Source organism: Atractosteus spatula, chromosome 15, assembly GCF_055471065.1.
Source record: "Atractosteus spatula isolate fAtrSpa1 chromosome 15, fAtrSpa1.hap1, whole genome shotgun sequence".
In the NCBI taxonomy this organism is placed as follows: domain Eukaryota; kingdom Metazoa; phylum Chordata; class Actinopteri; order Semionotiformes; family Lepisosteidae; genus Atractosteus; species Atractosteus spatula.
Genome location: NC_142720.1, coordinates 22,803,923 through 22,946,188, shown reverse-complemented (window position 1 = coordinate 22,946,188; position 142,266 = coordinate 22,803,923). Strand labels below are relative to the sequence as shown.

Genomic DNA, 142,266 nt, shown 5'->3' with positions numbered 1-142,266 from the left:
GGCAGTGAACTACGGACATACTTCTGCAAGACTTTCTAATTAGAAAAATGAGATTCTGAAACACAGATTATTTTAGTTCTACTATTAAACATAGATGTATCTTTTGTAGGAACAATATACATGGTTCACAGTGCTGTTTCACCACCAGACTGTTGGGAGGGTTTAAATATTGCAAATTTGTGTTTCATGATCACCAGGTCCTCACTTAATGGTGAGCTGGTGATTTTCAGTTACAGCTCTCCATTGCTTCACAGGGACTGTGCTACAGCATTTTAAGAATTTTAAATACAAATAGACTGAAACCCAGCACAAAATGTAAAAAATAACTGAAAAACAGAAACGTGCTTGATTGAAAACTGACCCAGTGTGATGTAATCAACTTTCACTGTGCTAATTTTAGGTAACAGTGGAAATGGAACCTTGTTAGCGATAGAAATTGATGTATGGTTCACAGCACATGAAATGAGGATCTAAATTGTTTCAAGACAAATGAAACCACACTTGTTCTCTGTACAGCAGCAAAGGGCTGATTTTAATTAACATTACCAGGGAATTGTAGAGCCTGGATCCATGCACAAGACACCCAATTTCTTTTGATTTTTTTGTTATTTCAGTAGTTCAGCCAAATCCTAATTGAGACAAAGTAGAGGTGCTTTATTGGCTTAACTTGCCTGGCTGAGGCAATAGCACCTGGATCATAGGGATGAGACTGTCAGCACCTCCCCCACTTTTTCCACAAGAAGAGATACTGTATAATAACAATAACAATACTACTACTAATAATAAGAATAATAAACTTTATTTTATATAGTGCCTTTAAAGGTGGCTTCTCAAAGCGCTTTACAGAATGACAACAACAATAAATAAAAAGAATACACAAGATAAAAAACAATTACAATACACAGAGGAGACCATGGATGGTGGTACTAAGAAAAGTAGAAGCAGAGGGGTAAAGAATAGAACCAGTTAGGTAAAGGCTCTTCTAAAGAAGAAGGTTTTGAATCTGGATTTGAAGGAGTTTAGAGAAGGTGACTCTGATATCTGGTATGTTGGGAATTTGTTGTGTGGGTGATGTTGGGGTGAAGAGAGAGACGTGAAAAGAAAACTCATGAGTGGGCTAGTGCACTGGAATAGTGCACTAGCCATATAAACTGGAATAGTGATACCTAGCCATATAAAGTCGGCCAGGATGAGGTTTGACTTCCTTCTGGACTTTCATTTGAAACACCTGAGCACAGCAGATTCCGACAGGATAGCAGCTTTGTCTGGTCTGCATTCCCCAGGAGGCTTTGGGGAAATCAGCGGCTGCTCTCAGTCACATGACCAGCTGCTGGAAGACAATTGGTCAAGTAACCGTTTAAAAACCAGGAACCTGAGCCAGATTCTCTGTGTGCGCCATTTTTCCAGGAGGGGAAGACTGAACAAGCTTTTGGAACACTGTAACTGTGAACAAAGGAACTGTGGGTTTTTTAGATTTCTGGTGGTTTTGCTTTAAAGAGTCTGGAGCGTCTTTGTGAAAGAAGAGATTGAAATACTGTTAGTTGTTTGTTGTGAAGTAAGCACCATCCCTGATAGGAAGTTGAAGAAGTCAGTCAGGGCTAAAAAAGGAGCTAGACATTTGACTATATTATCCAGTTGTATCCCTATCTTTATGAGCATTTGGTCTTTAATGAGACACTTTAATGAGAGCTTCCTGCGATTGTGCTTCCTTCCAGTGTTGAGGACCACTGACGCAGTGTTGTCTAGAAGGCATCTTAGAGAACTTTTCAAATGTTTCACATTGAAATTGTCACGATTGTAGTCCCTCCCCCTTAAGGTCGCTCTGACTCTTCCTTGTTTTGCCTCATTCCCTGCACCTGTTCCTTATTCCAGCCCCTTTTCAGTTCCCCCTTAAAAGCCAGAGGTTGACACTAATCAGGGCTCTGCACTGGTTTCCGCATCATGCGAGCCCGGGTCCTGGATGCATCTGGCTCCGTTATGTTTTTAACTTTTTATTCCTGTTCTTGTTCCCGTTCCCGTTTTTGATCGCCTGGCCATGGACTCATGCCTGTTTTTGGATATCTCTTTGGACTCGTCCCTGGATTCGTTTGCCTCGCTACACCTTCCCCGACCACCAGCGCTCCTTGGACACGCCCCCCCGTTTTTTCCCGTATCCTGCATTACTTTTTCCTAGTGTTTCCTCACTCTACCCCGGATTGTGTCAAAATCATTCATTAAAAAAAATTTTGGGGAGGGAAAGTAGACAGGATAAAGGGTTTGTAAATTTTAATGCTGTTGTAATGGGTTTTTTAGAATGATTATTTGCATCCTGTGAAAACAACAAAATACATTTTCCCATCTCTGGCAGGTTTTGACTGATTGAAAGTCAAGTTATGAATGCTGGCCTGGCATAAGGATAAAATAGATCAGAAGAAAGCCTTTCATGTAATTATGCTGCTGGTCATGATAGTGATGAAATTGCAATGCAGACTATGAGATGTTCAGCATAATCAGAACTGCAGATGAGAGGAGGACTGCAGCCTCATTCCACAGCGTCCTGTATAACTAACCTTCACCCCATGACATAATATTGTAGATTTTGTAAATCAATAATTAAAAATTAATAATTTGAAATAGGATTGAAGGAATTGATTGTGTTCTGAGAGACCTCTACGATGGGCAGGCCCGTCCTCATGGTGCTGCACTAAAATGAAGCTTGAGTCAATGGCAGGGGGAGGTGCTTCGAGGCGAGAGGGTGCTCTTGCACAGGAGATCCTATTCATTACTTATTAGAATTTTTTATATTTTTTGGAGATGGCTGAAAATCGTTGCACGAGCCATGTTTACGTACTGTATTACAAAGAAGTAAAAAACAGGATAAACAGGCAAGCAATTACTCTGCCAGTGTAACAGTTAGACAGGCGGTCATCTGTGGAGTCCTATAATTCAGAACTTCGACCACATGGTTTTGTTTGAACCTCTCAGGGGAGCGTACCTCCCCTGAGCTGGAGGGGTAGCCCCTAAAGGCCTTTTGTGAAAACAATCCCTTTATCTCCTGAGGAAAATTACAAGTCAAGATGTTTGGCTTTCAATGCTTGTGTCATTAATGTTGCGAAAGAGCTTAAGTTGTTTACAATCCTGTCGGTTTAGCTGTCCTCACATTTATTAAAGGAGCTTTATTAAAGCTGGCCTGCATGAAGTGACACAAATGTACATTTTTTGTTTCTGAAAAATGTGAAAAAAAAAGCTTTTCACGGGTCTTTTTCCAGTAAGGCTAAAAGATTGGTAGCATTACTTTCTCACCACATATCCCTTTTATGGTAAAAATAAAAAAGTGTTTGAATGCATTCATTCTCAAGCAATACAAGGAACACATATATACATACATACTGTAAATTATGAAGTCAGGGAACCTTACCAGGGAGTTCATTGCACTTCAATTTGTGGCTTTATTTTTGCTGCATCCAGACCCTCCAGTGAAGATCTCCTTAATTTGACATCATACGTGTTGGAGATCAGCAGACATTAAAACAAGTCAGCATTTGCAACTGAAACTCCGTGTCAGGATTTAATTTCTAAGCTTGTCTTGTGCATCTGCCTGTGTTGATAGAACTCAATGATGGATGTGTTCTGGAGGTCACGTTCACTTAGCCTGTCATCAGTTTTTGATGTACAGTTTTCTATGAACACCAACACACTGGAGCAAAGCCTACAGTAGCTTTCTGGATGAAGGCCCCACATCCGGGTTTCTCCCAAGAGTGTACACCGCTCTTTAGGCAAAAGCAAGTCAAAGCTCTTCACGCACAGGAAGGGACCCGTTGGGTACAACCCTGAGGTGTAGCAGCTGAGTGGCATGAGGCAGGCAGTGTGTGCCAACAGCTCCCTAAGAGTGTCAGGGCTCTGTACGTGTCTGTTGCAGATAAGGCAAACATTCCCTCAATTAAACTAATATATGTCCATAACCACAGGCAATAAAGTCTGCTCTGTTGGAAAATGTTAGATATTCACCCATACGCTCGCCTTTTCACTTGATACACATGTTATTTGCAATAACTTGTTGCTCTAACATATCCATCTATTATTTAGAATTCATCTCCTTATATAATCTCACATACTGAGCTTTCAAACTCCTGTATGGAGTTAATTGTTGGAAGCTCATATACTGTATGATACTGTAGTGATCTCCTGCCCTTCCACGCTGGCAGCTCCTCTCCCCCTCAGCACCCTGTATAAGGGGGGCTTCCTTCCCCTTCAGACTGCACGGCAAGCTACGGGTGGCTGTGTGCCCCCTTTCTCTCACTCCGCACACTCCTGGGACTGAAAGGGCAATAAACCCCCGCCTTGTGAAGCTGCAGGCCTGTCTCTGGCCCAGCGCTGAACTGGGTTTGGGGCCAGATCGCCACCATACTGTCTATGAGTTGGAAATAGACCTCATTTCTCATCATCATTGTGCTGTCAAGTGCAATTAATAGAAACATTACTTCATTCTTAAACCCCCCAAAAAAATTCTAGCAGTGTCATAAAAATATCTGAAAAGAAGCAAAGCAACAAAAAAAAATTCATTTTGTTGAATTGCAAATTATTTTTTAATGAATTTTTTTAGTTAAAACTTGATTTCTCAAACTGAATGTTTGATGTGGGGGGGGGGGGGGGGGGAGAAGTTAAACATCTTGCTGCAGCTTTTTTTTCCTGAGTTATTTTAAAAACTGAGGGGTCTTCACAGCTGTATTTCTGCTTAAACTTCACTAATTGGTTAATAAGGGAGTACAAAACTTTGCAGTGCACTGTATTTTAGGAACATCTGATTCATGCTGACTAATTTCATACAAAGGTAAGATTTTAACCAGAAGACTTTCTGGAAATATCACAGAATCAGAAAGAATATCACAGAATCATAAAATGTCTATAACTGATTACAAACTAGTATGCTTTTTTAAAATGAGTTTCTCTCATCTGTCCTTTTGTTTTGGCAGGAAAAGATCTAAGATCTGCCCAATCCATTATTGGTTGAGGTACATTTCTTTTTCATGGGTGAAATGATGGATGAGTATGTCAAATATAACCAGACTAATCACCGCTTTTAGACTTAGACAATTTCTGAAAATCACAAGAGGCAGACAAAAAGGCAGTGAAAGTGACAAGAAAATTCAATGGAGATGGAAAATTGTTTAGCTGTAAGTCTGGTGTTTCGGGACAAGCAATGTCAAGCATTTTGTTAGCATTAGGACTAACACTGAATAAAACATTGATTGTAATGAAAGAAGGGGAAAGCTGAGAAGTACACAAATAAAATGAATCGGATGAAATCTGTTTTTTTTAAGATGTGCAATTTGTTATAAGTGCTTAATGGGTACTTGAATTGGTCTCTGCATAAATGACCTCAGTATCCTCAAAGGATAGGTGTGGGAGAAATTTGTACTGCTTCTGTTCCTTTCCTTATATGAGGAAGATAGGACATTAAAGTTTTAAATAGTGCTGAGAATATTTAAACACATTTAACTCAGACTGAGAGAATCCCTATGGTCCGGTTTTCGAATGCTGTCTGCACTCAGTGCCGCTGCCTGGCTCTAGCTCTTTTTCATGTGCTAAAAGTTTAAAGACCTGCCAGTCTTGAATTGCTGCATTGCTTGAAAGTGAAGAAGAAAATTGCCAAATTTTGAAAAAAAACAATAGTGGCGTAAAGTACAGATATGGATTTTCTTCCCCCCCAGAACCGCATTATTTGGGAACACAATACAGTTAAAAATGGAGCACTGCATACCTCATTGCTAAAGAACTGAGCAAAATAAGGGCTGATAAAAAAGTGATAAGGAAAAAGGTTACACAGCTGTGTGCAATGTAACTTTTCTTGGTAATGAATAGAGCACAAACTATTCTTCTACGGTGACTCTACAACCTACAGTTATGGTGAATGAGCAATACAAGATGTAATAGTCTCTTTTGTGCCTTAGAAAATTAAGAGATAAGATGGTAGTGCTGTTGAGAAAATTAAGTTGTGCATTAGGTCTACTAAAGTATACAAATAAAATTTAGACATTAATGTTACGGTAGAAGCTCAGCTAAATGCAGGGAGATTTTTATAGATCATGTACAGTACCTGACTGACCCAGCCAAGCTAAATTTTCAAACGCAAGCTGAGGCTGAACATTAAGACTTGTCAATGAAAACATATGATTCCTCAGTCTCAAAACATAAGGATATTCTAATTAAGCAATTAATATACAGGCATGAGGCATGAAAAACAAGAGATGATTTTGCTCTGAAGCAGAAAGTTTAAAATCATTTTATTAATGTTTTTTTTTTTTTGCTGTTTGACTTGTAACATCAGATTGTAAAATCTGTCAAAAATTACAAAGCAAAACTGCCAGAGAGTGAAGACTGATACTTGAAATGTGTGGAAAGATGGACTGCAGTGATAGAAGTCAACAAAAGAGTTTAATTGTGGCCTTCAGAGATTTCCTGTCTGGTTGATATTTGACTGTCTCTGCCTTAACAACAAAAATAATATGTGCAGGTCACTGCATGCAGTTTAAAGTTTAACACCAATTTTACTTGCAGTGTTTCTCCCAGTTATGAGTGCAAAAGTTACATTAACACAGTTCACATAAATGTAGCCAATATAAACAATGAATTACTCTTAAGTATAAAATAGCATGATGCAGAAAAATATTAAAAGTACGAATACAGGATGTGTACAGATAATGTGCAAAATAATTGTATATTTTGCGTCATTTGGGTTGAGCTGTGACAGAAAAGGGAGTGTGGTGATCACGCTGTGCAAAATGTTTGTTTTTTTTTTCAGATCAATAAAATTAAGACATTGCAAAAAGAAACATTTATCTCCAAGTTATAACAGTTAAATGTCACTGTCCAACATTACTTGTACTTGCAAACACATCAAATAAATTGCTTATCTGTGCAGGTCCGTTTACATCATTTCTTTCATGGTATATTTCCGTAAGCTACAGAAACAACAAAAAAGTCTTCAAAAGGTTTCTTCAAGGTCAATGTTTATTTACCATTTCATTCAAAATAACGTGTGGCATGGAGGGCAAGTAACTGTCAGGTGATCACACAGCCAGATATGCGCAAACAGCGGAGATAATTGTTTTTCTGTTATTTCTTCCACAATGCAGAAGGTAATGATAGTCTGTTTTCCTGATGGATCTATTCCATTTCAAACACCCAAATAATACAGAAAAGATAAGAAATAAAGTGCTTCTGCTAACCCAATGACGACTATTCTCTCATTAGTTCAAGTAGGGAGCTGGATCAGCATGTGTAGGCTGCAAAGCATGAAGTAAAGGTTTATTCCATGCTGAAAAGAGAAGAAAAGAAACAATGTTTCGACCCGAAGAAGGCTCCACAGCCTAGATAGGCTCCAGCTCCCCCACAGCCCTGAACTGGAAGAAGCCGTAAGGAAATGGATGGAGTCATGAATATCCTGTAGGGAGGTGTACACTGGTGTATTTCAATCGAATCTGCTGCTGTCAGGGCAAGGCTACAGGGCACTCAGTTTCCTCCATTCATCACAAGCACTCCACATTCTACACACATCGTTTTCATTTTGGTTTGTAAAGATGGGATATTCATCTGATACCATGCTAGAAGTATCTCAATGGGATGAATACACACAAGACTAGAATGAAAACACTTTAAGATCACTCACGTCTTTCATTTTCAGGCTCTTTTGCATTCTTATCAAAATAATAGCCGATGCCCTGAGAGAGACAAAGGACAAAAGAAAATGACTGTCAAGAACAGAAGTGTACATTTAGAGTGTAAATGAAATAAACCAAAGGATTTGCATTAAACAGGTTAGCGCTTTGCTCTTGGAAGCCACAAATAACATTTGCATTCGAATTTAAAGATAAAGTTAAACTCTCAAAGATACATTATATACTGTATACAGTATTTGAATGATAGAGTCCTACACTGCACAAGATGTTAATTAATTCCCTCAAAGACTTTTTTACCTTGAAAGCATTATAATGTGATCCATTTATATTTAATCCAAACTCACTTAATCTGTTATTGTCCAAAGAAACACATGTCTTTGAAACATTTTGGTCTTTGGGATTAATGTTTTAAAAGATGATGAAAACAAATCGGCATCTAATTGTTAGAAAACTGTCAGAAAAGGTGTATTGAGCAAAACAAAACCCTGAGATATCCTTTGATATTGGCCAATCCCTAGTGAAGTTACCTTTCTGTTCGTTAAACCGTTAAGGAGACGTTTCACCCCAGCTGTTCTAAGTTATAATCATCCCCAACAGCGTGTCCCAGAGCTGTATACTGTATGTAGTCTGTCAAACACAGACCTCCTTATACAGTACCTCATGCATCCCTCCTCCTCCCCAGGGCTTACTGTTAGCACTTAGAATACAGCACAAAGGTATTCACATCACCTGGTATGTTATTTTATCGTCTATAAGAATGACAGGTACACATTCTGGTCTTAAAACGTACCTGACCCACGACTCCAGCCACAGCTAGTGGACAACAGTTGGAAACACCTGGGTGTAAGAGGGACACTTAGTAAATTGAGGGCATAGGCCTCCACGCAGGTGTGGCTCATTCGTTAGTTTAGCCAATAAGCGTTATGTCGCAGCAGGCTGAAGGCGACAGCCTCTGGTCACCGCCAGGCTGGAATCCATATGCAGGAGCTTGGTCATCTCTGGAGGCTGGCGGAGATTGTCCAGGGGACAGAGATGGCCAAGGACTTCCGGAGATGGAAAGAGGAATGGTGGATGTGAGAGGATGGAGAGTGCCGTCGGAAGGGAGGATGTGGACAGGGAAGCTGTGCTGCTGTGAGGGCGCTTGACTGAAGGGTAGGCGCCACTGGTTCTCAGGTTCAGGACTGATTAGGACATCTTCAGGATTCAGACAGACAGACTATCCCAAAGACATGGGTCAGTACTGCGATAGCACTGCTGTGTGCCGGAGAGTCGCTCAAAGACAGAGCACTGTCCCAGTGCCACGACCGGGTATAGATAATGGGAAATGATGAGGCATTGGAGAGGTGCTGAGATAACTGTTCTGATTGCCTCGGGTAGAGAATCATGGGAATGTGCTTAGTCTCTGAGGGGACAGAGGCCTGGGAGCTCAGGCTCACCCGGGCATGACAATCAGATCCCAACATGCTTAGGGTCAGGTATGAAAATGCTGGTTCCTATTACACGTTATGTCATTCCTGTGTGCAATAATCCCAGAACAAATTCATTTTCTCCTTTACTAAGCTGTTGTTACTGTAGAATTAAAACCTGCAGCCTCTTGTTTATTCCAACATCACCCTTGCTTACATTTCTCATTTCATACAGTGCTAAATATAGTGCTAAAAGATTTCCAACAGGTAATATACAGTATATCACAGACTTTTGTGACATCATGCATAAACAGGAATAGCCTTTAGCATTAAGAAAATGGGGAAGAAGTACTCTGAAGTGTGCCTGTACATAAAAAGTGCAAAGGCAATAAGATTGTAAACCTTTAATCCTGACTTAATTCTAAAGAAATTGTCTCTGATGAAAGATTCGCCACCAATGATTTGTGAAAGCTGCAGATAAATGAGTTACTACTGAAATGAAATGAATGAGCTATGTTGTGAGCAGGCAAGAAAATGATTTCAGCTTTGAGGGAGGGGCTGTTATCTCTGCAGAACTCTGAGAATGGGTTTTCTGATAGAAATAGTGCAGTGCAATGCCTTCAACACGCCGCTACTGTTGTATCTTCAGCATAATCTGTTCACAAGTTCAAAGAAATATCTGCCTTATCGTTGAAACCAGTAGCAAGTGATTTTGTAGGTTCAGAGACACACTTGGTAGACTCCCTCGGTATACCAGACTTAAGGACATTGATTTATTACTCAAAACCTACAAACCTCTGAAATACTTTCATTAGAAAAGTAGAGGTTCTCATATATATATATATTTGCACTTACAACATAATCTAATTCTTCAAAACTGGTATTTCACACTGTGCTTATTTTATCGACACGTGTTTCCTTTCATCCTCAGGAGTTAAAATGACTTTACATCTCTCCACAATCTCAGTTTTTCCTTTTATTACATTTCACCTGGGTTCTGGTTGTTTTTAGTTAACCCGTTGTGGAGTAACTACTGTACTATTTTAGTTTGACAAAGGCTTTCACAGTCCTGCCGCTGTATAGGTTACCCCAGACGTTGTTCTCTGGCAACAGACGGCAACAGCTCTGCAAAGGTCTTCCCATGTGACAGAGCACTTCACATCCTACAAAATACGAACCGAATGACAGAAAAAAGTAGAAGAAAACATTTGCAATTAAAATAATGGCTTTTAAACATCCCCATGCACAGGAGCAAGTTATGCATGCATGGAGCGTCTGCTCTATTTCTTATGTCAGTTTACGTTTCTTTAAAAAAACCAAGCATCAGTACTAGTAAGTACATGTCTTTCCAGGTTTTTGATGTACCTAAGAAAATGCCTGAACTGGGAGATGCAGCGCAGTATTTGTATATATTTGTATATCGGAGTTGTGGAACAGGGAATGGCACACAAGATGATAAAAAGTATAGTTTCAACACAGGACTTAAGTGCTGTTGAAAAAGCTCATGAGGTTGTGTAGTGCTCTTGGTCGAGTTATGAGTCATGAATCCACCAAGGCCTCTTGCAGAAAGCTACGAGGCCAAATTTTAGTTTGCCATTGAGTTGTGTGAAAGAAACTGTTTTTGAGGTAAACATTGAAATACAAATGTTTGCCAATCTTCAATGTCAAAATTTAGCATTTTTAGATTTAGTTTTAAAGGTAATAAAAAACTACTGAAAGTAAAGAACAAATGAAAGTAATTATTGAATTAAATGATTTGATCTGGTTTGAATAATTATGTTATTTTCTGACATGCTGAAGAAACTTGTAAACAAATTTTGTTTTGTACATAATTTAACTGTAATTTACCGTTATCATGTTACTCTAATTGTCAGTTTTATCTGCACTGAAAGATCAGGGGGGAAAAAATGTCTAAAGGAGTTGATAATCATACGTGAATGGACTAAATACAGTGTCTTGCAAGAGAACCCAGACTCTTCCTGCAGAGTGCTATTTTGTGATATTACAAAATGATACATAAACATTTTTGTAAGCTTAATATTTTATAACCTGAATGCTCAAACTAAAGACTTACTGAAAGGTAAAATACGATATAATAAATGTCAACGACGAATAAAGTGAAATATGTTGAAAGCATAAATATCAGACATATAAACTCAATATTTGTTGGACACACCTTTGATGGAAATTACAGCAGGAAGACCAACTTTACACACCAGCTTGCAGCAATTATTCCTTCTTTCCACAGATTCTCAACAGGAGTTAGGACAGAACATAGACTGCATCTTTCAAGAGCGTCCATACGTTTTCTTACTGCTTCATCCAATTCAGGGTCTCGGCAAGCAACAGACTAAAGGCGGGGTACACCCTGGACGGGATGCCAGTCCACACGCACAGACACACACTCACACCTGGAAGCCAATTGACCTACCAGTTTGTCTTTGGACTGTGGGAGGAAACCAGAGCACCCTGCAAAACCCATGCAAACACCTGGGGAATAAACACTGGTGGGGGTGAAGGGGATCCCCATTACCTGTAAAGCGCTTTGAGCGGAGTGTCCAGAAAAGAGCTATATAAGTGTAAGCAATTATTATTATTATTACTTCTAAGTTTCATATGGATTGAACTGTAACTCTTTATTAATCACTATTGGCTTCACTGTACACTGTAGTATTCTATAAACATATAACCATAACCAGTATTCCTCTTTCCTTAGCTGTTCAGTTGGAGGGACAGCCAGATCTAGACAGTGTTTGGGTGCATCCTACTTCTTCACCACCTTCATCATGCTCAGAGACATATTAAGGGTCTTTGGAATGCGTTATATCCTTCTTCTGATCTGTGCCTTTCTGCATCTTTATCCCTGAGTTGTCGTCTATGTGGCTGATACTTTGCTCTGAAATTAACCACCTGACTGAGAGACCACGCAAAGACGCCAAAAAGGTATATTGATTCTGAAATCGTGTGAACTACCACCATTGTGCGCAGAGGCCACTCTGCTAACTGTGTGGCTCATTAAAGTAACTTTACAACTACTGTAAATTAATTTAGTTTTACCATAACAAAGGCTATTTAATACTTATACCATCATGATTTATGCATTTTCTATAAATTATGTACTGTATTTACTTATTGTTGTTTTTTTCTTTGAATGTGTATAGTATATTGTGTACAGTACATAACAAATATTAATTGATACTTCAAAGTGTCATGACTGCAAGCTTTAAAGCAAAAAATGTGAAAACTGTGTAAGGGTCTAAATTCTTTTGCAGGGAACTGTAAATGTTTTTGTCATAATTGGTAAAGAATGAGGTATAATTCACTTTTATCTCATTCACACTTAGGATGTCAGAAGATGGAGAAAGAGTGCCAAAATGATATTGGATTCCTGCATCTAATGTCATCCTCCAGAAATGAGTGTAATTACTGCCTGTCTGGAGGGAACAGAAACTTTCATCTGTCACAGTTCAATTTCTCAGGCTGATGGACATAGTGCATGGCTTTGTTCTTCTTATCAGAACAAATATCTGATTATGTTCTTACCTGGTACAGCTTTTCAAGTTTTTTTTAAGTGAAATCATTTTCATGGTTTAGAGTTTCCTCCAGTAACCTTCCTGTAATGACAATCATCCAAGTTCTGAAAATCAGAAGAAGTGATCAAACATGTTAAATCTTCACTATAGTTTTCCCATTCAGGAGATACGGTGTAGCAGGATAGCATAATAGTTTGTATATAGAATAGTATACTATAAATAATATATCATACTATAATGGTACAATTAGAGTTGTTTTTCAATCTGATTGGAATAATTACAAATTGCATGCAGGTGATATTTTAATGCATTCTAAGATCTTGATATTCTGTACATATTAAATTTAAAAATAAGTTTCAAATTCGTAATTTATTTACAAAAATAAAATTCAGTTGGATTCAGTTTCAATTTAATGGTGATGCTTTTTGTCCCGTAGTTCTGTTCTAGACAAGTTCAGAAGATAGCTCAGGATTCACAGGATTGTCAAAGGGAGAACTGTAAAGATATGCAGAATCAGCTCAAGAGGAGACAAGCATCACTGATGAAGGGCAAATTGTTGTCACCATGGGATTCAGCCGTCGGTGTTATTGGACACTTCCAGTCACATGAAGTGACAGATATTTAAGGTGGGTTATCTTTTGTTGTGCTTTTTGATTGAATATATCCATAACTATTTTCTTTAATGGAGTTTTTCCCTTGTTCATCCAGTAAGCTAAATGTTCTTACAGTACGTCTTTGTAATGAGCCCTATTGCTAGGACATTTCAATACAATTTGAATAAAAGAGGATTAAGTCATCACCACTTGGAAAATCAGCCTTTCATAATATGTTCCTGGAGGAATAATAAAAGAACCAATCATACAGAAATTTCTACTTTTCTACTCTTTGTCACTTCATTTAGCTATTCAGTTGCAAAATATATGTGAATGGCATTAAATACCTTCAGCATTACCTGAGGAAATTGCAATATTATCAACACAAATATCTGATGCATGCATTTTCTTTTTCATAAAATAGTATTACTCTATTTGATCAAAAAAGAAATGAAGTTCCAGTGACTGGACTAGTTGTTCCCGTGTCTTCAAAACACAGACACATTGACAGCCATTCTGTTGGACATTTTTAAACAGTTTCATGCAAACATGAACAAGAAAAGCAAATCTTGTGCAACAGTGGATTTCAAACAAATGCTCAAAATGAATACATTTCTAAACATAACACTTCCACTTTATAAAAAAAACATATTGCTACAAATGCATATTGTCAGAACATTACATTCCTAATGAAGTTATGAAAGGGCACTGCATGTGTTTCTGATGAGCTCAAGGATTTACAGTACTTCTACAATGCTAGTAAAAAAATGGTTCAGTGCATTAACAGAATTTAGCTTTAACTTTCACCTCATCCATCACAAGTGATCAGTTTGATTTTTCACACGCTATTTGGTTATTTAATGTGTAGTGACACTTTCGACACCGGCTGCTGTTCTGCGGGGTGAACTATCACTGGCATGGCATCCGCCCTCTGTTCCGCCCACCTGTCACTTAGTATTGGTTGCCATGGACAATGGCTGACAGGAGACCTGTATAAACTGGAGGCAATGACCAACCCACCTGTCCTGGTGATTCTGGGATATTAAAAGGCTGCTCAGACCCAGCTCTGGTTTCTGTTGTAGTGTTTGTACTCAAAACAGCTGTTCTTGTGTCTCTTGTCCTTTGCTTGTTTTGTTTTTCTGACCTTTCTTTGTTCATGTCAATGTTTCTTGGATCTCCCTTGCACCTGCTATTGGTGACAGCTTTTTTTCTCCGCTTAGACCCTGGCCTTTGTGCTCCGCTACAGTGTCTCCATGGTAATGACCCTCACTAGTTTTGGGTAACCCCCCTGGGCTTTGCTTGCCTGCAGCGTGATCTGTTTCCCCAGCCTGCTACAGCAGCACGCTCTCTGTGCACCTTCTGTTGGTTACTAGTCTGATGTGCTGATCCTCTCTGCTCCTGCTCCTACTGTATGAAGCCAGCTAGGATGAGACTGACAAAGGAGTCCTCACTCTAACCAGTATATCTACAGTATGAAAGGTACTTCATGGCTGAGTGGTAATTCTCTTTCAGCTGTGGGAAAACCACACTGTACAGTGGAACTGTTGGTGTGGGGCTCTCAGTCAGGTTTTACACTGGCTATTCAAGACTTACCAAAACTCATGGTTCCAATGGATCTCTAGTACATTTGGAACTTTTCGTCAGTGATATGACCACGTTTATGATCAATTATAAGCAAATGCTTTAGAAATAACACTTTTCAGGTACTCTTCTGCACATTTTGGTCCTGCTCAAAGCTTAGCATATACAGTACTAATTCAACTCTCAGACACTTTCTCTACTGATCTAATCAGCTGTCTTTGGACCCTCTCCTTGCACTACTGGGTGATGAGTCTCTAATGTTGGCAAGGATAAAGTTAGATTTATCAAGATAACAGTTATGGCTGCTATTATAAATGTATTGCCTTGGCTTGGAAAAGCAGTGTTCCACCAGGTGTTACCATGTGTGGCTCTAAGAGACTTATATACAGTACGCATGCCCTTCTGCAATACAAGATAAGCAATATGCAGAACGGCATATGAAAACACAGCAACAGAGACCAGGCAAAGACAAAAAAAAATAACAAATATTTTAAAAATCACAGGAAGAAAATGATTTGCTCTCTTTTCCAGCGCCTCAAAATGTCACCACATTAAGCCTAAAATATCACTAAAGTATTTCAGAATTTCCCTAAGACTGGTTCAGTTACACCTGCACAGTGTCTCAGCACCAGTTCCCCTAGATGTTAACAGAGGATAGTAGAAATGGGACAGTTCAGTCAAAGCCAGATTACATTGGTCTACATTTTAACAACAGCATGGCTTACAGAGAGCATTTTAATTACACCAAATGTTTATTTCCTTAACATGTGGTAGTTAAAAATATACTAGATAAATAGGAAGAGAAAATACATTATTACACTCCACTGTACTAAACCAAAGAGATCAGAAATTCTAAAAGAAACCATTATGTTCTTTTACTGTCCAAGATACTAATGTAGGTATATACAGTACAATTTTTTAATCAGCTGCTGTACAGTACGTCCCTGATTTTGTGATTAAAACTGTAAAACTGCTTGAAAAACTGAAAGTCTTTGAAAGCTTAATCTTGTTATTAATTGGATGAGGTGGCAGGTGGTAGAGGGTCTATCGGAAAATCAGGTAACCAAGAAATGCATATACTGTAAGCCTCAAAACACTTGTATTCTCTCACAATTGAGCTGCAGTAGCTCCAACATGTTATTAAAACTTTTGTGCTTCCAGGTAGTTTAGTAATCACTTCAAATAAAGCTTAGGGGGGGTGAAAGCCAGTTTAACTACCTCTACAACAGCTGCAGTAAAAAAAAACAAAGGTTTTTCATATTCCTGCAATGAACCCCAAACCCAGAGCCCCAGCGCTGCGAGACAACACCGCTAACCACTGTGCCACCATTCGTTTTTAACACGTATTGTTTAATTCAATGGCTTCTTACACCGCTGTTAACTATTGTCATATAACTATAAACAGCACCACAGTTTCTACTCCCTTCCAGCAGTTTGGCTTTGAGTTCCACCCCCCTGCTCTCCGGGGCTCTTCCCCCCTGGAGTCCGGAGGAGAAACAGTCCAGAGTCAAAAACAGGAGAAAAACTTCTGGTGAGCTCTGGGCCACAGTCGCTCGCCCCATCTTGTTCCATCATATGCCAATGCTTTGATTATAAAACAGTTTTATTTTTCATTTACCAGGGGATAGTTCCTTCTGAGTGGAATCATTCAAACCTGAATGTAAGCCTGTCATTTGTGACAATTTATTTACCAAGATTTAATGGCCTTTGCTCAGTCCAAGTGTGCATTTTAATAGTGGGCAATTTACCTGGAAGAACGCTGATTTTTTGCCTCTTTCCAATGCGGCTGCGTCATCAGTCAACGCTGTTCCCACGCGGAAGCTGCTCTCGAGCAGAAGGTGATTACTGCAGACTTTGATGAGAATAAGAGGTAGCAGGTAATCGTACATGAAACCTCTAGCCTAACTTACATTTCAGACGTAATTCTCATAAGAATGGGTTTACATACAGGACAGGAGTGCAAATTCTTTAGCATCTTTAAATGTTGCATATCATTTTACTGTCTTTTTTAATTTTGTTATTTTCTATTTTTGTTATTAATTAATGTTAATTAATGAAAAAAATGCATGACAACAGGTTGTGTGTGTTCTGGAAGAGAGTAGAAAGTTCAGTGAGTCGAAGACAAAAAGCACAAGCAGTTTAACAGCCTTATACAGTATATCATTTGTACCTTCATCAGACTCTGATGTTCTGTGATCTTTTCCAAAGTTCAAATAAATATATAGTTAATGTAATTCCCATACTGTTTTTTAATGACATAGCAGTCAGTATACATGAGAAAAACATTTGCTTTAAGTAGTTTAATGCCTTGCTGTAACTAACCCCCAGAGCCAACTTCCTCCTGGAATTTTCTCTCCTTAAACATCTCTGCAGCAGAACATAGCAGAAGCCTGGTTCAGGTCTTACATTGAAGCTAGCCCCCCTTGGCTTCATATTTCTTTTATCTCTCACTGTGTCCACTCACCAGACATAAATATACAGAAAAAAAACAGCAGGGACATTATTTTGCTGTCTTCAAATATAATTTTTTTTCAAAGGAACAAGTAATAGGTTTATTCCATGCTGAAAAAAAAAGAAGAAAGAGAACACAACGTTTCGGCCGTGGAGCCTTCTTCAGGTGAGGTCATATTTTTTCAAGTTTTGGGTCTGCCCTATTGCTGAGAATGCTTGTAGGCCTTGTTCTAGGTGTCTATTAGCTTGTATAGAAAAATTGGGACACATTGGTCAATTTGAAAAAAATCTACATATTTGTTTTTGTGAAGACTGCGCCTGGAATAAAATTTCTCACATTGCCAGAAAATTTGTAAAAATTAATGAAAGTCAATAAAAATATGTAAAAGCTATTGCAATTGCTACAAAGAGCCTTCAGGCACTGCTAAAGAGACTTTTTCTGCTGTTAGGCATTGAAAAAAAACTCTAGAGTGGCCTTCAGGTATGAAGAAATGACCACTGATAAGAATCTGATTGATTAACAACTGCTGTGTCAATAATTGACAGCTGGATTACAGCTAGAACACAGCCAGAGGCTCCCAGAGGAAGTCCCACCCCCTAAGGGCTCTGAATGGTTGAAAATATAATGACTGACAGCTTTTTCGAGGCGGTCGGTTTTAAAATTTAATTCTAATAAATCTCGGTTTCCTCCAGGTCTGGAGATGAGTGGGCGTTTTGAGGATATATTTCTGGTTTTACGGATGCCCCCGAACAAGGTAAAAACATGGCATATATTTTTTTTTGCTGGTTTTTGCTTTTGCGGTCATGTTTTGCTGGGTTATTGATTACTTATCGATGCACTTTAGAAGTTTGCTGAAGTGCGTCATCAGATAAAAAAGTGTTATTGTGATCGATTGCCTCGGTGTATTTCGGTTCTGAAAACGGTTTTGTGAAGCTCCGGTTGTCTGTTTTCGATTGCTACAAGGTTTTCTGTGAAGGTCTTTGGGTTTTGTTGGTGAAATACTAGGAAATGTGATGCTTGTCTTAAGTAAATATTGACTTAGTGCATCAAACGCTCGGTCCCTCGGAAGGTTCCGGGGGACAGCCGCTGCGAAGAGTTTCTTTAAAGCTATGGAAACTGGAACCATTTTCTTTCTAAAATGATTATTGAAAAAAGTACAGTATTACTTAATGCATTATTCTTTGACCGTAAATATCTTTCATGTAACATTTCAGCTGATATGCCCTTAAGGTCAAGTTCTCTGTGAACACAAAAGTAGGGTAATACTGGAACTACTTGGTACATTTCGAAAGTCTTCAAAACATCCATCAAAGGGTAGGGAATGTGTAACGGTGTGTCACTCCAATTGCAAGTTTCAAATTATGTTCAAACGCTCTTTGTGTTTGCATGATCCTGACTGCAAAAGCCTTTTTTCAGCTCACGTATGTCTCCTGAAAACTTCTTGCATGTTATTCTATGCTGAGTTTCTAATGTCGAATCTCTCACAGGACAATGCACAGTGCTGTATTTCACACCCATTTGACGACAAGGGTTTTTACTCCTTACTGGAGAGCACACACACCACTACAGCAGTGTACCCCGTCACGCATGTATTTGTCTCAGAGTGCATATAATAAAACATCATTCCTAAAGCAATTTGCCAATTAGGAAGCCTGCATGTTTTAGACTTGCACAATTTAATCATTTTATTTTCGTTAACCACCCTTATTGTGCATCTAACAAGTCAAAATACTGCATTTCGAAATGATCTTTTCTGTCTGTCTGATTGTCTAAATATCAATATTTAACTTATTCCAAGCTATTATATTTGTAGTACCTTCATCTAATTAGCGTGAAGAAATGAATATATTGCAAAAACAACTGTTTCTAGTCTTAATATAGCAACTTAGTTTTAAACAGTTCTTTAAGAAAATACTTTACTACTGCTCCTGGAAACATGCTGTTCTGTAAGAAAGCTGTCATGCTGTCCAGACATCATGACATGCTCTAGATAAAATTGTACCTGAGGAAAAAGCCAATTGTTTGTATAATGAATGCCACAGTATACACGATGAATAGTCCAGACATTCAGCTCCCTCAGGGCGCAAGCTGAGCCCTGGGGTTTAGACAGGACTTCTTCAGCTCCAGGTAAAGTCATTAACTGGCTTCCCTGAAGTGGCCTTGCACCGCGGTGGTTAGGAAAACTCATGTGTGCCTGTGTTTCTTTGGTTTGCTCCACATCAACATAGGAGCTGTGGCATCAGCGTGAAGCGTGTGGCTCCTGCAGAGCTTACTCTCCGGTGAGGCACTGTGGAGTTTCGTGTACCTCACAGACAGGCATGTTAGAGGAACACCTGCTCGGGCTTCATGCTGCTCACTGGATGCAGTGACAAGCTAAACCCATTAACAGCCAAAAAAATCCAAATTGGCTTTGTATAAAAATTTTAAATCCCTAGTCATATTTTATATTTTCTTGTTTGTTTGTTTGTTTGTTTGTTTTTTGTAATGTCAGTGCCAAGCATTCATGTTCTTCAGATTTCTAACTGCAGAAGGATGATAGCAAGAGTTGATCCTCAGCCAGTTGGGTCATGATGGGTCCTTTTTGACTGTCACTGGGGATGAGACCGCATGATCACGCTTCCTGATCAGCACAATATATCTTAAGAGAGTCAATAAACACACCTCACTACAAGCACGCCTAAGCCAGAGAAATACAGTATAACACGGTCGCCTGGCACATTTCAAAAGCCTATAAAATGTCCATCAAAAGTAAAGAATGTGTAGCAGACGCATTTCAAAAGTTACATAACAGGTTGGTTATAGGGGATTAAGTAAATTCTTATCAGGTTTATTGGATTTTCTTGCACTCAGCTCAGTCAGGCTGCTTCACAGGGATACTTTGATAAGCAAGCTACTGTAAACATTATTAAATGCAATTAGTAAATACTTTCATTAACATTGTATGTGCAGCCAAACCTGGGATCACAAAATGATATCAAATCCACAATCACTTGTAAATACACATTGCATTACTATTGTTGATGCTGTAAATGTAATAATGATATTTATCTGTTAATACAGACAGCTTTGCCCAGGCTAATTTACAATGGTTTACAGATGGAAGATAGAATGGTTGTTATGAATGTGTGTTGTATAAATTTCAGGGATCCTTGGAGAGTGAGTATGAGGTTTTACAGCAGGTGCAAAATATATATTTTTGCAGATATCTCCTACACAAGTAATACTCAACACTGCTTCCACCCCACTGAATGACTGTCAGTCTCCAGGGATTATCCTGTACTGTCTGAAGATGGAATGAAAGTTTTAATTCCTTTTACTTCTGCCTGTATGTGCCAAACAGCCTTTTCTATTCTGTTTTATAGCATTATACATTATAGAATAAGAATGGCATTTTTTTTACCACTTTTCTGTTACATGTACTGAAATATCCAGTATTATTTCAACATGGTTATATACAGTATATGTCTAAATTGAATATAGTCAAATGCCATCAACCTACCCATCCATTATCTGAGCACTTTATACCATACCGTGTAGCAGGGAGCCAGAGCCTATCCCAGCAAGCAACGGGCACAAGGCAGGATACACCCTGGATGGGACAGTAGTCCATCAGAGGGCATGTACACAATTGATAAATCAATGATATATCAGAAGCTATTGTTAATGTTACATTTGAATTTGGAGTTAAGTGGGATAATGACATAAGGTAGGTTATCCCTTTGTATCAATGCAGCCAGAACCAGACACGCTGTAGTAACCTGCAGTTCCTTTAGCAAGTCACCTGTAATGGCTACATGGACATGCAATGAAAACTGTATTTGGCATACCGCACTTCTTGGACATAATGTATTGCATACACACTGGACACATAGCAGCTATATTTCTGAGTTTTGTCTAAGTTTATTTTATTCAATTTCTATTGGACCATTATCTATTATTATGTAACCTTATTTTGTCATTTTAATTTTGTGATCATTTCATTGCCAGGAACTCCTGCTGCACGCTCTATTGTTGTGCATTCGATAAATAAACTTTGATTTGATTTGTATAGTGGTACAAATCTCATATTAAGTCCCATGACGTCACCTCTAACCTGCTGAAATGACATAAAAAGACATACCCTGGAAGCTCCTTGACTTGGGGGAGTGCACTAGAACCCATTTCTACTACCCAGGAAACTACTGCACCCGTGTGAAAATCTCTCTGGTGAGAGCAGGAGTCTGTCAATCTGAGGATCCTCAAGCTCAAACATTGCATTAGAGGCTGCAATTTCAGCTCTCGTAAACAAGGTTATTTAATTTTTTTTAAGGTCAATGAAGTGTTTCTTCCAATCTTATTATATACCCTTGTGTTAATTAAACCAGCTCTTTCTCCAGGAGTAAATGAATGCCTGGAACATAATAATTACCTCTGATTTCCTTTTAACATCCCACACAAACATGTCAGATAGACACAGAGACGGTAATCGTTAATACCTTTTCAGAAATACAATAATAGCCTAGTACAAATGTCATAATCGATGCAAAATAATTTAACACTGACATTATTATTATTTCAAAATCCCCCTGTGGTAACTAAAATTTATAAGCATTAACAACATCTTTTACAGATTTTTTTTAACTTTCAGAATATATTAAACAGAAAATAAATTCTGATAATTTATCATACTGTCTGCATGAAGAAATTGAAGAGACTTGCAAAACACTTCTATCCTTCTCAAAACCCTCTTCCATGTCAGTGCTGCCCCTATTGTGTTTATGATGTTTAATTTTACTACTTGCATGAAATGCTTAAAACTCTACCTATTTCTGGGTGTTATTGTTAAAACACAGCTACCTCACTTATGAGTATTTTGTATGCTACCTGCAAACAAGACATGTTTGCCGACTGCTCTAGAATGTAGAATCCCATAAAAAAGTCAGGAAGTCTGCTATTTGTCGATTGACCTAATCCAGTAAGGACATAGTGTATATTAGCAAGATTTTTTACAGCTTTCAATGTGAAATCAATAGGTGGAACTTCATCAAAGGCTTTCTGGGAAATGAAACATTCTGTATTGCAGCCTTTGTCTATTCTTTGCTCTAATATCTCGTTCAAAGAAATCTAGTCGTTGTGTAAAGCAGGACCAATTTGTGATTGATCTTTGAAACCACATCGCCCATTTCTTTCTAGGGTATGACTGACCAAGATTTGGCATGAATTTGCCAGTTTCGTACTTCTCCGTAGCATCTCCTCTTTCATAGCATTCCCTTTTTGGTTATTAGTTTTCTAATGATTGCCCCATCTGTCTGACCCCACTGTGATTTTAAATCATGCCTCCTTTTTTTTTCCATAGTCAGCTTGCCTGTATTTATATACCTTCCTGAACCTACCCGTAAGGATCTGTAAAATACTTCAAAGCATTATCCCATCACCGGCACAATTCTCGAGTAGTTCTCCCCCCTTTGCTCCCTTTACCTTGTCCTGATTGTTAGAGAAAACTAGATCAGTACTAGCATTGCCTCTAGTGAGTGTTTTGACAACCTGAGGAAAAACTCATGTCTATTTTTGCATATTGGAATATTCAAATCTATGTTAGGGCAGTTAAAATCTCCCAGTGAAACTGCCTTAGACACTAAGAATGTACAGTACCATACTAAACTGCTGTTATTGAAACATCCAAGAAAATGACATTGAAAATGTCGGTGTTTTAAAGCCTTAAAGCCTGCCCTGCGATGGGCTGGTGTCCCATTCAGCGTGTACCCTGCCTTGTGCCCGCTGCTTGCTGGGATAGGCTCCGGCTCCCTCGTGACCCTGAATCAAAAGAACCGGTTAGAAAATGGATGGATGAATTCTTAAAGCTACCAATCAAATACATACTTTACAGAAGTGCAAAACTTCCACCCAAGACATCTTTTAACTTCGGCCAGCGAGTTACTGTATTTGTTCTAAGAGTAATTTAGTGCATGCTATACTATTAAAACCCTAGTTTATAAATGGAGGAAGGATTATATTACTGTTACTAACAGCTGTACATTTTATAGTAGATGAAAACATATAAATATCACTTATTTATTGTAATTATAGTAGTTTTTTAAATACATGATTACAGAATAATGAATAAAAGGGGTTAAATCTTATGGAATATAGAAATATATTGCATTTCTTGTAATTTTTTACAATTAAGGTGTGTTTACTTAGGCTGGTCAACAGCATTGTAGCATTTAAGGATTTTTTCCCTATATATCACTCCTCAACTGCTGCACAAAACTGCCACACAGACATTAATATTTCCATTATATTATAATAGCATTATACAAACAAAATATTTAAACAAGGAAGGGGGAGTTATATAATGAATATGTTGTTTTGGATCAATTTGTATTAGAAAAAAAGATGTGCACATTTCTGTAGCTGAAAACAAAACGCATATACATATAAAATTAGAAATTTAAAATTGTATGAAACTGCATATAATGGGAAACTATAAAAATGCTGTTCCAAAATAATTTAACTAAATAATTTAGTATAAAACAATAATATAACAATAATATTGTTTCAACAAAACAATATAATATAGTTTCCTTAATTATTATTAAAGAGACCTTTTGGCATTCATAAAGGTAATCCCAAACTGGTGTAAAAATATTCTTCCTGTCAGATTTCTTTTTTAAGCGTAGACTGTTTGATTAACATCATAAGCTTTTACAGGACTTCATGCATCACATAATACCTAACAGATTAACACTGAGGATATGATGTGGGAGGAAGTACTATTCTTTTACAATTTATTAAATTAAATATCTCATCATTCATAACCATATTCCAAGGATGGCGAGCTGTAAAAAGCTTTATGGTAAAATAAAATACAACGGACATCGCTATGATTTGACAATGAGGATATTACAGTTGGTGTGACTGTTAAGTGAACCCTAAGTCACCGTTTCCAGCTCGACTGCTCAGGTTCAGAACTGCCTCTGGTGCAGTCTCCAGAGCTGTGTCCTTCATGATCTTCCCTCGCGTTTAAATGTGGGTCTCTCTAACTTCCGTCGAGTCAATGGAGCTGGAGACGGTCCCTGTTGACCCCGCTGGCCCTGAAGGGGGTTTCTGTGTTTTATGCTCTTTCTTTCCTGCGGTGTGGAGGAGTTCCTGGGTGTTGGGCACCTGCACGTTTTGCTGGAACTTCTCCTTGGTGAGCTTTTGGTTCCCAGGGCTTTTGTTGCTGTCTGTTCTTCCAGCTCCAAGCAATGTGTGAATAAGCTTTGAAATGAAAATAGAAGATGCCTTGTTATTGAGATTATATAGTCATTGACCAAAATATTGGGAACACCTAATTCCAGCAATCGCTGCTTGAACAGAACCTGGCCGTATTCTGCTGGGTCATGGCATCCTGTATTTGTTGCTCAATCCCAGCACATGGTCTACCAGTTCCTCCGGTTTTCAGTAGGACTGAGGTCTGGAAACTGCTCTTGCTGGGGAGAGTGACCGAAATCTGTGTCGTGCTCCTCTGGCCAATCATGCACTGCCTGACAACTTGAATATGGATTTGTCCTGAGATTCCTAATACTTCAGCCAGTGATGTAGATCAAAATGTGTGAATTACAGCAAAATGAATATTTAAAATTGATATCAGTGATGTGCACACTCAATATAGCTCAGTTAATAGGAATATATGAAAATACTTCCCATCTAATTAAATTTGTGGCACACTGGCTTGGTGTACATCAGACCATAGGTCAGCAAGCTGACACCTGTGTCTTTGGAGGAGCACACTTTGTCATGAACCCTTGGCAGTGAATTATTCATGGGAAGTGAGAAAATGAAAATATGATATATTACTGTAGGGGTATTGGGGTTTGGGGCTGATAATTGTAAAGGGAACATTTTGAGCATCTGTCTGCTTACACACTGCCCGTGTCCCTAAATTATTAATGGATCCCTAAACCACTGGTTCCCAGCCTTGGTCATGAAAGGAACAATTTGACTGATAGTTTTCATTTCAGCTAATTTCTAAATCCCTCGTGTTTAATTGCTTTGCTTGCTTGTACGGAGTTTTGTTTAACTTGTTTCAAGGTTACTCCATCCATCAGTTTTCTAATTGCTTTATCTAATACAAGGTCACAGGGGAGCTGGGGCCCATTTCTGCAAGCAACAAGTGCAAAGTAGGATACACCCTGGATGGGATGCCAATTCATCACAGGGCAGACTTACACTAGAAGCCCATTCAGTTAACCTACCAGTATGTCTTAAGACTATGGGAAACCGGGGAACCCGAAGAAACCCACAGGGAGAACTTACAAACTCCTCACAGATGGCACCCCAGGAACTGAACACAGGGCCCCAGTGCTACAAGGCAGCATTCCTAACCACTGTGCCTCTGTGCATGGCTCCCAACACATTCAGCACATGCAGCTGTACATCCCCTCTCTTCTGCTTCCTTCCTGTTGTTCCTGACTGCACAACTGTTAATAATTGATCAAGTACTGGTGAACAGACACAGGTGGGAATGACACTGTATCAGACACACAGAGGTCACATTGGTTACATTTCGGGCTGCACAGCTGAATGAGGGTAGTTGTGAAGCTCAAAAGTTGATGCAGGGTTGAAACCAACTGCAACCATTTCAGCTTTTGACAAATACGACAAAATAAAAAAACTAGAAATAGATATCAAATCAGCTGGTATTAAAAACTTTTTTTTTAATTTAGCCTTTGCTGGAGTTTCAGCACTATGATTTACTACATTTTCAAGAAGAATATTCTGTTTCTGAAGGTAAGTTTTTGTTGTTCATGTCCCTTTTTCTAAAGGTTCATGTGGGCAACAGAGAAGGGGCCTACTGGTTCGTGCTCCCTGACATTGGCAGGATGAGCAGGACGTGAGATGGATTGAAATCTGGGAGTCAGTAAGGGCAGCAGGTAAGATAATGTGTTCAGGCCATGATGGACAGCAGTGCCTGAAGACATTATATTAGCCCCTTCATTTGTGTCACATTCAGAACACAGTAGCTTTATTGTTCAAGAGCCCTTAAAACTAAGTCAGTCAGTTAGTTAACAATAATAGCTTCAAGTCTTTTAAAAGGGTAGTAAGATGCATGAGGGAAAACAAACTAGCTCTGTATAATTAAATATCAATTTTGTATATAATTCCATTTTTCTTATTTTTATTTTTAAAGACAAATAATAGAAACATTTTAAAAAGGGAAAGATTTTTATTTAGCTTTCAGTTATAACATCATACATTATTGATTGGTCATAAATCATTCTACTTGAGTGATTTTTTTGTGAGTTATTTTTTAATTAAAAGGAAGAAAGACAGAACTTGCAAACATCACAAGCTCCATGTATCTAAGGGAGAAATTTCAAAAAGATTTGTTCATTACCTCTTTAGAGCTGAGTGCTTCATTTTCATGGATAGTCACGATTGGGTGCTGGGGCTTCACAGGCAGGTCGCGAAGTGGAACAGCAAAAATAAAAACTAAAATGGTGAGACTGAAAACAATCTTCTACTACTATATCCTGAATATTGAGTACAAACTGTAGGTACAATTTAAGACCAAATGAAGCCCAGAATGGTTTCAAGGTCTAGTAGAGAAAACTGTGAATCAAGCACTAAGTTCTTGAATTAACAAATTGTTATTGTCAATTTAACAATATCTCGGTTATTTAAGTTAACATAAAGGGTGGGTGAACATTCCATAATTAAAACAGTCAGGATAATTCCACCGCTAAGAGTGGATTGCTTTTGAAGAAAGCTTTTTGGACACAGCTTCTTAAAAATATTTCCTCTGTATTGTATAATCAGGGTTGAGCTAATTGATATTACAGTTACAATATTATTACACATTATCAGTAATATAAGAGAGAGTGATATGTAGTATATTTAAGTGAAGCATGATACAATCTCTTGGGTATCAGACTAAAGCAGAGCAAATACATAGTACACGCACTACATAATAGCTTCAAAACTGCAGCAGTACTCTACCCATTTATCACGGCAAAACTTATATTTCTGCTTTATTTGGAGAACATTTGAGAACAATGGCAAAAACCTTAAATGAAATAATTAGTATCTTCTTAAGCAAATTAGTATTGAAGCCCAACATTTTGATTAAATCATGTAATTAAATATGGATGTTTAGTATTTTTTTATACAGAAGCATGTAATATTTCAAATCTCTTTGCTACCAAACTAAAATTTAAATTAGGTTTTACAAGTTCATATCTTTAGGTCTCAGTTGGAAACTTACAACATTATTTTAAAAACAGCACATTTAATTGGTGTAGTGACTATGACTCTGAATCTGAACCAGTCTGAACTGCTGTAGTAGCTAACCCATCATATACACCAATTAAACCTAACTGACCCAATGTCAAGTGGGAAGAATCAGTACTGTACTTGGAGCTCTTGGAAGTTCAGAAACAGCCTCGTCAGGCAGCTGTCAGAGTGAACAGAAAGGGAGTGACATGTTCCTTAACTCTAACTCTGCCGATATGTGGTTTGGAAAACAGAAGAGAAGTTCTGATTCACTACTCTTTGTTTGATTTTTAAAATATACTAAAAATCTTACAATTGCAAATATCTTAAAATATGTATTTAAAATTGTACATTTGGAGAAGAAAAACTGTTTTTACCAAATAAGATGGTTTTGATCACATAAGCGTCACATTTGCCTCTTCTCCAATTTTCCCCTGAAACATTTTCCTGCATTGTTGCTGTTTGGTTAACATGTAGCTCATTATTGGTGTCATCATTCATGGTTTCTGAGACATTTCTTCATTAATGTCCAATTAGTGCCCGTATTTTCCATTCATCCATCGAATAAATAGCCCTAATATACAGTAAATTGAAAATTACAGCAGATACAGAATACATGGTCCCATGAGTCAACCCCTCTTAGGAAAGAAAATAGTCAGTCTTTGAACGTACTTGCAGCTTTAGTTACATTTTTTTAAAATGTACATAATGTCTCAAGAGAAAGTTTTATTGCGTACGATGCTGATATACCTCCAGACATGGGAATATGGTCATATCAACATTTAACAGGTCTGAATATACTGTAGTGAGAGACACACTCAGGAGATACATTTCTCCTGAGGTGTTTTTTTTACCTAGAGCATCATACAGTTACTTTGTTTAGTAAATACATCTTAGTTGGGGTGAAAAGAAATCAGGCTTATAATTTACTGACTTTAAGTCACATTGATCAAAAGTTTCAAAAGCGTGATCATAACTTCTCAAGGTAAACTGTACATGAGCAGCCATTATGAAGTGTTGTAGTAGCTAATACATTATGTACACAAATCAAATCAAGTTTACTTGACTCCTTGTCATTGACGTCTCCAGTCTACACATCCATAAAGCTACAAGGCCACTTTTTGTATTCCAAAGGTAGTACAAACTACACAGGGCCAAAGATTCAGTAGAATATTAACATGTGATCAAACATTTCTGTATAAAGAAGGAAAAACATTGAGGAAGAAGGGAACAGCAGAATGTTTAACAGTTATACTAAGATTGCGATGGAGATAACATCATTAAAAGTACAATCACTGAAGCTACATGTTATGGACTTGCAGTATCATTCAGTTCAAGGAATCTAAGTTCTACCAGTGTACTTAAAGCTATTCTACTCCAAATGTGTAGAGAAAAAAATGTGTTTCTAAAGGTCACAGAACTCAATTTTTTCAGTGACACCGTTACATGTACTGTATGTACTGGTATTTCTTCTGGGTGACCTCACAAACCTGTGCTGAAGCTCTAAACATTCTGCTGCAGCTTACATATGCATTTTATTGTACTACTACTTTTCAGATATTACAAAACAATACTTAACAGTAAATACGTAAGACCCACCATAAAAAATATTCCTGTCATTTCCAGAACTTCAAAATCTAGGATACCCACACTCAGGACACCACATTGAACTACTAATCCTTCACCCTCACTCCTGAATTTAAAATAAACAGCACAGATTCTTGATAGGCGACACAGTGGCACAGTGATCAGCATGGCTGCCTTACAGCGTTGGAGAGTTGCAGCCAGCAGCCATATCACCCTGCAGCTCACCGCTGGCAGCCCACTGGAGCTCAGCAGGTGTGAGCCTGGCCAGTACCTGGATGGGAGACCTCCTGGGAAAAACTAAAGCTGCTGCTGGAAGAGGTGTTAGTGGGGCCAGTAGGGGGCGCTCACCCTGCAGTCTGTGTGGGTCCTAATGCCGCAGTATAGTGATGGGGACACTATACTGTAAAAAAAGTATAAAACTCTCTGTGGTCATTAAAAATCCCAGGGCGTTTCTCGAAAAGAGTAGGGGTGTAACCCCAGCGTCCAGGCCAAATTTCCCATTGGCCTCCTAATAATCCCCATCTCTGAACTGGCTTCATCACTCTGCTCTCCTCCCCACTGATAGCTGATGTGTGGTGAGCGTTCTGGTGCACTATGGCTGTTGTTGCATCATCAAGGTGGGGCTGCACATTGGTGGTGGTGGAGGAGGGGATCCCCATTACCTGTAAAGCGCTTTGAGTGGAGTGTTCAGAAAAGCGCTATATAGGTCTAAGCAATTATTATTATTATTATTATTCAGCTCTAGACCTGGGGGGCTATCTGTGTGGAGTTTATATGTTCTACTCATGTTTGGGCGGGTTTCCTCTAGGTGCTCCAGTTTCCTCTCACAGTCCAAAAATGTAATGGTAGGTTAATTGACTTCTGGGAAAACTGGCCCTGGTGTGAGTATGTATGTGACTGGGTTTCTGGCCGTCTGCCCTATGATGGACTGGTGTCACTTCCAGGGTGTATCCTGCCTTAAGCCTGTTAGTTGTTGGGATAGGCTCCAGCTCTCCTGCGACTCTGAATTGGCAAAAGCAGTTAGAAAATGGAAAGTTGAATGGATTCTAAATATTCAATGCAGCATCAACACACTTACTAAGCATTAGTTAAAAAGAGCTCTAAAATTCTCCTTAATTAATCAAAAGAGAACTGAAAATGTCATGAAATTAATTACTCTTCAATTAATAGTATATGAAAGCGAAATAGCTTAGGGGAAAAGTAAATCACAGTCATTCGGCATGTTTTGTTTAACCCACAGGGGATCTCACTTGGCAAAGATGTCTGACAGCCTTTTAACTTTGACGATAAACATCTTTTAAAAGTTGGTTTGAGTCTACATTGCCCTGCAAAATACCGTAATGATCACCATTTAGAAATGCTTGAAATAATTCCTGCTGTTTAATGCAGGTGAGCATTGCACTGTGATGAAGCCAGAAACTTGGGGGCTCTCAGGAAGGTTAAGGCTATAAACTCTGACAGTGCCTCCCCGGCTCCACACTCAGTGTGAATTACAACATAAAGAACTCCGGTAGCAAGCAGCACTTAGATTGATGAGCGCAAGAGAGGCTGAGAGGCGAGTTCCCTTGTATAGACCTTTTTGGGGACAATAGCCAAAGACTGGTATGAGAAATATCTTCTGGCAGGAGCCACAACTCGGAGAAACAATGGCGGTCTTAATCATAAAGCATAGTGCCTAGTTAAAAATAAGAATAGGCTAGAAATAAGAGAATCTCATGAAGATTATTTTGGCAGATGGTAGCATGAATGAAAGAAGCCAGGGTATCAGGTTCCAGAACATGACTATGAAACCTCTTCTGTACACGTACTGTACAAACTCTGTGCAAAGAAGAGCCTCCCATTCTCTGTTTTAAATACACTTACATGTTGTTTGCACTTGGGCCCCCTGGTTGGACTGTCATGCTGCAGCGAGATGACCGGCCGGAGCCCAGGTGCAGGACTCGGGGGCTGTCCAGGTGTTTCTGGGGAGACTTGGTAGACGTGTGGCTGCGAGTGATGGGAGAGAGGAAGCAGGCCGGCTGAATGCTCTGGTAGTTCTAATGTCGGAGCACTAATCAGGGGAGAAAGCTGCCTTAAATAACCAAGCCTAATGAGCTGATTGAGAACTAGATTGGAAGGCAGCCGGTTAATACACAGGCATCCTGACCTGACCCATTCACGTGGGGTCAGGGGAAGGCTGAGAACTTGTGCGAATGTTTGAGATGCCTCAGGCAGTGGTAGGATGCGAGTCGGTCTCAGCCCAGGCGCAAAGCGTATTCCCAAGACGTCCACAGGGCTGATTCCCTCAGCGACTTGAGGGATTTTGAATACTTGGATCAGGTCCCCTCAAAGTCGGTTCTTTCAGTCTGTCAGAATATGACATTGCTTTAAGACCGGGAATATATCTGCATGCTCTTCTACAGAGTGATTCCAAAGTAGCAATATCCTTTATATACCACAGTGACCGAAACTGACAATACTTTAAATCGGGTCTTATTAGTGCATCTTTTTTGATTGCCTTTTATTCTACTTTTGCACGTTTTATAGAAGATGATGTGTCAAAATAAACACAAATTGTAAGTCTTTCACAGGTCTCTTCAGACACTGGGCTTTGTAATGGCAGTGGTCATGGAAGTAAAGACTGACCATCTCGCAGTGTCTTTTTATTAACAGGATTTAATGGCACAGTAGCTGAAATGCCAAGACGGAAAGCAATACTGTCAGTATGCCAGTTTTTTTTTATTTGCATACTGTGAATGTGAATCATAAAAAAATCAAGATAATAAAAGGCTTTTACAACCATAGAAAATACAGCAACAGGCCTTACGTGTTTTTTCAACAGGAAAAGCTCAATGTTGATTAATTCCATTTTTACCGGATTGATGTATCAGTGTCTAACATGATCATTTTATTATTCCATTCTGTGTATGCATGTACACAGTATACTGTCATGGCAAGCAAAGCATTACTATGAAATCCACCCCTGCTTTTTCTAACCACTTCTTCCAAGTCAGGGTCATGGAGGAGCCAGAGCCTGTCCCAGCAAGCAGTGGCGGCGAAGTGGGACACACCCTGGACAGGACGTCAGTCCACTGCAGGGCAGACAGAGACTAACACACACACTCGCACCAGGGCCAATTTTCCCAGAAGCCAGTTAACTTCCCAGCATGTCTTTGGACTGTGGGAGGAAATCCACACAAACAGGTGGTGAACACGCACACCAGATTCAGAACATTAAAGAATTACTTTCAGAGGAATTGAGTAACCACAGTACCAAAAGACTTAGCTAAATACCAGCACAAGTGTGATTCTTATCTCAAGACATCTCATTGAGAAATTTTGTTAGCTGTAACACACCCATACCCAGACTGGACGACATACAGTATAATTGCTATGTAAATGACTTGCTTGTTGGCAATTTTTCCATGTGTGTAGAAGTTAGGACCTGACTTGTCATCAGTAGACGGGGAAAAAAGGTCTTGTGTTTAGTTGCAAATTCAGATTTTAAAAAAAAGATTTAAAAAGTGGGTCAGTGGTGTGGATATTAAATGAGCAAAACCTTTTATACAAAATGGTTCAAAACCATTACCAATAGCCAATGGACTTATTACTACCAATTCTACAAAGGATGTATTAGAGTATAAATGTACTTTACATACACTCAGTATGTTTGTTTCAGTAATGGGCTACATCACAAAACTGCAAGGTCTCCAGAACCTGACAGCATCTAACACAACTGTTGCATTATGGTTAAATATTGATCTATCAAACACACAACCAGCATTAATGAAATGTTAATTGAATGAATGATAATAGCGATGGCAATACTGATTCTGTCTGAAGGAAAGCCAATCAGTGTGATTCTAAGTGGCTCCAGCTGTTCACCAAGCCAGATGATTTTACTTAACTGAAGGTGACGGCTTGTGCCCAAATCAAGGGCCATTGTATTTTGTTACCCTAAACCTTGTAACTGGTCCATGCTTTTTTGATAATATTGCTAAAACAATTATTAAAAACATCTCTGATGAGAAGAGAAACATTCTGCAGTCTGTTAAAGTCAGATCATGTAGAAAAGGGTGTTCATTAAAATTCTTACAACTTCTTATGGATGAATCAGAAGAGAAATATTCTCTTTCAAGCTGCTTCTAACATACGATGAAACAATGATTACTGCAATGTGCCATAAGGACATGAACTTCACATTTTTCACCCCGATGGTGCTTTTTATGCACAAGATAAAGACATCACCATGGTTTAGCTGTTCTAATTAGACCGTCTAATTTTATTAATTAACCCCTGATGTAATTATTTTCCACAAAGAAGCATCTTTACACCATCTTTCACAGATCTTAAGCTGGGCAGTTTGCCCAGCCCCAGAGTCTCTGTGTCTCCCTGGTCCTTGACTGAGCACACAATTCTATGCATTTTTGTTTTCTATTATGCTAGAGAAAAAAACATTTTCTTAGAAGTGAACACTCAAAAGGGTGACATGGTGGAACATTTTCAAATCTGATGACTGGAAGGCTTCAGAAACACACGGCAGGATTGCTCTGTTGAAGCCCCAGCTAGGGTTAGGGTTAGTATTCCCACACTACTTAGACATATTTTACGCTCAGTGCTGGGTTTTTGGTCCTGAGGGAACTTAAGGTCGAGTGCTGATTTGCTCCTGTTTGCAACTTTTGGCTGCCTACATGTATGTTGTACTGTACTTGGAAAATGGACGTATGGATATAAAACTGCTACGAAAATTGCAGCTTTGTAGATTTGCTTTTACACTCGTGTTTGCACAGTTCTAGCATTTTCTTTCCAGACACATGGTTCAGTCCCAAACCCAAAGCTTTTTAAGAAAAGCCTGGATGAAATTTTAGTTTCACTTAGCTACTAAACCACCAAATGTGAAGGATGGTTTCCTATTATTTGCATTTGTATGGTAAACAGTTCTAAAATACACTCTAAATAGACTCAATAATTTGTGTTGGGAAATGTACAGCAATAAAAGAAATACTGTGACCAATGTGATAAAGGAAATTCAGGCTTACATGTGAAACATCCCTTTTGTGAAAGGGAATGCATTACTTTAAGCTTATTTACAGTCATATTTTTGGTCTGATTTTTTTTGTTAAGATTTACTAACTTTCTTGTGAATGTTTTATATATGTACTATAAATAATTTAGTGCTCAGGAGAGTAATATACACCTACAAATCTGATGACGAAACTCAAAGCAAACAAAAACTCAAGATACGGCACCTTCAAAAAGTCCCCATCCCTTTTTTCCCCACTTATGAATCTCGCAGCCTGGGATTTTATTTTCTTAAGAATTGTTTTTAGGAATATTTAAATTATTTTGGTTTGACATGGGACTCAATATGTTGTGGGTTGTCAGTGCCCAAAATTCCTACTTCAGCCTATTTCAAGTTCTGAGTCTGCGGCAATGCAATGTGAAAAACGTGTTGGAGGCTGAATACTTTTTGAAAGCACTGTATGAGGTTTTTGTTTGATGTTTTGATACGTTGCATCTAGACGGGTCCATGGCCCAGCTGCACTAGCCTCCATCACTATGCTGGTAACTTGGGACACTGCTTTTGATAAAGCAGCTTAGATGATGTGATCTTTCATCTTCCTTGTCTCCCCTTCTTTTATTTGTCTTTCTCTTTTTTTTTACTAAAACACTGTAATGTACTTTGTGTATACCTAGAGGAAATGTATGTTTTGTTCTTCAGTTGTTTGTTTTCTCCCCCTTGGGGTTTGGATTTCAATAAATAAGAATCAAAGAACTGCTCAAAAAATAAGATTGAGGAGGTTTCAGAGACATCTAACATTACAATCTAAATCAAACTGTATTTTTAAAAATAAATTATGGGATCTTCAGACTGTGTGTGTACACTCTGATGTCCTGTCTGATGTTTCAACCCACTTATCAGGAATAAGTAGCTTTCTGGTACTGGATGTATGGAATAAGTGAAAAGCTAAAGTTTACAATCCCATAACTGTAAGATCTTGAATTTAAAAGCTACTTGTGCAAAAGCTTTAGCACTTTTCTTAGAATGTTACAGGGCAGAGCATGTTTTTTTTTGTCCCCTCAACTGTAAATCACAACACTAGGAAGTTATACATCTTTTATTAATTGGAGGTCTGCAGCAGGTTAATATTAAAAATCAATAGTGTGCATCACAACTCAGAATGACAGAAATGCAGTTATTTTGTTTTCCCCTTTAGGATATTCTCACATTGTCTAGTACTTACAATGTCATGTCATTTTTTAATTTATTTTTCGTGTGTTTTAGGTTTTAGCATGCCAGCACACTGCGGGATGATTGAAGGAGGCATATAACACTAATCTTTGGATTCTGTCATCATTTCCCTGTGTCACTTTAGTTAGAAATGACAATTTAACGACAGCTAAGACAGAGTATATTGCAGAACACCTGTGTGTGAAGGTGAATGGGATTTTGAAAGGTGTCAAAGCATGTTTCTCCATTTAATGAACTCTGAATATATACTGAAACTTAACTGTGAGAAATTCACAGGAGTGTTATCTGGAAAATTTTTATTGTAGTATTTGCACTTGTTTCATTAAACATACTGCACATGACAAAGGTAAATCATGCTAATTAAGATTTACCTATCAACAGGGTTGATAACTAGGGCTTCAACAGTGATGGTCACAAGCTAGTAGCGTGTGTGGCCAACAAAGAAACAATGCAAGCTGAACACATGCTGTATACTAGTTTGCAAACGCTGTCCTATGGGATTAGGTCCCATTCCTCTTGTGTAGCCTGGATAAACTGTGCTTGGCTACTGGTCTCTGAGCCCTAGGTGCCACCCATTATGCCAGCTTATCTCACGAATGTTCAGTGAGGCTCTAAAGAATATGGCATCCAAGGCATAATTGCCACATTCTCCTTTAGCACAATTTACATCATTATGTACAGTAAGCACCATGAAGAGGAGCCCTGACCTGTTAAAAGCTGTTACAATGCATCAGCATGAGCCCAGAGGAAGGGCAGCGAGTGAGTTCACAGGATTTGGTCAGTGTAGTGTGTTAATGCACACTGCCATCAATCCCTACTAGGAGAGTTCTTTAGCAAATATACACTCCTGCCCAGTCTTTCACACTTGGACTTTTCCCAACAATCGTTGTGAGGTGTCATGTCTCATAGTCTCCCAGATTGTGGGAGTTTTACTGACTATGTTTGCCCAGGTTAGAAATTACCGCATGTGAACACCCCATAGAGTGACTGACTGACTGCACAAGCTGATGGCTCAAAGGCATTGTTCTCTTGATAAGCATCAGGTTTGACAGTTAACAGGTTATATCACCTCATCACCTGTTAGGGGTGGGGCAAAAAAATCTATTCTTATATGCATTGTGATTCTCTCTTGTACGATTCTGCATCAAAGCACAAAACTCCACAATCAATCTTTTATTTTTTTAATATGCACAGTACTAAACATTTCAGGTAAAAGCAGTACAACGTAAAGTAAAGGACAAATAGAGCAAATAATACTGGTTTCGTTTTTTGGGCTTAAGAGGAAACTAATTGCGTGGTGAAACGTAAAGGTGTATACAGTAGGTTAACAAGTGCACCATGCTTACATTTGAACTAAACTAAGCTACCCGGTTTGTGAAGATGGACAAACTCCGGCCTGCACTCCCTGCTTGTAAAGCCACTGTATGGGCACCTTTTGGATTTTATGAAGTAAAAGGTAAAAATGAACTGGATAAGAGCCAGGCAGTGTGTGTTCAAGCTGTGTCATACCAAGATAAAATATTTCGGGAATACAACGAACATGCGAAATCATATTTCACGTTTCCAGCCGGAGTCGGAGGAAAAACAGCCTGTTCTGCTGAACAGAGAACCCTCGGGCAAGTGTCAAAGAGAGCGAAGTGAATCGCCAGGTCTAGAGCAAGTTTTAGCGCAAAAGATGTGCGCCCCTCCCCTGTATTTGAAAGCCCAGGCTTTCGCTTAATGTTATAAACACTGGATCCGAGGTACAACATACCGTGTCGGCGTTTAGTGAAACGGCAATACCAATGCTCTACAGCGACGCCAAAACTCAAGTTTTGGAGCCACTGAAGAAACCCAATAGGGTGGCAATTACCTGTGATGCCCGGATCTCCATTGCGACAGAATCCTATATCACTATTACTGCGCACTACATCACTGGTGAATGGCAGCTCGTGTCTCGCGTGCTCCACACGGTGTCACACAGTAAGAAAAACAAATCGAGATGCATCAAGAATCGATTTACGATTGGGAATAATTTGGGAAAGCCTGAATCGAATAGAATCGTGAGGTGCTTAGAGATTTCCACCCCTATTACCCATTTCCAACTGATTCTTTCACTATTGATGTCATTAAGAGTTTGGAGAATTGGGTTACACTACAAAGTCACCTGAGTGTATGACAGTTGTGAATGATCAAAATAATTTCTTTTTCAATACTATGTACTTAAGTACTAAAACGAAAAGGATGAAAAAGGAAAACTGAATGACCTCCTTTTATATGTAGCCTTTGTGTGTTCTTGTGTCATTATTTATTGCAGTGAGAGGCAGTATTAGATAGGAGGGCACAGTATGCAGATAGGATACACTGTACAGTTAGAATTGTCATATTAAAGTCAAGGGGTGTGAAGTAAAACAATGTACTAGCAAGACTTTGTTTTGAAAATTCAGGTGTGGACACCACATTACAACGAGATATTACGCAGCTCAGAGAAGCGGCCTGTTTACTGGGCTTAAAAAAATTGCACTATACTGACAAGGTTAAATAACTGAACTTTTCTTCCCTTTACCAGAGGACAATAAGAAGAGACTTGACTGAAGTATTCGAAATCCTGAAAATCCACATTAATAGAGTCAGCCCAGTAGACAACTAGAATGCAGAGCAAAACAAATCAGAGGACACTAATGAAAACTTCAGGGAAGTTTATTTAAATTCAGATCAGGAGGCATTTTAGCACACAATGGGCTAGCTATTAGCAACCAAACCTGCTACTGTATGTGGGCCTAATGTCAGCATCTCATTTTTAACCTATTTACTATTATGTCCTTACAATGGGGCACACGCCAAAACTGGTTTGAAGACTATGTGGAAAAGTGATGTGTATCACCGCCCTATTATTGATTATACCTGTACAAATTAACCCAGTTTTACAGTACAGTAGCACTCATTATCCTATATATTGAAACACTTTGTACAGTATGTTATTGTAAAAGAAAATTTGTTTTTCGAAATAAAAGTGATAGGTGTGACTTATGCGATGACATGAGTGAAAGAAATACTGCTTTAAAGCTGTAGGAATAAGCCACCATTCACCAGTATGCTGGTGTTCACTCCAGGCTTACATCACACATTAAAACAAGACTGATCTTTTTTTCATGAACAAAATCTGCTCACTCAGACTGTCTAGCATAAACTTGTCTAAACTACAGACAAGGGCAAAACATGGTTCTAATTAAAAATTGATTGTGGACCATTTATTTCACTCATTGTCAGATGGTGATTCTTTATGAAGTACATTCTCTGATTGCACCCAATGCTCTCTGTCCATATGCAGATGCACTCTACTTCATCAGAGCTTGGCAGTTACCTTAGACCAGAGAGCAGATTTCCCAGTGAGGCATTTTCAGGTGTTCAAAGGGTATAATTCTAGCAGCTGGCAATAGGAGACTGTATTCTGATTGGAAAAATCTGTGTTGAAAACAAACAGCGCAGCAGCCCTAAAAGAAATTAAATTCAGTTTTCCATCAGCAACAGAGCAGACAGGAAGAGCAGCAGATGTAATCAGAAAGTCTGTGTTGATACTATGAGAGGCACAATACTGTGGGTGACTGGAGCAAGAAGCCCATAGGATTGTGCTCATGTCTGGAGGTAATTCACAGCAGCCTCCCAGCAAAAGGTAAAAGTATCTAAGCTAATGGGATTCGTGAGGAGTTCAGGCTTTGTATTTGAACAAAATCACAGCGTTTCATTGCAGGCAGTGAAGCAGAGATTCTTAATTTACAGGACTGCACTGGTGCCTTAACTGCACCTGAAACTGTTAAAGAACTCAGATAAGCAACTGGTCATATGAAAACAGTACTGCTCTACTTGAATAAATTAGTTATTACCCTTAAAAGGCATATACAGTAATTAATTCATCATATAATACTTGTTTTTTCACACAAATTTAGTCTTTTACAAAAGTGCCACAGTTTTAATAAGCTACTGAACATCACAAGATTAAAACCATGATTACATTTCACCTAGAAATATTTAAATAGTGGTATTTTTTTCTGACATTTGTTACAGTATGACATATTTAAAAGGATGAAACAAATTCTAATGAGAATAAAAATTTTAAAGCAAACAATAACAGTATGTTTTTGTTGAACACTACTACATGTATTCAAATTCAGATTTAGTCTTTCACAAAAGTGCCACAGTTAGTGTGCATTGGTGGTTCTCAGTTCTGGTCCAGAGAGACCCTGTGTCTGCTGGTTTTTGCTCCAAATGGGCCTTTGATCCCTGGTGCTAGCTGTTGCCTGGAACTAATCTGCTTGCTGGTTTAGATTTCTTTCTGTGTTCAGTCTTTGGTTTCAGAAATACCCTATTGAAAGTAAATAAACTCAAACAACTTCATCACACAGAATGATGTGCAGTACCTCTTCAACTTGTTAATTACCAGTTTGCTCCCTTATTTCTGGCTAAACGATTTTGTAAAGATGATGAATTTGTGATGAACAGATCCCAGGTGGAAGTGTACCTCACTCACGTAGTGAGTCATTGTTTTTTCTACTGGCTAGATTCCCTTTATGATGGCTAGATTTCAGGCCAGCACACCTGAAGGAGGGCAGTTCTGAAATCCACTAATTAGTTCAGCTTTGATACCAAAAATAAATTAATTACATTAAATATTAAAAGAGAAAAAATAAAATTTTAAAATAGTCCTTAAAATATTAGAAATCTGAATCAGCTTGCCTGTGTCTAAGGCAGATTACAGTGGGGCTCCCCAGGACCAGGTGTAAGAACCACTGCTGAGCACAATGTGTTGGACTGTTTCCACTGCTAACATAACAAATCTGTTTGAGAGACTTTGCAAATGTGGAGCCCCTACATGACTTCTGACATGACAATGCAGGTATCCCTGCATAGTCCAAGGTCAGCACTCAGCCGAACAACATATACTGTATATGAGTATAATATGGAGTTGGTAAATGAAATAAATTACACAGCTGTGGACCACTACATACATGAAAGCCTGAGAGAGCTGGAGTTCTCGGTGCTGCTTACACTGCCCTCTGCTGGCCCATGTGCTGTGTACTGCACAGTCTAATCCTGCTCTTGGCTTTTTTTCTTCCTAACATTTCAGACCAAAGATACAAGCTTTCCAAGGGTTATACATTGACCACTGACCACACGTGTGCATGCCTCACTATATAAACACACACAAATACGCACAGAGAGAGACCAGAGAAACATCTCCAGAACCCAGAACAGTTGCCCCTGTCATTCAAGGACTGTCAGATCTACTCAGACACACAACTAATGTTGAAATAGCAACAAGCACTCACATGAGTGCAGGGTCTTCATTTCATTAGGATGAGTCAGCAACCCAGAGGGTGTCCTCAGTTTCCCACTGCATGCCTAAATCCCTAAAACTGTGGGAGGACATATTTGAATATTTATATGGATCTACAGTATGTACTGTATGCAGATTTGTACATCCACGTTGTATATCACGGTACAAAGATATGAGTCAAAAAGGATGACACACCATCTTCCCCCAAATGTAGAATCCGCAATTAATCGCTATTTTACTGTTTAGCAATTTTCCATAGAATCTTTTTCTTTGTTACCAGAAGAAAAAGTTCATGGCTACTTTGTGAAAAACAACTTATAAACAAGATTTTTCTGTTGGCATTTCTAAAAGCAAATGCAGAATTTAACTGGCCAGAGAGATGGAAAATAATATCAGGAAATTAGTTACAACGAAAAGGAGGCTGATATTCCAGTCATACGTTCTCTGATTGCTTTCTTATCTGCCTGCTCTCAAGGCTGATGAGCGCACAAACATTTAGTTAATTAAATATTTCCTGAAAAATATAAAGGTTTATTTTACACAGGGAAGAAATAATAAGCAACTGCACAAGGAGGTATTGTGATTAAAATGTTCTAAAACTCTCACCTTTAAAATATTTCAAGGATGAGCCAGGAAAATATATGCAGTATAAATTTGTATGCTGAATGTAAGTGACCTTTCTTGAATATTTCCTTCTGCTTTTCTCTTAAATGCCTGGTCATCAATAAAGCTTGTATACAAATTTTAGTTTTTGAAACCTTTTTTTGGCCAGAAAACCAGTTCTTTCTTGAGCAATTGTAGCATTGAGGATAAAATTGGAACCAATATAACGAAACAACAGAAACAAAAGATTTCTTAGATATAAATAAAAGGTTTAAATATTCACTGGTGCACTATGAATTCACTGGACACAAAGAAGATATAGATATGGCTACATATCTATACATTCAGCCCTTATCAGAAGGCCACTACCTTGGGTTGGGTATTTGTGGCAACCCAGATCCTGTCCTGACAGCACGGCCAGGCATTAGATGGGACTCCAGTCTGGACAAGACACCATGCTTTCGCAGGGCACACCCACAGGGACAGCGTTAAGACTCTAATTATCCTCGCCAGCGTGTTTCTGGCAGGAGGAGGGACCTGGAGGAAACCCACACGGGACTTGGTGAGAACATGCTAACAGCATCCTGAATCAAAACTGGAATTTAGGAGCTGAAATACAGAAGTACTGCCTGTATACTGTACATTATCATCTTTTAGTCAATCACATGGGAATCTCACTTAGTAGAGCACTTCCCTTAGCAATGTGAAGGCATAAGGTTTAATAACTACAAGCTCACCTTGACCGCAAAGAGAGCTGTGGCCAATTGCCTCTTTGAAGAGACCCTCCTTCTATAAATGGATTCAATTAGGATCAGGGTGACAATGAATAAAGGCAAATAGGCAGCTCTCACATAGCTTCATTTGGCAAAAGCCCCCTTCCCCACTGCCCTAGACAATACCTTTTAGTCTAGTTTCATCAAACACAACTGTGGAAAAACTGACAATTTTCAGCAAAGACTTAGGTTTGAAATTTAGTGTTTCTGTGGCTGCAGAATTTACTCAATTGTGTTTTACATGGTTTTTTTTACAAAAAAATTGTATTATTAAGGTCTAACTGACAATGCTGTGGTAGGTTTCATTTCCTGGAGATAAACCAGAAGAAACAAAGCATATTCGCAGGCAGAGAAAGAGGAGTGTGCTCACCTTGTTGCGGGAGATTAGTGTGGAGGTTAGGCAGAATGGGGGTGGACAAGTGAGTGTATGGTCCAGGAATCAGACACCTGATGTGAGAGAAAGGCAGAGGGGCTGACAGAGACAGCCCCCCAGGGAGCAGGCCAGCCTGGCACAGGTGGTGATGGAAGGCAGGGTGAGAGACAATGGAAGCTAAGAATGAAGGTGGCAGAGACAGGTGCTGTTAGTAGAAAAGGGAGGAAAGCTAAGTGATTCAGAACTCTGCTGCTGTTAAAACGCTACCATGCAAAGGCTGAGAGTGACGGACACATTTAGTTTTTTTTTTCCTGTGGTTACAGATAAATAGTTGTAAATACTTAACATGGAAAGAGCTTAAACCAACAACTATAACTGTCAGAATTTGTTTTTAAGTCAGCTGTTAAGCAGTTTATATTCAGTTATACTTAGTCACAATTTTAAACACCTATTGAAAAGAAACAGCATTCTCTGAAGTGAACACTGTACAGTACCGATTTTTCCATTCACTTTTAATGTACAGTCTAAATGAAAGTCCACAATGTACAATGGGCTCAAATTCTGATGTTTATTCCACTTGAAATAAAGATACCCCATAGCACAATACATCCACATGTCAAAAGATGCTGATAAAGTTTTATCCTGATGTGCAGTGCTCACCTGGCCGAATTGACAGTCCTGGACTGGTGTTCATTGTCCATGAACAAAAGACTAGGGTGGCTGGATGTGGGGTGAAATGTTTCAGAGCAGATACTTGATGAGTGTTATGCCTTGGGATTATCCTAGGCACGGTGACACCGGATTTTTCTAGGGGCACAGGCTTTATTCTGACCCAGCATCACATCACTGACACCCGGACAGACATTAGAGTCATCACTGAACATGGCAGTGATCCGAAAAGCACCGAGCTGCATGACATCTGTCTGCAGCCTCTGTTGTGAAGATAATGTTTCACCACTGAAAAGGGTAAGGAATTGCTTTTCGTCAGCTTACTGGTATACGAGTTGTAAACTACACAAGTCCACAAGTTTGGTTGGTCTAGTCAACAGGCACGGCTGTTCTTGGCATTTTCAGGTCAGTTTTAAACTTTTACAGCCCGTGTGCTGGCAGCAGACCTGTCAGTGAGGAATCTCCCAGAATTAAACAGTACATTCGGGTGTTCCCTTTCAACATCCCCCTTGTGAACTGCCCTATTATTTTGCTCAAATTACATCAGCACTATAGGGAGGAACATGGCAATAGTTTTAAATTCATAAGACTACCTTGGAATTTCCTTCTCAGTTGTATGAAAGCAGAGTCTGACACATTTGTATTTTTTCCGATCAGTGTAGATTTATATTCTAAGACAACAGCTACTAATAACTTCTGACCAGTGAAGCACTGACGAGCACCACCTAGACTGCAGCAGATGGTTCGAATATTGGCAAGTGTAAAAGCATGGAAACAGAATTCATATACTGTAGTTCAAATATTACAAATGATCTCAATTGTATTTTAGGTCTCAGTCATATCTTATTTTAAAATTGCTATATTTTTATCTGCTTTAACTAGAGTAAGTTTATTTATCTTTAATGTAAACCATAAACAAGGCTTTTACTATATAAATTCATCCATATGTCAAAAGAGAGATATTACAAAACGTTTGAGGCATAATACCAGGTGGAAATTGACTCTTTTTCCAGAGACGAGTGATAAATAAAAAGCTAAGATGACAACTATGGATTTCAAACTTCTTTTATAAGCGTAATTGTTTGGAATTGAAATGGTTGGTGGGGAGAAAATAGCTCTTATGGTGTTATTTTGCAGCTGTGATTTTTGATGGGCTATTTCATCTAGCAAACTGCTATTTGATCACAGCAGAAGTTAAAACTATACCTCTGACTGAAAACCTCACTATGGCTACCAAATTACTGAATAAGTAAACAAGCCCTGAAACCAGAGCACATACTGTACTTCAACAGACAGATACAAGCAGCTTTGGGTTTGCCACATTTTGCCAGCAGGGGGCATCAGATATTTTTTTGCTGCAGAAGAAGTGCACAAGCCACAGGAACTGTGGGAGACACTCTTCTGGACTCAAACGGACACACTTGGCAGCAGTCACCATTACTTTCTAAGGAGAAACAGTCGGAGGTGAAGTTACATAATCCATCCCGTCTGTAAATCCTGCTAATGCATCCATCAAAGCCTCCTGTGTGTGAATACTTAATTCTCAAACTGTTCAAGGGTTACAAGAAGGGAATTGTATGAGGTAGATAGTTGCATATTGTCTTCATTGGCACTGCGCACTCTATACTTACAAACTTATACAGTTTTTTAATTCATTATGAGGAGCATCAAAGCTTTTCTCAACAGATTTGAAGAGCGAAGATCATGCTTTTGTGCGATGCTCACCTTTTGAAGCTCTAGATCAGTCATCTCCTCTAGATACTGCCTGAAGGGGTTTGGATGGTATTCCTCCTCCTCTTCAAGTACTTTTGGAATAACGGGCACAGGACGTATCACACCAGGCTTGGTCTGCAGACATTACCGAAATAACGGTCATGATAACAGTCACACAAGTTCACAAGCAGTGAACTAAACACATCTATAAGAACAAAATGCCCTTTTCACATATTGTTGTGCCCAAATGATTCTAATATAAATGCATTTTAAATTATACTGAACAAACTAGCACAAAGGGGTTAAACTGTGGATTATCAAAGATTACGCTTTAAATGTTTCATCGTAATAAAACTCTAAAGTTTAGAATCATTCAGGATGTCAGTAAAGCCAGAGGCTGTGGCACTTCACGTTTTCAATTAATATTTACACTGAGGGAACAATATCCGTTTAATTACCAGAAAATAAATTAAACAGATATTTTGTTTAGTTTTTTTGTCTATATGTCTACCTTTTGGTGTTATAATAATGATTATGATGAAGATCAAAATGAACTCTGAAGATGTGTTTACGAAGTGGCGACGAAATGACACAACCAGTAAAGGTGACTAGTTACGAGTGTAGCTTAAACCCCGCAGTCCAGAACATCAGGCTTTAGGTTTAGCTGGCTGAGTGTGAGCAGCATCACCTCGCCAGGAGTAATAGCACACTGAGTATTAATACACAGTGTCCTGTGCGTGCTCACACAGTGGAAATGGCTTTGTCCTCGGTGTATATTCTGGAGAGGAGCTTACAAGGCTTCAGGTCTTCCTCCTCCCAAACCAGCACCAAAGTCGCAGCAGTGAGATGAGATAATTGGAAACGCGCGTTTTGCTTGTTAAATTATTTTTGCATCCTTTCCTCTTGGAGATGATTTATTTCAAATACTTTCAGAGGCTTTTTGCTTGTTAATCACGTTTTTGCTCTGAAGCTGGGTTAAACAAAAAGAATCGTTTAAATACCCACCAGTTGTTTTGGAGCAGAAGCCGGTGGTAACAGATGGGACATTGCCTGTGAGAATAATAATATTAAACAATTCACTGGCATTAACCATCTCCCAAATTTGTGCACTTGCATGTCTCAAGTTTATCTCCTGGCCTTCCTTTAGGCCTTTTAATTAAGTCTGTACCCAATTTAATAACATTAAATGAGACATACTGTGTTTTAATGTGTTTTATATGCATCCTTAAATTTTGTCTCAGTACAAAAGTAGATACTTAACAGTACCGCTTGCACTGAAAAGAGTTTTAATTGCATTGTCACTGTCATTGTAATTACATGGTCCACCGTCTGTTGCTGAGCTAATGAAGCCAGATACATTGCACAGGTCGGTGAGGTAAAGCGAATTGTTCTTGAACTGCTTGTATGGCAGGACAGGGAAAGTGGAGAATGAAAAAGCACTGCATTCAAATACAGGAAACAGCTTCTGAATTATCCACAGCAAAAATGAAGAACGCACAGCTTAAGACTACACTTCTCTATAAGACTCCTGCAGAATACAATATACTGACGTTCTTCATTTTTTCCATGGGATTTTCACTTATCATATATTCATGCTAGTGTCTGAAAACGCAGTTTCTACCCCAATTCTAACCTAAAGATGCAAGTCCTCATATATAAACTGCTGTGTAGTTTAGTAGTAATGTCCTACTAAAGGTAGTTTTCATGCCCACCTTGTCTCCTGGTATTCTCATTTTGTGTTAGCTGTTTGATGGATCTCTGTTTTCACCACAATGCATGTCATAGAGTCATTCCACACTGTGGTAAAACACTACCTTCCTCACTCATTTGCGCAGAGTTTTCACTAACAATATATTTTTATTGAATTGTGCACTAATCTTTTTTCAAATGGCAGTCTGTTTTTCCTCTCTGTCTTACTCTCCATATCTCTCATTTACAACCCAAATTAAATTCACTGTCTTTTATCATCTGTTCATCTCCCTGCCCTCCCTTCTACACAGAATGCCAGGCAGAGACCGACAGTATGAAATCACTGCTGGGGAGCTGGGTGCTCATGTTTTCTAAAAAGTTTACTTAAACGCTTCTGATTTCAACAAAGGAGCTACACTGCATGGCCGAATGATGAGAGGCCCCTACTCAATACCATTCCTGGCACACGCCTCACGTGGATATGGAGGGATCAGGACTATTTTTGATTCCATCCACCAATGGCTGAACTGCAGCTTATCTGTTTTTCCAACCGTGTTAAAGCAACATTCGCTTGCTCCTTTACTGCAGTAGCCTCTCCACCCCCACACTCCACTATTGGCTGATGTTTTCTGTTTTAACCCTTGTACAGTAATGTGTAGCTGAGAGCCAGTGCTCATTGCATTTGCTCTACAATCTCAGCTGTTGATTCCCGTTACCTGGCCCTCTACAATCACAACCCTTCCTAGTTACTCAGATCATTAGTCCCATCTTGAAGCATTACTCCCACTGAAACTGCTGTTTCCCATATATAACCATGCCAAAGAGCAACCGAAACAGTTATGCGACATATCTTTTTTGCATTACGTACAGATAAGGTTAAGAGAAACTATTCCCTTTGATGGGAATAACGTTTCCTAATATTTTAGTCACGCACTGAAATTTGTTAGATCAGTGAGCATGTCTCTAAAATTCATCTACAGTTTCAAGTTTTATATAACATTTATGAAACTTTCTTACCATACTGCACTTATGCCTGTGTGCTCAACTGACACACATTTTCAATCTGATGACACCATGCAGTATATTTCACCTGTGCACACGACAGGAAGCCAGCCTGCACTTACACACAGTACCCGGAAGAGTTAACACTTACATATTTTGTCTCTCGCCCTGCAGACCTTGGCAGTGTTGTAAATTGCTATGGAGAATTTACAATAAAACAGTAAAAAAAAACAGTTGTGCAGCAACATGAAACGTTTAAACTTTATATATGAAGATAATATAGAGGTTGAAACCATGTGAAGCTGTAACTTTTACAGATTTAGGATCACATCCTTATTTTGCCCATGCAGAGAAATGAACAGAAGAAAAATAAAACAGAAATAGAGTGAAAAATAAAGTATGACTATCGATGCCACAATGAATTTCATTTTGGCATTATTAACTTCGGAGTGAAAAATTTGGGCAACACAATTCAGGCTCAGTGTATTAAAACTAAATAAGCCAGGTTTCTTTCAAGCAAAAGTTTTCAATAAACCTTTTTTCATTAAACATAAAAAATTACTGAAATCTACTCTTCACAGCTGAACAATATAAGGACAGTAACAGGTCTCTGATCTCATAGGCTTTCAATTGCCCATTAAATCAGAGCTTTCACCTCCTTTAAAAAACAAATTACAGAGCAAAGATAACATAAAGGATTCTGTCTCTGTAAAATGTACAATCTCCATACCATCACACAACAGGCTTTATAGAAGCAGCCCAGCTTTGTGTTTTGAACACAGTGTTCAAAAACAGGACTAATGTGAAAGAATTGTGCAAATGACAAGACAAAAAGCATGACAGCAGTGGTAAATACCTGCATTTCAGGTGAAAACTGTCTGTTCAGACAATATTAATTTTTAATTAGCTATAAATCAGAATAATTTGCAGATGGCCACTAAATACATTTTTACAATTATCAAGCAGAATTTCAGATGCAGGATGAAAAGCACTTTTTTAGGTTTCTATCAGTCTCAAACAGCTATGGTTCCCCAGACACCCAGCTAATTATAAATGGTCTCTTAATTAAATATATATATATATATCACTATAATACTCTATAGTACAAATATGTAGTAATACAAATCCTATGTGCTCATAAAGTCAATAGCTACGTCTTTCTATTATTTTCTGCAGTTAAAGAAAGTATGTCTGGAGCTCAGCAATACAATTTTCTATACTGTATACGTTTGTCCAATTATTACCTATCCATCTGGTACTACTACAAATAGTAGGACTGTGGATGAACTGATTAGATAGCTATTATATTATATTTATATAAGTAATATTTACAAAAATGTGCTCGATGCGAGTGCCTAAAAATATATTTTTTTGGAGAGGGGGTGACTAATAAATCAAAACAGTGTTCCCTGAAAGCGACCTCCTAAGTATCGATGTGGATTTGCTCAGTAAACTAAAAGCACAGCAAGACGAGACACTGATTAGACTGAGGATTGGGTGCCATACCTTCGGTGAATCAATATCCAACAGCTTCTGTAAGGAGGATGGAGCAGAAAGTGTTCGACGCTACAAAATGAGTTGTCATTAAGGATCAACAAACAGCAGGATCATTTGAGTGTGTATAAAAGTAGTGGTGACTGCGCTCTCGTTACCATAGGCATGGGCTCTTCTAAGGCTTGATCGATGGCAGCATACAGCTCCTCAGACTCCTGTCGGAGCTGTGCCGGAGAGCACATCTGTGAGAAGAATCATCATTAGAACAGTTATCCAGACTGCTGAAGTTATTTTCTATAACACTGATTGAATTTAGCAAACTCAAAGACACAAGCATCAGCTGTAATACCGCAATAATTCAGCCCGACTTCAAATGCGTTTGCTCAAACAGGTGGACTATGAGTGCACTGGGCAAAGCTAGTAATGATCGATTAAGAGTCAAGACGTTAGAGCAATCAGTAGTTTTGCAATGATTCTTATAAATGACTTATACATTTCTGTTACATGTTTTAAAGCACTTAGAATTCCTCCCCAATCCCCCAGCAAGGCAAATCTCCTGTCTGTTAAAACAGGCCCTGGTTTGTCACCCATCTGAAGGGTGCCTAATAAAAGAATAATTCAATAATGGGAAGAAATTCAGAATGTTTCTCTTAAATATTTTGGTAGGAATTATATATTGCATAATACCTCTATGTGGGTCTCTGTCCTAAGTTCATCTCCAGTGTTATCTGGAACCACCTCTAGTTTTTCTACTCTGTCATCTATCGCCTGTGATAAAAAAGAAAATGGTTACCAGGGATTAAGAACTCAAGAAACTGCCATCCAGGACAGCACACCAAGTGATCCATCTTATAAGTGCTTAATGAACGTTTGCAGCACCGCACTGGTACCAAATTATACCAGATTCCTGAGCCTCTGTGTCATGTCCCAGATAGGCCCAATTACTTGGGGGGCAGGTCTGGGATTTCATAGTATTTGCATTAAACCTTTAATTTTAACATTGATGTCTTGTTTCTTGGTCTTAAAGATTTTTTGACATAACCTCTGAGCTGCTAACCTGCTCACTGATCAAAAGCGAAGTACAGAATGTGTTTCTTTCTTACAAATTACTCAACCAGGGGAACATCTCCAGTTAGGATGATAGATTCAACCAACTTTTTTGTGTTCTTAAAACTGTTGTAATATTTAAAGCATCTGAAACTCAAAATCTCAAAGTTCAAAGTGTTCTCAAAAGTGTTCAAATAGAAGACTGATTTTGTGTCTGCAAAAGATGGAGTCATTTAGGTACCTTTTCAGTCAAGTACATGAGTCTCAGAATGGGATATCATTAGTACTGTACATTAAGAACTTTCTGTATGCCTCACCAGTACTGATTTAATTCCAGTTGAGTAATATGCATCTGAGTCATGGCCAATTCTATAACACCTGGCTACACTGGAGCTGCTGTTCATTAATAATGATGCACCGTAAGTACTGAGCAAGGGAGCTCTTACCCTGCTGGGGAAGCACTGACCTGCTGCTCCAGGAGAAGGGTATTGGTGGGAATGGCTGCAAGGGCTTTGTAGCTTGACTTGATCTTGTATTGCTACAGAGGAACGAAGGTTTGAGGAGAAATAAATAGCCTGTCAGCAGACTTCAGTACTTTCTCCTGTTGCGACATGAATTGAACCTGATTAAGCATAAAGCACATTTTTAAACACACATTATTCAATGCTTTTGGAGAATCTCTGATTTGTAGCTGTACTGTTCTGAACAAAAAGTGAAAGCTGAGAGTAATTCTGCAGGCACTTAAGCATCCTGACACAGGCAAATCTAAAATGACATACATATTCATTACAGCGATACCCAAGAACAAACACAGCAAACAGAACTGCAATTTATAATTGTTGAAAGAAAATAAAACACGCAATATTAGTTGAAGAACATTTTCAAATTGTAGCAAAATCATGTAATTGATCATGGATACAAGAAAAAAACTGTATATTATGTAAGATGACAGACACTGTATGGAGATGAAGGATTGGTTTTGAATTGTTTCTAATTTTCTAAATTAAAAAGAGGCATGCATGGGGCAAGCCATCAAACCATGCGCCAATGTGCACAGTACCTTTCTATTCCTAACCTCACTTTCAGTGGACGAGGGTGAGAGATCTGACCTCCCACACCCTGGGGATGGAGAGGGAGTGGCGGACGAGGAGAGAGGAGGTGATGGGACAGACTGGCCAAAACTGTCACTGCATGATGCTGGGGAGGCTGTGAGAACTGGGCAGTTTGGACTAGTGGAGGCTGGTCTAGGTGAGGGGGATTGAGAAGAAAAGGGAGGAGAAACAGAGCGTGGTCTAGGTGATGAAGGAAGCTTGCAAACGAGGTCACTGGGACTGAACCTCTCTCCAGCTGAGACTGTTCTAATGCCGTTGTGCAGAGGAGCTGGTGAGTAAGCTTGGGGGCACTCGGGAGCAGGAGAAATGGTGACTCTTGGTGCCTGGAAGGGTACATGGTGCCTCTCCGAGAAGCAAGTGAGGGGGCGAAGTGTAGGAGAGGCAGTGCTTTGTCTAGTCAAGGATGAGCAGAGCACCCTGGAGTCAGGAGCTGGGGAGAATCCCCTCGTAGTGTCAGTCTGGTTCAAGGGCTTTTGAAATCCAGGGGTGGCTGGTCTGAGTGGAGGAGCTGGGGAGGGACATGAACCACTGTGCTCTGGGGGGCAAGGAGAGAGACCCTCTCGGCGAAGGTGAATAGAGGGCTGACAGTCACACGCTCTGCGTGAAGGATTCAGCAAAGTGTCAGGAAGAGAGAAAGGTATGACCTCTGCGGGGCTGGGGGGAGGAGGGGGTGTCAGGCACTTCCGGGACACTGACGCCGGTCTGCGAGTGCGTGGAGGAGATCTCGGGGGAGGGTTGTCTACAACACTCGGGGACTGCGGCCTCGAAACCTCAAAGGAGACCGACGTCAGACTTGAGGTGGCAGAGCTGGGATTCAGCGATGACAGGCTAGCTGGGCTGTGTATCCAGGAAGGCGAGAATGGCCTTTGCACTGATATATGTGGAAGATGGCCTTTCCTGAGTATAGCAGTAAGGAGTGAAAGCTGTGTTGGTGGTGTCTTGTGCTTTGACCTCACTAGTGTGGCACTTGGTGACATCTGGCAGGAGGAGGAGGAGGGAGTGAGGCTCTCGTGGCTTGGAGACAAGCAGTGAGGGGGTGTCTGTAGCAGACTAGGCCCCGACACTAAAGAGTGACGCTTAATTTGCATTATCTTTGGGGAGAAGACTCCAGATTTTATGGAAGAACAGGGAGAAACAGTGCGGCTGAGAGAGGCTTGCGATCCCTCGGAAGAAAACAAATGTAAGGCCGACCAACTTTTTATTCTGTCAGAGTCCTCAGACAGAAGTGATTCTTTAGAGGAAGGTGAGGTAACCAGCCTCGGAGTTAACAGAGAACTCGTTACGTCGTCTGAAACCGGGGGGATTATTTCACTTTCACCACCACGTCTGTCAGAAGAGAAACTTGGGAGGACTCTGGCGGTGAGAGAAATAGGATCTCCCAGCTGGAGCACTGACTGAGGCTCATGATTAAGTGAATCTGTGGGAGTGGGCTGAGCTCTGGGAATCAATCTGACTGAGTGATGTGATTCTTTCTTTTTATGAGCAGTGACTGGAAGAGTAGGAAGCAGGGCTTGGGTCGTGTGATCAGCAGATTTCAACTGAGAAGAGAAGAAACAGGGGGAAAAGATCAAATCCTTTCAGTGCCAATGAATGAAAACAAAATCCAAGTTACTGTTTTTCTTTATTTCACTGCAAGGTATCTTAAACCAACACCATATAATGCATAAAAATGATGTATTCTTATTGTGACAACAGTTAAAAAAAGAAACCAAAGTTCTTGTGGCAAAACTATTCTTGAAGGTACTGGTCTCCACATAACATATTTCCAAAACTTACATGTGAGGAAGGAACACGTTTTACTGGAACACGTGAAAATCCTTAAAAAAAAAAATTTTCACCCAAAAAAACAACTGGTGATCAAGTTTGTTTTACTCCTCAAAAAATAAACTACAAAACAATGAGGATATCAAAGGAAGGAAATTAGTAAGACGTTGGCTTACAGTGAAAAATAAAGCTGGTTGTCACATTTAGAAAAAATACATTATTCACCTTAATCATGATCAGTAAAATAATTTCTCTCTCTTGAAAAGGACAAACTTTAGTTTTTATGCTGAAATTTTCATCTGAAAATTCCCAGCTGCTTTTTACAAGTGTTATCTCAATTAGCAAAAGCAAAAATAGCATTTGAAAAAGCACAATGATGTAAGAATACTATTCAAGTGCTGTTAAATCTTTAAATACTTTTGGCATAGACTCTATTATGTTATCATTCTCAGCTATGGAACAATAATGAGAGCTTGTCCAATGTGTGAGGAGGTGTTTGCACAAAGCTGTCCTCACCTGAGTTTGTGGCCCTGGTTTTGTTGAGTCATCACCTTGAATCACATTTAAGTAATGAGGTTCAGTATTATCCCCTCCTTCGTCTTCATCTGAATGGCCAATGTACACAACCTCTGCCTTGAAAACTCCATCTTCTAACATGGTCTCCTCAGTCGCCTTTTCTTTGTATACTCCTAAATACTGACGTGAGCAGAAAGGTAAATTCAGTTTATTATCTACAGTAAACGCTCATACAGTATTGTGTATTATGTTAGCCAATTAAGTAACTGAAGGATTGTAAATATGACCTGTGTATTAACACACTGTCACAAACTAAAAAAAAAAAATCAAGTCATATTATGCTCCTTTAGCTTCAAGAGTCACAATCTACCATTACTGGGGCTGTTTGTGTGCTACAATAGGAGATTGGATATAGAGTAGGTACAGGACACAGAGAAACTTTAATAGACCTTTAAGGTATACAGCTTTTTTATAAATGTTTAATCTTAAATGTTTTACAAATGAGTATTATAATTATTTTTTTTCTGTCCTTTATCAAGGCAAAGGGGAATACATGTTCACTGTAAAATGTTTCACTTAATGGCTCAGATGTTAAAATGATACCTAATCTTTAATTACAGTATTACACTTGAATAGCTAAAATTTTCACCCTTAATATATTCTTAAAATAATTCGGCATTCACAATATGCTCTTTTTCCACACGAATATTATGGCACTAAATTGGGTAAATTTAAAAGAGCAAAAGTAATTATGAATATAAAGGAGTGCACAGTGAAATTTGCCCATTTTCCAATTTTAATCTACTCCCAACATCGGAATAAATTCAGGAGTGTTGCTCCTTAAATTTTCCAGAGATTACAATAAGCAATCACTCTGCACGAACTGATAAAACTGCAATTATTATAAAAAACCAGGCCATGCGGCAGCAATCTTAATCTTTTCCGGGTGCATTTAAAGACGTTTCTGAACATATTTTAAAAACCTTTTCAAAAGCACTGTGATTGTGAGCCAACATATTTACATACCAATAACATACTGCAAAACGTCAAATTTTAACGTATTCTTTCTTTTTTCCCTTACATTTCATAACAGCAGAGGTGTACTAGAGAGTACACATTTATAAAATAATGTATTTCTTCTGTTGAAGAATGAAATGAAACATATTGTAAAAAAACTAATATACTATATTTTTTGCCTTAGGGCAACAATATTCTGAAGGTAATACTGTATATTTTCTTTATTCATCTAGTAACTAGAAAATTTTGACTAATGTGTATTTTTAAAAAATCTTGAATTGCCTGTTAGAAAGTAAATTAAAAAAAGTAATTAAAGAATAGTAATTCAAGTATGAAAAACGAGCTTTATTATATCTTGTTTTTGGAAAGTGAAATATTAAGAACTGCAGATGAGTTTTTCCATGCTAACACGAGTTTCTCTGTTGTGTTTGGGAAAAATACCTCGTTTTTACGCTGGGGTTATACAGTAATTCTTTTTGTTTACCATTATTCATTTTCAAGATAATTTATTCAACATTCGTGGATATTCTCAGATTTCGCTGACAATGAGTTCATTCACAGGCCTGTTCTGTATTTGTGTACTGATGTTGGCGATGCTCATACCTCGGGTGACTGCTCGTGTCTTCCTCTCTGCGCAACCCGAGTTTTAAGCGGCAGTTTCTTAACAGCTGGAACAAATGTAAAACAAAGTACCTTGGCCGGTGGTACTTCTGTCGGCACCTGTATTTGGTAAGAGAAACGCAGTTTTGATTATTGAGGTTCATGGGTTCAACACCAATTTGCCCAGCAGGGCGTGGCAGGCGAGGTTGTTAAAGGTTTCGAGAATGCTGACCACTACTACGAGTTTTTGCAAACACAGGACGCTAAGGAGGAGGATACAGTATTTTATCCCTGTTTGTCTCCCATTAATTATTTTCTTATTTCCCACACATCTCTAATCACACAGCAAATACAAATACTACAGATTTAGTGGGTCACATATCAAGTAAGATCATCATTTAAACTTTGTACAGATTAACATCTCCTGTTTTGACTGGACATTGTACGAAAGAATGTTAACATCACAAGTAAAAAAAAATAACCTTAAAAGGAAATGGAAACTAAGACAATTCATGTACACAACAAACATGTTGGGAGAAAAAAAACAAATATCATAAGAACAATATAAAAATAATTATTATTATAGTTACTGAAATTCTACTAATTATAATAATGTTAAGACAGATCTTAAAGATTAATATGGGCTCAACATTTTTAGTAACAGGTTTTTCATTTTTCAAAGTAATTTTTTATTACTCTGCCCCATTTGGTCAGCTTTGGTGGAATTCATTATGTGGTGTTAACAGATTATTTCATCTGGTATTGGCATTTAGAAAAACGTGGGCAGAATCTGTAGAGTAAATATACTGTAAACTGCTGTTAATTTCTGAAAGTCTCGAAACGAAATTTACCTTCAGGGTGCTACCAGAATTCAGCCTACAAGTGCAGAACGCTGTCCCTGAACTCCAGTCGAGTGCTGCAGTTCTGCAAATTGCTTTGAGGTTCTTAAGCCCTGAATGGAATGTGTCAGAACAGACACTCTATTCACGTTCTGTGAACATGTAGGAGGCCAGAACATTTCCATCCCTGTTTGCATTTAATGGACTGACAAAAAAACTATTGTTAGGAGACAAACCTGCTGATGCATCGAATCAAACATACAGTATCTTCCAGAGAACTGCTGTAAGTCAGTTTCAGAATAGAATTTAATTTTTCTTTGAATAGAATTTAATTGTTTTATGGGGGGGTTTTAATTTTAAAAAATGCATAATTTCCAAAGCGTTTGAAAGACTGGTTTATATAGCACTCATGTTAAATGGTGCCAGACTCTACATGCTGTCTCATGCTAATAGCAGAAGACACTGCTGTTGGGTCCTTGAGCTTGGTTGTGCACTTTACTTTGAGTGATTTAATTTCACACTGGTGAAAGAAATGGTGCTTACCAGCATTACTGGGGCAAACAAGCTACTGTCCCAGCCAGGGTGAAGCTTGTGCACTCATTTGCTCAACTATAGAAAAGGGGATGAGCTTTAGCCCTGTGAACTTGAGAAATAATTCTTAATTGAATAGTTAGGTTAGATCCCCTTTTCAGGCTATAAAGGCCCATGGGGAATGGGGGGCAAGGGCCACCATTTTTCTTAACCATCCGACACTGGAGGTGGAGATGATTGGGTCAGCAGCACGCTCCGGCTGGCCTGTTACCCCCAGAAGGATTAACCCCCGGTACTCACTGGGAAAGCAGGCCGAGTGGACCTGGGAGCTGTCTGAAAGGAATTAGAGCAAGCTACATCGGCTGACCCTACCTGGGACTGAACCCGGGACCTTCCTGTCAGGAGCCAGACGCCCTTGCTGTCTGAGCTTCCATGGCTCCTTAATGGAACAGTGCACCACTAATTTAATTTCCAACACTTTCTCAAAGACAAACGTTTTGCAGCACTGTAGCTCGCAGTCTGAGTAGTAAAGTTTTTTTTTAGTAGTAGTTGTTTTTTCTGAATACTTCCCTGTAATCAACGTCTTCATTATTGTCTGTCTGACACAAGGCTTTCAGTTGCTCTAATGCTTAGTGATTACAACATATTCAGAACCTCTAGGATGTGTGTGCTTTGTTTTATGTGCTGTAATAAGTAAAGTAATCCATAAAAATATTAAGGTTAGTGATGCCTTCTTTGTGACACATGATGTGAAATTAAAGCAGATAAAACATGTCTAAAAACACTATATTTCATTTAAGAACATAACTCTCTGCAGTATTAAATGCAGTGTTTTTTTTGTATTCCTGATTATCCATTACAAAAATCTGTTCTTTGTGCAAAAGCACATCTTAATGACTCTTCTAAATGGTCTTTTCATGATAAATTATTAATTAGGCAATTTATGTTGAACTACTTGACGCTTAGCCTTCATTGCAAATGTAGCATTTGTATTAATCATGACAAGTGCAGAATATGAAGCGGAATGAAGGACTTAAATATTAAATGGGGAAATCTGTGCTGGTAAATATCTTTAATAAACTTCTGTTTACCTCTGTTTTCCCGTGTGTACATCCACACCCAGTATCTTTCTGTAGCTACAGTAACGTGCAAAGCAGAGGAACAACAAACAGTTGGAAGGAGTTAAAGGTTACGGAAGGCATTTCCTATCTTCCAGTAAGTACTGCTTGCTTTGGATGTTTAATTGCTCTAAATATCAGCAGGGTCATGCCTTCCCTGTAGATCACATTTCCAAAAGGGGCTCAGGATAGAATCCTATCCTCTCAGCAAACAGAGCAGTGAGCCCCTGGCACTTCATTATATCTAATATCCACAGTGCGTGTGAACCCCGTTTGTTAACCTCAGTGAGAGATGAAAAGCACAGACTGTACTGACATTTAGTGTTCCCCATGTATACGTCATGCTGTTCTGCTTTTGCAATATTAATAAGAACAATTCCTTCCATTTTGTAGAGCACTTTTCATCTCGGTGAAGCACAAAGCGTACATGTTCTTGTAGGAGGAGACCCAATTCATCCGCCCTTAGAGTGCAGCTCCCACCTGGGCAGCATCCGGCAGTCATAACGTACCATTACTCAGCAGGTGGTGAAGTGAAAAAATAATCAAATGAGATAAGGGTTCTTTAGGTAGATTACATTTTGTGCAAACCCAGATTGGAATTTAGGACAATGGAGCTAACACACCTACTCATTTGAAATTCCTGGTGATCTTTAGTGACCAAGTAGTCAGGACTTCAGTTTGACATGTCAGCCAAAGGATGGCACTTTGGTTGGGAAATTCTTATCTAGAATGAAGACTTGTCAGTCACCTCTCGTCAATCAGCAACACTACAGCAGACAGTTTCTTTTGTCTGCAGGTCTCCCGTCCCACCACCAGCCCGCCTCGCTGAGCTTCTCAGACATGATGAGAACAAGCTACAAGCTGGTAAACTCTCTGCTCTACATGTTCCGCTGGGTGGTGATTTTTTTCTTTCTAATCCTGTTTCCTTGGTTGCCGTTTATTAAAAAACACTCCGATTCTGTCATGTTGTTTTTGTTGTATTTGGACACTTGCTGTACAGAAGCTCATCTGTCTTGTTATCCTTCTTTGAAACTCTGAGACGATATTAACTAGAGAAACTGTTAGGTTTGATATTTACAAGGAAAATCATTTTCATGTGATTCATTAAGAAATAAGCAGTTTTAAAAATGTGTGGCTACGTATGCAGTCACACAACTGCATATGTGCTACGTTTTCAAGTGTAAGTAGCAGGTGTTTCTTATTGTTTTAAACACTGACTCACTTTTGCATTTCATAGGAGAATTGAGCCTTGTTTGTGATGTTGATCTTCATTTGGACTTATACACAAATGTTCTTGCTCTTTCATCTTTTAGAAAATAGATTCAGTTTTGAAAGGTTTTGTTTTCCAGTAGCAGTAGCTGTCAGGCACTACATTTACCTTCCTATATCCCCTTATCATGTCATGTTTCAGGCATTCGGTGCAGAATGAACCGATTGTGAATTTAGAAATACATCGTTTTTATGTTCATTGTACATTCATCATGATAATGTTTTGTTTAATTTGTACTCTTCTATAGAATAAAAAAAAAGTTTTGTACAAAAAATAGGCCAAGAAGACATTTTTCCAGGGCTGTGGAAGATTTGATTTAAACTGAGGCGTACCTCATTGCTGAAAATCTGAAAAACAAAGGACCATTACAGAGGCTGAATACTGTCCAAATGTGACTATACAGTAGTTAGATAATGTGAGTATTATTACTGAAATAACTGACTAATACCTAAAAGGAAATTTGTAATGAATACTTAAGCGAAATCATTCCTTCACTGATGCTGGTAGTGGTTCTCCTACTGTTTATTCTTGCTATCCACAGGAACCAACACTCAGCTCCTCAGTTAAATCACTAGACTCCACAGCTCAATGTTTTTAGGCATTGCTGTCTCCAGTCCTCATCCTCTTAAGAGAATAAACATTTAAGTTTCTGCAAATGTTTATCTCAAGTAAACCACATATAAAAATAAAGCTTCTAAAGAGAGTGTCAATAACTAAAATAAAGAACTACATTTAGTTTAAGTGAACTTCTGAGTCACTTGAGCATCTATAAACCATACACTCATTAACCTCGGGCAACTGCTGAAGTTAACTGTCCAGATGTTATCTTCTGTGAATGTTAGCAAAGAGACAAATTCAAACGTATGAAGTGGCACTTGATTTTTCTGGGATCAAATTATTTAAGCTCATTCGACTGCACGCTGACAGTATCGACACTGCATAATCAGTATTATCAAAATTTGCTCCAAAGTTAAATTCAGATTACCAACGAAAACAGTAGGTTAAGGTTTGAGGTTTCTCACTTCACGTTTCCTCTTATTGCTGTTCAGATACCCTTTCCATCCACCAGATGGAAATATGCATGACAGATCATTTTAAAGGGGTTGCAAAACATTTGGTTGGTATCAACATTCAAGCCAGAAAGCTTTCTTTCCCATTATAGCAAAAAGCCACAGAGGACAAGAGACCCCGACAGCAGGGAGCAGGTGATGGACAGCAGGTGCCCAGAGGAAATTAGAGGAGGTGCACAAGAATATCATGCTAAATAGAAAATTAAAAAAACTAGTCTACATGCTTGACATTAATGAGAATTATTAAAACAACCAACCTTGTATTTTATGTAACTACTGGAGCTAGATAATTATATTTCAAGAATGAGTAAAGAGTTTTATCTTACAGCAGGATTGTGCCTGCAAGGTGAGACCCAAATGATGTACACACCTCTACATTACCATTTTAGGGAAGATTATTTTGGTAAATCATACAGATATTGCACCAAGTGTGATTTAATAAATTAGACCAAGTACATATTCCTTCTCCTGTGCCCTCACTTGTACCCTACCTTTGCAGTATAAAAAAAAAATTTAATTCAGTTACGTTTACTTATACTAATATTATCTTTTGCTTATTAAAGGTTGACAGTCCTAATAAATCCATAACTATAAAAACATATAAATCATTCTATAAACATATTTCAATACCACATTGTTCAAAAGAACACAGGTAAGAGAAGTCAAGTAATTTCAAACACATTTGTTCATTTGCTACTTAAAAATAGAAGATCCATCTTTAATTCGGGTTACATTATAAATCGGTTGCTATTTCTTCAAATTTTCCAGAAAAAATTCAGCAGTTATGAATGCGGAATTTGATAAAGGCACCAGAAACCTCTTTGAACTGTCAAGGTCACAGAATCTTTAAGCCTGTAGAGCTACAACAACTGAGGCCCTGGTGCCCCAACAGCAGCAGCTGTACGGTCGTGTTCTCACAACTTTGAAAAAAACAATTTAATTCTGTTAGCTGTTCTCTCACCGTGTGGCCACTCTTCTCTGTGCTGTGAAAGAAAACTGCTTGCTTTTCCCTCTCCATCGTCCCTGAAGCAATAACAGTTCCACTCTGTTTATCCCACTACATGTTGGAATGCACTGCAGTTTTCACCTTCTTGGACTGAAGTCTATCATACTGCCCCAGTGATAACTTCAGAGTGGTGCAGGTTTCCATTTATAGATATACAAAAGCCACAAATAGCTTTCAGACTGCTGCCAGCTTGCAGCAGGCTGATAACAATAATTATTGCACTATCATCAGCTTCTGACACTTTGACAAAAGATATATGAATAATAAGCCTCTAATATGTGTGATGTTTGCTGATATTTTTCTGAGCTTGAATGTAAGGTTGAGCTGCGTCGTCAGAATTGTGCAAGATAAAAGGACCAGCCACTGAAGAGCTGCAGTGTTGCTAACATTTTGATGACTCAATTTAAGGGTCTCAACTCCATTAAATCCACAATGACATGATTGAATAGTGACATGCTCCTAATTTAAAAGTAGGGCCCTCCTCTCAGTTTGATATTACTAAAGCCATAAAGCACATTGACACCTGCTATTAATATCACAGTGATGTTTTCCTGGTAACCACTTACAGTATTTAGTGTTTGATTTACATCTTTAGCAAGTAATATCTAAATTATTCACAGGCCCATTGAGAGATTATCACTTCAATTTAAAACCAGTTTTTTGCTTTTATTGCAAAATGATGCCTTTTTTTTTGCAAACGTTCATACTGTATGTACATTGTTACAGATAGATATATACTGTATATAGTGAATATTATCCTGATTCCTTTATTAAAACAAATAGGAAAATTAAATCTAGTTCCCTCTGAATATGAATATATGAAGTTTGGTTAGCAGGCCAAGGAAAAGGTTATTTAGGCCTTTAGGCCAAACAAAATAATAAAATTGTATTGTTGACCTACTTTGACTTCTGAGATTTATGGAAGAAAAATTAGCAAAATTCCATTGACAGAAGAACAGTTTTAGACATATACAGCACACACTTTACAAACTTATTCTAGATTTTTTACTATAGTTTATAGATATACTGTGCATACTGTATATTTGCAAAGGAACAAGTAATAGGTTTATTCCATGCTGAAAAGAGAAGAAAGAAAACAACGTTTCGGCCGTGGAGCCTTCTCCACACCTGACTGCTTCGGGATTTCAGTGTCCCTAAGGCAGCCCGTAAATAAATGCTATAGTTCAATTCTATGATCATCAATAAAAATAGTAAGTAAATGTTCCCTTTTTCAGCGAAGTTCAAAATAATGAACCATAAATGTTTTGGACTATGCTCAGCAGCCTATTTACCTTCTGGGACTCGTGCATACAGGCTGAAAGCAGAGCTGAGCAGGGGATGTCTAATCCCAGAAAGAGTCACATTCCGGTTTCCCACTGCAGCTGCTGCTGCCCGTCTCCGCTCGGCCTCGGCTGCCCAAGGGTATGACGGGCAGCTCTGAGGCTGTAGTGCTGGCACGACTGTCATTCCTGACAGCGAGAGTCTCTGAAACACTGCTCTCGCCTTTTCCCTCTGTCAACGTCCCTCGTGCCCAATTAGACACCCAGTGTCCAGAGAAACCAGCCAGGAAATGTGGAGAAACACACAAATGCTCAAGACTCAAACCTTGAACTTCTTATAAGCACATCCTAGTGTGTAACACTTTTATTTTTTGATAGCACTTTTTTGTGCATATGAAATATTATTAAAAAACTGAAGTATCTACAGTACTCAAGTGTCCTTATGCTTAAATCCTGAATAAGTTTCATGTCTCATTCTTTAACAATTGGGTTTGTGGGGTAGAATCACCTAATCATATTAATATATTCATACAATAATTCAAAGCAATTCGCGATTGCTATGAGACCTATGATTCTGACAGGCATCTGTAATGGAATAATTTATCCAATGATGACCAGGGAATGAGGGAGTCAATAAATTAACATTATGAGCCTTACCACAACACCCTTCATTATACAGAACCTATGCTGCCACTCTGTGATTGTAACATTACATTGCAACAGCAAAAATACACCACAGGCTCCCTAGAACATTTACCACAGATACGTCTTGAGAAGACATGTATTCAGAGCAAAAACTGAGGGCAACAAACTTTTTGTGCAAACAAATACCTGGCTAATCACAATCATTTCAGTAATTAAATTACAGTAATATAATGTGGAAAAGATGTGGAGAAGCATATGTGAACCATGAGGATTAAAGATCCAAACAATACAAAGCACTATGTATTGTAGGTATTTTCTTATTTCAAATTGTCAATTGTTTTTGGCATTCAAACCCGCTTTCGAATAGCCAGTTGTGTATCCATGTGGTTTTTCCATTTCAATTCACAGCTTCAAATCCTTTGACCACACACAGCTCAGAACAAGGGAGTGTAGGCAGACGTCTCCAACACACTCACTTTAGAGACATTCATCTTTTCACATGTTGCATCACAGCCCAGGCTTGAACCCATGACCACAGAGCTCAACCTACATCTGGGCAAGCATTTTAACTGCTTGAGCCACTTGGAAGGGCTTAAGGAAAGATCCAGAGTAAATAATAGTGCTTTTCCTTGACTGTATATTCCTAGGTTTAGTTTTATTGCTCCAGTGTATAGTTGCTATTGTTGTATAGTGTTGACTATACAGTAGTTGGAAGAAGGGTGTAAAACGTTAAGCCTTGCTTTGCACCTGTATGCCTGAGTAGACATGGGACATTTGTCTTCCCCTTAAAGGGGATGTCTGGCTGTATATGGATGGGTGAATCCAGCCAAGTGTGGTGGCGTTCCAGTGAAAGAAATGGGCAGTTTGTGTAGATAATTAAGAGAAACGGTCTTGAGTGGGAGTTTATCTGTTCTGGCTCTTCTGGTGAATTTCTGAACACTGAAGAGTTGACCCACAACAGATGAAGAGGAACTGAGAAGACGTGGCTAACAAATCCGTGAGATGACCTGGTTTATGGGCCTGAGCACGCTTCTCCACAAGAGTGGTACGTCAGAGAAGCCTGGAGGGGCCCTACACACCAAAGGCAGAACCCCTTCATGTGCACTTCTCAGTGTGGATATCTTAATTTACATACTGGGAAGAAAAATAGTGCAGCAGTTGCTCAACATCTAAAACTTCATTTGAATTTTAACCACAAAAGATTAGGACAAAAGGCTGATGTTCCTGGTCAGTTGTGGGACTTTGGGATTTAGAGTGAGTGTTTTCTCCTTCCTCCTGATTGCTTTTTCATGCCTTCTGTTTTAAGTCAATTCTGACCATTTTTCACTCAGGCACCGAAATGCCACACACATAAATAATTGCAGTCTATTTTCCATTTGTCTGAAGCACCTTCCTTGCAAGGTCAGCCCAAGAAGAGAATTAAAATTTGTCTTGAAGTTTTTGGGGAAAAGTCTCACACAGCCAAGGCACTGCTGAATGCTCACGTGTAGCAGAAAGAAGCTGCTTTTAAGTTCTCCCTGCCTACATGAGTGAGTGAGGTGATGGCTGAGCTGGTGGAACCAGAAAACCACTCAACAAGCCAAACTTTCATTTGTTCTATAGCTTTTGAATATAACAGACCCAAATAAGGTGAAGTATTGTTTATCTACTTGAAAATGTTATTAATTTCAAAATGCAGAAACTAAGTTAAATTCTTAAGAAAATGTTTCAGAAATATATTTACATGTTATGTCACAAAATTCAAACTCCAATACAGCCACTCATTGCAACTGCATTCTGGCATAGTCTTTTCTCATAGTCCTTCATACAGTATGTGCAAGAACATCCCCAGTTCTAGTAATTCTAGTTTTCTGTTAATGTTATAAGAAAAAAATATTTTGCTTTTTGCACTTTGCTAGTGGCTCAGCCATATGTTCTACAATACACAGTGGTGTCAATAGTGACCACCTGCAAATACTGCAGGAAGATTGTTGGAAAAAAAACACTCATTCTTTCAAGACATGAGTTATTTAATGAGCAATATAAGCATGATAGTTGGATTAACAACTTTTTTTACCAAGTACAATAGTACAAAGAACAGTAAGGCTTGGATCATTGCATATCTGAAAATAAAAAAATTATTTTATACAAAAAATGTTTTTGTGTATATTTATATACTTACATATGAAGTTTTATTCATTATTCAATATGGGCTACATCATCTTCTACTTTTTTTAAAGAGAATTAAATCAGTGCAAAGAAATACTCATTTCAATTTTTAAGCAACGTAAGATCTTAGGCCAGATTTCTCGACAATTATTCAAACAGACACAGAAAACTGGATGCATAATCTCTTACAAATAAATTACAAACATTTTTCAAATCTCTCTGCACATAATGCTATTCATGTTACTTGCTGCTGTCGCAGAATAGTATTTTCTCCACAGTTCGTGGTGGACGACACGTACCTCTTTTTAAATTCTTTTGATGGTAGTCTCTGAAACATCCACCTGAAAAATTCTGTTAAAACTTATTTAAAGGGTGCTAGTGTGAACATTTTTAAAGTTACCTTAAATTGTACAAACTACAAATAAAGCAGCTTTTTCTTTATAACATTCAGATTCGGTCTAGGTAGGCAATTTCCATATCCATGCCATAGCTGCTTATTAAGCTGAAGCTTATCCCAGTTTCCATGGTGCTGGGCAGACAAAAGAGCACGTGACTCTCCTGCCTGGACAACACACCGGTCCACAGCCGCAGGGGGTACACCCAGCGGGTCTCCTCCATTTCTACAGCTGGGTGAACTGGAGCAACTGGGGTACAGCACCTCACGCCAGATGACAGCAGCATCCGCAGCGGTGACTTGAACCCACAACCTATCAGTCGTGGGGCTACCCAGTACGCTACCCCACTCCCCAGCTCAGTGTAAAAGAGAGGAAAATTAAAAAGAAGCACTTATTAGAGACGCTGCGTGTGCACACAGTATCTTGCTCTGTGTGCCTCTAGGGAAGGTAAAACACACTAGTAGAGCAGCCTGAAGACGTCTGATTGTCTGTGCTGTCTAATTCATCAGGTTCTTCTTCCATGGGGTCTTGTGTTAACTGTTCAACATCTTCATCCGAGGTAGAAGGATGGGTGAGGATAATGCGAGGTATCTTGGGAATGACAGTTAAGGGAGGTGGATGGGGAGAGAAATTGAAAAAAAAACATTAAAGACGGTGTACAGTGTGTCCGTCCTCCAGCAGTGTCAAGTGCAGACAAGAGAACTGTATTTGCTCAGGAGATGAAATATAGAAATAAAACTGACAGGGATGGATGATAACAGGCTTCTGTGGAATCAGAGGAAAATAAATAAGGGCTGTAGCAGATTGCACGTGGAGAAAGAATACTGAACCCAGAAATGTTTTTGGCTTTAGAAGAATGAATAACATTATCTGATCTCTGTCTGCAGTTATAAAAAGCACAGTGCCAAAAATAACAAAATGCCTTTCACTATTCCGTAGATGATTGATTAAAATGTTAATAAATGCTGCTTTTGCATAGAAGTTCACCTGAGCACAAAATAGGATAGCTTATAGTGGCCTGTCTGAATTCCTTGTACAGTAGTTACCCTTTATAGCAGTGACACAAAGAGCTGCTTGAAAGTACTTGAGCCCTTCATCTTTCATATGTCTTAGACAAATTATCTTAAAAAACCTTTTATCTGACCTCTAATATTTACTGAAGATAACCCAAATAATGGACACACAATGAAAATATATATTGCTTCATAATTCATTAAAAAAACATTTATTTAACAGAAACTCAATGATCCCTGTGTGCAAATGTAAGTTCAGTAAGCAGTGGCACATCCTTTAGCAGCTCTGACAGCAACCAAACATGTCCTATAGTTACTAATCAGTCGCTCGCATCTCCTCTGAGGAATTTTTGTCCTTTCTTCTTTACAAAACTCCTTCAGAATTGTTGGCTGTCTTGCATGAACAGCTTCAGGTCTTTCCACAACATTTCTATTGGGATGAGATCTGGACTTCGATTGGGTCATTCCAAAACATGAAATTTCATCCTTTTAATCCACTTTAGTAGTTTTGCTGGAATGTTTCGGGTCACTGTCATACTGGAGGACACATTTTCAGGCTCAGCGTCAACTCACAGACAGAGGGCCCAACATTCTCCTCCAGAATATCGTGGTGTGACTCTGACTTCATTCACTCCCTGAATGATGGCGAGTCGTCCAGGTCCGTGGCCAGAAAAGTTGCCCCAAGCCATGACCCTCCCACCAGCAAGCCTAGTTTAGTGGTATAGCAGGTTCACTTTTAGACATATCTGTCCAGAGAACACTCTTCCAGACTTTTGCAAACTTCAGCGGATTGTATTTTGAGAGCAAGGGTCTTGAGAGGAGGCCTCCCTCCCACGGATGCCTTCAGCTTGTGCCGTGCTGTTCAGGTGTGACCATGGACATCAGCTGCAGCAGGAGGGGACTCATGATCCCGGAACGTGGTTCTGGGGTTCTTCCGGACATCCTAAAGGAGTTTTCTTATTGCTCTGTGGGATCATTTTGATAGACATCTACATCTACTGTAGGTAAAGTCACCAAGGTCCTAAATATTCTCCGTTGGTTTCTTTGCAGTAGACTGATTCCAAACTGCTTCGCTTTGGTTTTATAATCTCTCCAGACTGCTGAGCACTTTCCTCTAAACAATACATAGAATTTGTGGATATAAACCCTTTTTCTTTTAGAAAATTAAGTGTTAGTTTTGATAGACAAGGATTTCATAGTATAAATGTGAAGAACTACAGGAGGGGTCACTAACTTTCAAGGGGCACTACACTTTCTCATACACTTTCTGTGAATGAGAATGTGTAAAAAACACACTGGTGTGTGTGTCTCTTCAGGGGCATGAAGTGAGTGCAGATCCGTCTTAGAAAATTAAATTACTTTAAAACGTGTGCTTTGTAACAGGTACAGTAAGTTTAATTTTCAAGAAACAAGTCCTCAAATCCCAAACTACCGTGAATTGTGAGTCCAAACTATTCCCTTTTGAAATTAACTTTCTCTTACAAGGCTTTAAAAGAAAATCACACACCTTACATAGATACTATATGTATATTCTCCTGACAGGGCAGGATTCATAATTAGTAAAATATAAAGACTGAAAAACACAAAAAGAAACATAGAAAGATATATAATGTATAATGTCCATATAATGGACATGCTGTTTTAAATGTTTTTATTACAATAATCCTGTTCAATTGCAGGTTTAAGGTCTGATTTCTTAAACATGCAATTCATATAATCTCGACTATTTTCAGTTTACTTACTGTCATGGTATTCTGTACCGTTGGGATCACATTATTTTTGAAGGCTGCTTCCGTGTCACTTGCAATTCTGCTCTGGTCCTCCTCAGACTCAGAGAGACCCTGGAATGCACAACAGCACATTAATATTGTACATTTGACAGGAAAGAACTCACCAGGCTGATGAAACATTCGCCAGGCACAGAGCCTGTGTCTCCGCCTTGTGGTCAGGACACGCATTGCTTTTTAAGTCCACGTGACTGCTGAAATGCAAGGTAGTTAGAAAGTGAACACGACAAGGTGGTCAATATCAGTGTGGTCAATTAACTAGTCTGTGACTCTCCTGATTATAACAGTGACGCCCGTGCCTAGAGCTGACGATCCAGACTGCTGCAGGTTTTCTAGTTCCGTTAACAGTTAACTATAACACATGCAATCAAGGAATTAGTTCAGTTGGGAAATCAGTAGCACGAATGAAATTAAAACCAAACATATTTCTGGCTCTTCGGAACCATTTGAACGGGATTCTTTCACAAAACATCTGTACTGTGCAGTGATTTCCCCCTTCTAAGTTTCTGATTTATTTTAGTTTTCTGCTTTTTTTCTCCCAGGTCAGTAAATTGAGGTTTGAATCACTGCAATAAAGACAGACACTGTATTAAAGATGAATCAAAGACATTTGTGCAATCAGGTCATTTTCCTTAATCTCATATACAGGTGTGTTTTAGAGTTGTTGAAATCACTATATAAAATAACATTTAAAGTTTCTAATAATAATAAATGTGGCAGGGTGGCACAATGATTGGCATTGCTGTACTGGGGCCCTGGGTTCAGTTCCAGACTGGACTGTTGTCTGTGTGGAGTTGCTACCCCAAATCTAACCCATTCAGAACAATAATCCAAATGTTGTATAGATTTTACTGGCATTTCCTGCGATCAAGTTATTATAATACCGTGAAACAGTTGGCCTTTCAAATTTCAAATTTCATTCATCTGTATCCATCTGCATGAATCACTGCTGAAAGCGCCGCACCTATCTGGGAGACCAGCACATTCGAGGGGCAGCCGTGTCTGTGTGCTTCGGCTGCAGGGGAAGTACAGTACAGGTTCATCCCATGCTGAACAACAGAAGAGAGAAACAAAGCTTGCAGCTCTACAGAATGGAATTAACCTGTGCTTGTTCCCTCTTACCTGGGAGAATATCAGCCTAACACCTTGTTTGTCAAATAACCAAAGTGTGAAACAACACAAACATTAACAAGCTCTGTATTGAAAACAGGAGGCCTTTCGAGCAGCAATGCGGTATATACTGACCATGCCATTCCCATTGCAGACAGGAGTCTCCTTCATGTCGGGCAGGCTGTGCTCTAAGCCCAGCTCCCTCCTCTGTGGAGAGCGCTGCTCACTGCACTTTCTGCCTTTGATGCTTTCTGTCTCCCGCACACTGGTGCTGTCTGAGCTGTGTGCTCTCTCTCGCAGCACAGTCATCTTGATGCAATTCCCAGCATTCCTCAGGGTGCTCACAGCTTCATGGTGGGAGACAGTCTGCATATTCACGCCGTTCACCTGCACAGCACAAAAAAGCCATTTACTCCCGTAGTTCCTCTCCACTTCAGGTAGGGGTAGGTCGGAGATCAGGTCAAGGGCGGTGGTTCTTGTTATCCTTACTGTTATGGGGGAGGCTGGGTGTTTGGCTTGAGCTAGGGTCAGGATTGAGTTTACCCACTAGAATATACCTCCCTTTGCTATTCCAGCATCACACTGGAGAATGATGTCTTCTCTTTGTGGCCCCATTGTCACATGTGAATGTTATCTGTGTATTAAATATGGAGACTTTAAGTGCAGTAGCCACTCCTACATTGTGTCCGTGAAAGGATTTTTGTTTAAAAGAAAGAGACTGATAAAAGACAGAAAATTGAAACCCCATCCTATAAAAGAGGAGAACTTGAAAAGTGTGCACTTTTCCATAAACATGCTGATTTTTCCAGATTTATTGTTTTATAGTTCTCTTAACTGCTGAACAGACTCCTGCTAGAATGCTATCACAGAGCAAACTGCACTTTGCATTTTTCTAAATTTTAAATTTGGTTCTGATTTATACTGCCCCTTAGTGCTCCAGTGTAGACCTGCAACCTGGAGGTGTTGAAAAGAAGACCAGATCATAAGACAAACCTCAAGAAATTGTCTTAATATTGTACAACAATACACAGGCAGCAAAAAATCAAGATTTAAAATGGGAAGCCAGGAAGCAAAACTTGAACTTCAAAGAAATGTCCTGACATGGAAACTTCAAAGAAAATCACCTGTCTAAACAATACGAAATCAAATGCAAACATTTTTTTAAAAGAAAATCTATAGTAACACAATTAATCACTGTGAATCCCATCTGGAACACGAGCTAAAGTCCTAAGTTCCTTTAAATCATTCTTGGATAATAACCCCAGCAAAGAAATTGCTGTTTAATGGGTTATACCCCAGTTTAAGGGGCTACAGACTCAAAGCACTGGATCCTGACACCCTGAGTCCTGGCGTCAGTGTGGGTTAGAGATCTTCCTCCCTGTACCTCCAGCAGTCGGTCTCCTACACAGACTCCAGCCCTTTCTGCTGGGCCTCCCTTTGAAACTCTGGAAATGAAGATCCCCTGGGAAAGAAAAGGGAAAAGAAGACAGATTTCTGTCTGCACACTTGATATAAAGTCCGGTGGAATAAATAACACCGGTCCTAGACATTTAAATTCCTATTCAAACGCAGTACAAGTTTGGGTTCAGCTCTGTTTATCCCAATGACTGTAAGACACGTGAGTGTACTTCTGCACCCAAATCACTGGATGTAAGAAACAAGGCTGATATACCAGAGCCACCAGATAATATGAATATATCTGTAACCCTTACCTATGGGGCTGTACACTGAAAAATCCCTAAATAAAAAGCACTAATTAGATGGCATTTAAAATATTACTTACGGATATGAAGTGGATGAGTACAGCGGGTGGTGCTCTTTCCTTTATACCAGAATTTACAAACCAAAGCTCCAGTAGGATGACTGGTTAAATGCGCTGTAAGATTTCCTTTGCATGAGATGTCAAACTAAGGTCCTCACTACAAGATCAACTTGACAGTTGCCAAATGAGTAGGTGTGTTAACCCCATTGTCCTGGCTAAATGCTGCTCTTGGACTTAACCTAAAGATCCCCTTGTAATTCATTTCCCAAAGCAGCTCACTTCACCACCTGCTCTGTGTAGTGTGGCTGCTGGGGCAGAGTAGCTGCTCTACATCGTTGATGGTGGATGGATTTGGGATGAAAAGTGCTATATAAATGGAATTAATTATTTTCTCCACCTATATTATTATTATCATCATCTATTCTCTAACCCCTTCTTCTAATTCAGTGTTGTGTGGAGCCAGAGTCTATCCCAGCAGTATGGTGGAACGGGACACCAGTCCCTCGCAGGGCACACACACACACCAAAGCCATTGTTCCAGAAGTTCATGAACCTACAGGACCAGTATGTAGCTCAGTACTACAGGGAGAACCCAGGGGGACCATACAAACTCCACACAGAGCTAAACCCAGGGCCCCAGGGCCCCAGGTCGTTTGCACTTTTTGCTGCAACTCTTCACAAATCCAGTCTTCCCCATGTTTAATAGAATCGTGTTCTCTGGTCAGTATGCACGCGATATCACACTTACCTCATCGTTTTCTTTATAAGGCGCCGATCCCTTTCCTCCTGCAATGCTAATGCCAAGACTTCCATTCTGACTGCACACTTTAATCTGCAGCTAGGACAAGGCAGTGACAACCATAATCATGAGTAAATGGCAAGTTAATTTTATATTGGATTTCACTTTAGTCTTATATATTCTGCAAAGCATTTTAGCTCTCCATGTGTACTAGAGTACATTCATTTTAACACCAAGATTTTATCTCTGAATGCCTGTAAGCAAATATCGAAGTCAAATGTCAATTTTAAAGAGCTGGATTTGAACCTTATCTTACCTTTAGCGGCACTGTAGACCTCGGCTTGTCTGCAGGGCCTCTCTCTGGAAATCCCCCTTGGCCATTCTTTTCTGCAGCTGCACTGCATGCTGGGACAGGGGAGGGTAATCTGCGATTGCCGAGGCCCCCGGGAAAGGCTCTGAGTTTCGGAATTCTTCGGTTTTCCCGGTGATCTCCTTTGTGGTGCCTGTGCCTCTTCGGCCCATATTCCGGATCCGAAAAACTCACAGAGAAATTGGCAGCTGCTTCCTACGGTGGGAGTCAGCGTGTGTGGGGAGGCAGGAGGGAGTGGAAAAAAGAGCAGCGTGAATTTATTTTCAAGATTAATCCTTTCAAATCCTCAATTGTCAGGACATATCAGTAAAGAGGATTTGCTGTTGTAGATGAAATATTTTTTTAATTAACATTAATAATAATGTATTATTTTCCCTAGGGACTATATTTCTTTAGAAGTAATGGTCTTGTTTTCCATTGATCTCCAGATAGTGACAGCATGGTTCTAAGGCACTGAAAGCCTTTAATGATTCTTACAGAACAAACAAGAGACTGGATGTGGATATAATATTCACTGAAAAGAAATCTCTACAAAAGCACGCAGATCTTAAGAGAAAAGGTTGCATCAGAAAAATCTTTAAATGACAAGTTGGCTTCACTGTTCACTACCATGACAGTCTGTCACCCATTAAAAAAGAGGTACTTGCATTTCTTTTAAGCTTTCCATTTAATCTTTTTCATAGCTACCATTTTTATTCAAAACTAACTTCAGTGTTGTTCTCAGTGTTTCATTGTTTGGGCACAGTGGTAAAATCATCAGAATTTCATGTGTTGTTCCAATAGTCAAAGTGATCAGTTCTGCTGTGGGAAGATATTTTTGTTGACTTTATTTGCTGCAACCCTTCCTGTCCATTAAGGCGATGACAGTAATCATATCTGCAGACTCGCGGACGCAGCCTACACAGTCTAAACCCAAGCGATGAGCATGACCTGCCTTACTTCTTCAGTCTGATTTTCAATTTCCTCCGCCTCCTGCTCAGGACTGGAGCAGTAGCCTCTGGCCCTGTCACTGACAGGGAAGAGTCTGAGAGAATGGCCTCCGTATAAACGCTCTTTTCCAGAAAGAGAAGCCCAGCGGATTCCTGACATGTTCCAGCTATGACTGCTGCAGTTGGACGAGACCTTAGAAATGGTGTTTTTACACCCCTGTAGGTACAAAATACAAGGTGTTGCTGAAGTTTTATGTTTCGACACTGGACGTAACAGTCCTTACACAGTTTAATATTTTATGCAACTATAAATATATTTACAGAAACTAAAACAAGAGGGATTGCACAAAATGACGTATGATGATGGAATATGATGTCAAGGAGTTTCCCTTTAGATCAGATGTCCCCTTCTTCATACAGGCCACCCTACCATCATCATCAACTGTGTGTGGAACTACATCAGGCTCATAGTCAAACATCTGTGGAATGGGGACATAATTAGAATTAATTAATTATAATTTCATTTTCCTGGTCTTTTGTTAAACTATAGATCACATTATTTAAGCTAACAAAACTATAGTTAGATAAAATAGTTTGAAAATGCAAAGTGCAATATCCCAGTTGTATTGTCTTTTTACAAGAAGAGTTTCTGAATGTGGCAGCAGAATAATTTAGCATGGTGCAGTTAATATGCAGGGAGGTGCACTTTGCGCAAAGCCGCCTGTCACTTACAAAGAATACCATGGAAACCATGGTCAAGCTACATAAAGTGTCCTTTGTCACTCTCCAAACAATGTTTCCAAATATAAACCAATCACCAAATCACAGCAACCTTTTTAAAAGAGGCACAGCTGTTTTTAAAAACACTTCAGATTATTTGCATTCTATTTTGTGATCAAATGGGACAACAAATTTGAAATGAAATGTTTCTTTCCTTCTGATTCCAACAACATCCACAGGCACTATTTTGGTCCAGTCTGGTGTTTGTTACAGGACATATGATTAAGCATAAATACAGTTTTAATATTTATTTTCAGTCCTAGTTTATTACATTTGGTGTTTATATGTATTAGAATTCTTCATAACGTGATTTACTGTATTATGCTGTTGTTGAAACTTTTTGCAATATCTTTGTATTTGTTATATTATATGATTGTTTTTATTGTTCAGAGAGCAAGTAATTTTGGATAAAAATGACAGATACATAAATAACAGAATCAGTGATGTTAAAGACAGCGCCCTGTCCAGAGCGTGCCCTGCCTTGCACCTGTTGCTTGCTGGGCTAGGCTCCGGCGTCCTCAGGACCCTGCATTGGTTAGAAAATGGATGCATGGGTGGATTATTTTAATTTAATAAATTGTGATTGTTACACTTTCAAAGATGAAAGGAAGAAAAGTCTGAATGTAAACACTTGTACAACCACAGAAGAATCACCAGCGATGACAGTTGACTATACAGGCATTTGCTTCTTGCACATCAGGTGAGAGAATATGCTGAGCAGTATACTTCTGCTAAAGAATTACTTCATACACACTCATCTAGGTTAGTTATCGACTTTTAATAGCAAGTACAAATATGAAGCACGTAATCATCATCAATATTTCAGAAAAGCTGATATGAAGAATAAAAATGTCATCCTGCTTTCCTTAAAAAACTTTTTTGCAATACATCTTTGCATTCTTTAAGACAATGAACACTTGAACAGTTCAAAGACTATTTTGTGTAAAAAATATAAATGTCTCCATTAAAAAATTCAATGAAGAAGGCCTGGAAATTTCTAAGTGTAAATAAAAGTTTAAGGGATTTGTTCATTTTTTCTATGAACGTATATTTATTTCAAACATTTTAAAACAAATGAAAGCATTTAGGTACAAATACAAGATACTATTTCACAAAAAAGGCCTGGAGAACAACATAAGTGTGAATGTATAATAGCCACTAATACAGCAGCATAAACATCAATACTGAAACAACTAGCAAAACTGAGCTAATTATACAGTAGGATAAATTTGTATGGACACAGTATTTGTGACACAGGCCATGAGAGAAAAAGATCGATTGGTCAGGTAACATTTTTCAGTCACCTCATTATATACTGTTCTAATTCTTCACAATCATTAGCCAACATCTTCCAAAGAAAACGTCCCAAAGGCGCTCTTGAAATAGAGATTTAAGAGGAAAATGAAGTATAGCATTTCACATTGAGGGCAGACAGAATTAGAGAGAGGATATGCTTAAGCTTATGTGGCTGGCTAGCATGCTGAACGTTCTGAATTTTCCACTGGTTTTAGATTAGGGTTTGTATCATATTTAGGTCACACGATGCAAAGTCAGTTGTCCACTTATCCAGAAAAATGCACACCACAGAACCAAGCCACAAGGCAGCATAAGGAATCCCAGATTTGGGGCTCTTTTTGAAAGATCTTTAAAGTTGAAGCTCTATAAGGACTGAAAGTACTGCAGTCTGCTCTGAAGTCATTCTTTAAACATAAATATCACTCAGAAATACAGCTAATAACATTGTGTACTACAAAGAGACAATGGATTCTGACACCCTATTCACACTGTAAATGGAGTATGGCCCAATTAACAGTGTTGTATAACTGAGCAGCAAAACAGGCAGTTTAATCGAGGCACTGACTCATTATCTTAAATATGCCAGTTAATCAGAAGGAGTTAGCAAATTCGTTGACTGATTTCATATCATACCTATGAGTTCAGAATAATGAAAATGCAATAAAACTATAAGGAGGCTTTCAGCTTTAACCTTAAAAGTTATTATGCTTCTTGAGTCACTAATCCAGGAATTTACCACTCTCCATAACAGTGCCATTACTGTATGTCCCTTATAAATGTGTTCAGTTTTGCAAAACTTGTAAAGTGTCCATTAACAACGAGGGACTGATAGCAGTTTTTTTTTACAAAAAAACAGAATACAAAAAACAAACCTTTGAGACCCAGAGATCAGAATGCTTTGACTTTTCTTCTTCAGGACAGGACACACAAGGAGATACACTCTCAAGAGTTTTTGTCACAGTGGTTTCAATACACATGTTCATATATAACACACATATTCTTGCAGCGAAAGGTGAGCATGAGCTCAGCCTGCAAAGGGAGACAGAGATGAGGAGTGATGAAGTACATGCAGGACGCTGGAGGAACAAGGCAGTGACATCAGAAAAGGAGCAAGTGGAGCACAGAAAAAACCCTGGTGCTGAGCGGACCATAGAGGAAACCACAGCCATGGTTCTTTAGTAAAATATTTGATCTAAGGAAGTGCTTGTGTAATAGGTCTCTGTGTAAGAAGCGTCTGTCACAGCGATGTCACTTCCTGGGACTCTCAATAGTGATTAAACTCAGCTCCCCGTTTCACAAGAGAGGTTGTTAAACAGGGGGGGTTAATCCTGGGCTGGTTGGGTTGAACCTGAAACAGGAGTTTGAATCTGGTGGGGGGGGGCGGGCACAGCAGATGATTAAATTAACTGTTTTTTCGAAACACCACCCACACACACACGCTGTGCTGACTAACGTGTTCCTGCCTGTGCACCACACTCCAGTGGAAGACCAAGTGAAAGTGTTGAAAGAAGAATGCATTATGGCTTTGGTAGATTAAAAACAGGCAATATCATCCATCGCATTGTGATGCAAAAAAAAGGAGAAAGCTCTGAGAATAAAAGAACTAGGATGGATTTAGTTGAGTGTGTAGTCTGAAAACCTTCAGGGACAGTGGACACAGGCCAAAGCCTTCCTTGAATTTTTTAAATCAGAGGATAAATTTGACTTCTAGTTCTTAAGAGATTATTATACATTAATGTGGAAAAATATATATTGCCTGGAAGATCTGTAAGTGAGACCCACAGACTTCACACCACAATGGATAGTAATATGACTTTTTCACAGCATATCTGTGATTACTGCCCATCCACACTACTCTGGCTAGAAACACATATGCCATCTGAAAACAAGAAGAAAAAGAATTACAAAAGCCAACTAGTGGATTCTTAAGGAATAATGAATAGAGATGTTTGGTTTTCAATTGCTTTTATTGTATCAGTGGTTAAAGTTCATAAAAATCTGCAGGCACAATGTCTGCGCCTATCTGAGATTGTAGAGTTTTGTGCAGTTTTAAATCATTTTACAAATAATCAACATTGAACCAATTTCTCCTTAGATTACAATTAAAAACAAAGTGAAAGAAACTTTTTTTAAAATGTAGTGTACCATATAAACAATATCTCATTAAATGACTTAATTGTCACTGACATCACAGAAGTGCAGGTATTTGTTCTCAGACAGCTGCATTTTTAAAAGTCACTAGTTTACAACTTGAATTATTCCAGTTAAATATTTCCTGGTAGGCGGTTTTACAATATGAATATATTTAAAAATGCAGATGTCTGTCTTCAGGCAATACAAAGCCAAGCAGCGATATGCTGTAGACCATACTATGCAGTTCAATATAAGGTAGAGAAGGAAATGTTTCTTAAAAAAAAGACACGTACCAAGTTCCAAGATAAAATCTTAAAAATCCAGGATTAAGAAACTTGCTATACAAAATTTTAAAAATTTACACCATCTGAGCTGCCAAAAGTGTATAAAAGTATAATTTTCCACATAAAACTATACAATAATCCTTTATCAGTAGGTCCAAAAATACCAGGGCATAATTTATCCCAAAAAACATAAGAAGAAATATTCACCCTGTTTAAAAACAGCAAAAAAATATATATTTACATATATATTTTTACAGCTATGATACTCTAAACTTACAGCAGTGCATCTATCCATCTGTTGTCCTTTCTTTTAAAAAAGCACTGTTTAAAACTAGATCACATGTGCAGGAACTGGTCATAAGGCAGGCACGGTGCCCCAGCTAGCAGCGCCAGATACCACTGCAGATTAGGAGATGAAGTCAGGTACTGGAGAAGGAGGGTGGGCACATCCAAGAAGGAGGTGAGAACAGTCAAGGGAGACACAGGAGGTGAATGTTTCTGAGGTAAAGTCTTACACGGAAGTGGTCACTCTGTCAATAGCATTATTGACCTCGTTTTTGTTGGAGTCCAGTCCTTTGGCCGCGTTCATGTCGTTCCGCAGGTTCTCCGCTGCCTTCTTCATCGTCTTCAGCTCTCCTGGGTGAGGAGTGGCGCGGCGCAGCAACGTTCCCTGCAAACAAACAACCGGAGTCTCACCTTCGACCGGAAGCAAGCACGACCTCCCGCGTCCAGGCCCCTCGGACAGGGGCTCATGGACGAATCGCAACTGACAGGAGAGAACTCAACATTTTCCTTCAGCACGTCAACTGTGCTCAGCAGCTGGACTTGGACATGACCAAACCCTCAGCTAATGTTTTAGCTATCTAAAGGGGACCAACACTTTTGGTCTGTGCGATGTAAAAGTAGGCATTACACTTCATTAACAACAGCAAGGTTCCAAATAGTGAGTATATCAAAATTCCACACACACTATTAAATACGTAGTATCATGTGCAATCTCCAGCACGCTCCCAAATTGTCAGTAGTAGTCAGTGATGCTCAGCACTACAATCTCTGTACTGAATAAGGAGAAGGAGGACCTAATTTTGCATTCCTCTGAAAGACACACCTGTCAGAGTTATTCACTATTCAACATGCTGTAAGCTCCATGATGCCTTACAGGAGACCAAGCACAATTACAGGGACAGCGCATCTCTCACTGGCAACATTACAAGGTTGCCGATGTCTCAGGAGTCACTGCTGTATGATGGGCCAATGAGTCGAGCTTGTCGAACCCAGTCAGGACCATCTGAGACACAGGAAGCCAACCTGCGCTCCAGCCCAGCTACTAGGGAGCTATCTAAACCTGGAGGTCATACCAGCCTTAAAGACAGAATACTTGAATCTCCTGTTCACGTGACTGGGCCTCAAAGCTCTTCCACACACACCTTCTCGTCATCCTCGTCATCCTTCTCCTCCTCCAGGAAGCGGATGGCGCTGATCCTGTTCGCCGGCGGCCCGTTCCACGCCTCGTCCGACACATCGGTCACCAGGCTCTCCAGCGCTCCGCAGCGCGCCAGGTTATCTGAGATGTAAAAAAAGCCCGAATGACATCGTGCAGGTATTACGGCTGTACACTTCGCTCTGGAGGAAACGCAGAAAACTCCCCGAGAGCCTAGCCCACTATGGACATGACAGAAGTAATTAAGACATGACCGGAGTGAAGGACTTCCAGGTGCTGGCAAAAATGCTTTTGTTATTCCTTGGTCCCCTAGAATAAACAATCTGGCCTAGTGGTAAAAAAAGCTAGATGATTTGAAACTGCCCTGTGTCACATCAAGACAAGATGCTTCAACCCCCATCTGCAATGAAACTGGACAGACAGTACTTTATTCCAGAAAACTGCAAGGCAACCATCAAAAGATAGGTCTGATGTCAGCTTTTTTAATTTCAGAATTTCAACTCAAGTGAATAAGAACAAACAGAAAAAAATAAAGGAAAAAATACAAAAGATATACATAAAAGTACAAACTGTAACCGATATGCGTGTAGACATTTTGCCAGGCTGATGTTGATCACCTCTCCCTCACAGCAAGCCAGTGATGGCGGACAGCCAGATAATGCTAATCCTCTTTACTTTCTCAATCTGCTGTGCGGCCACAATATCAATGGCTGAGCCACAGAAAAACTCCAGGTGACCCTGCTGAGCAGAGTCGCTACAGGCGCCCTCCAATACGCTCTCAAATGTCAGAGCTGGTGACATCTGAATTAAAAGTACAATCTGTCCGGTGCCCTGTTGATCAATCAGGCCACAGACCCAAAGACAGGAAAGGCAATTAGGATACTAAGGAACCAAGTGATTACAGAAACCCTGTTGGATTGTTTACCAGGTTCAGTAATCAAAGAACATTACATACACAGGTACATTTATTTCCATTCAAATGTTTAATTTTCTAAGTGAGCTTTTCTTATATTTATAGAGGGTTTGAAATTCCAGACATGTACTGAGTAAACCAGAGAGTGATTTAAAGAGATGAGTAAACCTCTCATCACTTCTCTGATGTACTGTAGTGCAACTTTTGTGATACAACACCAAGTGATTAGTAACTTCACAGCACTACTGTTCAGACCTGCCTCACAATGTTAATAATTGTCCACACCTACAGACTGGCACAGGTCTAAAAAGTTCTCATTTCGAGAAAATGGTGTGCAAAAAAGGAGAAAACCATGGTGATATGCTGAACTATGCCAATGCACTTCCTCATTTAATTTCTCTCCATCAGCTTTGAGAGATCTATTAATACAAAGCTTTTACTACAGCAGGCAGGCAGTACAGCACAATGTCAGCAAAGACAAAAAGAACTAAGAATGACGCACAATAGTACCTTCTACAAGAAAAATAAATGGGTTTAAATGACCAAACTAGAATTAGTCTGACTAATCTGCATCGACAAAGACAGCAGAGAGCAGGAGGTTTTTTTTTTTACACAAAGGGTTGTGGGAGTGTAAAATAAGACTGTTTCAAGAAATAGCCGGATGAGATTCTCGGATCGTGAGACAGATGGGCCCAATGGCCTCCTATCGTTTGCAAGTGTTCTTCTGTACTTGAAAACAAATACATTTTATCTGAAGTGCATAAGAGACTGAAGGGCCCTAGCCGTCAGACCTCTGCAGCCAGAACACTAATGCTTAATACATTATCCTGGAAAATTACTGCACTGCTTTCCTGGCTGAAGTACTGACTAAGCTTTTGCTGACATGAAATTCTCAGACAGATGGGAGTACTTTGTTTCTGAAAATGGGCTTCCTCTACAGATGGCTGCAAATCTTCTCATTTTCCAACGGTGTTTCTAAACAGGGTGACCACTGTTTAAAAGAACGCAATTTTTAATTAAACTAAAATGTTGAACGAACAGCACTTCAGATTTTATTGCTGAAGTAATCAGTCATAAGAAAAATAAGTTTCACCTTCATATATGCTCTCATCCAATCAGTAGTGTTGTGAGAACGCAGGGAACAATAAAAAGAGAACTGTGCATCACCCACTTCTGTGTATATTATGTACCTCTATTACTGCATTTCAAACATTTCTTTCACCTATAGAAGTGACGGACTTAAGGCTGTAACACTTCCCTCATTATCAGGCATCCAACAAGCTAATGGCCAGAGAACACTGAAAGCACTCTATGCATCAGAAGAGGATGAACTTAACCAAGCAGAAGACACTGACTGCTATGATCAATTGCACTCATTTATTATCAGGACTCCGCTAGTCCTGATGAGGGCTGCTACACCCCAGAACATATCCTGGAAAAATACGGGGATAGGCAGTACCACACCCTCCAGGGTATATGCAAGGGCAAACGTACACAAGGACAGTTTAAGAGACCTCAAGTAACTGGGCCAGCGGGTCTTTGGAAAGTTGGAGGAAATCTGAGCCCTCCACTGATGTCACTATGAAACCGGGGAAGAACATGCTAACTCCACACAAGAGCTGCGAGAAAGCTGTGCAATCACCCTTCCCTCCCAACTACTTTCCAAAGCCTGAGAAGTGAAAGCTCTTTAGCTTCTTTTTCACACTCGTATAACAACTTTGCTTGGCATTAGTCACTAGTATGATATATTGAAGAATGAACTAAAATGTTGCTCCTTCTTCCCATGTCCTCTTGGCCATGTTTCTCCCATACAGCTCCTCTGCTTCAAGCTCCCATTAGGACCTCTGCCTCTGCATACGCCAGTTCGAGACTGTCTTTGCGAATGGCTGTCCCTGCCACTCTCGCCCTCCTATGTCCAGTTCTTAGAGAGATCTACAACTCTTCTACCTTGAAAGTTTGTCTTCAACACCACAGTGCTCGACATAACAGCCCCTTACCGGAAGCCACTGGGAGTTGAGAGATCCCTGACTGACTACTACCCACCCCAGCCTCGGCAGTCACACATGGCAGAGCGCCACCTCTTGGGGATCCCAGGCACAGCAAGTCACAGTCAGCTCGTGACACGATCAGCCTCAATCAGGCTTGGCTTCTTTCACACTTCCACTATGAATTTTTAAGATGTGACTGCGATTTTTTTTAGCACCTGTGGGTTTCCAACCCTGGTCCTGGAGAGGCCAGATCAAGAATGGACAATCTTAATCATCAAATTGTAATTTAACTGTTTGATTCAAAACACCATTAGCCAGATTAAGTATTCAAAGGTAATCTGGAACAAAAAAATGTGAAACCCCTTACACCCTCAGGGGGCAGAGTTCACAGATCTTAAAAAATAACCCGCTAAATTGATCTGTAAATTACCTGAATTACTACATGGGAATCCTTCAGAACTAGGAATCTTCTGCAGTTACCCAGGTGTACCTTATTATCTACCATATTTAGTGTTTTAGTAGGTTTAGATGCTCCTAGCTCCAAGTATTGCACTGTGTAACTTATAGTGACCTGCAAAATTCTACATATTGTTATTCTTTTGTGCAACAGGCTGTGGATAATGTGGTGAGCTAAAGAAATCAAAGAGAAGGACAGTTTACATTCAGTCCAGAGCCTCTGGGCAGCAGCACTCATGGGGCCACAGTACCTTGGCTCTCCTGTTCCGAAGGCTGCTGAGGAAGGAGAACGCAGGTCAGCACCTTCTCCCGCGACTCCGGATCCACATCCGTCTGGAAGGTCAGCAGTGGCTGGGACTGGTTCTCCGACAGCCAGAGGGCCTTGAGCTTCAGAGTGGTCAGTGACATTGGCAGACAGACCAATCTGGAACGTGAACAGGAAGCAGCAGTTTTAGGGCTCATACCCACTAGAGGAACACCAACCCTCCTCCTGCCAGCCCACCAGCCTTAATAATAACAAAGTGAAAGAGCCTTTGAGAGGCTTGCAAAAATACTGCTTCTTTACTTTAGTCTTTTGCTTCCTGATCTTTCATGTTTTTTTTGCCAGTGTTTTTAATTTTTTTTTTTAATAGTTTCCTCACTTCCTGTTCAACTCAGTCTGCACTATGCACTCTCCACCTACTCCAAACAGCTTTCCCTTAGTGTCCAGAATCATTTTGCCTAGGACAAATGACAAAAACCCATCCCAATTGCCACAAATACACAACTTTATTCACGCATGTCAGGGAGTAGTACCTACCTGTTGCCAGACACATCAAAGACGTGTAATTCTGTGGCCTGGGAAATCTCGGAAGGAATCCGTGTTAACCTGTTTTCTCGTACACAGAGGACATTAAGGCTACAACAGCCTCCAATCTGAATGCAAACATCGAGGAGGAGGAAAAAGGAAAAGTTAAAATGCTGGAATAAATGAACACACTAATGTCTATTCATCAGGATGCATGCCAGATCTATCCAGAGTTGTGAAAGAAAGCCCCATTGTGGAGACAACACTTCAGCTAAAAGGGGATTTGCATCAGTTTGATAATCTTGTATCACCAGAGTGGCTTCCACACTGACTGCTAAATGTCGATGACAGTGGAATGAGTGCAGACAGAGCTAATCAACATGCCATTTTATGACATTTTCAGATGAGCAGAGGTCTTGACGTGAAAAAATAACAGAAAGGCTAAATCATGTGGATGGAGTGAGAAAATGTCCTTGCTGAATTCCATCTCTTGGCCAAAGCAGCCATCAATTCCATCCTGTAATGGTCAGTTTGGTGTCAGATCAATAACTCAATCCGAGGACCAGACAAAACGTGTCTAAAATCAGAACAAATTAAGCCCTGGTTAAACTGGAGACCCAATGGCGTTGCTAATGTGCAGACAGTAATCTGCTCATCAGACAGCATGGAGATCTGCTCAGGCTTGTATCAGTGGGTGAAGCCTTATCAAGTTAAAAAGATACAGATAAGCTTATGTAATTGTGGCAATTACATAGAAATGGCTGAAGTCACATGGTGGGGAAAACCCTAAAATGCAGCTAGGAAAAAACAGACAGGGTCATACATCTCTAATGCAGTCTGCTCCGAGAAGGACTATGATCTGCACTGAAAATTGTGATCAAATATGAACAAGCACTGCAAAAAACACTGTACAGAATTTCCCTAAGCAGACTTGATTTTTTTTTCTCCAAGAGCAAAATCATTCATTTTGGAATCTTCCATTATATCCTTCTCCTGTTGAACGCCTACAACTTACTGTACCAGGCTCAGTTTATTACAAATGGAAGCATTCCATTCATTCAAACTAATATGCCTTTTCTATTATTTTATTAGGACTATTGATTTTGAATAATTAATTTAAAAACATTTAAAAAATTAAATCAAATGGCAGAATACAAGAAACCCAAATAGATTCTGAGACTCAAAAAAGACCAAATGGAAAAAGGATGGATTTCACTAGATCAGTTACTATGCACTAATAAATTCTGTATTACAATCAATACATTATTTATTAATAGCTTACCTGTCTTAAATTACCAAATATTTTCCAAAATGTATGGAAATAATTCACAATTAAAGTGAATTAATTCAACAAAGTTTATTTCACTCTTGACGGGGGACAGTTCCTTCTGGTAAATTTTAGTCAACACAAGTAAGACAAAATCAAGATGTTTCTACTTTTTAACTTAGCCTTGATAGTAGAATTGCATAAAAGCGGCCAAAGTATTACACTAAAAGGAAATGCAGAACGTTTAGGAAAAGGAATTTAGATCTACATAAGAGCTTGGGTGAATTTTCAGTAAATGTTGTCTGGGACGCTGCAGGTGTATTTAGATTCTGTCCTTCACCTTGTCGACACACCTCGCACTACAGTACCAGCCAACAGGTGTGATTCCAGGCAGAAAGGAAGACAAAGAGAATGTCAAACCACACTGACGGGCCGGCTGTGAGCATGTGAAGTCCCGGTCTGGGCGAACAGCCCATGACATCCTCACAGCCTCACAGTGTAAAGTCATGCTACAAGCACACACAGACAACACACGAACTGAAGTGCAACGGATATTTAAAATGCAATAAAGCAAAAGATGACAGAAAGTCATTCAGAATCAATGTGCTTATGGACTATGGTTATTTGGAATGACAGCAGGGCATGATTCCACTGAATAGTTCCTTTCAGCACATGAAACCGGATTTGCCAGTGAGCAGCTGAGCAGATTAAGCTTGCAAGTCCCATTAAAACCAGAAAGATAACAGATCCGGTAAACAAACCCGCATGCAAATAATGGCAACGGGAAGGCAAACAAAACATTTGAACTTACTCACAAGGCTACAAGATTCAATATGTTCCAAGCAGCAAATGTTCAAAAGCAAAAGAAGAAGTAATCATGGCTTCTTGTTTACTTTAAAATTATTGTACACTGCTTTCAAGCTAAGGTATGGGGCAGAGAATTTTGTAACACGCTTTTACACAAAGCGCCTTCTGAACACGTTCAGTCCATGCTGTAGTCAAAAGCACAAGTCATACAACTGGTCAGCACAGTCTTTTACAGGAGCTAGCGAGACAAACGAACGGACAGGGAAGACCTGAAAATTGTACCTCAAGAACTTCTGCCAGAAACTTAGATAATGCTGAATAAGGTTAAGCTAAATGAAAAACATAATAAGGTATCCTTTTGGCACTGATGGGAGTTATGCTAACCAGTGCAAAGTCGTCATTTGACCAAGCATGCATTCTCCAGGAGGTTATAATGCAAGACCATTCACACCGGTGCAGGGCAGGTTGAAATGAGGTTAAGATCAAAGATGTGGGTTTGTGCACATAGTGAATGGTTGGTCAGTATCACTCAGGTCCAGAAAACCAACCGCAGCAGCCTTCCTATCAGGACAGTTAATGCAGCTCGGGTATTTTTGCCTATGTTGCTTTTGCATAATGCTCATAGGAAGAATGTCCCTGAGCAGTCCTTGTTAAAACACATGCATTTCGTTTTCCTGGGCAGGATTTACACTCCCCAGGCAGAGCTCAAGCCTCCTGCCCGAGGTAAGCAAGCGGTGCGGGTAAGCCAGCTGCGCTCAGGCTGTCCGAACCTCGGGGCGCAGGGAGCCGCGGCAGGGCCTGGAGGGACCTCCACGAGGACGGCGGGAACCCGGTCCGTTCACCTCGCGGTCGTCTCCCTGGACTACCGTGCGGCAGTGAAAGCCAAAGCTTAATCCCCACCATGAAAGCAGCGTGCGGATCGCTAACAGACCCCCCCACCTACTGAGAAAAACATGGGTCCGGAGTTCTGGTGGACAAACCTGTTACCCCCCAGCAGTAAGAACTCCAAGCACAGCTCCTGAGGGCTGCTGGCTCTACCAGTGTTACTCCCATCAACTTCCACCTACTCACACTCTCAATTGAGCTAAAATGCACTGTGCACTTAGGGGAGTCCAATCCTGGTCTGCAGATTTTCTAAGTCTCTTCAAAAGGGAAGGAAACTGAGTCAAAAAGTGTGCCGATTTAGGTCATTCAGAGCTGGCCTGGAAAGAAACCCTAACTGTATATTCAGCTCCTGACCCAGAAGCTGGTCAAAAGAAAAGATAATAGATTGCAGCCATTATTGAACCCCCCCCCCCTTTGCCCTGTTATACTTGCAGTATGCTATAACATATACACTATAATACATATTAACCTATATACATATATACGTATATAGCTTATATATGTTTGTTATAGAATGAAACAATTTGACAGATATGCATCTCATGCGATGCGTTTGCTCCCTGAGCAGAAAAACAACCCTGATTTCTTACTTGCCTCTCATCAATAGCAGAAAAAACTTCAAAGCAGTACACGAGCACGTGACACCCTGGGCACCAGCTGAGCCCACGCTGAGGGGCTGGCAGCAAGCTAATGCCCAGGTTCTCTCTAGGCACATCTGGAACATGTGGGTGACTTCAATCTCACAACACTGGGGCACTAAAGGTCATTTAGCCGCACAGAGCTGGACAGTCTGCTTTTAAAGTATTTTTTAAACCTGTGGTTTGAGGCTTCCCTTCAACCCGGCCTCCTAACAAAACACACTCCTTCCAAGACTTCAAAACCAGGCTGAATGGGAAGAGGCTGTGTTCCTCCCAGCACAATTCACCTTCCAGTAACTCACAAAGCAATTGTTATAATATAACGCAGACATGTCTAAATAAGGACATGGCAACAAATCGCCAAGCACCGCATGATAATTCATGCGCAGCAGAGCTCCATGTTTTTAAGATGCTGACTTGAATTGTACCACCCTTAAGTCCATTAATTTTCTCATTACTTTCTGAATGACAGCAAGCTTCCTTCTGAATGTACTGCACCCACCCACTCTCTCTCCCCACGACTGCTATTTCCTAATAACGTTTAATCTACAAAAGCATGTTCATACAAACTGCTCTGGGCCCATCTACTATGTCAAAACAGCTGGTTTTCCAAATATATTACTGCTTTGAGAATGAACCAGTAGGAACAGGTTTTGAAAGATATAATTAAGTGGAAAATGAAATTCTGTGCTCTGAATATGACTGGAAAACAATTCATGCAGGAATCCAGTGTGGACCAGCTCAGCCAATCAGCCACCTGTTCGTTACTTCAATAATAATAGTGTCACCAGCCAAAATGTTTCATGCTGAATTGTCAATATTCAGTATATAAAACAGCTTGAAGTATTTCTACAGGGGAGACAAAACAGAAAATATTTTTACATACCTCTTTTGGTAAAGCAATTAGCCTATTCCTGTCACAATTGAAATTGGACAGTTTCTTAAGTTTTCCAATACTTCTTGGTAAATTCTGCAGAAAAAAAACAAAAATACCATTTGTCAGTGTTAAATCCCTTCTCCTCCTCAGCAACAACAAAAGCTCAATGCAGCTATATTACCAACGGTCAGAGATATGCATCACAAACAGAATGCAAGCTGCTTGCTTACCACCAGCTGGTTTTCTGTAAGCACCAGTTCTGTAAGATTCTCACACTCGCCAATACTGTCCGGCAACTGCACCAGTCTGTTCTGGTCCACCTTGAGGATTGAAAGCTGCTTCAGTTTGCCTGCAGGATAAAAGGGATCAACATTAATGAGCAAACTTAAGTGCAGCTTATTTTTACAATGACTGAACCTTGTTAGGGTACACCCCATACTATGAGCCAAAAGTGTTAACAGTCAATTCTTAGTTGGTTTCCCCTCGTGGTTGATGGGAATGATCTTCTATGAAGCCAAAGGTTTAGCAAATCCTTTAGGGAATCAGGGCAATGCAGCAATATGCTCTCTGGCAGAGGGAGCAGCTTTGTCTCAGAAGGATCTGGTCATGGACAATCCGCTCATGCTGAGCTCTTCGATGCTCCATTTTTAAGAACGAAAGTCAAATAACTAAACAGCAATGATTAATATTTTGAGAGCTCGTTTAATCTTACCAGTTACATTCCTAATAGCGCTGCTTCACATGCGTCTCACGGATTCAAAGCTAACTTCAGCTCAGAAACCGCCAGGGCGCAAGCATGTTACAGCAATGGAGAAATAAAAACTACAGGGACCTCCTCCACTTCACCACCCGCGCCGGTCCCGGGCCAGCCCGAAACGGGCACCCGCGCCGGTCCCGGGCCAGCCCGAAACGGGCACCCGCGCCGGTCCCGGGCCAGCCCGAAACGGGCACCCGCGCCGGTCCCGAGCCAGCCCGAAACGGGCACCCGCGCCGGTCCCGGGCCAGCCCGAAACGGGCACCCGCGCCGGTCCCGGGCCAGCCCGAAACGGGCACCCGCGCCGGTCCCGGGCCAGCCCGAAACGGGCACCCGCGCCGGTCCCGGGCCAGCCCGAAACGGGCACCCGCGCCGGTCCCGAGCCAGCCCGAAACGGGCACCCGCGCCGGTCCAAAGGGGGACACGTACCTATGCCGTCCGGCAAGACGTCTATGAGGTTCTGGGAAACCAGGAGATCGGTCAGGGAGGAGAGCCCCCCGATCTCCTCGGGCAGCCGCTCCAGTTTATTCTCCGACACATCCAGGCACAGCAGGCTCTTCATGCTCCCAATCTCCTGGGTGATGAATTAAACAGCAGGTGCACGTTCAGACTTGCAGTGGAAATATTTCCTGCCTTGAGCCAAGTTAAAAATCGTTCAACTCCTCAGCACCTTAACACCACTGAATCAAAACATTTGGGGACAAAAAGGAACTCTGTTTCACCGGTATGGATTAATAATAATATTCAATTTAACATTAATATTAATACGAATGGATTAATAGTGGATTATTCTAAAAGGCACAGAACAATACCTATATATATATAACTTGAGGATAGCACTGAATGTTTCAGTGGTCAGAATTGAGCTTAATTCACATACAGTAGGCAAAGGCAGAGTTAATTTAGTGCTCTCATGGGGAGTACATTTTATGCATTTTAGCACAACAGAGAGGCTTAAAGTGCGATATTATTTTTCACAGTTGTGTCTTTCAGGTGGCTGGGGGATTGGGACAAAATCAGACCAACTGGGCTTTAAGCCCTCCCAGAGCATTTCAATTTTCAAAAGAAGGCAACACAAAGTATATCTGTCATGGGTATTAGTTTCTGGCACAACAAGAAACTGAACATACATGTTCATGAACGAAAAGAGAAAATCTGGTCTGGTAACTTCTGGGAATTTCCTCTCATTATCAGCTTTACAAGAAAAGGTCCCTAGAGCTAAGTCATAAAAACTACCCTGCAGTCCCGTGTAACTGGCAAAGAAAACATGGTTTACATCCAAATGCAAGAGTCTCATTCAATATTTTCAAGATTATCATGTCCTTCCACCCATCTTCTAATCCAATACAGGACCACAGGGGAGGCAGAGCCTATCCTGGCAAGCAACAGGCACAAGGGGGCGCCAGTCCAGGGCAGGGCACAAGCCAACACACCAGGGCCCGTTTTCCCAGAAGCCAGTTAACCTCCCAGTAGGTCCAGAGTTGAGCCCAGGGCTCCAGCACTGCGCCATCGTGCCGCCCTCTTCCTACCCGTGTATGCATTAACTTTTTTTTTCAAAAATAGCTTACCGCTGGTAATTCTGATAACTGGTTTCCATCTAGCCAGAGGTCCTTCAGACTGAGAAGGCAGCCAATCGTTTCTGGCTAAAGAGAACAGAAAAAAACAGAAATTCCTTCATTGCAAATTTTTGGGTTTTTGTGACAGGAAGCGTTTGCCAGAAGGATGATTTGTCCTTGAACACACAAAAGACAGATCATCGCAAAATACCTAACAAGGAGACGCAAATAACAGCATATCAAAGAGCAAAAACAACAGATACATTGTTGATCTCAATGAAATGCTTTAAAAGTTGCTCATTATAGTTGTATTTTTAAGCATTCCCTCAAAATGTTGGCTATTCTTACATGCATCCATTGAGCTACGGAATAACCTATGAAGGACTGTTTTTTAAAAAATCCCTCGGGAAAGGTAAAGTACAACACGCTTTGTCCCGAGACTGAAAAGTGGTCGCTTGTTCTTAGAAAGACTTCTTGGGTGTTTCCTTTTAGGCCGGCGGGCGTGTGTGATTGTAAATGGAGTCACCTAAGAGTCTCCGACGGCAGAACCTCAGCATCTGGGTAATCATGACCTGCACCTGTCATTCACAATGCTTTGCTTTCATGCACAAGTAGTATCTACGTTTAGAGAGTTCCTTTGTGCATGCAAACTTCATTTTGCAGATACTGAGACCATAGTAACATGATGACTGATGTTACCGTCCAACAGACAAACCAGCACTTCAGTGCTGAAAAAATGCTCGGTAGTATCTAGAGAGTTCAATCTGCAAATACAGCAGCACTGCGTTTCACATTCACAGGTCATGTTTTCTTCAGGGTTTGCCTTTCTTCTCACAGATAACTTTCACACTGTGTGATTTTACAGGGGTGTGCGTAAACAGAGGAGCTCACTAGAGGAAACATCGAGCACTGACAAAATTAAACCGGCAAGGAGGCTCTCAAAGCTCAACGAACTGCACGAGCTCGAGCAGCTTGATGTACTCTTGCACTCGTAACATTTTAATTTCTGTTTTTAAGTCAGAAATATTCATAAACCACTTTTTCTCCAGGAACCAGTGGTAACTGCATATCAATGGTTAGCACTTTTGAACTTTTAATTCTCATTGTGACGTCATCTATCATAAATTTCTCCATTCTCTTCACGTAAGTACTTTTTTAAAACTGTGAGCTGGCATGGCACTTAACTTACCAAACTGTAAAGTTCATTGTTTCCTAGATCAAGTTCTTCTAGTCTATGTAGTTGGGATAATGACCTGAAAAACAAAAGAAGTTGTAATAAACACACTGCTCACGCCTATAAATATTAAAGTACACAGAAGGTATATGTATACTCATATTTCCAGTTCTCTAACTGTACCTTATAAAAGTACCTTATTATTATAAACATGCCTTTAACATCCAGTTCTTAAAGGTTGCTTTGTGAAGTCGTTTTTCCAGAATCGGTCCTCACAAATACAGTAACACCTATATACACACCACTGCATAATGACTACAATTACTCAGTAATACCACCACACATTTATACAAGACTGATTTTCACAAGTATGACGAGTTTAACGTTACACACTATACTGAATGGTCACACACATCAGGCGCTTCTGGATTTTAAGTATTGCATCACTTTTCTCATGTAAGATTTCATGGCACTGCCACTGCTAGTTGTGTGGACTGTATCGGAAAATGATTTAGAATAAGCTATAACCAGGTAACCATTATTGATTAGAATTACCTGTCCCTCACATAAAGTGCTATGAGGTTGAAAAAGATTTCTTTCTTTTCCTACTCACTCTGGTAAGTATGTCAACAGATTCTCTCTCAATTCCAGTGATACCAGGTTACAAAGGCTGAAAAAAAATCACAGAAAAAAAAAACATTTTTGTCCATTTCAACAAATTCAAAGTTCTTTCCTTGAAGATCAGCATAATAAGTCACAGAATAAATAAAGCCCTCTAATAGAGTCCAAATATAAACCTTTGGCTTTTTAAATTGCTTTGTAATGGCAATCATGCCATTTTTGTGATAGCCTGGTTTGGAAACTCAGCCGTTCAGGAAACAGCTGGGCAGGGTGGTCCACACTGCTTCGAAAATAACTGGCTCTGACTGACCATGTGGTGCCTCCATATACACTACGCGTTGAAATGGAAAAACTCTGAAGATTATGAGTGACCACTCCGACCCAGCCTCTCCCATCTGAGCTCCTACCCTTGGTAAGGAGACCAAGATGTCTCAAACCCAGAAGTGGTTCCAGAAGACCCCCAGCCCTGAGGCTCATCTGGTTCTCAACTCAACACTCTTAAAGTGGTTACTAAATTATTTATAGGTAAAGGTGTGGATCCTACCTTCACTGCAATATAGCATAATACTGTATTTTGTCTAGGATATGTGTATGATATGTCACATATCTACCAATTAGCATCCATCAGCCCAGTGAAGGTTGTTCGATTTTTCTTTCTCTTCTTGTATTTCTATCTGTTATTTCAAGCTCGCCACAAACATCCTAACAACCAGAAAGGTTGGTTTGGCAAAAAAGCTGGCTTTGAATTCTGGATCTCTTAATTTGCAGTGATGGCTTCACTCATTTCATTCTAAGCTCCGTACTTTATGATGATTCATTTTTGAAGCACTGTTGTACAACAGCCCTGACCCTGTTGCATACGAAATGAACTGACACCAACAGAAAGCTACAAGACTACAAAAGATCAGGATGATAAAACACACCAGGTCCAGTCCTCCCTGTGGGCAAACTCTGCACTCCCCAGTGCAAGAAGTGGATGGCTAGTCTACCCACAGTGAAAATGAGGTTCACAGAGCGATTCACTTAAGACAATGCACTATGCTGTGAGATTCTGATCATTTTTATATTTCTGCACCAAATCAAACTGATCTCATACCCTTGATCAGAGATTTGTATCTCCTAGTCTCACCTAAGCTTCAAACTACCGGGGCTCATAGCAGCCTTTAAACAGAGTATAATAATCGCTACAAATGGGGGCCATTTCCCTGACTTGGTAGCTAAATAATTCTAGGATTTTATCGCCCATTGCTTGGAAAAGACCTTTATTTGAACCAATTCTGACTGTATAATTTGGGGTTAGAAATTATGAATATCTCTACCGAGTTCTTAACTAATTAATAATTAACCATCGCTTAATTCATACCCAGCCTTGGATTTTCATACCCGGCCACATTTTAACAATGATCTTTTAACAGCAAACTCCCAGCCTGCAATTAATTGTACATATGTAGTTAACTGAAATTAAATGTCATTTAATTATATTTTTTAAGGTAAAATGCTCAATTTTGCTAAGAAAGTAATCTTATGTCAAGAGTTGATGATATTAAAACTAAGGCAGATTTTGTTTTTGATACCATTGCTTTCAAAGTTCAGGGGATAAAACACACAGAAGACAGCAATAAGACGGAGAGAGACGGATACAGCAGAGCCTTTTACAGCACTACTGTAAGAGCAACGAAATTAGTGCCCTCGGGAGCAGTGTCAGCTCTGCACCAGGGACAGATCCGCTCATCAATAAATCCCTGTATTTCATCACAGGAAACATATATGGGCTGGAATAGAACCAGAACTCCAGGAAAGAGGAGGGTGCAATAGGGTTTCTCATGGTTAAAATAGGAGGGTCCTATTCTTTTTAAGCTAAACTAACAGGAGGCAACACTACAAGATCCCAGGACAAAGACCATCAGCTCCTAACTCAACACCATTTTCATGGAAATATAATAAAATGACCAAAAGCTCTAATGGCCAGGGGGAAAAAAGATTTAAAAAGGCATATAGTCTCTCGTTCACCCAGGCAGTTTGAGTTACAGCATCATTGAGGTCTTCGTTATCCACAATAGATGGAAAAGGTTTTCATGGCTCGTGACAGTTCGACAGCTTACAGTTAACCTCACACATGTGGTTCAGTATCGCTCCATTTCTCCTACATGAGAGAATAACCACAGCACTGCCATCTAAACGCAGTTGGCCTTTGGCAATGTGCTGGGGGGGACCCCCTTACCTCTCTGGTCTCAGAATTTTGTGAGGCGAATGAAACAGCTTATTAGTTTCCAAAATCCCCTTGTGTGACTGTCAGAAAGGGACTGAAGAACTGCTTCACACTCAGTTACGTAAAGCACTGGACTCCATCTGTCCTTTCAATTTTCACAACAGTTAACTTGCATTAACTTCAGGTCCGACTATTAGTTTTAAAAACGTGTCCTCTTTCATAACTTCCAGCTCTCTGTGGCTTATGACTACAGAACTGTGAATTTCAAGCAAATGTCAATGCAATTGAACCAAATGTGTTGTCTTTCACACCTAATTTAAAAGCAATTGGGAATAAAGGGCACTTTTTTCTGATGAAAGGATTGTTATGATCATCATTAACGTGGGGGCTGGGAGATTTCAACAGGCTTAATCTGGTCGAGTCCAAACATTGAGAAAAAAATTAAACAGATCCATCCGTCAATGCTGACACCTCAGTGCTCGGAGGAGGAACCTTCTGAATCCGTAAATCATGAAACGTGGTGAAGGGATGATGACAGGGGCAAATGTAAAATGAGGGGGTAGGCAGGACAGAAGAAGGGGTGGTGTGGTGTGATAAACCACCTACAAGCTAGAAAACTGAAGCAAGAGGTTCAGGTGGAAGAGAAACTATGGGGATTACACTGCAAAATAAAAGCATTAAAAGTTTTAACAAAGGGTGTATGTGACAGACCACCACATGCAAACATGGTCACAAGACGTTTACAGCAAGGCTTACTGTGCTACTATGAGATCAGGAAGGAATGTAATAAAAGTGATACTACATTACTGGGATATTTCAACTTTCCACAGGGAAACTGGGATACAGTAACGGGATAAGAAACAACATTCATTTCAACCATATCTATTCCAGCTTCTGCATTTCCTAATATTTAAAAGCTCCAACTTAGAAAGACACTGTGACCTCATCTTTTCCAACAGGCAGGATATAATTAAGAGAACTGATGTAATAGAACCACAGTACAGATTCTTCTGATGTGTGCTTTCGATCTAGAAAGGGGGAGTAAAAATTAGGGTTTATAAGTCCAGAAGAGCTTCCAGACGGTAAACTGGAAGAGCTGGATAAAGAGCCAAGAGAACAGTGGCTTCCCCTGAGACCCTGTACTGCATAAAGAGGGTGACAAATGGGTGGTCATACATTAAAAATACAATGTTAATGGCTGAAAAGTGATTAATCCCTAACAAGATGAACTCTAGCAGAATGGACTAAATGGTTTAATGGGTCTAGTAGGAAAAAACATTAAAGGTAGAAAGTGTTCTACATGCTGCATGAAGGGACCCAAGAATCAATGATGGGAAAAGACCACAGTGCCACAGTGCTTCAGGCACAGCGAACTGAAGACATTACAATCGCCAGACACAGGGAAGGCCTTTGCGGTAAAATAATGCAAAGTGTTTGTTTTTTCCAGTTTTTAAAAAACGTTTTAGTCCTGCACAGAGAGTGCTGCGAGTGAACCGAGCCCAGTATTCAAAATCCAGAAAGGCACTGACAAACTGAAGACTACGTCTGGAGTAACAGTGAAACATGAACCAGCAGAGAAGCAGATTTAAAACCAAGAACAGGAGGCACTTCTTCACACAGAGGATTCTGGGGGTTGGCACACGTTACCCAGCCAGGTTGCTGAAGATGACACCCTGACTTCCTTCCACAAACAACTGGACTAGGTCCTTGGATTGTGCTCCAATCTAATTTGCCATCATTTCGAAACGGAAGGTCTAGTTTAACTCACTTCACACAACTGGCAAATAAGAAACATGGAGAGTAGCTGATCATTAATAATCATAATGGATTTAAATTTACAGAAAGCTTTTGATAAGGTCCCTTATAAAAGATGATTTGCATAAAATCCAATGTACACGAATCAACAACTGTTTGTCTAATAGGAAACAGCACATCTTAAAAACTTGAACTGGACTGATGTAAGCAGTGGTGTTCCACAGATTAATCATTAGTGATATGAAAATGACAAAGACTGACAGAAAGTCATGGATTGGAAAGACACCTGGGCAGTGAAATGTAACAAAGACAGGCGCAAAGGAATCCACACTGGTGATAGGAACATTAACTGCACACATCACATGGGAGTTTCAAGCTGCAAAAAGCTACACGGGGATCTGTGTAGGGTCTTCGACATCAAAACAACATGGGGAATCTTGACAAGACCACACGGGGAGCAAAAACAGAAGGAAAAGGTGTAGATTTTCAATCCAAGGAAGCTGCACATAAGTTTTACAATGCAGTGGGAAGACCTCACTTGGAATATCTGTGTTGCATTCTGGTCATTACTACCAGAAAAAAATACATTCTGGCTTTAGAAACCGTTCAAAGAAGGGAAACCATAATGATTCCCGGTCTCGGGAAATTGTGTACACAGACAGGTAAAAGGAGCTAAATCTGTTCAGTCTAGATTCAATGATGAAGACTGAAAGGAGATTTGATTCAAGTACATAAAATATTTAGGGGTTCAGAAACTCACGGGAGTTCCACCGTTGCTAAATAAAAGAAGACACATGGTCATAACTGAAAATTAAAAGGGAATTCATTTAGGATGGCAAGCAGAAAGCACTTGTTTGCACACAGAGTTGTGAGTGCCTGTTTCAGGCTTCCTAGCCAAGTGGTTGAAGCCACTTTTAAATAATGGCTGAATGAAACTTTTGTTTTACTTAGCTACTAAAAACAAAGGGAACAAGACAGGACAAATCTCCTCCCATTTGCAGCCTTCATTCTCTTACCACAGTAAAGCTGCTTAAAACTATAGTACTTAAGATGAAACTTTATGATGTTCTATAAAAAATATGCAGCGTATTGAGAACAGAAAAGGATGCTTTAATAAATGTTTATACATGAACAGTTTTAATTACCTGTACATTCTGATACTTACAAAGAACTGTTGTGCTGTCTCACTGTCACAAGCCTCTTACACAGTCCTCTTGGCACTTACTAAAGGATCACCGTTTATGTGCATGTAAATGACCTGTTTAACATTAATTCTGAAGCTAAACATCAGTGCAAAGTTTTGCTTCTTTAATCTAGCCTTTTTAACAGTTTCTATTAATCCATTCCAGAAGCAAACATCTGTAGCTCAGTAACACAGTAACAGCGCAAGGCTGAATTCCCTGACTCAGCTATCTGAATGCTCAGCACACCTTGAAGCATTTAGTGTAATGTCTGCAATTCACCACCCTTATAAATGAGTCACTTAAACATCCATTTAAGTTTTGTCTAAAAGTAATCTCAATCTGTTATCTCTAAGGAAAAACTTAGACGGAGACCCAGGGGAGAATCAAAGTAAAGAAAGGGTCACTAAACTGACACTGCATTTTGAACCCGGTCATGAAAGCTTTGAGAACAATGTGTAGCACGAACAGCAATTTCCCTGCATATCCACTGTCTGTTGAAAACTTCCATTATTTAAACAGTTGCAGGCAGTGATTGCTAAAACATGTAAGAACCTCTTCCCCAGTGGGGCTGTACTCGGACGTTTCTGTCCTAACACGGGACGCTGTGGTAGGACATTGCTCAGGCCTCCCCGACCTGCTGCAGTTCCCTCATTATCACCAGCAGCACGTCTCTCCACAGGGCCTGGGCATTTTTTCCAGCTTTTGCGGTATCACTATGGTAACCAACAGATTTACCCAGTTTTCAATATGACTACATGAAGCACAATAAGTGTAACATTCACCCAGATCTATAATCTGCTTAAAATTTTAAAAAATGTAGCTGAATTACTTCCCCCCCCCTAACAGGCCCATCTGTGCACTGACTGTACATGCAAATTTGAGTGTTCATCTCCCTGCAGGGCACTTAATGCACTGTGAAGCAACAAGCAAGCACACCAGGATCTTCTAAGCTCCTGTGCCAGTCGGCTCTTGATTATAAAGGAGGAACTATCCTTGGATGCCCTCTAAATGCAATTCTGAGTGACAGTGCACAGCAGGAATTTAAATTCATTACTGTTGTGAAAAGCTGCACAAAACAAAAACAGGATGAGACAATACACATAGTGAATTTGTGAATTATCCTCCACTTTCTTCACAGAGGAAGCAGACTTTTTCGACACGGACCCTTTGCACAATCACGTGCCTCAAACACTGCCCTTCTCAGGACATGCTTGTAATACAATCGCACTGGCTGGTTCATGAGCCAGTGTCACACAGCCCGCACTGACCTGGGCATTATCACCGGGACTGCAGCATGGGAGAGCTTCTTGTGTTAGGGGGAGCACATACAAGTCCGTCAAGTGCAATAATACATGATTATATTATTGTAATAAGATTCTTATTGCATCAGATTTTGTATTATTTTTATAGTGCTGAGAGCAATTTATTACATGTACAGATCTGTTTTTTGTCAGCCAGTTTAAAGCTTGTGTGCAAAGCCCGGACAACTTGTATTGATCCATGAGATACAAGCTAAATGGACCCACTGAGTGGATAATTCTATATTGCTGTTCCAGACTCCCTGACTGAAAATTAAGAGCCAATGCAAACCTTAGTTCCATTCAAATTTTATTTCTGCTGTTTACATCTATGGTTAGCGGTGGATTGTGAGTGCCAATAAATAAATGTAGGTTTAAAAAACGCTAAACTCTTTGCTTTTTCTCATTTCAATCATCACATTGAATATGTCACAATTATTTAAAGTTGCAATGTTAATTTTACATATCTGTTTTTTTACAAGTCGATGTTATCCAGCAGATATTTCCTTATTGTACATATCTGGTTATTTGTCTAAAGTATTGCATCCTGATTTCAACATGATGACAAACTAAACATGCGCCTCTAAAAACCCCAATGTCTGAGATCGGTCATTTACACACTGGGACTGCCACACAGCCACATTTTCACATTACAAGCCATTTATTAACCACAGCAGGCCATGGACATGAGCTGGATTATGATACCATCTCTTTCCCCTCTTATCCTGATCATCAAAGACACAGCATCAGCTGACTTTTAAAACAGTAACAGCAACAGATGTGAATATCACCACACACAATCAAATTAGGAAAAGAAGATAAACTTACTTTCCAATATTATCAGGAAGGGCCTGCAATGAAATGTCATTGATGGAAAGACATGTTAAATTCCGTAATTCTGGGAAGCTTTCAGGTAACCTGAGACACAGGAACAAAAAAAAAATCATTCAGTGTCACAAGCTAGAGGACGGAAGGCAGCTTGCTCTAAAATTCAGATGACTCCAGCAGTTTTATCTTTGCAAGCTTCCAAATGCCAGCCTGTATCTGCAGTGTTTTATTCTGGGGACATGTATGAAGTCATTTTCAGTGGTCTGCCACAGAGGAGGAGCAGGAGGAAGCCCAGTTAGCTCCAATGAGTTGTGCTTATTTCCTGAACGGTAACTGCAGCGTGTAAAACCCACCACAGCGTAGCTCTAAAACAAGCCACATGGGTCACCCTCTTCTTCGACGTAGGTGGAGCCATACGCACACCGCACGTCTCTAGCGTGAGGGAGGTGCTCCAGCACACACTCCTGAGCAGCCTGCTCCAGAGCAACAGGCAGGATACGTGAAGGTACTTACAGGAAAAGCCATCTGTAATCACATTTCCTGCTGCAGACGGCAAATCTGGTGCCAAAGCAGGCATATGGCGTGACTAAGTGTCTTATTTAGACTGTAATAGCATACACATTACAGGGCAGTCACACAAAGAGGTGACAGACTAGGGCCCAGAGGTGAGCAATCAGCACTTGGAGTCCAACACCTCTCAGAGGCCAGGCTCTATTCGGAAACAAGAAACAGAGCCATGACCAAGAGAACTGTGTTGTACCTGAACAGTTTTGCATCATTTAAAGCAAAAAATAATGTTGCTTTTTAGCTGATGATTAGGGCTGATAATCAATCAGAAGTTATTACCTCATAAAAACAGATGGAAATGATTTGGAAGGGGAGAAAACAGGGGAAACGGGTTTAACGCTGAAAGTGTGATTAATGCTTGATTAGACATGTGGTCAGCACAGTTGAAGTACTTCTTCTGGGGTCGTCACCACTGTGTTGAACAACCTCCAGTCTGGTTTTAATCAGAGCAAAACGTGATTGTATTATGTTATATGTACATGCTCCAGAAACTTACAAAAACACAGCCTGCTCTTCCAAACATATCAAAGACGTTTTCCAAGTAAACACAAAGAAATAAATTAGATGAATTCTTATCTGGCTTTCAGAACATCACTATAAAACATACTCATGTGAGAACCCAATACTGTAGCATAAGTGTTGCATCTGGACAGAATCTTATAACAATATCACAAAAAAGAGGAGTTTTTCTGACAATAACAAAATGGACAAAATCTGTCAGCCGCACTGGTACCTTAATGTAATTTTCTTTTACAATTTCTTGGACACAAGAATTAAATCAGATTAGATTACACCTAGAATATAAAGGAAAACTGCTGAAAACATACACTTTTAACTGAAAATCATAACTGAAAATGCAGCTCATATGTTATTACAAACAAAACTTAATTACCTTGTTAAAGGATTCCCGCTAAAATCTGCTACTTGAAGAGCTTTACAATATGAGATGCTTTCAGGAATTTCCATTATATCTGCAAAGGGGATGGAAAAATATTAACAGGAGATCTTAAAAAGACCAAATATAAAAAGGCATGTCCAACAGAAACATCTCACATTCTCACAAGTCTGTTGTAGGTGACAAATATCAGCTCATTGTTTCATTTTACAGAATTAAATGTGGCTCAAAGTGCACTGGAACCCTGACCTGAAATAGGCAGACATAAAAATATTAAATTATGTCAACATCATAATTCCATCAATATCAGCTTTAACTCAAAAATCAAGCACGCCAGACAAAGTAAACATAAAACTTTGTATTTATACACGCTATGCCAATAGGAGCACAACATGTATTTAAGACTGTCCTTGATAGCACAAATTACAGTGTCGGTCAGTGAAAATTCAGCTTTGGTCAAAACTAAACCATTTAAACGACTATAATTGGTTGATACAATCTTCATAATTATCGTTCCAGCTTTGTTCTTACAGAAGTGCTCTGTAATCCCTGCACTGGCACCGCTTGTAGGACATTAACCATGCACAGGCAGAGCTGCCTGTCTCTGCAAAGTGTCCAGGTCTGAATTTGTGCACCTGCGTAAAGGGTGGTCTCATCTCCCCACTACCCTCTAGAAAAAGTAGAACCAGGTTTTTTGGGGGAAAAGATTGTGCCCCTTTTTATTTACATGTAATGAATCTCATGCATTAATTCCTTTTAAGTGAGATTTTGATTAGCCTATTTTGATTACGTCTCCCTGCAATAGTGACGGAGAGCCAAAAACCTCTATTTTTAGGATAGTTTGCTGGGTAGGAAGGAGTGCAGTAACTCGGATGAGGTACATGTGCAGAATGAAAGTCTTTCTCCTGAGCGTTATAAAGGTTGTGCAAAGGTCTTATTTTGGCAAATTTTAAAGACACTTCAAAGCCTCATAAAAGCAAGAGATCTAAAACAGAAGTCAATTCCACTCTCTTTTCCATGCAGCTCTCCAATCCTCCTGATTTTGAAATTATGATACTGAAACAGGAGTGACCTTCACCATTTAGAGTTAAAAGCAACAACATTAAGTGATATAAATACATGCTATGGTCAACAATTTAATCAAATTTTAGTATACAAGTTTACATTTCAAACTGAAAGTCGTAAGTTTTCAAGATGTATATATATATTTGGTTTGAGAATTGGTTAAAATATAGAAAGCAGTACAGAAGGTGAATGCTCAGACAGGAGAAATGTAATACAAATTCCTGTGATACCAAACTCATTACAACTGCACTCTTTACTTTTAATACATGATTTATCAAGTATCGTTTAATTTACAGAGACGTTCACAAATGATACAATATAAAAAAATTAGCAAAAACTATATATAAAACTAATTCAAAGTTTAAGGCTGGGTAAACACCTATTTAATATTAACATTTAATATTAATTTTTATTTGTATTAATTTTAATATAGACAAGTAAACATTATATGAAGTTAGCAAAAATGTAAAGATGGGAAACACTGAGCTTGAACAAGCTGCTTTTGAAAATGATTTAGGCATTTAGGTTGAATGGAAGGGCTAACAATGTTAGGATCCATAGTTAAAAGAGTCCAATTTAAATTTACAGATGTTAAAATTGTACCACGCATTATTAAGCCCTTTTTAGAATAGTGCCCACAATTTGGGTCATCGCATTATAAAAATATATTTCCAATTGTCGAAGAGTAATATATGTTAAGATATGTCCTCAGACTTAAAGGGATGTGCCAGTGACAGACTTAAAGGTCTTAATCTTTTAAGTCTTGAACAGAAAGTGGATCCTCATAAATTCAAGTATTTAGAATCCTGAAAGGCGCTGACAAAGTCAACTCCGATGACTTCTTGAGAAAATACAGTGAAACACAAACCAGAGGACACAAGTGTCAACCACAGCGAGGGGAACACTCAAAGGAAAGTGGAACAAGCTACCTAGTCCTGCATTCCAAGCTCATAACCCCACCTTGTTTCAGGAAAGAGCTGGACAAAACCCTCTGATCTCTTAGCTACAGTACTGGTAATTCAAAGAGCTTGAGTCACTGAAAGCCTAAAAGGCCTCCTCTCACTTTTGTAACTTCTCTTGCATTCTAGGGTTTCACCTGTTATAAGCATGTGCCGGGATCATTAGGTATATACTGTACATCTCACATCTTTTACATCTTTCTGGGATCAATGTGGTCGTGTGTTGGTTTTACATACCATTTCTGGACACATCCAGTTCCACGAGCTGCATGAAGTTGGCAATCTCTGGTGGGAGTCTCTGGATCTCATTGTCACTGAGTCCAAGTTTCCTTAACTTTACTAGCTGGAAAAAGGGCTGAAAAGCAAGGGTTTAATACAGTTAGCGAATCAAATAGCATACACTCTAACGATTAAATCTGGTATAAACAGAACTTCCGTAGTAGCTTTCCAAACGGTAGCTCTTTTGAAATATCTCCTTTAAGTAAAAAGAAGCTCACTGTACAGGAGCTGATGCCAGAAAATATTTTAACACACCTAAAGTTGGCTGCCGTGCATTTAATATAGCAAACAGAGATCACAGGGTCTGGGAGACAGAAATACAAGGAAATGTTTCTGCAACAGGTATCAAAAGCAAAGATCATGACAATATGTGTTGGAGTGCGAGAAAAAAAAACCTATTAAATTGTTTTTTGTGGAAACCATTAAACAAGTTTCATCTGAATCCCTAATAAAACTGTATCCTTTTGCAGCACTGAAACAATTCAGCTTTAAGATGTCTGGAGCCTGTTTCTCTTCAAGAGGAAGGACCAAAGGGCATAACAATATTACATTTGGATTTGTATTTAAATGTGGTGCTTAATACTTCCAGTTACAAAAGGCCCTTTGGGAGCTTCAGTACAGTAAACCATAATTAATCGCTGAAATAATCTTAAGCGGCTCTTAAAACGGCTTTGGTTACACAGCACACCTGAAGGAATGCCTGTTCAATGATGCCCTGTTCTACATATGACTCAAGCTTTTCCAAAACCTCCTCAAACCATAGTCAGCTGCTTTTCCTTGAAGAGCCAATACAGAAAAGAAACATTCTCTTCTAGCGTTTTAGGATGAATAATACAATTAAGTGTACAAATCCAACGGTGATAATCCAGGCCCAAAAGGTAAACTAATGGAAACTAAAAGTATAGTAACAGAAAACTACAGAAAACCTGAATGATCTCCATGATCATGCTTAATTTACTGCAGCTATGACTACAGCTACTGCAGCCTGCTATATACACAACTTAACCTGCACATCCAGTAGACATTTTGAAAGACAAGGATCTGAAAGTAAACTAGGGTATACTTTCTGATGAAAAACACTTAGGCAAGTAGCCTACAGCTTCTCAACTTTAACAGGCAACAAATGTAAGAAATGAGAAAATATACTGTACATGAAAACCAAGGATTTGGACTCAATGACACCAAATACTTAGGTTTTGGAGACTGACCACAAAGTGATACTTGAACTTAAACCCTACACTATGCATCTGAAGATCATAGGTTTTATGATTGAAATATTAAGAATGGGGATGATTCTGAAGATCTAAGACTGCAATGAATTTCAGGTACCATACCACACTGTTGAACACTTTTGGTCTATAATTGCAGTAAAGCACTTAAGGTGAGGAGCTCCGTGTATATTTTTGCAGAAACAGCTTAATCTTCTCCTGGGAAGGCTTTCCCCAGTTATTTCAAGTATGGAAAACAGAAATGGCACTTTTCCTTTATTACACAGAATGTAACTTGCAGGATGTAAAACAAAATTCTGAACTTAAAGCTGACCAAAATATGGAATTTCTTTTTCAGCTCTATAATGCAAAAGACGTTTGTCATCATAAATATAATAGTCAACTCCGTAGTCGAATTTTGAAAATTATGACAAAACAAGTTTCTATCAGCAACAGCCCAAGGTGTTTTTAGATCTCATATTCCTGCCGTTTTGACAGACGTCCAAGTGAGAAACACAAACAGTGACCATCTGTTCTGCGGTCAGCACTGCCAGACCCCTCAGCTGCCAAAAAATTTGGTCATTAAGAATGCCCACTGGCCTGGCAAAAATTCTACTGTTTCATACACTGTCTGACATAATAATCTATTCACTGGCCTGTGTGTGACCTACTTGTCTGCCGGATTTCTTGTCAGATATGGGGAACTTTCAAATATTATGTAAAGTGCACCTCAAGGAGACACACAATGTGCTTCTGAATTCACACAACCCAGTGCCAGGTCCAAGACCCTTCTCGTCTTTTAGGGTTTACGTTTTTTTTAATAAGGTGCAACATCCAAACAAACTACAGTACAAAACTGATTTTTTAATTTAAAAAAACGACAAAGGGCTAAACATTAATCCAGCATTCTGCATTATTTTTCATAATTCTGCAGTTAACGCAGTTTTCCCTGCATGCAGTTACACAGCTACATTACTGCCGTGGGTCTTGGTATTCATGATGGAACTTTACTTTTAGTACCTCTATGATGCATTAATCAAACCGAACAAAACTGAACACTGGGCTCTTTATAATACATCCTGTATTACAATTTATATGATAATACCTACTGCATTCAAAATAAGCCCAAGGGGTCACTGTGAAAATGTGAACCAAACCAGTTCTAAAGAACCTAATAAGTGGGTCCGTACTGTACAACACTTCTGCAAGATTATCTTAAACATCACGACTCTAAAGACCAGACCATGTGTACTGAGAGCAGAGCAGAGCTGTTTCTTCAAACACAGAACCGACAAGGTTTCTCGACTGTCATTCCCAGACAATATTACCGAAGTTTTACAAGATTGCTCAACAATGAAACTCAAAGCTGCAGACAGACTTCACAGCAAATTTAAAATTATACTGCGAGGGAAAAATTAATGGACCTTCTTAATTCAATCCCTGCTCAAATGTTCTGGAACAAACTAGTAAGATTTAACAGACTGATCTGCAGCTGCAAAAGTCGTGTAGCGCTGTTTTATGTTAAGTTAGACTGCAAAAATACAGTGCACTGACAGAGTATTCCATCTCCAGGCATCCACTAGGAGCATCAAATTATGTAATAAAGGAAATCATTGCAATAAAACAATATTATCAGATGAAAAAAGGTTCTAAAAACATGGATGTTAAAGCTCCATGTCGCTTCAAAATACTGTGGATCAAGAGCCTCACTCTCCGTTTAATCTGTTTGCTGCACACTGAATACTCAATTAACCTAATTATTTTCTTGTATATGTAAGATTTTTCGTAAGATCTTGTCACAGTTGACTACTCAAAACATTCAGATCACTCGTCACACAGTTTCTTGGTTATATATATATACATTATAGATTATAATTAAAAGACTTTAATAATGACATTGAATATGTAAGACAGCTCTTGTGGAACAAGAACCAGTCCTCTGCTGTACTGCATTAGGGCAAAATATTCAAAGCTGTACAAGATCACTGACAGCACATCAGTAGGAGGCTGCTTGACCTCTGACCTCCATTTACTGAGGCCTTGAACCAAGCTGTTTCAAGACCTCTAGCCACATAATGTACTGCTATCAATTCTCCTAAAATATTCCACCGGCAATTACCTATGGTATTTGAATTATTTGCCCTTTTATCAAATGGATACAGCAAGAGCTCCTGGTGAAACTAATATTCAAATTGACTATATGCATGGTCACATCTGAATTAAAAGCAGCTATTCTGTGTCACATGTAAGTTGCTCATAATTGCTTCTGCGTCGAAAACAGCTGGGCCACAGGCAGTCACAGAAGCTCACACGGTGTGCAGCCTCTGTGGAACAGCAATGGACTTCATCGCTTTTTTCATGAAAAAGAAACATGTACTTATAAACACTTACTGCCTTCTCATATTTTCACAGAAACAGGGTTTTTGGGGATGATTGAGGCTGAGCAGAGGATCCTGAAGATACTTTTTCAGCAAGGATTTCTGAAAAAAGAAACCAGTTTTTGCCACCAAGAGGAATATATTCTGTTGCTCTCTGTTGGCTGCGTTATCCATATACAAGACAAATATGGATGGTCACTAACCCACCTGTTAAAGGTTGAAGAAGCAAGTGGTGTTTTAAAATGTTTCCCCATGGAAAATGAACAAACTTTAAATTGCTTTAAAAACTGTTGCCAAGTTTTAGCATAGCCTTCTGTACAATTTAATTTAAGTTGTTCACAATTCAACACTGTACAATAAGGAATGCAGTAATATTGTCCTAGAAGTACTGAATAACTAAATCCTTTTCCCAAATACAGTGCTGATTACACCTGGGTATAGGCATCAGGCAAACACTGCCTTTGTGAGTCCAGCAGGATACTGAAATCTCCAGTATTATGGAGAAAAGATGCATCTGGAGGTTAATATTTTGTGAAAAGAGGCGGCCCTCCCTGTTTCTTCAGTTGTGTAACTGTCAGATTTATGACATGGTTTATTGGGTTTTTAACTCTCATCTTACTGTTCTTATTAAAGGTGGCAACAGACTCCTCCATTAACTACACCACAAGGAAAACAAGACTGGGAAAGTATTTAAAACAAGGATTATATCTCTATACCTGAGAAAAAAATTCAGCAATGGTGTGAACCATCCACACATCCTGTACATTTAGGAATTTGAAAAGAAACCGCAAAAGTAGAGTGTGTTAACACGTGATGTGTGACTTCTTCCAGCCCCTGCTTGTGTAGAACACAAGCAAACTGTGAGACATCATTAGTAGCACTGTGAAAGGTCATCATCGCGAATAAGAGCACACAGCAAAGAAAAACCTCACTGAGGGTGCAACGCCATTTTTACATTTCAAAAACCTGAGGTCTAGCAGAGGGGCAGTACCTTAAGTCAAGGACAAAATCTGAGTAATGTGTTATTTTACATGCAAAGTTCTATTCTGTTTTGTTCAATACTTAAGAGACAAGGTGTTTTACATTTGAAAAATATTGCCCTGTGGACCATGGCTACAAGCCAGAACATACACGTTACAGAAATGTAATATTCTTAAAGACAACTTCAAGACACAACAGAAAATGCACAAACATCAGACATGAGCTACAATTCCTGATTGAATTTTGCCACTACTCCCGTCTAATGTGAGCCTTGTTAAAGTAATAAACACTTTCATTTTTTTCTCCTTAAGTCAATATTTGCACTGAAGGATAAGCCAGAAGAGGACAAAAACAACACACAGGGGTGTCAATCAAATCAAAGAGTTCACACCCGCTTCAGCCTAGAAGATAAAGAAATCCATGTTTGAGTAATCAGCACAAACAGCACTCTACTCTGCAGGCCAAACCCTGCAAGATAAAGTGAAAAGACACCATCTATACTACAGCTGACAGACTGCAGACCAAGAACTGTCTCCTTTGCTTATATACAATAATCAGGATAAGACGAGACACTGCACTTCTGGAAACAATTTGGAATAGATCTCTCCAGGCAATTTTGTACATCTTATTCATTAAAAATCTATCTCCAGAATATGCTAAATGGCACATTTATCATATGGAGAGAGATCTTAATACCAATAGCTTCTTTTCCTCTTAGTGATAAGTTTTGAGGCTTTATGAGAAAGGGTTTAGTGGCTCCTTAAACAATGTATTCAAATATACAGTTAGCCATCTGTTCTCAGTATAGCTCAGTGGTGGAGCCTAATCTGGCTGGTATAGGGTGCAAGACAGGACAATCCTGTATGGGCCAGCAGCCATATCGCACTTAAAATGAGACGTCCTGACTCTCTGTGGTCATTAAATATCCCAGAGCGTTTCCCTAAAAGACTAGGGGTGTCACCCCGGTGCCCTGGCCAAATTTCCCCCTGGCCTTTACCAGTCATGGCCTCCTAATAATCCCCCTCTCTGAACTGGCTTCATCACTCTGCTCTCCTCCCCACTGAGAGCTGGTGTGTGAGCAGACTGGCACATCATCCAGGTGGGGCTGCACACTGGTGGGGGTGGAGGGGATCCCCATTTCCTGTAAAGTGCTTTGAGAAGATCCATCAAAGTACTATATAAATGTAAGGAATTATTATTATTACTATGGATGCTGGTTCATTGCAAGACACGTGCATGTGTATGTGCTTATGGAGGTGAAACTTAAAAACTAACAGTGTGTTTTTGGAATGAAGGAAGAAAACTGAAGCACACCGAGAAACCCCATGGAGACGAGTTTGCATGCTCTCCCATACCAACCCCAGATCCAACCCAAGAAGCTGGAGCCGTGAAGCAACAGCACTACCCACTGTGCCACCCTCACACAGCTATCTTGTTTCATTTCTATCCTACACCTCGCCAATGTTATCTACAGTGTCAGTAACTGAGAAATCCAACAATCCCCAGCACCCACACTGCTTTCTCACGCTGATTAACACTTAACTGTCAGCTCAAGGCAGGTCCTGCAAGATGATGTTAAAGTATGTTTGGCCAGGAAATGCTCCGATTAACTTAATACAATGCCATAGCCTTTCAGCAGCATTTGTGTTTATATAAAGTAACTTTGCTAAACAAGACGGCAAACGTATACAGAGGTATCTACATTTGTAAATGAGCAAAACAGTAGCTACATCTGGACTTTTTGCAGCGGCAGCAGTACAGAGACTGATGAAGTGATCATGTTTACACACAGACACTTTAAATGGTGAACTTTGTGAATAAAACATCATTGGGGACTTGAGCACAGAGCCCCCCTAAGCTATCACACCTGCTCCCTGTTCATTTCCCCTGTTGTAGAATGGTGCCGTTTTAGCATTAGTTATACACTTCTGTACAGAACATTTTTATCACACACTAGGTACACCGTATACTGAACTAAATTCTAGTTTCAGAATGCACATTAGAATATACAGGCTCCTAAATGAAGAAATGAACATTTTTTGTGAACAAAATTACTCATTATCACAATGGTACTTTTAAAAGAAACTAGGGTAAGTCAAAAGCTCACTGTTCACTGTGTTGACTGAAGGTGTATACAGTGTATATTCTCCTGTAGGTAAGTCACAAGTGTACCATGAGCTGGCACTTTGATGAACTACCAAAACACGAATTCTGTGAATCGTCCATTCTGAGATGGTTTCTACATACCTGCTCCAAAGTCTGCCTTATGTTTCTTGATGAATAAATGCTGATAATCGGATAATTTCTCAGCAGGAATACTTCAAACGCACTTCTCCACTTGTATTTTGTGAAATTTTTTATTCCTTTTACCCTTTGTTATTTTGGGATGCATCTAACACTTTATCACAGCATTTTGGGTGTCAGAGAGATATTTAATATATTTCTTTTTTTGTGTGAGTTTGCACCATTTTATTCAAGCATCATCACTGTGACTGGGTGTCAGAGAATGGTCAGAACATTTTAACACTTTTCTTAAAGGTGGGCAGCATATCTTGCGATAGAACCCAAGAGAATGTGGATGAGCATGTCATAAAAAGCTCTTTCAGTTCTTTTATATTTCTTCAAGTCTGGAGACAGGCACTGATACTGGCAGTAAGCTGGGGGTATTATTATAAATACAGCAGAGGGACGACTGTAAATCAGAACTATACCCTTCCAAAGGAAATACTGGCGTTATAACTGGTGGGAAACATTTTTGTTCTTATCTATGTCGGCATTCTAACCTCAGACTGAACCCTTTGTTTTCTAAAGGCTGTTCTCATGGTTTAGACAAAGCACAAGCACAACAGCAGAGGCCGAGAATACCAAGGTCTCAATACAAGAACGCATGTCCATGGGAAGGGGAAGAACAAAGGCACAATGTACCACCACATCACCCAACAATCACAAACACCCTGGGCAGTAAGTCTACATGAGAAAGGCCATTTGCAAAAGTGACACAAGGAAGACGGAGTCTCCATGTGTAATAAACACCAAATTAAGTTTAAAAGACTGCTGGTGTCGTGGGAGTGGAGCCGTCATACTATATCTTAACAGGTCTGCCTCTAACAGTCGCACAAGTACACTACAATAGGGAACCATCGATCTCCTGGTCCTTCACACAAGCGTGCAGCTCTCCTGTCAGGGACAACACTTGAACTGCAACCCGGCACGGAATGAGCAACAGCTGGTCGTGTCATTAACTCGGCCTGATGAGCCCACTTCGGAACTGCTGACAGTCGCAAGGAGGAGCTGAGGGTTTGAGGCCCACTGAGCTCACGCAGAAAAGCAAAACCGCTAGAAAGAGTCACAAAACGCAGCTGCTACTGACTGTATAAGCGCACGGACATCAGCCTGCGGTTTTCCTTTTGTTTCATTTTCCTCAGCGCTGTCATTGAGGTTTGTTTTCTTTCCCCCTGAGCCTGGGATCAGAGTCCCACTGAATACCATGTGTCCAAGCTAACCCCGGCAGTGCCCGGGCAAGAATTCCTTTTCATCCATATCAAAGAAAATCAACCTTTTGTGTCGTTTTCTCCATCTGCAGGAGAGTCACTTTCACACGTAATGTGGTCAGGGTACTGGGGGGCCCTGTAGGTCTCCGTTATTATTGTATAGTCTGCTGCACCTCTCTGGAGACTCCAGCACGATGCTTGTGCTCTGTTTTCCGATATAAACAGTAGGGAATGAGAAGTGTAAAAGTACAAGGAGAAAAACCCTGTTTCCATGGAATATTCTACCAAGTCCAACCTGAACAATTACATAACCTGTGATCATGTCCACTCCCACTATCATTTTCATAGGCAGAACGACACACAGCAACAAATTTAGCACTCAGCCAGGGACTAATGTCTGAACGGAGCAAGATTTGTATTAAGTATTAAAAAAAAGAACAATAGAAAGTGGCAAAGTAATAATCAACCCAAAATACCGAGCCAAATACATTTATTAGTGATATTCCCAGTTCCTGTGTAGAACAGAACGCCTGAACAGCTCTTTACTTGCAGAGAAGTTGCGAGTCTCTGCCCACAGCTATGGCACCAACATTCTACACAGGTGAGTCAGACAAGTATGTCATCAACGTGGAACTGGAAGACAATAACTGCTGATTATCTGCGTTACTGTATGTGACTTCACTTCCTCCCCCTACCCACTGGAGGGAAGCGGTCGAGCTCTCAGCATGCAAGGTCAGAGAGTGACATCAGCTTCACCTGCCTTTGGAGACAACAGGACAGAAAGCGCTAATCCTGAACTCCTATCTTCTGACTGGAGTAATGGCAGGGAAATGAAGCTCCTCCCCAAACCCTAGAAAGGGTCTTAACACACTTTCTCATTTATTGTGGGGTTCGGCAACGTCGGTACTGTCGATTGCAATAGATGGGGAAAATGGGTTTAAATAAGGGAAAATAGGTAGCCATATAACTAGGGCAGATCAAACCAAGTTAATATCCTCAACACACCGGGGGTGGTAACGATGGCAAGAGCACTGTGGAATGTGCGTCACCCCCTCCTCTCTGGGAGTCTTTGTCCCCAGGTGTAACAGTAACAGAGTCAGGAGATCTTTCACCCCCACTGCAATACCACTCACATACACTGCAAAGTAACTCTCGTATCTCCTGGAACACCACTGTACCGTCTCCTCTGTTGGTACTGTTTGTCTGTCCTTGTTGTATTGGACCGTGGCGTAAAACAAACTTCCCCCAGAAGATAATACCGCTGCGGCCGAGTCGCTGGACTGGACTGGCTAGGTGTCTGACTGCTGCTGGGGCTCTGGGGTCAGGTCCTGAGACTCTGTGTGCTTCCAGGTTCTCCCCGTGTTCATGCAGGTTTGCTCCAGGGCTCTGGTTTCCTCCCACAGTCCAGAGACATGCAGGGAGGTTAAATGGCTCCTGGGGAAAGTGGCCCTGGTGTGTGTGTCTGTGTGTTTCCTGCAAAGGGCTGCATCCTGCCTTCTGCCCACTGCGTGCTGGGATGGGCTCCAGCTCCCTCATGACCCTGGACTGGATGAAGTGGTTTGAAACTGGATGGATGAGTACAAAGACAGTTACTCCAGAAAACATGCCTTCTGGACCTGATCCTTTATATACCTATTAACAAATTACAGCTCTTCCCCTTTTCCAAACTGGCAGCTGCAATGAGAAGTTTCAGGGGCTCAATCTCAACTGTTTGCTTCAAAAGGTATGATGCACAGTATACTAAGTCAAGATAAATTATTTTTAATACAATTGGCATGAATAGGTTGCTGAGGACAGCAGAGCAAGGAATATAATAATAAATCATAATAACGAAATTATATTATATATAATTACATTTTAAAAAGTGTACATGATTCCAGTGAGGGGATGAATTCAAAACATTTCCCCAAAATGGAATAAGCAACAACTCACACAGGACCCTTAAGAGTACAGACAGAACATTAAACCTGTAGCAGAACTCCAAATTCAAAGCCACTTACAGTAGCAACCTCTTTTTTAAAATACAACACCAACTAAGTTAACTCTTTTGGACAACAAATCCCTACTAGAAAACCAAAACAGCCTTTGCACTGCAGAATTTTATAGCTCTGTAATTTAAAACATTTCTCCCCCAACCTTCACAGAATTACTAAAAGCTGTTTGTTTCTAACAAAGGATAAAGGGCAGCTGAATGTTGTGGGGAATTTACATCTGCTTGGCTTTAAAATAGTTTAATTCTACCTAATTATATATCAACCTAGGTATTATAGCTTGTTAACTGGACACATAAAGCATTTATCAGTCTGCAGATATGAACAGAAATAAAAGCTAATTTTATTAACTAATGCAAATAAAAGGTGACAGGATACATACGAATGGGTACCATATGCTGCAATTCCTGAAAATATGGGCAAAATGTAAAAAGAATCAGCGTGCTTTTTCAAGCTAAAAATTATAATTGCTAAAAACATGCAGGCACATTGGGCTAATGGGCAATGTTAAACAAAGATATTAGCAAAAGCACATCGGAAAAGAACCTTAAACTACTTCTTAGCATTTTCATGTGTATCTGATAACTCTTTGAATTTATTTTTAGTGTGCTGTGTACTTTACCATTTACACTTTTATTTTAGCAGATAAGTCAATTGAAAATGAATTTATAATAACCTGGAAACCCAGTTATACAGCAGCGATTTACTGGACCATTCCAAGCATTGCACTCGATTGTGAACCTACAGACATCCAGGCCAGATTCCCCAACGGACTCCAGGCAAAACACATTACTCTTTAAGGTCAGTCTCCCATTAAAATATTTGCTAGGATAGCCTTCACCTATCAGCCTCAGGGCATAAAAAGAAGGCAAATACAAACCTGTTTGCCACAGATCTGAAGAGAAAAGGCAGAAAACAAAGGCAAAAAAAATCCAGGCCTAAAGATGTTTCCTATTCATCAATAACCGGAAATGAGGTTCTTGAAGAGCCAAGCATTTTCTGGGTTTTGTTCTTTAACTGCTCAGGTTACAATTAACCCAATAATTTCTTAACTTGACAATTTTTGGAAGTCTTTTACAGCTGATTACTTAAAACATATGCTTCATTAAAGATACGTTACCTACAAAAGACACGAAACCCTGGTTGGGAGTTTTGCAATTACACAGTTAATTGCAGTATTAGACCTTCTGTCTAACGGAGATCTCAGATAGAGCAAAAACCAGGCGACACTAGACTCTGCAGGAACTGGGACCCCCAGACTACAGCTTGGACTGAAGTGCGATTGAACATGTTCTTTTCCGTGTACAAGCTGAATTCCACCATTCTGCTTCTTCACGACCTTTGATTTTGTCCTCTAGAGAGGGAGCAGAAAAGTGACATGGTAATTGAATTGTCCGAGACAGCATTTAAAGACAGGAAACAGACGTTTAACTTGTTGTTACTACTCAATTTGACTACAACTTCAGTGAAAGACCAGCAGAGTGTTTCTTTTCCTCCCAAATTTACACAAAACTGGTCTTGAAGTATTTCCCAAATTTTTGCTGGTTTCTAAATTTAGAGACCACCAGCTCTACCCCTTGTGACTAAGGAGGTCTCATTCATGTTCACACCTCAGTCTACATAACTGAGCCAACGAAAGGATTAATGGTTAATTAAGGGTCATCAAGGTTTTAGCCCCGACTAAACACATCTAGAAAACAGGCACTTGAGAGTTCCAGGATGATGGCTGCATCCTGTGCAAGAAACAGTTTCTCCAATAGCCAGTCCAATTCCAGGAAAAGTGGGAGTGGGGACAATTTATACTGCAGTCATGTGATGTTTGTCCACAAACCATGTTTGCAAACCCTGTTGAAATTCACCATGCTCATGCAGTTGTGTGGCAGGCAAGCGTTTCAGAGCCATATTGCTCTCCGCTAGCCTGGACAAGCCACTGCCTGCCCACTGGTCTCTGAGCTCTAAATATCATATCATCCCAGCTCGTCTCAGCTATTCAATGGGGCTCAAGGCTGCCAAGCTGAGGGCATAGCTGTCACACTCTCTTCTGACAAGAAAGCCGTTGTTACACACGAGCAGCACGAGGAACGTTCGTCCTCCTGCTTGACTGTCGTCGTGTCAGGATGAGCCAACAGGAAAAGGAGTCACTGCTCGTCACAGAAACCTGGCACATCGCTACAGAAGACCAGGTTCTGCTGCTGGAGAGTCCACCTGAGACTTTACCACACGAGGAGGTTACAACACCTGTGTCGGATCACCTCACTCACTCAGGAGGTGATTTAGTGCTTATGTAACAGTCAAAGCCACTCGTACTAAACATAAGAGAAGGATGTGTGTGTGACTATTCACCACCTGACCATTTTCTGAATCGATGACGATTGCTAAATGAACTCATTAGGGGTTCCTGCTCAGCTGTGAGAGCCAGGGCGGACTACCTGAACACAGCCCACAGAAACAAACCAGACAAACACAGGCACCTGGGTCGGCCGCTCCGTCCGAGAAGAGATTCTCCTCTAAGAACTGACAAGGGAGAGTTAAGCTACATCATACGGGACAGTCTAAAATAACTCACTCGCTGACAATTATGCGTAATCGTGGCCTCAGATGGAAAGCCTCCCTCATTCGTGTAACAATGAGAGAATTGCAAACAGTTCGAAACAAAACAACAGACTGGCTTTTCCAGTTAGAAACAGAAACAACAAGTTTAAACTGATACACACGCATTCCTATGCAGTACCCAGGTGTCTGTGCCTCTTGTAATACGTGTCCGGTTATATTTTGGAATCACCACCCAGTTGTTTTTACTTTCATCAGTACCAAACGCAGCTAAAGAAAATCAACTTTTGATAGAACAAGAAAGTTAATCGATTAATAAGCATACACATTGCATGACACTCCACAGTCAGCGCAGGCAAATACTTTCTGTTCCCCGATTTGGTTAAGCCGCATCATTTGCATATAGTTCGAACTGTTAACTGCAGAGTGGTTAAACCTTTAACAACTAATCTACATCATGGGTCGCGCTTTCCACCTTCACTAACTTGACGAAGAGGCTTGGCCTTCGGGGACATTGCGTAACACCAGTACCTCCCAAACGGGTAGAGGAAATTAACATTGTTTTTCTGAACCTCGATGAATTATAAATGACCTATGCCGGGTGGGAGTGAAAGAGAACGGTTGTGGGCGCCGCAAAAATTAAAGGCAGTGTACAGTATGCGATTAAAACGCGTACCGCACGGCTAAGCTACACGTTGTCCGTAACAAATGTCTAATTAGTCTGTGAAAATGTTTTTTTTAAACTGTTTGATTGCACTGAGGGGCAAACCAATAACCAGGTCCACCCTGGAGCCCGTGGCGCTGCTCCCCGGTCCCGGGTCTCACCTTGGGCAGGTCGCGCAGCTGGTTGGCATCCAGAAGCAGCTCCTCCAGGCTGCGGCTGTAGCGGTAGATCTCGTCGGGCACGTACAGCAGCGAGCAGTGCCGCTTGTCCAGCGACTCGACGTGACGGTTGCACCGCCACAGCGGGATACAATGAAACATCACGGGACAAGCCGAGCTCCAATGTAAATCAAACGAAAATACAACAACAACAAAAATCACCGGCTTAAAAAAAAAAACCCCAACAACAACAACAATCAAAGACGGGAACTCTGCATGAGAGTGTTAAAGACCCTCCAACTCTCCTGTTTTCAGAAACGACCCCGTTTCAGCCTCCGCAGCGTTGTCTTCTCGTTAAGTTGTAACAGCAAGCAAACAACGCGCCCTCCTCCCGGGGATAAATAAACTGCACACAGTAACATGGACTGAAACCCCAGCTGGTCCGCCTTTTTTTCCCTTCCTTGCTCGCTTACTTTCTTATCTCCAAGCTCTTTTCCTGCCTGCGGGAAGGTCTGCGGACTGTAGGACAGCGGTGGGAAACAGCTCGCCGTCGGGTTACATCTCTGTTTCGGCCGTTTCGATTCCGAGTGTCTGTTTTTCTTTTTTAGTCCTCGCACTCGGGTTAATTTCCTCTCACTCCAGTTTCTGACCCGGAACAGTCACTCCCTCATTCCAGCTTGACGTCACCATTCCTGCCCGCTCCTCCCTTTGTTCCAGGCGGACACCGGGAGCGGGGCAGGAGGCTCGGGATTACTCTTGTGAACAGCTCGCTGGTCCTCAACCTCTGTTTAATTCTGCTGTTGTATTCCCCGGACAAGGTCTTCGTCTGCCCGCTGTGGAATAGAGAGAAATCCATTTCGCAGGCGCTTCGTTAATGGTCCGTTTTCAGAGGTGTCCACAGTGTTGTAGTTTTCAAACTCATGCAGGGAGATTGAAGAATTTCAGTTGTGACAGCTGTAGTGTAATTTATTCCATTTTCAATACCAGGCATTAAACTCTGAACAAGCTATCAAAGTCATATTTTCAAAAGAAGTCCAGGTTGTCACTACTGGATGAAAATATGCTTTTGTGTGGTGCAACAATTTGTATGAAAGTGTATTTTTCAGTGATGGAAAGAGTTAATACAATTGTTAGGCCACCTTTCACAAAAGCTAATATCTCACAGCTTAAATACATTGTCCCAACATTGCTATTCTAGATACCAGAAAGGCATTCATTCAAAATCTTACTGTAGTGACTTTCCTACAGAATGTAGGAACCTAATGACATCAACAAGGCTATTAATATTTTTAAGGACTAACATTGAGTATTTTGTGCTATGAGTTTATTAATAAACATTAGTTTGCCACTCACATTAACTGTGCATCTGTTAAATTTCCACTTCAAAGCTTCAGTCAAGCTGAAACATCTGGGGCCATATGTTTGTCTACACATTGTGTAATAAGTACTACTCAATCTGTAAAGGAACAAGTAATAGGTTTATTCCCTGCTGAAAAGAGAAAAAAAAACACAACGTTTCGGCCTTAGAAAGCTCCACGGCCGAAATGTGTTTTCTTTCTTCTCTTTTCAGCAGGGAATAAACCTATTACTTGTTCCTTTGCAGCCGACACCTGCTGACGCAGCCACCCACCTGAACTACACAATCTGTAGTTATTTTCATGACACCCTTTTCACTCCTACAAAAATCAAGAGCATCAAAAGAAGCTCATCGCTTGTAACTGCAACATCTTCACAAAGATACAAGAAAAATGATAACGGCAGCATGTGCGCTGGTGTTTTATTGGCCCTATATCCATCTAGCCATTTTCTAACCACTTCAGCCAATTCAGGGTTGCTGGAGGAGCAAGAGCCTATCCCAGCAGGCAACAGGCCTGAGACAAGGTACGCCTGTCCAGCACAGGGCAGACAGACACAGACACACCGACATGCACAGTACACACTCACACCAGGGTCAGCTTTCCCAGAAGGAGGAAACCCAGGCAAACACAAGGAGAACATACAAACTCCACATGCAGAGCACTTCAGGCCTGGAATTGACCACAGGCCCAGTGCTTCGATGCAGCAGTGCTAACGACTGCGCCACCCTGTGGAACATGTATGAAAAAGGTAAACTCATCATGCTGATTAACAGGTGTCATCAACATGGGGTCTGCCTTGAAAGTCACAGGCTAGCAGTGTGTGTGGCCATCGCTGGAAACTGCAGATCTCTGATACATGTTTTCTGTCTCTCGTACTGCCTGGACAAACAGGTGCCTGCTCACAAGTCTCTGAGCCCCAGATGCTGCACATCATCCCAACACATCTCATATGTGGCCAGTGGGGCTCAAGTCTGGTGAGTAACACATGCAGGGCCAGAAAACCTGTTGTTACACAAACATCCTGTACGTCGGGAGGTAGATTATCCTGCTGGAGTGTCGTCTTGAGCCCAGCGAGAGGGAAGTCTCAGGAACGATTAACCAAGCGCTGCGCAGTCGGGTCGCTATCAATCGCTGTAAGTGGAGCAATGCAGCAAGTTCCCCACAGACCTTCACACATGGGCCAGATGTCATGACGTTTGGTCTCCTGGACTGTGGCATAAGATTCACAGATTGTAAATAAATCGCTGTAACATCTCGCCAGGTTACAAATTGCTGGCTGTGAACACTCCAGATGGCAAACAAGAGTGCAGAGGCAGTCCAGCCATCAGCTCTTCCCGTGATGAGTGGGGCTTTCTCATCCCTTTCTGTTAATGGCTTAACACTCAGCAGGTTACAACACTGCGTGACCTGTGCCCAATCAACTCTCTCTACTGAGGTGGTCTAGTGCTTATGCAACAAATTTACACTAACAGATCATGATCGGGAATGATTAATCGGAATGATACAAACATTTCATAAATATTCCAAATCTGTATGCTTTATTTCTCCAAAAAACCTACATGTATAAATAGCGGTATGTTTCTTTTGATACTTAGTAGAGAACTGTACAATGATGATAATGCTTGCTGGGATAGGCTCCGGCTCTGCCACAACCCTCCACTGGATAAAAGAGTAAGAAAATTGATTCTAATTGTAAGGGCTTTAAATCACATTGTGAAAGTGTTAGCGAAAAGATATGTCTTTACACACGATTTAAAGATAATTGTGGAGATTCCAGCTGTTTTCTGGATTCAGTTCCACAAACATGGTGTAATGCAAGAGGAGGCTTTATCACCCAGTGTGCAGAGATTTGCTTTCAGATGCGGAAGAAGGTCTAAATCAGTAGATCTCAGCCTAAGACCTGGACTTTCCTCATGTGAGAAATTAACCTGTAGCTCAGCCATTCAGTGCCTCATAGGTGAGCAAATGAATATACCCTTGTGACAAAAGTAATACCAAGCCTTTTCACTTTTATTACATGTAACGTGGACAACGTCACTGAAATTTCCAGCTTTACAAACCTGATGTAAGGAACATGAGATTCCTAATGTAACCAAAACAGTATGCAAATACGAAGAAGTAAAAGGTTCCAACACAAAATCTTGTGGAATACCATAAAAGGGGGACTTAAGGACCAATTTAAAACCCCCACAATTTCATAGTTGGCTCCAGTTAAACAGATAGGAATCAAACCAACAAAGAGAAATACCAGAGATTCTTAAGTCATTTTTCCGTAAATTTTCATGAATTCCGAAAAGATCCTGTGATTGAAATCATTAAATGGTGCACTAAAGCCAATGAGAACATTAAGTGATTCAGAGTCAGTGAATTAACTGCTTTAACAAGGGTTATTTGAGCACTAGAACTCAGACTCCACTCTGCCCATTAGGCCTACAGAGGTCTCATGAGCATTGTGCTTATCTGATTACTGGCAATTATGTGTCATATCTATCAGCATTATACAGTACCCATCGGTTATTATACTATCGGCAAACAAAGTCTATCTTGAAGGGAATGTGCAGGCTGAGATGTCTTTTTCTCTACCTTTTGATCTCTGTTCATGTTGAGCTAGATCCATTTCATCCATGCATTTTCTAACCACTTCATCCAATTGAGGGTTACAGGAGAGCCGCAGCCTATCCCAGCAAGCAACGGGCGCGGAGTGGGATACACCCTGGACAGGAGGCCAGTCCATCGCAGGGCCCAGTCACCTCCCAGCTTGTCTTTGGACTGGCGGAGGAAACCGGAGCACCTAGAGGTAATTCACAAATACAAACGCCACACAGACAGCACCCCAGGTCCGGAATTGAACCCAGGGCCCCAGTGCTGTGAGGCAGCAATGCCAACCACTGCGCCACTCTGCCACCCTTTAATAACTTTCTTCATAAAGTAAAATCTTGTGGCGTGCCTTAAGATCATAGCCCATTCTGTTCATGTGCAGCAGGTGTTATGGAAAGATTTAGTGCTACGTAACACTTTGCTATTGCAAAGTTAAGAAGACATGGTCAGACACCTCTTCCCGTTTTAATATTCCTACTATTTTCTCCACATATCCATCTGGTGTGTGAAACCGCCTGTTCTTTGTATGTATTTGTTGACTTCAAATTCCCTGAAGCCACAAATTCCACTTCACAGTGATGGTGGATGGCTTTCCCAGTCACACATCGGCCAGAATCAGAAATGTGGGCGTCATGCTTGATCCTCTCCTGTCTTTTGACCGTGCCTTCTCTGTCGCTGCTCCAGTGCTGCAGAATGAACTTCCTCAGACTCTTCAAGAGAACGTCTTTGACTCTCTTCAAATCCCAACCCAAAGCTTTCCTTCTTACCAAGGTCTTGTGTCCAATAGCCCTACTCTGTGAAAACCTGTATACTCATTTTTTTCTTCTTTCTTCTTTGCATGACCTTGGGTTCAGAAAGGCTCTTTATAAAAAGAAGTTAGCATTCGTGGCATGCAAGCCCTTTTCCCTGGTTTCTCTCAGTTGAGTATATAGCTCTGGTACTCCTTACCTGAACTAACACTAAGCAGCAACATGCAGAAGTCCTGGTCTTCTCCTCAGTCCACTCATCAGCAGCTGATTTCCTCGTGTCACCCTCTCTCTCGCCCGTCTCTGAATCGGGGAGAAGTAATCGCTCACTCCTCCACCTGACGGCTCTCGGGGGGCTGCTGGTGCAGAGCAGCTGCTGCCCCCCACACAGAGGGCAGCACAGCAACGGGATGAAAAGGGTCCCTCCCTATATAGTGAGACGTCACTATACAACTGTAAGGAATAACCATTATCACAGGGCCTGCTGCACTGTGACCTGAGAATGAGACTGTGCTGCCGCCTTGTTTGCACCCGTTATGATTTCATGCCAGTTGCCTTGGCTTAAATCAAAGTTTTTAAACAATCTCCCTAAGGGGAAAAAAAAATATTTCCCTGGCATGCACAGGGAGATTTGCCAGGACCGAGCCAGAGGCCCTGGCTGCTCCACAACCCTGCACTGGAAGAAGCAGTTGGAAAAGTGAATGAAGATGTCATGTACATAAATTTCCCCGGTAGGGAAAAAACCCCAAAACAATCTGGTTTCCAGTACATTTTAATAAGCAGATGTATTATTACATGGACAGTACCTACATAGATGTATACATGTACAAAGTGCCTTCATACTTCAGTCTTCTGTCAAAATCATACTCTCGAGAAAATGTTCCCTCCAAGAAAAAACAAAGCACTGGTGTCACTGGTGCCTCCAGTAAGCTGAGTAACTGGAACTGGATTCCTCATCTACGTCCCAGTCTGCTCCTGAAGGCCTTCAGCGACTTTGCCATCATTGGTGCAACTCCTCACAGGAAGAGGACAGAAACAAAAACTCCATTTTAAAAATGGTAACGGTTACAATGATTTCTTTTCACCCATTTCCTAAATGTTAATGATGTTTTTTTTGCCTTCACGTTATTGGGGACCCAGAGTGACAAGGTAACACAGCAGAACTGAAACACGTGGAATACATTCACAGTTTACAGTGCTGTTCCTCCTAACGCTACTGGAGGAAACTAAGAAATAGGAGAGAAGTTGCAATTTCATAGTTCCGCCAGCAGATGGCAGTGCTCAACAATTTCAACGGGAAAGTATACCCACCCAATCAGCCAGCCTTTGCTACACTAAAACAGCAAGTCTCTATCCACATAACAGCTACTTTTAACATGAGTGTTTTGGACCTTAAGTCTTGGTGTCATTCATTCTGGAAAATTACGAATGTAAATATGAAAGTTTTAGAGACACCTTTTCTTTAATTCCAGTGAGACCAAATTTCTTTTTGGGAAGAAATACAACTGCTAGATACAGTAGATAAGACTTTATTGATCCTGACGGGAAATTGAAACTAGTATATTTCCCATACCAACTGCTAGTATATTTCCATACCTGCTGCTAGTGCAAAACTAAAGATCATCTCACATAAATTACAGCGGTTTAACCTTTGTATCCTTTAACTGCAAAACATGAACAGCTAAAAAGAAAAGATTAAAAAATAACTAAGTTTCAGCACTTTAGAATACACTGTTAAAGTCACACTAGTGAACAACTGACTGTCATGCTAATTCCAATTCTTCTAAAGTTTTTAAAATGATCCACTTACTTTTAACAAGTTTTTTAGGCTCCTGGTTGGTAGCACTGCAGGTGCTGGAGTGTTCATTGCTGAGCTTCAAAAGATCATGTGAACTGGTTTTCACTTTACTGTCTGATGACTTGACACTATAAGAGAAAAGATGATTGTTACAACTAATCTTTCAGTGGCAGTAGTACAAGATTGTGCAGACCTACTATGAAATACCAAAAATCTAACATTTCCTGCCAACCTAACATATCCTATCTTGATGGTCTGTGTATTGTATCTCAAAGTCAGCCCTACAGCTCTTTTAGTGCATTTAAACATGTTAAATCAAGAGGCAGGTCAATGACTACTAAATTACACCCTTGTGGATATTTATTATATGTGGTCGTCTCCACATGGCAGCCCTCCAAAAGAAATCAGGAGTTTCACTCCACGTGTCAGGTAAAATAAGTCATTCGTCATTAAGTGCCTCAAACAATATATTGTCTCAATACGAAAGTATTAGGACCCATTTATTTATTCAGTTGCATAGAAGTAAAAGAGGCTTTGGATTTTATTTAGCAGTAAAACATTTTAGAAGCCTTATGAACTGCAGTTCCTTGTACATTTGCAGTTAATAAACCACATAAGAGAAAGCTTTCAGAACTCATCAATTTATAATAATAATTGCTTACACTTATATAGCGCTTTTCTGGACACTCCACTCAAAGCACTTTACAGGTAATGGGGATCCCCTCCACCACCACTAATGTGCAGCCCCACCTGGATGATGCGACGGCAGCCATAGTGTGCCAGAACGCCCCCCACACACCAGCTCTCAGTGGGGAGGAGAGCAGAGTGATGAAGCCAGTTCAGAGATGGGGATTATTAGGAGGCCATGATTGGTAAAGGCCAATGGGAAATTTGGCCAGGACGCCGGGGTTACACCCCTACTCTTTTCGAGAAACGCCCTGGGATTTTTAATGACCACAGAGAGTCAGGACCTCAGTTTTACGTCTCATCCGAAGAACGGCGCCCGTTTACAGTATAGTGTCCCCGTCACTATACTGGGGCATTAGGACCCACATTTAGAAATGCTTTTCCTTTCACCATTACAATGTTCAGAGATATGTACAAGTTGTGCTAATGAACTGCTGTAATGCATCAGCGTTTAACCACTAGATTGACCATTCAAGGGGGGATCTTGAAGAAAAAATATACATACTGTAGCCTAACCCCGAATCTCTCGCCACTTCAAACCAGATGTGAACAGGTTTAAAATGCATGTCACTGATCTCTGGGCCTCTGTATCTTCAATTTCTTATTATTTATTTGCTTAACAGGCGCCCTTATCTGCACACAAGCGGTATTCTCAAGAGCAGCCATGACATGGCTAGCATTGCCTTATCACTGCACATTTCTGTTTGGGAGGGGCAATTGGCTTTGAAAGAACTATCTCATTTTGAAATAAAGTAGAAAAAAAGCAAACAGCACAGTTGTTGAAGGTACTTCAGATGTTATCCACCTAGTCACACAAACTACAGTATACAACACCATAGTATCTCAATCCTGTAGTAAATTCTAGGTACCTAAACTTTAGCATTTGCACATGGGATCAAAATAAGATAGCCCATCTTAAATACATTTTATAAGGGTTATTCATGCATTGACTGGTCTCTAAGACAATTCAGCAAGGACTCTCTCACTTATGAAACAATTTTTATCAATGTAAATCATTCATCCGACACCATTCTAAGGGTTATCTTTCAGCATAAAACTAGAGATCACTTTAACAAGGAAAACTGCATCAGCTCAGATCTCAGATGTCTTATGGGATGATACTGAAAATCTTAAGCAGCCAATTCAAAAACCAGTCATTCCTTTAACCGATAGAGTAGGTACATTTCATCCAAGCATTGCTATTACCAATAAAGGTTAGGCAGGCTTTATAGTTAAAAATTATTTTACAACATTACTTGATTCTGCTGGAATCCCTCCAGTAAAGAGCAACCAGATACACCCCCCTTGTCCTGCACTGACAGGAGCTCAACATTTTCAGTCTTGAATGCTGAAAATTAGAAAAGGGAGCCGATACAAAGTATTCAAAGGGATCAACAACATCAACCCAATGGACTTTTCAGATCAAGAGTGAAACGAACCAAAGGACTTGAGAGAGGGAGAGGGAGAGGGAGAGAGCGAGCATTTGAACCCAAGACAGCCCACAGGGAGTAGGAATCGGCTTCACGTGTTCAGCAGAAAGGTGCAGGCCCTTGACGGGGGACTGCCGCTGGAGAGGGCAGAGCAGACCTGGGCTTGTCGAGGGGGTGAGGCTGGGCGATGGGCCCCGCTGTCCCGTGGATCTCCTGCTGCCGACGGACGTCCCGGGGCGGCTTGGCCACAGAGTTAATGAACGCCAGCTTCACCTGCCGACCTGCGGAAACAGCCTCATATCAACACATCAAGGGGCCATAAAGAAGTGTTGAAGTGCCATTTCCCCCATTTTCCCCAACCACATTGTAAGGTTACCTGGATTCAGCTCTTTTTACCTTCAGCAAAAAAAAGACTACATTGAGACTCTTCGTTACCGCTGTTGCCATTAAATTAAAAAAAAAAAGTCTTATTTGATCGGAATCCTACTCCATCATCTGCCTGATCACAAGTCAAAGAAAGCCATGTCTAGTTCACAAGAAAGCACAAGATGCACCTTGTGCTACAATTCAAACAATCACACTCTGCAAGACAGTTTAGAAAAGGTGGTTACTGATGTACAAAACAAAATGTTGGACAAAAAACTAATTTTGCCTTTGGGGAACATTATTCAATCACACAACTTGTACAGAGGAGTTGCTGGATTCCTACTACCAAAACCTGTTGTGGATTCAAGTCACGCTTTCTGACAATGCGCTCTGCGTTCACTGAAATTTAAATGAAGAATGTCTCAAAGAATTTGTTAATTCATATACAAAACTTCTGTTGCATTTGCACACCTGATAAGCAATTACTTTTCTTAAGCATAGTGCTGAACTACAAAACGCATTCTGGAAAGAATCATCCAGAATTTCGAAGTAATTGTACTTCACCTCTGAAATAATCCGGAGCTCACAAATTAAAACTGTGATCCAGTCCCTCAGAGGAAGGTTTACCATTTAACCTTTGTTGACACCACTTCACTTTGAATCTATTTATAGCAGCTGACAGCAGCTGGCAAGCCTGATATACCATAGTCTTAACAAGAAGATAATCAGGATTTAAGTGTGGTGCTGTATTTAACTTTAAAAAGTAATTGTTTGCAGTACACTATGAAGATAGTGACGTAAAGTTAGGGGAAGACTACATATCAGAATTAACCAACTTTGAATACTATGCCCTGATGATTATGCTTGTAATTTTAAAACTTTTTTGCTGGATTTAAACACGTTACCTATGGCCAGTCATTGAACAGTACATAAATACTGTTATATCCCTTGCCAGCTTTAAATTTATTTGTCTTGAAAATGGCCAAGAGTGAGAGAAGTTTCAATGCAAACATAATACTTCAATCTGGCATGGAGCTACAAATCTGTTTATACAATATATCTGAAAAAGATCTTAAACCCATGATTAATTACTAACTACAAATCTCAACAAACACACTTTTACCTGATCTCAGAATGATCTCAGAGTTTTTGATTAAGAGCCAAGTTACCTGCAGACAAAAGGAGCTTGAAATACTAAGGAGGACACCAACAGAATTTTTACACTCAGCAGAACAGAACCCAATCCAAGCCCACGGCTGCTGAAGCAGCGTGTGTGGGACTGAACTGCACATTTCAGTGCTTTCGTTTTATTGAGAATTGGGGATTCAAGTCAGGGAAGCCGAGGAAAATCTTTTTATATAATTTTCAGTCTAGCTACTCATAACCTGCCAGTGAAAGTCTATCCATTTACCTTGCAGTCCCACAACATTTTGAGCACATCCAACACTTCTTTCTGTAAGGAAATAACAACACAGGGGCAAGGCTAGAACTGTAGGCACCAAGCGGGAAACTCTGACACAAACCTTTTGGTTTCCCAGAATGTGCAGAAACAATGCTTTGGGTTAGTTGTTTCAGCTTCTTCTCTCTCTCTTCAAAAAGTCTTAAATACATTTCTCTCCAGGACTCGTATTCCTGAAGCTGGTGGTTCCTGAAGTCCTTCTTGCAGTGCTTAATCCACAGGTGGTCCGTCTCTCCTATGTACACCTGAAGGACCCAATACATTAAAACTGAAGAAACAGTTTGAATAAGACAAGCTGACAAGTACTTTGACTTGTAATTGTCATTGTCATTGTCTGCACCTGGAATTGCGCAATGCAGTGCACAGCCCAGGAGGAGAACAAACAAGACAGTCATTGTTAGAAGTGTGCCGTGTAAGCATGCACTTCTGACCTGGTTTTAAATTAATCTTCATCTCAGCTGTGTAAAACAAGTGTGCCTTCCCACACCGGGAGCTGCAAGGGCAGCTGCTGACGTCTGATTCAGAACAGAGCCAGGAAACAGTATTTAAAACAGCAGTAGGAAAAAAAAAGAGAAACCATGCCCCTTAGAAAGAGCTTCATTCCTCAGGCAATTTTTCTAAACACAAGCAGAACTGGGGCCAATTCCAAAGTATGAATGCAAAAGTGACACAGAGAATAGGTCTGAAAAAACTGGAACTGACCCCAAACCACAAGATAAAATGTGTCTCATCTCAGATGGGTGACAATGTCACTGTAACCAAGCCAAGGCGCACACTGTAAGAAATGCAATAATGCAACTCTGTGAACTAATTGGTTTTCAGTAATTGACGTTCATGCACAAAAGGAAAATTCTACATGCCAAATAACTACAGTGAACCTCTCAGAACAGCCTCTTAAGTAATTTGCATGTTTATCCTCCAATTACTGTACAACTCAATACAAATGGGACCACAAGACAAATCATGCTTGCTGACTTCAACTGTAGGTTTTATTGTTATCTAGTGCCTACTTGAATGGGACTACATGAAATGTCAACAGAACATGTAATCGGACTGATCTCTTTTAATGTCACATAGCGAGAAGTCGAAACAAGGCGTCTCCCCCCTTCGTCCCATCTTCCAGCCTCAAGCTCTTACCGGGTTGCATTCTTCAATGCGAAGCAGCTGTTCTGGAGTACAGCGCTCCAGCACAGGCTCGAGAATTTCAAAGGGCACCCCTCCAATCTCGTACAGTACTGGAAGAGACAACTCTGCTTCACCACCAGCCTTGCGCTAAGGCCCCAGAGAGGAAACAGGGGACTGGCACTTACAGTCAATGTTGTTCTGAAGCGCGCGGATGCACTGCTGGTACAGAGTCATCATGGTTGGCAGGAAAGTGGTCTTGGTACCAGAATAAACTTGCATCTTTGTATTCAACCGCTGCCCAGTAAACACTGGGGGCACTTCACAGATACTAGGGACTGCAGGCTTGGCTGTAAACATAACATTTTGTTTATATTAACACATTCCTCCACACAAGTACTTTTATTGAATTCACCATATTTGCAACAAGCACCTTCATACTTTCTGCAAATCAGCATCTACAGTAGGCTGGGCTGATTGCTCCAGGCTCTGTAAAGAATGCATCTCCTTGAAGTCTGTGCATTACATTTCAGTGAATCCAGAGATATAGTCTTTTTTTAAACATACAGCCTGTAATAGAATCTACTCAATGAGTTCTAAATGCAGTTTTAGCTTCTTGATTCAAAAGTCTCACTGTTTACATCTATAGAAGTATTCTGCAGTTTTAATTTGATTTCTGTTGTTTCCCAGTCTACCTCAACAATCGACAATGACATCTTATATGTCATACACTGTACATACACTGTACATATTCACAGGCAGTACTTTGACTGTGGCATTACACCCTGTATTCTGGGTCACAGACTTTACATTAGCAGAATAGGAGGCCATTAAGGAAAGTCAGGTTGCTGCTGTAGGTGGTGTTAGTGGGCCAGTAGGTGACATTATCCATTGTGAAGGAGAATATCCAAACCAATGCCCAACATGGTGAATAGGAGCACTGTACTGTAGATGGTTCGATCTTTCAGATCAGACTTTACACCAAGGTCCTGATTACATGGGATCTACAAAGACCATCACGATGTTCATTAGAGAAGGAGTGTCAAAGCTGGTGTCCTGGTCATAATCTTGGGCTTGGACAAGCAAGCCTCCCTAAGTTTCCCCCTCTCTTCAATTCAAAGCAATTTCTCACTCCTGTGTAGTGGGTCTGCTGGGAAACGGGGTTCCATTACCCAGGTGAGTGGGTCCCCTCCCATGTGCCCAGTGCTTTGGGATTCACGGAGTTGAAAACTGGTGTAAAAATGAAAGTAATTACTTTATACTTGAAATCGCTTTTGTTGTGCTGTTGCTACCATTTTATGTACCCCTCTGCTGCATCATTTTCAGAATTTAACAACCTGCCAAACTATACAGAAACCCAGAACAGTCCAGTAGGTTTTATGTCTTCCCAACTAAATTACATGCACAGACCTTTCTTCTCATGGGAAGGGAAAGGAGACAATTCTGACATGAAAGATGGCGCAGGAACATTCTGGACGTCTGTTGCTGATGCAGTTTTAACCTAAGGTGGAAAAATACTGAAATTAGAAAGAGATTGTTTTGACTGAGACAGGCATTTTGGTTAACAAATACATAATACAGATACTAAAGAAGACTGGAACTGATTAGAAAAGGTACCATTTTAGGACGTTCCTCCACAGTGCCTTTGTCATGTTTTGCACCGGGTTTGATGTCCGCTGTGTGTTTAGAGGTGGGCTCTGATTTATGATGACTGCTTTTATGTTTCTTTACCGATTTCTTTTCTGCGTGAGACTTCTTTTTTCTTTTGGGTGACTTGAGGTCATAGCTCAAGTAGGACTCAAAAGACATGGCAGGAGTCTCGAAGTCATCATCGCTGTGCCCCTCCTTCTCCTCAGCGCTCTTCACATCCTTCACAGCTCCCTTTACCTCTCGGCTGGTTCTCTGGCGGCAGGGCGACTCGACTTTTTCGTTCGGCTTTTGTTTTAGTGAATCCTGCTGCACAGGAGCTGAGCCTGTGCCTTTCTGTGGCTTCCGATCCTTCAGAGAGCTCCTGGCTCCAGCTCTCTGCTCCTCTGTCACCGAGTCAAATTCCAGCAGCTTCTTCCTGTTACTCTTAATCCTCGATTTCTCTCCATTGCCAGGCCAAACCTCCTCTGGTATTTCAGACGTCTCCAGGGAAAATTTAGTAGACTTAACACACCTTTCTTTTTTCACAGTCTCAAGGGCCGTACTGGAGTCTTCCACTGTAACATTTTCAGAATAACGTTTCTCTTTCCTAGCTTTGCATTTTTTTGAGGTCCAGCTTGAAGTAGATGCCGCTCCGGACTTTGGCGACTTCATGCAGTGACTGCTCTTGGATTTTTTGTGTCCAGAATCAAAGTTTTCCAGTTCCTGGTTCTTGCTAACAGAACTAGGTTTCTTCTCGGGAGCCGGGAAACACGTCCCGTTTTCTTTTTGAAAATTTGACTCCTTTGTTTTAAAGGCCTGGTTATCTGGCAAGAGGTCATCCTGGGTAACACTAAAAGAACAACGGTTAGATATCCATTTCACTGATGGTTTAAAACACACCTTAGAAATCAACTAGGGGGGGTTTAATACTAGTATTTAAGAAATTCAGGGATAGGCCTGTGAAGCTCCATAATGCCATTTAGTCCTGCATATTACGTAGGCAGGCAAGGATTATGACTGCAGTCTGTGAAGCTACGGAGCTTAATGTAAAAAGTCATTACCTGCTTGTTTCCCTGGGAACCAGTTTTTTCCACCGATCAACTAATTTTTTGGCTGTTTCACCAGCATTTTCATGCTTCCGAAAGCCATTCACTGTTTTCCCTATTCCTGTTTCCTGTGCAGAATAGGAATTGAAACGGAGTTAAAGATCAAGTAAAACATACAACAAAACAAGATCAGATATGGTGGATAAACACCACCAACAGTGATTCATACCTACTTTTGCCCCCCACAGTTTTTCCTACATCTATAACTTGTTTTCCAGAATATATTTACATTGGTCATTAAAAACATTGCACAAGCACAGATATCCTAGATCATCAGTGTAAAAGATTAAAGGAGTTCTACCCAACTGGAACATATGAATACAGTATTTAAAAATACATCTACAGATAATCCAACAGTGCCAAAGGTATGTAATTCACATTTAAGAGGGTTGACTCTTACCACAAGGATGTCAAGTGTTATATCCAAGTCTTGTAGTCTCTTCAGTGCTTTAATAACCTACGAGAGGTGAAAGGGTGTTTTAACAGGCATTGCATGGTGTCACAGAAAAGACAGGCTGTTAAATTACAAACACACAAGCTTTCCACCTGCTCTGCTTCCCCCACGACAGACCAGAGGAGCCTTCCTGCCTTGAGAGGCAGCTGACAGCACCAAGGCAACAGAGCACAGAAAAACCCAAAGAAAGGACCTTCGTGGAAAAGCACTGCAAACTACACAGGACAAACGGTCTACAAATGTACTTCACACCTGTTTCCCCAAAGCGAATACAGTAATAAGAGCACACCACATAAAACCAGTGCTCGGAAAAGAAGGAGAACTACATCTTATTACTGGATACCGGATAAGTCATTTTGTTAGAAAGGAACTGAAGCACAACGTAATTTATTTTTTCAACATGACAACCCTGTTTCAAGCATGCAGGGGCTAAAAAACATACCGGACCACATCATTTTGAACTGTTAGCCAACAGAGGTCCATCCTTTTTCAAACCAAACTAGGTGGGCAAGCAATATTTAACTTGCATAGCAGTGACAAGGGATCACAGTAAGAGTGTCAGATGGATCATCTTTCATTAGTGCCTATAGGACGGGTTGTATTGTCCACATGAACACTTGTGCACAGATTCACTTCACAGCTGTGGTTTTTCATTTTTAGGGTGACACTAAAGCTCTTTTGGGGATCTCGTGCACATAAGTGACAGCAACCCCGCGACTAAAATAACATACTGATGCCGAATGCAGTCCATTCATAACCAGTTCAAAAGGAGACGCCCATTCATTCCTCAAGTAACCTACTGTATAACCGCACAGCACTGAAACCCCCAAAATGAACACAAAAAAGAAGAGCTACCCAAACCATTATCGGTACAAACACCAAATATGGGCAGCACCTCTGAGGCTCCCTAGAAAGCTGGAATGGCTGAGTCCGCACTGAGATCAGGAGCTATCTATGGGAATACCACAGCCTGAGCTACTCCATTTACCACCTACTATAAATGGGCAATGGGGAATGCAGCAGCAGCTAGCTACCTTGGCTGTAAAAAGAATTAGCTGATCTCACAAGCAAGCATTGACGTACAGCATCAAGCTGGAGGGCCAGGAGCAACGAGAGATTTACAGCAGATGTCACTGGGGCCTGGACGACTCGGGTTACACAGCGTCCACCCCCAGCAGACCCTGCCAGCGTACCTCAGACCTGGGGCACCCCAGTCCCGGCGGGCCGAGAGCTACTGCACAAAGCCTGCTTTTTCTTCCCCACTTGTTGGGGACACAGGGGATACTGGTATATGCACTTAGCTGCTGAGAAAGAACTAGTTACTGTAATATAAAGGTACAGCACAGTGCCGTCATTTCCCTGGTGGCTCAAAACACACCTATGAGGCCAGCTAATACAGTTTTAATATGAGTACTTAAGGAGCCTTTGAATCTTGATTACTCTGCCAATTCACCCTGCATATTCAGAAATATCTGAGGTCTCATGTAGCCGTACTACTGTTTAGGGTACACTTGCCTACAGCCTGTAGAAAGCAAGAAGTGTGAGCTATTTTTATACTCATTCCAATATCATTAATCACAATAATAAACTGGTGCAGATTATCATTGGAGGAGACTCACTTCATGCACCACTGCAGTGTTGCTCCCCCTTTGTCACACAGGGCAGCCGTTCTGTACAAGGCAGGTCAGGTGAAGAGGTGAGAAACTTTTCCACCAGCCCAGTAAAGCTCCACTAACCAGGATGAGCTCTGGGCCCATGAGCCACTGTGCCCTGGTATAGACTGGACATCAGAGGTCCAGTCTCCAGTTCACTTGTCGCATCTTTTTTCATTAATAATAGCATATTTTTTCTCCATTTATTTTGCAAAAGGAGCATTCTCAACACACACTTTAAATTTCTTATCACAGCTGTGATTCTCTCAACATTCACCATTTAGAGAAGAAATTAGATAAGTTGAAACAGCAGAAGTCCTATTTTGTTCTTATTTTAATCCTAAGAATAATACTATTCTGGTAACTACCTTTTAAACTAGAAGCAATTAAAAAAAAAACAATAAATCACTTTGCTCTAAACATATTTAAAATCTAAAGTCTGGTATTGCTAGCCCCCACTGTATCCATATAAACCAAAATAGAACGAGCTACTCGGATCGCTAGCACCTGTCAGGCCTGGATTCACAGGGACACCCAACTGAAGTTAAACTACAGACTCCAATTCAGCTCACATCTGCTGAGCGAAGACACAAAAGCGAAGTTCGATTCCTAACAAACGTGTTCTCGTCTTTAAGTAAGCTGCAGAGGGACAGGTTTTTGAGTCTTACCACACCTTTATCATACCTTTCTGAAACCTTAACTTGCGCCTCCCAGCTGTCTGCACAATCCGTTCGTTCCCTTCAGGTGAAAAGTTTTGAAACCACATGTTTTTGGATAAAGCCATTAAAACCAGTCCGTACAATTTAAGAATCGACTCCAACTAGAATTTTCAAAATTGAAAATAGCCTTGTCGTATCTGATAACTTTTGAGGCTTTAAAATGAAATACGGAACATTTTGATGCATTTACTTTGGGAATCTTATGAACGGGCAAAGAAGCGTGCCTGTTTAGGTACGACAACAATCAATTGATAGCACTGCGTATTTACCTTTTTACATTCCGTCGCTTTATTTAGCTTTTGTTTCAGTTCAAAAACTTCTTCCAAAACATCTACAGCAGCCATTACAATTCGGCCGGCTTATTTTACAGAGATCCTGCTCTTACTAACCCAAAGGCAAAAATCCCGCAATGCCGTCTTTTTATACAGGGCGGTGCCTGTGCGTGAAAGAGCTTGAGGAGCGAAATTGCTTTGGACGAAGAAAAAACCTGTGTCGAACTGTGATTCAATAACACGTCTTTATACTGAAATTGCGCTGCGGCGCTCCATCGCCTCATGTAGGCTAGACAACTATCGATCTCAGCCTGTTTTAGTTGTTACTGCTGCACAGTGATGTGAAATGCGATAAGAATTTTTTTGTGATTTTTACATTTAAAGCCAGGTCAATTTCCGAGTTTCGCCGGGTTGTACGGGAAGCACGCTGGGATATAAATTGGGAGAGTATGGATTGGGGAGGGGCTTTCGTGGAGGATCCTTAAATAAATGATCTTTTACATTCCTAATGTGTTATAGTGACTCCTCTCATTTCTAACTATTTAGACGTTCAGACGTTCCCACTGTTGACCGTCACTCTTGTCTTTTACTGGTGTTGGTGTTGTAATATTGATAGCACTGTTCTTATTTGTTTTAGAGTGTATTTAAATATCCATATTTGCCTTCCTATGTCCATTTAATCTGTTTGCAATTCCTCTTATTCCTTTTCTTTATCCGCATCCTGTTATTTTTTTATCGTTTCCTAAAGCTCTTTCTCATTCCTAGATATTTTATTGATTCAACCCTTGTGGATGTTCGCTTTCATGATTTTTGATTTGCCTATTGCGTGTATCTGCTTTGATATTGAAACACAGCATCTCCGTGCTTGCAGTTCCTGATCACCCTCACGAAACACTCCACATTAAATGCAATTTCCCAGACGTTTGTCACTTGAATTTTGTCTTTTGTAACTTCCTTTCCACAGATTTACGTCTTTAAAAAAGATTAATTTAAAAAACCTAGTAGAAATATGTAAATGCAAATAAATCATTTCAAAGTTGCCACAGAAACTTTCTTAATAACCCGAACCCGAAGAAAAGAAGAAACACTTTCACGCACAGTAAGGCCTTACCATTGCCCGCAGCCACCTTCTGAAGCCGTTAGCCGGAGTGGGCGGACGGCGAGCACTGCACTGGGGATCAGCCCCCAGAACTGACGGGTTCGAGCCCTTGTTGGGGTTCTGGCTGTGTATGTGCGCCCACCGTACAGCATTTCATTTGGACTATTCCACTAACCTATCCAAGTAACATGGACGAATACTGTAAGTCGCCATTGCCAAAACGATCTTCGTTGACTCCCGGGTAGAATTAAAGAAACGTTAAGGAAATTGGCGTTTTATTTTGTGTGTATTTTCGACATGGTCGTCACGCATGCAGCCACCCAGCGGCACCACATACCGGAGCCTCGGTCCGACCTGGGGCTCTCACACTCACATCAGGGCTATACTCCGTAACGTGACATAATGTGCTTGGGCAATTCTTGCAAAGGTAGTTTTGAATATTTTCCTGTGTGTTTGTTTTATTACTTTACAGCGGTAGCGGTCTGTGTCACACGGTCCCCCAACAACTGGCTCTTTGAGATTTTTAAAAATAGTTCGCTTTCTTTGCATTGTGAGGTTGTACATTAAAAACAGCCAAACTTAGGTTTATTACAGCGTGTGATTGATCGAACCCAGACCTACATAACTGGAGCAACCACGTGCCACCAGCCAGCACCTTTTTTACTGTCCTGAAACACCGCTGAAACGCACTGACCGTTAAAGCGCGGTTAGTTACAGGTGACAGCCAGGTGACACCCCAAGCACCTCCACTTATCTGTGAAGAATTTCCTAAAGCTACTGCACCCTTCATGGAGTAATATCACAGCTCTAATTAATGAGAAGCTGTGAATGAAACGACGCCTTGCTGGACGCGCTAGACCTTCCTGCCCCAGCTATTGTCAGGCCCGGGGGGTATTTTAGGAACTGCCCTCCCCGCGTCGCGCAGCCTCTGTCGTGCACTCGGGCTGTCAGAGGAGGAGTTAATCTCCAGACTAGTTTGGCTCCACTGGGTATAGCCAATCTTTCACTCTCTACCCCACCACTACTGCCACTTGGAGGGACCAGGTGTTTTCCACCTACTTTGCCTCTCTTTGAAGATCTTTCCTCCAGCTAAAAGGTGAGTGCCGTTAGGATCTCTCCGATATGACCCCTTGCCTACTGTTCTGCCTTTTGGGTGAGGAAACTAATTTTAATGGACCCTGTATAAATAATATTTTAAGGCCATCAGTGTTAAGGAGTTCTGTGTGATATGCAGTACTTCATAACGTAACGCGTTTGAATTGTTCGTTTGTAATTCGGACGCAAATTCAGTTCATTGTGATTGTGCCCGACTAAAAAGTGCCGTTTTTAAGTAATGTCAACGAATTGTTCAAATACAACTGTAGTGTAAATTCAGCTGTCTGCGGGTTTGTTTGTTTTTTTTGGAATGTGGCTTTCTTGCTCTAAACTGTTGTGGTTGAAAAGTGGTTTGTTAAAATACAAAATGTCACTTTTGTGGAGTGTAAGGGCACATTAGCTTTCATGTTACCCCATCTTTAAAAGGAATGCTGAGTGAGAGCCTTCCAGAGTTGCTATTCCGGGAGCTGCTACTGATAAACTGTAACAGATGCGACTGCAAGAATGCGCTCCAGTAACAGTTCAGTGACACTTAAACAACTCAAGCTACCATGCTGTCTGCGTGGACTACCCTTAGTGTTACAGTAAATGTAGCGTTGTATTGTATTTTTAAAATCATTTATATTGTTTTTATGGTATGCCTGAGATCTGTGAGTCTCCTATCTCCTCCTAAAAGGAGCCTATGGGGGTTAATGTGATTCAACATCTTTGAGAATTTGCCCATCGAGTCTTCATTCATAGGGTTTTATCATGGTGACGTGAGTTGTATAGAAAACCATGAATTTCCAGACCATAGTGCTAGTTTTTTTTAAAACTGTAGCGCAGTAAAACCATGCGACAAACATAATAAGACAAATCCCAATTTTAATTTACAAAAACATTTTGGCTTCCTTGCTGAAACTGTTACAATAGTTTCATCGTTAATGGTCTCTGCCCCATACAAAATACGCATGTTCTCAAGGGAAACCTGTAGTATCAGTGTTTCTGCCCAAACCTTCCTTTGTAAACACACTGTGTCCTCCGCCTAGCCAGCCTGTCTTTTTTTTCTTGTGACACACTTTCCCAATACTAACTTTGTATCGTTCACAAAAAACCATGATATATCTTTCTTGTAGGTCTTGGCTGTGACCCACAGCTCCAGTCATGGCACCTAAGAAGAAGAGCGCTAAAAAGAACAAAGGGGATATAAATGAAATGACCATTATAGTGGAAGACGGCCCGATGAACAAACTAAATGGGCTGAACACTCTTTTAGAAGGGGGAAATGGGTTTAGCTGCATCTCGACTGAAGTTACTGACGATTTGTATGGGACAAACCTCATGGAAGGCCTGAGCAAGACGAGGCAAGAAGGCTTTTTGTGCGACTTGACCATGGCCACCAAGACGAAGTCTTTCAGCGTTCATAAAGTGGTGATGGCCTCCTGCAGTGAATACGTTAAAAATGTCCTCAAAAAGGATGCATCCATCCAAAGACTGGATCTCAACGATGTATCGCCTACTGGCCTGGCCTCAGCCATCACATATGCCTACTCAGGGAAGCTCACCTTGTCGCTGTACACCATTGGTAGCACCATCGCCACTGCCATTTTTCTGCAGATCCAGAGCCTTGTTAAGATGTGCTGCGATTTCTTGATGCAGGAGGTCAGTGTGGAGAACTGCATGTACGTGGCCAACATCGCAGACACGTACGGACTCAAAAGCACCAAAGAGGCTGCACAGAAATTCATAAGGGACAATTTCATTGAGTTTTCGGAAACAGAACAGTTCCTGAAACTCACGTATGAGCAGATCAGCGATTTCCTCATGGACGACGCCCTGCAGCTGCCCTCTGAAATCATGGCATTCCAAATCGCGATGAAGTGGCTAGATTTCGACCAAAAGCGGGCAAAGTACGCAGCTGACCTTCTGAATAACATCCGTTTCGGTACCATCTCTGCCCAGGACCTCGTGAACTACGTCCAGACCGTGCCGCGGATGATGCAAGACACCGAGTGCCGCAAGCTGCTCGTCGATGCCATGAATTATCACCTGCTCCCGTACCAGCAGAACCTCCTGCAGTCCAGAAGGACCAAGGTGCGCGGTGGCTTCCGGGTCTTGGTCACCGTGGGCGGACGCCCAGCCTTGACGGAAAAGTCCCTCAGCAAAGACATTCTCTACAGGGATCCCGACAACATCTGGAGGAGGCTGACGGAAATGCCGGCGAAAAGCTTCAATCAAAGTGTAGCTGTCCTGGATGGATTCCTTTACGTAGCTGGCGGTGAAGACCAGAATGATGCCAGGAACCAGGCCAAGCATGCTGTCAGTAACTTTTGCAGGTGAGCTTTCGGTTTTTTTCTTTTAAATTCAGTTAGGCTTGTGGGCCAGCCTCCATCCACAATCCTATGGGATTGAATTAACTAGGGGACTGTTGGATTTTGCATGTTGATACCGCTATCCTACAATGCTCTCCATGTAATTAAATCAAGGGTGATGGTAAACCATAGCAGACTTCAAGTGATCTTTTATTATTTCCTCCATGTTCTGCAGATACGATCCTCGTTTCAACACTTGGGTCCATCTGGCCGACATGACCCAGAAGCGAACCCACTTCAGCCTCAGCGTCTTCAACGGCCTCCTCTTTGCCGTGGGGGGACGCAGCTCGGAGGGCTGCCAGGCTTCAGCTGAATGCTACGTGCCGTCATCCAACCAGTGGCAGATGAAGGCCTCCATGGAGGTGCCAAGATGCTGTCATGCCAGCACAGTCGTAGATGGCAAGATTTTGGTCACTGGAGGCTACATCAACAATGCCTATTCCCGCTCGGTGTGTGCCTATGACCCCTCCAGCGATAGTTGGCAGGATAAGGCGAGCCTGAGCACTCCCAGGGGCTGGCACTGCGCTGTGTCCCTTGGCGACCGCGCGTACGTCTTCGGTGGCAGCCAGCTTGGGGGCCGTGGGGAGAGAGTCGACGTCTTGACGGTTGAATGCTACAACCCCCACAGCGGGCAGTGGAGCTACTCGGCCCCATTACACACGGGGGTCAGCACGGCTGGAGCCGCCACGCTAAATAACAAGATCTACCTGCTCGGGGGCTGGAATGAGATTGAAAAGAAGTATAAGAAGTGCATCCAGGTTTATGACCCTGATCTTAACGAATGGACTGATGAAGACGAGCTGCCAGAGGCCACAGTTGGCATCTCATGCTGTGTTATTACTGTACCCAGTCGCAAAACGCGAGAGTCCAGGGCAAGCTCTGTGTCATCAGCTCCAGTCAGTATATAGATGACCATACCATAGGAATACACAGGAATTTACAGTACACCATACACAGATCAACACAAGAATATCCCCTATCCACACAAGAGATTGCTTTAGGTGATAACTTTAAAATAGCCAAAGAAACAGGATTGTTTACATCTATGATAAAACAATTTATTAAATATAGTAATTTATATGTAATAAAGTAATTTATTGATCACTTTAACTTCTGCGTTGCACAGTATTCCTCATATTTTCAACAGATTTACTTTTCTAAAACATTATTTTATACCTCCAGTGGTAAAACATCTGAGATCTGGTACATTATGTGAATAAAATAGCTCCTGCATAAGCTAAGAAAAATAAAAATAATGTGAAATTTATTCAAAGATGTGTCAACCAAATAGAACTTTTAAAGTCAACTTTAAATTAATTAAATTTAAATTTAACGATGAAATGAAAGTGGCTTTGCACACTTTAATAACTCACATAAAACACAAAAACAAAAGACTGTCGTTCGTCTTATCAATTGGCTTTGTTTTGTTTTCTACAGATCATAAGCTTACATAAGCAATGTGGATTTTTTTTTTCTTTTCAGGATTCAGATACATTTATCATGTGTAAAGCTGTGAAAAAATATCTAAAAAAAAGAGAAAAATATTTGGAAGAGGGAACATGAAAGTACCTAGAAACATTTGTACAGTACGTCCTAGCCTTTGTAACTTTAATGTAGTGATTAGACTATGTGTGTAATAAAGATGAAAAATACATTCTAACAAAGAATAGACAATATATATTTCACAAAAAAAAAACTTAACATGTAGGAAGGACATAGAAAGCAAGCTCTTTTTCCCATTGGGGCCAATAATACATTTGGGTTTTTATCTGTCCTGTTTCCTTACTGCTTTCCCCAGAGTTGAACTCACAGCAGTGGTGTGGCTGTAACTACTTTCACAGCACGTTATGTTGGTTGGAAAAGGGAGAAAACTAGCTGCTGCCCGGTCTGGTATAATGGCACTTCACCGGGGCTGACACCAGTGATCGTGTGCTTTCTGTGATCTCACACAGCCACACAGCACCCACCCTCTTCTTCAGGTGCTGAAGAAAAGCACACAGCCCCGTTTCCCAGACCAGGCAAGTGATGCTGCCAAAGTGCTGGATGCAAGGAATTTGTATGCATGAACTAGATGTTTCAGCCCTGCTTTTTAAAGTAAGGAAGCTGTATACTAACAGTGCCCTATGGTGGACTGGCGTCCTTACCCCGTCTTGCGCCTGTTGCTTGCTGGGATAGGCTCCAGCTCCCCCCACTACCCTGAATCGGATGTTGAGGTTAGAAAATGGAAGGATGGATATAATAGCACCCTGAAATTAGAAAGCTCAAAATTAAATAATGTCCTATGCACGTGCAGATCCGTATCCCAGCAGCATGTCTGTCATATGACACAGCTGTCATTCAGTTTATGACTTTAAAAAATTGGAATCCTTAATCTAAACCAGGGGAAAGGCTTTCCTGGGTACTAAAATGTTTTAAAAATGATAATGTTCTCTGGAAGTTTACCTACCAGGAGTAGGTTTACAGTAACAAAATAGTTGACGTAGACATTGCTGCTAGTCTTATGTAGCACACTGTAATATACTGACTGAGTAAACCAGGATGAGAAAGAAAGATAAGCTGGACCTGCAGGGAGGCGAATGGGACTGTGAGGGAACCGAGAGAGGTGTGAATGTGTTTGTTAGAAGAACACGTGGAGCACGTTTTCAGCCTGGGCTGCTGCAGGGAAGAGCACACGGCTTACCCCCACCATTTCACACGCTCTCAGGCAGCTCATGTCATTAAGTGTCTTTTTCTTTCAAATTAACGAAGCGAAACGGATGCAGATCTTACTGATGCAGGGTGAGGTGAAAGGGAACTGGAACGCTTTGTTTCCAGAGGGTGTATGTAAAAGATTGGCTCCCATGTTGCGTATTTGACTGAGTTGGTATATCTCACCTCCTGTATTGCAGTCATGTTAAGAGCATTGCATCTTCATTAAAAATCTCCATGAAAACATAAGCTTTGTCTGTCAAATTTTGCTTGATTTCTTTTAGGTTTTTTTATGGAATCAGTTTTTTAAGACAATCAGGCACATTTTGTTCATTTTAAGTTGTTTTTACCACAGCTTATTCAGGGGGATAGATACAGTATACTGGCTGACCATAGTCGGATCTAGTTTACCTGTACGATGGATGTGCCCTTGCATTGTAATGCTTTAAACTGAAATGTAAATAATAACATGTAAAGGAAAACAAAACTGGTAAAAATGTTTGAACGTTAGTGATAAAACAAAAGGTAAGAAAAGAGATTGTTCGGTCTGAGCAGATATCACCTCCCCACCTCATTGTTTTAACATAGGGTCCTTCCTCTCTTAGACAAGGTACCTTCGCTTTTACAGCCACACTGATATTCCTAAACACGTGCTGAGGGAAGACCAATGTACTGTATCCCGGTATCTTTACAACATCCAAAGCAGGACAGCACAATGAGACTGGCGGTAGTAATGTAGCTGTGTTGTGTATGGGTGATCACCAAGGAAAGACCTGCTTACTTTCTTAATCAGTCCTTAGCTCCACTCAGTGTACCAATCAACCCTTTTTAGCTCATGTGCCACATATTTTATAGTAGAGGAAAGAGGACTACATATAAACTTCATTATTGCATAAATTCAGCCACATCACAGACTTTGTCAAACTGCAGAAGCACCACAATCAAACCCGTCTCTAAGAGGAGTTCCCATCAGGTTCAAATGAAGAACAATCCAATAATACAACAACATTGAAATGTGAAGACATAATCTAAAGACCACTATAATCTAGGAAAAGGAATTTTAGTATCAAAATCATATTGCAAAATAAACCACAATTTCATTTCACTTTGTTAATTTCACATGTATATACTGTACTGAACCAGCATGCTGAGAATCTTAGCTTCTCAAAAACACTTGTATGCAAAAACCAGTGTTTTCTCTTTAAACTCTAATCCACATACAAAGCAGTTTCTGGCTGAGCCACAGCGGGCATTCCAAGACATTCAGAGTTACAGTCCGCCTAGCTGCAAGAATGTGCACAAACAGCCTTTGAACAATTCAGGAGTCTTCCCAGGTTCACTTTTTCATGATAGTGTTGTTTCTGAAACACATCACTGCACAGCAATTAGTTTATGATACAATTTCACTTTATGGTAATCAAGCTGATGTATCTAAAATAAACACCATTCTCAGAGAGATACACAAAACATGTAAGATGAAACCATCATTTTTCTAACATGCTACAAAAGGCATAAGAGGCCAGCTATCTTCTAAAGGTTTGTAAATT

At 40.3% G+C, this 142,266-nt stretch overlaps 4 protein-coding genes and 1 long non-coding RNA gene across 14 annotated transcripts; 2 read left to right on the top strand and 3 right to left on the bottom strand.

Annotated features, from left to right (window-relative positions):
• Positions 1-10,056: 10,056 nt before the first annotated feature.
• mlip (muscular LMNA-interacting protein) lies at positions 10,057-61,103 on the bottom strand. Of its 10 annotated transcripts, XM_088933863.1 has the most exons (14): positions 60,751-61,097; positions 54,965-55,081; positions 53,345-53,524; positions 51,013-52,602; positions 50,419-50,490; positions 49,593-49,673; positions 49,064-49,147; positions 48,918-48,977; positions 47,563-47,607; positions 45,726-45,770; positions 44,733-44,855; positions 30,907-31,029; positions 26,582-26,635; positions 21,751-24,462 (listed from the first exon to the last, which is right to left on the bottom strand). In XM_088933863.1, exons 1-14 carry the CDS (start codon positions 60,805-60,807, stop codon positions 24,226-24,228), a joined length of 2,868 nt encoding a protein of 955 aa, XP_088789989.1. In that variant the 5' UTR covers positions 60,808-61,097; the 3' UTR covers positions 21,751-24,225. The 10 variants fall into 10 exon arrangements, with proteins under 10 accessions (XP_088789998.1, XP_088789989.1, XP_088789990.1 ...); XM_088933872.1 differs by lacking the exons at positions 21,751-24,462; positions 26,582-26,635; positions 30,907-31,029 and adding exons at positions 10,057-10,227; positions 12,608-12,701 and having other exon boundaries at positions 60,751-61,100; XM_088933864.1 differs by lacking the exon at positions 45,726-45,770 and having other exon boundaries at positions 60,751-61,098.
• Positions 17,775-58,993, top strand: LOC148820276 (uncharacterized). Its single transcript, XR_016094202.1, has 3 exons — positions 17,775-17,977; positions 26,010-26,117; positions 58,246-58,993. It is a non-coding gene; the product is annotated as an uncharacterized LOC148820276 (long non-coding RNA).
• A 15,894-nt stretch (positions 61,104-76,997) lies between the features above and the next one.
• lrrc1 (leucine rich repeat containing 1) lies at positions 76,998-116,747 on the bottom strand. The gene is made up of 14 exons (XM_088933796.1): positions 116,094-116,747; positions 102,628-102,745; positions 100,364-100,442; positions 98,905-98,994; positions 91,623-91,679; positions 91,025-91,088; positions 89,848-89,922; positions 88,709-88,853; positions 87,756-87,874; positions 87,535-87,618; positions 83,064-83,179; positions 82,516-82,688; positions 78,894-79,030; positions 76,998-78,136 (listed from the first exon to the last, which is right to left on the bottom strand). Exons 1-14 carry the CDS (start codon positions 116,250-116,252, stop codon positions 77,978-77,980), a joined length of 1,575 nt encoding a protein of 524 aa, XP_088789922.1. The 5' UTR covers positions 116,253-116,747; the 3' UTR covers positions 76,998-77,977.
• Positions 116,748-121,633: 4,886 nt separating this feature from the next.
• On the bottom strand, positions 121,634-133,558 carry eloal (elongin A, like). Its single transcript, XM_088934068.1, has 11 exons — positions 133,484-133,558; positions 130,790-130,846; positions 130,345-130,457; positions 129,272-130,133; positions 129,065-129,155; positions 127,843-128,004; positions 127,670-127,767; positions 126,597-126,777; positions 124,865-124,988; positions 122,603-122,718; positions 121,634-121,807 (listed from the first exon to the last, which is right to left on the bottom strand). Exons 1-11 carry the CDS (start codon positions 133,556-133,558, stop codon positions 121,746-121,748), a joined length of 1,941 nt encoding a protein of 646 aa, XP_088790194.1. The 3' UTR covers positions 121,634-121,745.
• Positions 133,559-135,559: 2,001 nt separating this feature from the next.
• On the top strand, positions 135,560-140,962 carry klhl31 (kelch-like family member 31). Its single transcript, XM_088934166.1, has 3 exons — positions 135,560-135,681; positions 136,796-137,995; positions 138,207-140,962. Exons 2-3 carry the CDS (start codon positions 136,824-136,826, stop codon positions 138,937-138,939), a joined length of 1,905 nt encoding a protein of 634 aa, XP_088790292.1. The 5' UTR covers positions 135,560-135,681; positions 136,796-136,823; the 3' UTR covers positions 138,940-140,962.
• Positions 140,963-142,266: the final 1,304 nt, after the last annotated feature.

What these genes read in the sequence shown, in the direction of transcription:
- klhl31 (XM_088934166.1), top strand. Translation starts at nt 136,824, where the DNA reads ATGGCACCTAAGAAGAAGAGCGCTAAAAAGAACAAAGGGGATATAAAT. An exon ending in GCTGTCAGTAACTTTTGCAG is followed by an intron (nt 137,996 to 138,206) that starts GTGAGCTTTCGG and finishes CATGTTCTGCAG; the next exon opens with ATACGATCCTCGTTTCAACA.
- eloal (XM_088934068.1), bottom strand. Translation starts at nt 133,558, where the DNA reads ATGGCTGCTGTAGATGTTTTGGAAGAAGTTTTTGAACTGAAACAAAAG. An exon ending in TAACACTTGACATCCTTGTG is followed by an intron (nt 130,458 to 130,789) that starts GTAAGAGTCAAC and finishes TATTCTGCACAG; the next exon opens with GAAACAGGAATAGGGAAAAC. An exon ending in CACCCCCTCGACAAGCCCAG is followed by an intron (nt 122,719 to 124,864) that starts GTCTGCTCTGCC and finishes TTTCTCTTATAG; the next exon opens with TGTCAAGTCATCAGACAGTA.
- lrrc1 (XM_088933796.1), bottom strand. Translation starts at nt 116,252, where the DNA reads ATGTTTCATTGTATCCCGCTGTGGCGGTGCAACCGTCACGTCGAGTCG. An exon ending in AGTTATCAGAATTACCAGCG is followed by an intron (nt 88,854 to 89,847) that starts GTAAGCTATTTT and finishes TTCATCACCCAG; the next exon opens with GAGATTGGGAGCATGAAGAG. An exon ending in ATGACGAGGATGACGAGAAG is followed by an intron (nt 78,137 to 78,893) that starts GTGTGTGTGGAA and finishes GTTTGTTTGCAG; the next exon opens with GGAACGTTGCTGCGCCGCGC.
- mlip (XM_088933863.1), bottom strand. Translation starts at nt 60,807, where the DNA reads ATGGAGAGGGAAAAGCAAGCAGTTTTCTTTCACAGCACAGAGAAGAGT. An exon ending in TGGATATTGATTCACCGAAG is followed by an intron (nt 47,608 to 48,917) that starts GTATGGCACCCA and finishes AATTCTCCATAG; the next exon opens with CAATTTACAACACTGCCAAG. An exon ending in GGCCCAAGTGCAAACAACAT is followed by an intron (nt 26,636 to 30,906) that starts GTAAGTGTATTT and finishes CTGCCTGTGAAG; the next exon opens with CCCCAGCACCCAATCGTGAC.